Here is a 140,906-nt window from a genome sequence, read left to right as displayed (position 1 = left end):
AACAAAAAAAGCAGATTTAAAAGTTACGTCCACATTAAAAACGTTCAATGCACGTATCAAACACACATATCATACAGCACAACTTCACTTAAATCCAGGATGACCTCAGTCCTCAAGCAGGCCTGTCTGGACTCACACAAATCAACACTGAACAACCACGAAATACAAAAAAGGAATGAAAAAATGCTTATGATTCAAAGTTCTCCAGGATATGTTACTATTCGTCACACTGTTAAAATAATCGCCTAAGTCATTTTTTTGTCAAAATTGTTTGTTTTTTTGCCTAAATCATCTCCTCATGACGCCGGCCACCTATGGTAAAATCGCCTACATCCTCAGTTGATCAGATCATGTGATTTTACCCCTTTAAGATAATGGCCTATGTCAAGTGTGTGACTTAAGTATTTATTATGCCTAAGTGAAAATAAAATGTGACTTTTAAACATTTAAACATTTGTGACTTAAGCAAGATATGGTAACACTTTATTTTGAAAGTGTCTACATAAGAGTGACATGAGCATGTCATAAACATGACATGACAAGTATCAAACATTAATGCTCATGATACTGCTCATGATCAAAAATTGCCTAAGTCATTTATTTATTTTCTTTTTCTTTCTTTTTCTTTTTTTCTTTCTTTCTTTTTTAAGTTACATACTTTACACACAGTGTTATTACTATGCCAATAGCCATCCTTTGTTACATCATTTTTGAGTGAAATGATCAACAAATGTCATATGTTAAACTTTTGGTGAAGTTTTTTGTGTTTCCTGCAAAACTTGAAAGAATGAGTTAGGCTATTATTTTCACAGGGTGACGTATTGTAACATCAGCAATAACACAAGCACAGCCAGTACTAAAATTCTCACAGTCACAGGTGAGTGTCACCACGAGTCTTTGTTATTATTACAATTATTTACCATTAGTACGAGCAGTCAGGACCGATATTATGTTGCGTGGCGCACGATTAGAATGTGACGTTGTGTAACGCTGCGACTGTAAATAAAACGTTATAATCATTCACACAAATTCAACTCACCTTCTAAAAGTTGCCGCTGTGTGTCTGCAGCGTCCTGCGTCACAGCTGCACGTTAGCTAAACGGAGGTCACGTCACACGATGACCTTTCACCTGGTCATCATGTGACGTTAACTAACTGATGGCAGCCCAGGTAATTTTATGTATGGCTACATTATTAATAATTGTTTAATGATTGTTCTTCTTGATAATACTTTTTTTTTAAAATAATATAATTGCAAGGGCTGATATTTCTGGTGTAGCCAGTTTTTTGTTGGTCATGCTTGTGTTTATCGCTGAATAAAAAATAAAATAAAATACAAATTTATTTTATTTTACTGCAAGGGATGATGTTTGTGGTGTAGCCAGTATTTTTTTGGTCATGCTTGAGTTTATCACTACATATAAATGCAGAATCTGTTTTATAAAGACTAGATGACATATTTTACTGATATAAATTAGACTTGGATGCACAGTGCACTACAGGGCAGGTGTCATACACAAAAAAGGACTAAAGGATCAGGAATTCACAATTAAAGGACAGGCGATTGAGTCATTCTTTACATTAGCAAACTTTTCATAATGCACCAGTGTTGTTGACATAGATTAAGTTTCTAGATGAGCTTTGATGAGCTTTGTTTGAGCTTTCCTCTTAAATGACTTGAGTCCAAAACCACCCTCATTACGTCTGTGTCTGTACGCGGCATAAATACACTTGTGCCGTGGGATAAACTACAGTGACACCCTGCCATATATTCTCTGTTTGTCACTTATCGCACTTGTATGTTTTACAGGAGGTGAAGCAGGCAGGAGCAGAAGCCAAAACAGAGCTCTAGGACTCTAAAACACATGTAAATTAATTGATATGTATTAAATAAAAGTCTAAATGGAAACAAGGAGTGTCTGATGTGCATTCTTTCTTTTGTGAAAACAGTATGGCTTTGTGTTAGACTGTAACGCCCTGCAATTTCGTTCTTTCCAACACAAAGGAAACTATGCAAAGTGAACATTTTTACGTGTGCGTGTGCTTATCATGTGTCCTCAGTTATCTGCCTGTGTGTGTTATGTTATGTCTGTTTACACGAGTGTGAGCCGTCTGCGGTATGGTTGGCGGACCACAGGTCACAGGCCACAAGTCGGAGAGATTTGGCGGAGTTTGTTAGGCTGTCCACTAATGTTATTGTCAGGACCACAACACACCGACCTCAGAGAGACTGACAGTGAGCAGGCTGGGAAGATATGGGCAGGGCAGTAAAGTTTCTCATATGATTCACCCCGGACAGAAGATGTGTAAATAAAAAGCACCATAACAACATGGTAAACTAACATGAGAAGCCCAATGATAAATACTAGAGGCAGCCATCACACACAGCTGAAACCAGGGCGTCAAACTAAAAGTTAAAGAGATTTGACTCGAAGACATATCGGGCTCTAAATATGGATAAAAGAGAAAGTATTTGCTATAAAAGCTCTATAAAAGAACAACAGACGGGCTGTAGACATCAAGAGTGAAAATGTTTTGGGCTTGTCCCAGAAATATTCTCTCAAGCAAGAAGGGAATTTCAAGGCCCAGACTGGGATCAGTGTAATTAGTGGTGTCGTACTGCCAAGCGGATACATCCGGCGGAATTGGGAAAGCCTGGCAGGTGGACATTTCTCAGAGACCAGATGGAAATATACAGCGTGTGTCGCGGCCATCTGAGTTTGTTTACGGCTGCGATGAAGGCAGTCCGCTGATGAGACAGTGTTACATAAGGCTCTGATAGGGGTCTCTGTGGGGCAGAGAGGTGACTTTGAATCAACAACAGACAAACTTTAAGAGAATCCCTCTTTATCAAACAGTTAGGCCTAGAATGACTAACAATAATGCTCATATCAGAAACTATATGGCTGAGTTAAAAATCCTAATCAAGCAAACTTGATGTTCACTTGATGTTTACATGATTTGATGTACAATTGTGTTCACATATACTTTCTTTGATTTTAATTATAATAAAGTAAGGGTTGTTGTTATCTCAAATCATGTTAAGTAATGACTGCTCTACAATTACATAGATGTTATTTTAGACATACAAATTTAACATTTATGACTTAAGTTTATGATCATAATCAAGCCATTTATTATATATTTTTCATTTCTGAGCGAGTACTGGAACACTTTCCAGATAGAGACAAACTTTTACCTGTAAGCAGTGATAATAGAAACATCAAAAGTCCTGTAAAATGCTCACATTATTCTGTATTAACACTAATAATATATAGCACAGTTAATGGACACAATGGCCTGATTGCATGTTCCAAGAAGCAAATCTCCATTTACCCAAGGTAAGGAATTGTTGCCAAGTTAAAACGTGGTAAAGTTTATTTTCTGGTTCTCTTTTTTAACTACATTAAAACACAATAAATCCTGGAGCTCTCTCTGTCCTGTTGGTCCTAGCTGAACAAAACTCGGCTCTACGCTTTCAAAACAACCTCATAATTTTTGTTGAATGCAAAAATATTACATTTATAGGTCTAATATACCTCAACACCTCTGCACTGTTCTGTACATGCAGCCATGAGTAACCACAGATGCTGTATGGCATGTCTCCCATGTTACCCGAGTTAAAATGTATTTTTACATACCTTAAACCTCTGAAGTCCAGGAGATTTTGGTTCAAATTTGTCAACTTCCTATGCATTCTGTATCTGTTTAGGATCTTTCAGTCTGTCCTTACATCACATGCATGGCTCCTTTTTGTCGACACAAACTTGGCTATCAGTCAGATTTGTCATTTTATTTTAATTAACAAAGTATAAAGTTGCCAGGAACTGAAAATACAAACAAAAGACACAGGTGTCAAATGTACCATTTTTTAAATATATATATTTATATTATTTATACACACAAAAACAGCAGAAAAAATAAATAAATAAATAATAAAACTGCAAAACAGTCTATTTGCATATAAATTAACAACAGTAATAGTTTTCATTGTAGAAAGGAAATTCACATTTTAAAAATGGTCTAGAAACATAAATGGCACACTGTTCAAACTCCTATGATTGCACTTTTAACTAGCTTTCTCAGCTTGTCTACATATCATATATAAATACAGTTATTACTGTAAATAAAACGTGTATTTTCAACAAATAGATGGACTCCAGAGGGTTAAGACAAAATCACACATTCTAACTTTTACAGTTGTTGTATTAGGGCATCTTTCCTTTAAGTGACACCTTGCTGGGGTTACACATTTACTTACCTACAGCAGAAAAAAGTTCTCTCATCCTGAGCATCCACACGCACACTGAGGTAATGGTTTAAAAAGAAAAGTCTAAGTACACGCCTGTAACTGCTCATTTAAAGGGTTGTTTGTTGCAACGATATGATGCGTGTGTACCATGCAAGTGAAACAGCTGGCAGAGACAAAAGAAGGAAATTTACACCAAAGGAGTTGTGACATAACATTTAAAGCAGTTATATAATGTGTCTTATTGAATCTGTGCTGTGTGATACACCTTACAAGATACATTTGTACTGTTAACTCTCATCCACCCTTTAGATATCTTAGCAGTATGGGGTGACAGTTATTGTTGGTGGGATTTGTTTGTTTAAAAGTATAGACTTGTTGGAGCTCATGTGCTTAAGTCTAAGGTTCAGGGTCACATCCAGAAGTGTCCACTCAAGATCATTTTTTAAATAAAATGTATGTTTCTCATGGAAGATTCCTGTAGATGCTCTTAAAGGAAGGGAGGGAAAGGGAAATATAAAAAGGAATTCATAAATTGTTCAGCTGGGTCTTATCATTTGCAATCTCCAAATTCATTGACTATCAGTCTGGCAACAATTTAGTTTCTGGGGGCAAGGGCCAAGGTCCTTTATATCGATTTTAAAGAACAAAGAAATCGCTTCCTTTAGTCAGTGTGACTGCTAAATATAAGTTGGCTACTGATGCTCACTCAGTGTTGTTGTGATGGCTGTATTTGTATTTAATGTTTGTGATAACTGTTTAATGTTGCAACTTGTCTCTTTTTTGTGCTGCCTTCTTGGCCAGGTCTCTCTTGAAAAAGAGATTTTCAACCAATGAGGCTTTTATCTGCTTAAATATAGGATATATAGAGAGAGAGAGTCCGGGCTTAGACTTCCTCTTCTGTGCACCAGGCATTGTTTACAGTCCAATTAGCAATTTGAAACTCAAGAATGGAGTTAAGAGACAACATATATGACCAAATTATTTATCTGCATATAAATGGAGATACATTTTTTAAAAAGCTATTAAATAAGCTAAATAGTAGCCGATGGCTTCAGAGATCTGTGGAGCTCCTCTTTTCCTCACCCAGGCTGTTTACTCACATTTAACCAAAGCCCACTAAAAATTGATTGATCAATACAACTTGGACAACAAACAGAAAGTAGAATGTTTCCAATACCAAAATCTCATCTTGTTGCCTTCAGATTTAGCATTCATATGCAGATATCTGGTAATATAGATTATAGCATTTTAATGTAACACAAAACCTAAATGAACAGGATTAAAAATGATAACAAATAAAATAGATAAGAAGCCAAAGACATTATAATCAACAGCTAAACTAAAAAGGTTTAAAGTTTAGATTTAAAGACATTTAAAAACAGTTTCAGTCACTCTCAGATCCTCTGGGACGCTGTTCCAACAACTTGGAATATAAAAATGAAAAGCTGACCATAAAAATTGTTTGTTCCCTGCACTTTGGAACAACCAAAAGACTTGTGCCGGTGAAGATGGGCCTCAGGGGAAAAGCTTTATAAACAAGTAAAAGAAATTGAAAATCAATACAGAAACTGAAAACAGAAAACAATTTAGCACCTTTAACCATGTGTTTTTTCTTTCTGGTCCTGGTGTAGTCAAGATAGGGCTTCTTCAATAAATACAGCATCATATTTGACCCGTAAAGGCCATGACATCATCTCATACAGAGAAGATGTTTATGACTGATATGCATTGACTGCCAAAATCATGCACTGTGTAGTATTTTTCATATATGTGTCATATGTCATATAAGTATTCCAGTTCCAGCTGGAGAAACAGGATATGTATAAGCCTTGAACAACAGTGAATAAAAGTGAGCATTACTCATTGTCTATATGAAGTGAGTTCAAAGATGCAACAACAAAAAAGCAAAAGTGCACCAGACTGTATTTCCTGCCTGTTCAGGGACACTGTGGATTGTTTTCTCCTGCTGTGTTTCCCCCACGCACTGAAACGCATCCACAAAAATGGACGCTGGACCAGACATTGAAATTACACGGCACACGGGCCAAGACAAATCCATGCCACCAGGAATAACGCTAGACTATATGAAACACGAAGGACACCAAGGTCACCCTGCAGCAGCACTGAGTCTCTAGCTACATGATAGATGGAGCTGTTTGGGGGCCCTGGGAGATATATATACATGAAGTGATATGTGTGCATAAACTTTCGGTTATCTAGGCAGTATTTAAATCACAATATGGTTGAAGACCGAGATGCAAACTCCAAATACTATTTTTCTTTACACATAAACCACAGCTGCTGCCACACTTTAGCATATCACACAGACAGAAAGCTGCATCCAAACCCGCATGCATTACGCTGTGCATCCAACACATTGGGGCTGCCTATATTTAGTTGTATATCTGCTGAAATACATCAAGTGAGGCTGTGCATTTGGCCACTGGTTGGCATCGGTAAGCCATGGCCGTGCCTGAATCTGGCCCGAAGCTGGACCAGAGATGGATCTGTAAATAGTGACTGACTGTGGTTCTGGTGGCACTCTGCAACACTCTAATTAAGCTCTGTCGCATAACGAGGCTCACTGCTGTTCCGTGTCACTCGATTAGTAGCTTGTGGCCGGCTCAGGCTATAGTTTGGGGTTTGTGGGGGTGGGAGATCACATCTGGGGCAAAGAGTGTAGCAACAACAGCAATGGCAGAATATGGTAAACTTCATGTTAAGAAACGCTGCAGCGAGTCTCCCTGATTAAAATCCAATCACATTTGAAGGTTATTTTATAGAGATCTGTAACACCACTGGTTTGGGCTTTCAGGGGTTTGCAGTAGTATTTTTACTCCAGTGATGAGGGGTGAGAGGGTATTTACAGAACGGTAAACATGACGAGTATAAAAATGATTCGGTTTGACCTCAAAGCATGATTGACAGGGAAACGGGGGCATTTTTGTTGGAGAAAATATGACAAAAGTTTACCCAAAAGCCAGAGAGAGAAACTATTTTAAGCTGTCAATTCAAGTAAATGAATTTCCCATTTACCTGAAGGTCATAGGAGTTATTTATAATTAAAGGTAAATAAAAAAATAGAGACAGTGTGTGTGTGTGTGTGTGTGTGTGTGTGTGTGTGTGTGTGTGTGCACCATGGAAAAGGGGAAACCCCTGAAGTTAATCTGAGTCGTTTCTCATGTTTTTCTTGGCTTTAATGTCAAGTGAAGGCTGTAGGTTTACATACATGCAGTGTACGTGCAGCTGAATGCCAGGAATGTTTGTGGCCGTGTAAGTCTGTGAGCGGGTGAATAAGTTTTTGGACAGCGCCAAGCCTGCGTGGGTGTTTAGGGGAGCTTTCATGACAAGTGGAAGCGGAAGCGTTGACATTTGACTCCTCAGCCAATCGGAGGGTGATCTGTGTTCTGACAGAGGACGTGGACTACAGTATATATTGACCAAGAATTGGGGGAAAGAAACAGAGCAAGCCATCGAAGCAAAGCTAAGAAGAGCAAAGAATCAAGAACTGACTAGAGCAAGAAACTACCAGCAAGCCATCATGAAGACTCTGACTCTCCTCTCCATCTGTGCTCTGCTGTCAGTGTGCTGGTCCATGGGAGGTAAGCACAAACTCCTCTCCACATCCATGTCAGTCTTCATATCCACCCAATGTTACAGTGTGTTTATAGTGTTGCTTTCTGTCATCTCCAGCCATTGAACCAGAGGTTGTCGTGGACACTGCTGTTGACACGGCTGTTGATGCTGCACCTGCCGACCCTGCGGCCGCAGGAGCTGATACATCCTCCTCTTCATCCTCTTCATCTTCTTCATCTTCTTCATCTTCCTCCTCTGAATCTGACTCCAACTCTTCCTCTGATTCTAACTCCGACTCATCCTCCTCCTCTTCTTCCTCTTCCTCCTCTTCTTCCTCCTCCGAGTCCTCTGAATCTAACTCCGACTCATCCTCCTCCTCCTCTTCTTCCTCTTCCTCCTCTTCTTCATCTTCCTCTGAATCCAAATCCGACTCCGATTCCTCTTCTTCATCCTCCGAGTCCAAATCCGATTCCTCTTCTTCATCCTCCGAGTCCAAATCCGATTCCTCTTCCTCATCTTCTGAGTCCAAATCCGACTCTGACTCCTCTTCTTCATCCTCTGAGTCCAAATCTGACTCTGATTCCTCTTCTTCATCCTCCGAGTCCAAAGCCGATTCCTCCTCTTCATCAGAGTCAGCTGAGGGTAAGCAACATTTATCTTTGCATGGTTCCTTAAAGGGGACATTTGTGACATTTGCTTGTGCACATATTTAGCTATCTGGAGTTTGTATCAATGCACAAACTGTAAAATAAGTCAACCAGGTCAGATTTTGGGGGGCTGTTGAGGTCAGAAAACATTCAACAAGTAGTTCAGATTTGACAGATTTCGTCATATGCATGCTCAAAGGTGCACAAATTTTTCTTGCAAGTCAATCAGAGCAGACTGAGTTTTTTTCAAGATGAGGGTTTAAAGAGACGGGCTCTAAAATGGAGCATTTCAGACAGAGGGTGAATACAGGTATATTCAGACAGACTGTACATTTACATTAAAGCATGTAAACATGTCATTGCAGAAACCCAAAATACAAGTTTGAACCTGAAAATGAGCACAATATGTACCTTTTAAATTTTGACTGTGAAAAAAGAAAATTCAAGAACGTTTTTGACATTTGTCCCCACAGCACCTGCAGTGGTTGTGAAGAGAGACCTGGCTTCTGTTCTGCTGAGGAGAAGAAGAGCCCCAGGAGGAGAACTCACCCCTCTGCAGCTGGAAAGGTACTTACCCTATTTGGATAAAACTGACTTCAGAGCAACAAAATGTCACACAGCTACTGTTTGATTTGACATTTGCTGCAATTTAATTGACAGCTAGTTGTACAATTGAATTACAACATCAATTCCTTGCTGCAAAGTTCCTACCTAAGGTCAAATAATCATTTAAGTCTCATGTAAAATCATGACCCAGGACTAAAATATGGAATCTAAACTAAGTCCAGGAGATTTGACAACCTTTCTAATCACTTTTCTCTCCTCTGCCATCCAGCCTGAGAGAGGTGTGCGAGCTGAACGTTGCCTGCGACGAGATGGCCGAGACTGCAGGCATCGTTGCCGCATACGTCGCCTACTACGGAGCCGTCCCCTTCTAAGATAAAGACTCTTTCATCCACATGAGAACTGTTTGTTTTCTTTGTCATTTTGTAATAGAAAGGTGCAACAACTCCCCTAAATGCAGACAAGGAGCAGACAATAAAAAATGGGTTTGACCCATGGTTTGACCCTAGATGGAGATTTTTATTATTATTATTATTTTTTTTTAATCGCACAAATCCTTGCACAAGTGGCCAGCTGTAATGGTCCTGTATGAAAGGCCTCTTCCAGGCTCTTAGAGAGAGGCACATGGAAACACAAGCCTGTGAAGTATATAGTCGTAGCCCACACAAGAGTAAATTATTCTTCACGTCTGTAGTATAATGCAATGAATGGTGCTAAAAGTGCAGATGTATTGTATGTTAATGTATTGATGTTTCTATGTTGTGCTTTAGTCTTACTTTAACTAGAAGTTAGTAGCTGTAGTGAGTTGTGGATGTAGTAAGTTACTGTAGTTTTAGTAGTTGTGTATTAGTAGTGGTAGTGGGAGTGTACAGTGTGTGTAAAATGCACATCAGTTACCTGTAATGACTGTAACCACAAATTGCCTCTGGGTCTGAAAGTAATAAATTATTTTGTTTTGTCCAATCCTTGTTTTGTCCTCAATGACTAAAATGATTTTATGGTAGCTGATGTGACTAATGCGAGACAAGAACAGTGAATACAGGCCAGTTCTACCAATGATCCTTCGCTTGCCCTCACAAATGTTAAAACTAATGAGAATAGTAACAACAATAATAGACCTAGACCTCAGGGAGAGGGCTTGTTCATTAAGGATTGACAGTATGTATTGATGCAGAGTCGACCCAGCTGTTCTAGAGAGAACCGCCAGAGAGCCCCGGATGGTGCTCCAGCCACCATGAACAAGGCGGGGCATGGTCCTGACAGTTCCTATGTACTTTAAGAACATTATAGGGGAGTTTTAGAGAGAGAGATAAATAAATAAACAACTGAGAAATTAAGTGAATGAGAACTGATGAGAACACAGACGCTCTCTACAAAAAGGGGCAGAGCCGCCTCTTTTTCTCAGGAAGCTCAGATCTCTTGACATCTGTAGTAAGATGCTGCAGATGTTTTATCAGTCTGTGGTGGTAGTGTGTTGTTTTATGCTGCAGTCTGTAGCATCTGCTGGGGAGGCAGCATCACACAGAGATGCAAGGCAGTTGGACAGACTGGTCAAAAGAGCTGATTCTGTGGTTGGAGCCATGTTGGACACACTGGAAGAGGTGGTGGAGAGATGCACTGTCAAGATGTTCCAGGCCATCCTGAAATACCCAGATCATCACACAACGCCTTTATGGACCAAAAAACAGCAGTGGACGGCTCCTCTCCACTCTTCGTTGCAGGACGGAGAGATACAAAAGATCCTTCGCTCCTACATCCATCATGCTGTCTTATTCTTCAAGAGCTAACAGACTAACTGAATTTCCCCTCAGGGATAAATAAAGTACTTTTGAATTTGAACTGCAGAATTGGGTGCTATAAATTACACCTTCCATACAAGTAGTTACTGTATGTAATCTATTATCAATATAAAACTACTGTGTTTAATATCACATACATATAAATAAATCTAACTTAAAGGGTCCTTGGTTGAAAAAAGATTGACAACCTCTGCTATAGTGGACTGGTATTTACTTTCACACATAAACATCCCCAATACAAATGGCAGCAGCAGCAGCAGCAGCAGTCTCTACCGCTCCTTCATTCAGCATTCATGCTGTTCTCATATTCGCCACAAGGTGACAGTGATGTTCAGTCGAACAGGTTTGAGCAGTTCAATGCGCTTCAGTTGGTTCAAACAGTTCTAGTGTTTTCAGTTCCACAAGTACAGGTCATGAAGACACTTAAGGGCTCTTAAAGAATCAAACATAAAATATAATCTATAACACTGCCGACAGAAATTCAGTTCAAGAATGATATATATATATCTATATATACTGTGAACTGAACTCGGGTTTGTGCTATATCACAGCTGATGTACAATAATTTTATCCTGGTTTAAGTGCAATAGTAATTTTATTTTATTATATATATTATTTTTCCTGTGCAATATAATTGTTTATGCAACATCTATCATTATTATAATCTTTTATATGGCATGAATGAGTTGTTTGGTCGATCTTTTGTTTTATCACTCCTTTGTACGACTGAGAGGAGTTGCACTTAAGATTTGTTGTACAGATGTTCAATAAAGGCTTGAACATTGAATATTTACTCAATAATATTATTTTACATATTTTCCTAAGTAGTACATGATGTAAAATAAATTATGCTTAGAAGCTTATTCATCCAGGGAAAATAAAAAATCGGGAAACTGCATTTAGTTTAGAGGGAACATTTACATTGATGAGTGGCAGATGGAGAAAATAGTTTTATCATGAAAAACAAACATATTCACCTAGACTTGCTTAAAAGAAGTGATTCTAATTCAAAAGTAATTCTGCATAGTGAAGCTTATTTAACAAAAATAACTGCCATATTTTTTTTAAGTTGATTAAAGTTAGTTAGTTAGCTAGTTAAACTAGATGTCGGGGATATAAAAATATTTAGCATAAAGCACTTGCAGTATGATAACAGACAAGATAACCAGTGTGTAAGGCGTGCACTCTGTTTAACCACTGTGATTGGTGATGTTACACTGCACAGTAGCAACACCACACCCTGTCACGTGCTGCAACGCCTGGATGAATGCACTGCTTTATCATTAACAGAGAGCAGGAAAGACCACGCTGCCTGGAGCGTCTCTGCAAACAGAGAGGGAGTCTAGAGGAACTGATATTAGATCTTGGCTAATATTGAATGTAAAAGCTACAAAGTGTCCAGAACCTGTAATGAAGTAAAAGTAGTAATACCCCAGAGTAGGAATACTTTGTTACAAGTTACAGGTGCTTTATACTATATATCTTCAATGGGGTCCAGAGCTTTTAGCCCCCCGTCTCTGGAACTCTCTCCCACAAACCATCCATGACATTACCTCTCACTCTACCTCTGTTTGTTTTTTTTATGTAGTTATTTGTTTTTATGTAGCTGATTGCGTTCTTGTTTTTATCTAATGTTTTTTGCTGTGTTTGTAAGGTGACCTTGAGTGATGTGAAAGGTGCCCATGAATAAAAAGTATTATTAATATGTATTATTAATATGTATTATTATTATCATTATTATTATTATCATTATTATTATTATTATTATTATATACTTCAGATACATAGATTAATCCATGAATTATTTTTTTAAATATCTGATAAATAATAATGTAATGAAGTTACAAGCATAATTTATACTTCTACTCCACTACATTTTGAGTCAAATATTGTATTTTTTACTCCACTACATTTAGCCGATAGCTTTAGTTACTTTTCAGGTAAAGATTTAACATAAAAACATGATCAATTTAAAGTTATTAGACTTTTTTTTTTTTTAATTAAACTTCATAACAGTAATCAAGTAGTTAAAATGAGCCCTACCTGTACAAAATTAAAACACTGCTTACATAAATGCATCAATACAAATAATCTAATACCATATAGAATATATAAAACAATCTGGTTGCGTCCATTCTGCATATCAAGTACTTTTATTTTGATATTTTAAGTACATTTTGATGCTTATACTATACATTTACATAACTAAGTTTTGAGTGCAGGACTTTTATTTGTAGTGGAGTAATTGTGCAATGTGGTTTTAGTACTTTTACTTAAGTAAGGGATCTGAATACTTCTTCCACCGCTATCTAGTCTACCACTATCTATAAAGAAAAAGAAAACTTATTACAAGAGGCTTCCACTGTCAACAGCATTAAAAAAACAGTAATATAGTGGCATCATAACTTAAATATAACTATTTTTTTATAGATTTGACTTAAACAATATACTGTTCAATAAATAACATATATTGTAAAGTACAAGTACCTCAAAATGTACTTAAACTTAAGTAAATGTACATATTTACTTTGTGAGTCAGCTGACCATGTGGAAAGTGAATCGTTGTTGTTCATGCGCTTTGGCTCAGTTGTGCGCCCTCCATATTGACATATTGATAATCCATCTCATTTTGTTTGCACAAGGTTTACTGACATGTGACAGTATCACAGCCAGTACATCCGTTTCCTGGACATTGGCTGTGATTCACCCAGACACTTAAAAGAAAAAGAAAACAATCATGGGATACAGCAAACTCTGACTCTGAAAGATAACTACTACAGAACTTGTGAAATATTAAATATACTGATGATAATAATAATGCCAACATTTATTATACTATAAGATAAGGAGCATGTTTGTTACTCTGAACTGTATATTAGACTGTTTTTCTTCCTTTTATCATAACGGTTCATTCTCAACATGCTTTACTCAGAAAAAGCCCTGATAACACTGATGGAGAGCAATAAACACTCTTATCATGCTCATTAGTCAGAGATACGTTTGGCTAATGATGTTGAGTGGTTTATGCCTGATAAGTAGAAATAAAAAAACTTTCAATAAGGTAACAATTTTTAATATTTTATTTTTAAATGTTCATATTGGTATTATGGAGACACAATATACAACTCAGCATTAAAAGTTAAATATATTTACTTAGATGCACATTCATCTAGTTTCATTCTACATATTCCTTGAATACAATTATCCGTCTCAATTACAAAATAATTTTTACACCTTAAAACGATGTGATAAGGATCTCAATGTGTCTTTAATACACAGTAAGAACAAGATTTTTCTTTCTCTGTAAATAAAATAAAGATGATAGAAAGGTGGAAACCTGATTTCTTAACAAGTCTGTGTTTTGTGATACCGACTGACTGTATCTACTGTATATTAGTGCACAAAAGCATAACATCCTGTTTTTCACATTTTAAAAATATAATACACTTTCAAACTTTCACTAACCATTTACTATGAATACTTTGTTTAACTTTACATTGCATACACTTAATTTGTATTTAATCATTTCAATTATTATCGTTACAGAATAAAATCCAATAACTATATTATAATATAATATTATAATAATCTTAATTCCTCCAAGTTTATTTAGATATTATTTAGATCAACGGTAAAGAAAATACTATACTACAAATACTATAGGATAAGTCTATATTTTTCTTATTGTCAACATATCCCATTAAAAGATCAAATATGACATTACAAGACAAAACATGACAATGAATTGATCCAACGAACAAGCATCTGCAGTGTAGATACAGCATAGATCTCTGTGACACAGATCTCTTCTGTTGTCCAACAAGACTAGGCGCCCTATCGTACATGCGGTGCAAAAGTGGCGCACAGAATCGCTAGTTTCAGAATGACACGTTGTCATTTTCACGCCCAGCGGCCACGTTGCGAATGTACTTGTGCCCATCTGTGCACCCATGGGTGTGTGGGTCCTAAAATGAGTTGTTGGCACATTGCTATCTTGAGGCAGCAGAAAGTGATTGTGCTAATGACCAAGAACATCCCGGTCTAAAGTTAATGGTGCAGTATATTACTGCTATCTAAAGAGCTCATTAATCAGATAGTAAGATATTACAGTAATGCCAGCAGGTCTGTGAGGCATAGCGGTGCTTTGAGTTAAATGCTAACATTAGAATGCTAACATGTGATACAAGGTGTCCCGGAGGAACTCTTGTGAAATCTTAGTGCTGAACAAATTCGGGTCACGGGGGGCTGGAGCCCAGCTGACATTCGGCAAGAGGCAGGGTACACCCTGGACAGGTCTCCGGACTATAGCAGGGCAGACACATAGTGACAGACAACCAATCACATTTTCATTCACAAGACCTGGAGAGAAGCCGCGCGGACACTGGGAGAACATGTACTCCACAAAGAAGAGCTGCAAGCCAGATTCGAACCCACAAACCGAGGTGAAAGAGCCCTTGTGCTGAACAGAAAACCATGGATTAAGTAGTCAAGAACACCTTTTGCTAAAATTAAAAAATCAGCTGCTTTTAACTGCTAGCATGGCAAAAAAAATATCAGCATGGCAAACAAACATTATGTGAACAACTGTAGTTTTTTAAAATTTGATCCCACAAACACCCTGCCAGAAATACTCACTATTAATCCACTGCTGAAAATAGTCCCTAACAAATGCATTATTTCCTTCTGTTTGGGTATATTTTCTTTAAACTACAGTGCCCTGCTGCTTTAGGAAATCCGTTTGCCCTTTTTAAAATTGAAACTATAAATGTGTGAGCTATTTTTAAAATTTATGCCTTCAGCAGCCAACTGGCTTGAGGCTGAAAGCCACAGGCCGGGTATGGAAAGTCAGAAAGTACTGAGAAACCAACGCACTGTGGGATTTGTTGACAATAGCAAAATAAAACAGAATATACTTATCCTTTAAAGGCCACTTCAGTTAACACCTTTCAGCTGAAAGACAGGCACTTTCATGCATGTGTAATCTTCTTTGTCTGGCTCTTGATGTGCTGAGAGTTTGAATTCACTTTATAACCATTTCTCACCTTACACTGTAGTAAGCAATAACTTAAATATTACAGAAATTTGAGATTTTTTGTGCCATGACCAGTGCACTTCTTGCCTCACACAAATAGTCACACATATTTGTATCTAAAATCTCAAAGACGGGTCATTTTAAGAATCTTGAGCTCTAAATTTATCTCATTTTCCACCTCCTTCTCTGCACTCATGGCAGGGTTATCATACACCTCTGTGTGTGATTTGTTGTTCTTTTCCACGGATTCTTTCTCTTTGGGTTCTTCGTCAGTGGCTATCTGGCAGCATTTGCAGCAGCAACAGCATTTGGCAGTAATCACACCAACCACTTTGTCCCAGGGAGCCAGGGAGTGGGCCCAGAGAGGGAGGAAGTCCCAGGATCGCAGTGCTGCCGGCAGGCACCCAGGCCTCTTTTTCTGCAGCACGTTGATCACAATGATGACGATCAAAATGAAGATTAGAGGTGCACCCACGCCCACCAGTACCTGCCAGCCCGCCAGCGACAGGCTGAAGACGAAGAGCGGTAAGAGGAAGAAGCAGCAGATGATGTAGACAGCAGCAAACCAGCGGTAAGAGGCGGTGATGTTCCCCAGGCCTTTTGCCAGGCGGATGGGGACGCGGGTGAAGGGGATTGGATACCACAGTATGATGCCAGAGATGTTAAACAGGAAGTGCACGAGGGCAATCTGGAAACAACATCAACAAACTTCATTGAGATGTTTCACTTATTATTTCCACAAATATAAATAAAACCTTTTTTGTTTTATTGTATTGGTAAATCATTACTTTATATGTCTGTAATTTCCTAATACATTGTCAAAAAAAAAATCTGTTTAATTTACAATAAAATACCAGCAGCTGTGATTGCCAGAACTTCACCGTAAAAAATGCAATGAGTGGGTTTTCTATTGTAAATTTAAATGTAATTATCAGCAAAACTGTAATTTAGACTGAATAATCCTGTTATTTTTAGGGTAATCTTTGTGACATTATTGTATTTCTCTATTAATTTGACATACATTTAAAAAATATATTTTTACATTTTAAGTTTTGTACTATTCCTTGATTTATGGTAATTAAGTGTCTACTACGGTGATATGCCCTATTTCTGATGCAATTTGACAGTGTTTTACTGTAATTTCTACAAACTTTGTTTACAGTGTAAAGGTTTCAAGGAAAGAAATATGTACTATGTACTGTATGTTGTATTTAGTATGTTAAATAGAAACAGTGTTTAATTGATTGATTGACTTCCAACTATTAATTTAAATAATTTTCAGCGGACAAAAGTTTCCAATGCAAATTACTACTAACTTGGGTTAAATAGAGCTTTTCCTTAAAAGAAATTCCCATTTTCCCTATTGGCCTTTTTCATCCCAAATTACTTTTTTAGGAAGCCTCCTAGAAAAATAATAATTACCCAATTTTCTGGTAAAACTAAGAATTTAAAGATCGTTACTTATATTTTAGATTCCACAGTCATTACTGACATCCCTAATGTAATTCAAAAAGCAACAATTTCAAATTAGTAATTTGGACTTTTGTATGAAAGTTATAAAACTCCAAAATGCCAGTGTGCTTAGAATCATCTATCTATAAAGCAAGAAGTGTGTGTGTGTGTGTGTGTGTGTGTGTGTGTGTGTGTGTGTGTGTGTGTGTGTCTAGGGCATATCTCGCTGACTGTTAGTCAGACTGACCTAAGGTTTTGTATGTGGCTTGCGCATGGCACGAAGGTGTGCATCCTCGATTTTGAAGATTTTTCAAAATATCATTATTTACACCGCCTACACCTGGTCAGTAACACAATTCACTCTGGATTTCCATGCCTGACTCATCTAATCTGTAAGACTATTTAGCCTACCTATCTTTTGGAGTTTTAAAGTGCGCTACAAGGTTCGAGTTTCCAATAATATTCAAATAATTTCCAGTGAATATCAATGTTCAGTGTGTATGTGCTGGATGGTGTGCGTACCTTATGAAAAGTACGTGTTTTATGGAGTTGCAGACATTGTAGTGTGGCATGTAATGTACGAATACATACTTCCTACGGGCCCTGCACGAGTACTTTTAACACAAAGACAGGCTAGGACAAAACAGGCTTCCTCCACCAAATAGTTTTCATATCTTGGACAACTTGACAACAGCTTTTTTGTTTTGTATGTGTGTGATGACTGACCTGTAGAGCATTAGCCAGTGTGTCTCCAGGACTAGCCATAGCTGCCAGGATGGCTGTGGTTGTGGTGCCAATATTTGAACCCAGAGACAGTGGGTATGCTCTTTCTATGCTGATGACACCAATACCTGTTTAAACAAATGGGAAATGGATTAAAATATACATTTTCACACCCTCTCTCTGTCTGCCATCAGTGGTTTAAATGTTTCTCCTTCAAACTAAAGCTGTAGGTTTGTCTAAAGAACAATGAATCACCTTACACACGTATGTACAATGTTACAACGTTACACTTTCATTTTGCAGATGCTTTTATCCAAATCTACTTGTGCATTGTTTAAGTGTCACAGTGAGAGAAGAACAAGATACAGAAACATTAAGGAAAGTAGAACCAGTGTCTATTTTAGGGGATTTCATGTACAAACGATACATAGATTTTTAAAATGAATGAAATGGATGGATGCAAGGCGGGATGAAGGATTGACCTCACCAACAAGTGGAGTAATGGCTGAGGTGAAAACCGAACTGCTCTGTACGATGAAGGTCATCCCAGCTCCGACTACAATAGCAATGTAACCTGTGACCCATCCGAATGGGAAAGGGAAATCTGTACAAGCAAACACACACAGCATCCATGTATTACAAACCAGCACAGTCAATCCCAGTCATTGTATTCTAGATATACAGTGTGCAGGCTGCTCACCAGTGTTAAGGATCTTCTTGATGACTAAAGCCACCTGTCCCTTCAGCATGGAGTTGAGCAGCTTCACGATCAGGATCAGGCAGGAGCAGAGCACCAGCAGAGACAGAGCCAGCAGGATCAGACCCACTGCCAGGTCAGGCAGATTCACATCCACAAAGAGATGCTTACCTGTGGACACAGAAACAAACATGCATGTAAGAACAAATGACACAATATGGATATAGGCAAGCAATGGCTATTAAAGCTGCATAAACACATTCACTTATAGTACCACTTTAAAAAGTTGTTAAGGTTGATGTGTTGCCAGATGCTCCTCACTTTTTGCTTTAAAGAAAACAACAACAGGTGTCTTATGCAGTTGTATCTATTAAATATTGTAAACAAATAAACATAAATGCAATTGCCAACTGTTAAAACTAAAACACTTAACTAAAAATGAGTAAAAGCTGAGAAGTGATGTTATTGTCACTGCACACCTCAGGCATGCCATGGGAAATGAGGCCAAACATGATGAAAATATAATATATTATATTGTTATGTTTACATTATGTAAAGATTACAGTTTTAGCAAAATAAGACTAGAGAAACTGGAATTACTGGTCTTACATTTCTGTATATTGAACGTTTCAGAAATGTTCTTCAGTGTGAAGGTGTAGTTGCCATCAACCCAGCAGAGAGACGGAGACGTGCAGTTTTCCGGACCAGGAACTGTGACGTTCTTTAAGGTCTAAAACACAGTGACAGTTTGACAATAAAGATTTAAATCTTCTTTATGTTGTTGGATTTTTGGTACGTAGTCAACATGCTTTGTTCTTACAGTGTTGGTGAAGGTTTGGCACCATTTCTTGACAAGACTCTTATTCCTGGCTTCTGAGTCACCGGTGGCGATCCCACTAATGACAGACTCATCCAACTAAGTCAGGGAGAAGGAGGGCAAACAAGCAGATATGTAGACAAAGATAATAATGGTATATACCATAATACTCTGATACACTGGTGATTTCTTTCAGAGAGTAAAAATATGTCTAAGCTCAGGTATGAACTTAAGAGCATGACATTTACAAACATAGACATTTCTTTCCTGATAAAATATTTGCAAAGCTAATGTTGTAATATTTTAAATCAGGATCTGATTGCTAGCAGTGCTTCCTCCTTGCATTTAATGATGCATTGCTGCGTTTCTTGATTCATTGCCACCAACAACTGTTGCAGAATAACATGAAACCAGGCAAGATGTGAACCATTATACATACTATTACTACTATTACTAATTATACATTTCTCTGGAGAGCTACTAGTCCCAAAAAATTCCACAGGGTAGCTTTAATGCCCTAATGACGAGAATTTTCTTCAGATTTGGACAATCAAGGTGGTTTGCACAAGTAACATATTAACAAATTGCATTTTACCTGTATAATTGACTCAGTGAGGACATCAGTAATCACATTCAACAGGTCTGGGGCCTCTCCACTCTGAATATTGAAGGAGTCGATGATGAGCTTGGTGACTATGTACAAATAACCAGTGGCGACCTCCAGAGGCAGCAGCACCAGCACAGACAGCCAGTTGAAGAAGTCGTGCACTGTGGCTCCTGCAAAAGCCCTGAGAGGTAGATAAATGCAAAGTAAAATTATCTTCAATCTTTTGAACAGGAGCTTCATATTATTGTTGTACAGGAATAAGCAATAAAGAGGTCACTAAGCAGGTCAGTAAAACTGTATATAGTAGCCTAATAGTAATAACCAAATTTGGTGATTTTATTATTTTTTAGATACACTTCTTACTTAGGTGAAATACAGGATATAGCTTTGTGCATTATATGTTGACATATATATTTAATGTGTTGTAGATTTATCCTAATCCATTGCCACAAAGCTAAAAAAATGAAAAAAGAAAGAAAAAGGCTATTTTCTAACCTCATCAAAAGCTGTCAGTTTGTATATGTTTCTCACAGACTGCAATTAAAGTTTTGATACTTAATGGTTAAACTCACTACCTGTGCTGTTCTGATGCAGTTGACCATTACAGCATCAGGGGCGGACAGTGCATACTGTTGCATGTGAATGTAGCATTGTGCCGACTTTATCTCTGCATGTTGCTGTGGTTCACAGCAGAACACAATGTTCTTCAGAGCATTTTGTGGACTTTCTGAACTGCAGAGGAAGGGAGTCAAAGGCAGCAAATACTAATGATTACCTGCGAAAGACGCTGCGGTCACCAGCCTGCGTCATGGCAACAAGTGTGTTGGTGACAGAGGTACCGATGTTGGTGCCCATGATGATGGGAACAGCCAGCTGGACAGTTAGCACTGAAAGCAACACAGGTCTTCTTCATCATCAGTCGTCCTCCACACTCCCAATATCATCATTATCAACGGTGTGTGTGTGTGTGTGTGTGTGTGTGTGTAGGCCCGTACTCACATCCAGAGGAGACCATGCTGACAACTATGGAGGAGGAAGTGGACGAGCTCTGGACCAGCAGGGTGACGAGGACACCGATGACCAGACCAGCCAGAGGGTTGGACAGTACTGTGTTGTCCTGAAAGATGTCTCCTGCTGCTTTACCTGCAAAAGGTGAACACAGGAGCATGTGTGCATTCATGGGTCAGCAACAATAGTATGCAGTAAAAAAATATCAATGTGTACCACTGTACTTTTGTATATGTGATAGATAAGAGAAAGACATTTAAGACATTTTGACATATTACAGTAGAAAAAGCACAAGTGTGAATAATGATATTACTAATGGCTGAATTCCATTTTAGTTTCTGGGTCCTGCTAATGTGCACGCTGCACTTGACTGAAACGCTGAACATTACACTCATTGCACATATGTTCTCCAATTCGCTCCCACTTTAACATGTTTGCACTTCTAGTTTGTTTTTTTAGTTTGGTCTTGGTTGCTTGTTTGTATTGTATTTTTATTTCATACTATTTATTTATTTCTATCTTTATTCTATTTCAATTTTATTGTTCTGTCTTTATTACCTCAATCTGTTTTTACTTTGTACTTGTGCTGCTGCAAAACCTGAATTTCCCCCATGGGGGATCAATAAAGGAATATCTATCTTATCTTATCTTAGAACAAAGTCATTGTTCAGTTTGTAACTTAAAAAGGAACAAAAAATCAGCAAACTAGTCAAACATCAATTTCTGATTCACTGATTGACACTGATTGGTTGTTATTCTTCGTTGTTCGTGTGCGGTGGATTCTTGCACTAGCACTAAGAGGACCTGATTTTTTTCACATATATATTTCTAATCTACTGTCAAGGTATAGTGACAGTTTCAGCAAAGATGACAAAACGTTATTTTCATGAAAGTTACCTTGTGAATCTTTACTGTTATTAGAAGCTCTTTTTCTACTGTTCTATTTCTATTGTGAAAAGCTTCTGGGTCATCATGACACACAAAGGTTGCTTCAGGTAAGTGTCACTGTGTTTACCTCCAACCAGCTGGAAAGCTGAGCTGAGGATGTCTAGAGAGCAGATGAACATGTAGAGGAAGCCCAGCAGCAGGATGAACTTCCCCACCGACACGACCACTCTCAACACCTTCCCCTTGGTATCCAGAGCTGAGAAGAGAGACAAGACGTGAATGGGATTAAACCCAGTATAAAAGAAGGAAAACCTTATTTGAAGCTCTGTGTCATGTAACTGTGTCAGCGAGCCAGAATGTAAAGTTGTAGGACCCTGGAACTGGTAAAGCTAAATGGAATAATCACACCTTTGGTTTTCCTGCTGTGTCAAATATCTGCAGTGAAAAAGTTATATTGCTCAGTGCACTGAGTGGAGAGTCTAAAGAAACATGTTGGCACAGACTCTGCTGCCTGTCTGGCTACTATCTTTATCACATCCATTATGATTTTCGATCTACATTCCTTTTAAATAATCAGATTAGTGACATCAATTTGATTTATTGTCCATCAAATGAGGCAATGATGTCTTAGGATTTCTGCCAACTAGAGTGCTTTTAAAAAATAAAAAAAAAAGTATTAACTTTCTTTAGAAGTTTTGATGTTATATTGTGTAACACCTTATTGTCAATTTGATGTATTCTGAATCAATCATAAATATAAAATGCATGTTTGTATAAGTATTCACCCCCTTTAATAAGACACAGCTAAAAGTTGTGCAGTCTGATACACATGTACCTGGAAGGTCCATTAAAAAGAGGAACACAGAAAGAAGTCACATTAAATCTATTTTGATTTGACATTGTTAAATGAACATCAGATCAAAGTGATAAAATATGATCTTGCCAAGGGGTTAAATACTTTTTTTGGACTTCATTATTATATTTTGGACTCTTATATTATTCCATACTTGTTATACTGCATATACTGTGAATGTATTAATGATGTACAGCTGTATGTGCATGTTTTTAGCTGTACAACAACACTGAACTTGATAGCTCCTGTGTGCTTATATAACAATGCTATGTGGGACACTTTATCACATCGACAGTATGGCTATATGTAATCCATTAGGCATGTAAATGTATTACTTACTGACCATGCATGTATATCTAATCAGGGTACGCGTGTTCCTTTAAAAACACAAGGATAAGACAACAGTGTACTTGTCCTTGTAATAATGTTACATTACAGGTCATCACCTGACCATGGGACCCCCGTGTCCTTCAGCTCCGGCAGGTCCCAGGGGTCTCCGTCCTCCGGCTCCTCCTCAATCAAAGCCACAGTGGAGTGTGCAGGGCTCGCTTTGATCTCTAACACAGACAAAAAGCCTGAATACATTGACTGTCCTTTTTTGTGCAACTATAAACAGCACATGTAACTTTCATCTAAATGATTATTAGCTTTCTGGTGCATTTTATACAATATGAAAATACCTTTTGTCTTTTTTCCATCTTTGTCATTCAGGTCCTCCTTGCAATTGTTTTGATCAGCCATTGGCTAAAAAAATAAGAAATAAAGATTATAAAAAGGATTTAATGTGAATTGAAGAAAGTGTTTGCCTTTTAAATCTTGTTTGTCACTATTTAAAGGTCTCTTTCAAGACACTCTAGCAAACTCTTGGGATGAGGTGTCAGTGTTGAAAAAAATACTTTATAACGAGATTGCAGTTAGATAAAATATGCCAACCCGAATGTTATGTCAACGAACAGTATTTAATCCCCTGTTCTGTTAGAAAACTCTAACAAAATCACTATTGATTGACAGATTGACTGTCAGGGCATTGGGTTCAGAAATGTGGACTGCGGAGGCTGTTGAAATTGAAAGCAAATAAATCAATAAATAAATGTGCTTTCATATGTACCAAATATAATAAAATAATAATTTTAAAAAAGCAATGTATAAATTAATTAATTGATAAAGAGTGACAAACTTATTTTTGTTTAATTATGAATAAATGCATTTATTAAGCATATTGTTATTTCCTTATTTATTAACTATCATATATAGTTTTCCCTTTTATTATTTTTTTAATTGTTATTTTGTATTTATTTGTTTTTTTGTTTAGAATTTATTTATCAAATAATTTATTTTATTTTTATTTTTTTCTATTTTGGCAGCTTCCTTCCTCCGTACGAAAATATCACACATACAGACACGCACACAGACAGACACGCATGCACACACTCTCCCTCACATGCCAGAGTATTGATCTTGACCGTCACATGGTCTAGCTGCAGTAAAATTCCATTCACGCAACAGTATGACAAAGAAAGAAAGCTACCAGCTATATTGATATGTTTTGTGTTTCACTTGGTCTAAGATATGTTAGTGCAATGAAGTAAAACCAATTCATTTTTTTCTAATTTATTATATTTGTGTAATAGTCAGGTATTTATAAAAGGCTTAATTATAGCAATAATAAAATGTTGTGTTCAATTTACCCTTGAGGCATAATATGGCATTAAATTTAATTAAAACATACAAATGAACAAAATATGAAATAAATTAATTAATAAAAATTCATTTAATTTTTTTTCAGTAGGAATAAACAGACAGATCAATAGAAGCCATGCTTGTTCTCACCTGTGGCAGGCCGAGTGAGTCCATGCTCCCTGTGTGTGCTGAGCTCACCTGGGCTTCAGCTTTAGAAATACCTCCTCCTCACAGGTAGAGTAAAAAGGTTGGAGGAGGGGGCGGGGGGTCCGTGGAGGGCAGAAGAGATCGTGATGTGCAGCGTTCACATCACCAGGAAAACTCCCGTCTCATAGATAAGATGAACACACCTTCTAACCTTGATGAGTCTTACCTGACACTGTTGTAATCTTGCTGCAAGTTGTGTTGCAATCCAACTCACATGGTCCCTGATAAGTCATGAGTTGGTGGTGTCTACCCTCACCTGCACCCACACCTGCCGTTGTTAACCTGCATACCCAAACACTGGTTTTATGTCTAAAATTCTTGTAATCTCATCTTTTGTTCGTTTGTCCGTTTTGCAAATGTGTCCATCCATTTAAAATAGGAAGTCCTGCAGAGGAATTCCTGTAAAGTACTCTTCAGCTCTCAGAGTGATGATAGCTTCAGCTGGTGGACCCATGGGAGAGGAAGAGTGGCAGAGAGGGGGATGGCTCCCCTGGCAAAGGTTTATCCCACTAACAGACAGACCACATGGGGGTGGGGGGGTTGCCGGATGTGCTACAGAGTTTGTGCATGGGGCTATGTTCTATTTTTGGCACACAATGAGACTTTTTTGTAGGAATCTATTGATTCTCCTAATACAGCTACCCACTACTCAATAGTTCAACATATCAGTGACCTATGTTTAGACTATAAAATGTTGGCTGAGGGAACTTAGAGTAGACGAGGTCAGCACGATGCTGAAGCATTGAATTTCCACAGAAGTTGTGACCTGAAAATGTTAGGTGAGGGGATACACTTTCACAACCTCTATATCTCTTTTTTTCCTGAGGTGCTACACCACAACTGCACTTTTACATCTGAATGCACTAGTGCCATTGTGAAAGGGAGGGGCAGAGGCTGTAGCATGCTCAGTCCTAATGCTACAGTGAAGACAGTGATGCCTGGTATCATATAAAACTAAAAAACCTACAAAGGACTACAAATACACTAGATGTATATATATATATATATATATATATATATATATATATATATATATATATACAGTATGAGCAGCTATATGTATATCTGTTTATTATTTTTTATATTATATTATTTTTATTTCATTTATTTTCTCTTTTTTTACCTTCTTTCTCGTCCATTACTTTTTTTCCCCTGTATGCTGTGGAACACCAGTATTATTGTTTTATAATATCCTAAAATGCAAAAGAAAACAACAAAAAAAACAGTGGAATGATTATGCTGAGATATATATTAAGCAGCACAGGTGAGTACTAAGTGAGTACAGATTGTGCTAATAGTAAATGTTATATACTGATTAAATGCTGGAGATATGATAAGAATAGGTGTACACTATAGATCTAGTGCCCTGCTGCTGTGACCTTATGACTAACATGAACCATGACCCTCCTCTGCCACGCACATCAGCACAGATCAGATACAAATTAATTTTGGTCTGGCGCTTCCTGTTATGTATTGTTGCCAGTAAAACTGAGTGGAAGATAACTGGGACATCAAAGGAAAAAAATACTTCTATTTTTAGTTTTATCAATAAATTTCAGGCTATTGATTGTGATCTAATGATCTAGCCTGAACCCCCATCTGTGCCCTAGACTGTCTAGGCTGTAGCTGGATAATGCTTTGTGTTTTAGTGCTATAGAGAACATACTCGTATCATATGAAACTTGAAGAACTAAGGAATCTATTGGTTCTAACCATGTCATAGCATTTTCTTGAAAAAGGAAGAAATATTAGTCAAAAGTTAGGCTAAGTTTTAGTGAGGGGAAAAACTGGCATGACCATTTTCAAAGGGGTCAATTGACCTCGGACCTCAAGATAATTGAAACAAAATGGGTTCTATGGATACCAAACAAAGTTAGTAAACTTTCTTGGCAATGCATAAATTGGGTATAATTGAAAAGCCAGGACTCTAGCCAAATGTATAGCTGCCCCTGATCTCTACTATCTGGACTCTAACCAAGTTTTGAGTATTAGCATCAAACGTTTTTGTTTTTTGCAAGCACATCTTGTATAAAAGTCAATCAAAGTCTTCTTTGTCAAACATTGTGCAAGTGCAACAGCATCACCTAGGCATTTTGCAATGCCATTACAACATTCCATACTGACATTTCTCACATACAAATAACCTAGCTTACTTTACTTTTCTGACTCAGGAAAAAAGACATGAATTGTTGTAGTCAATACTACCTAGAGGCAACTGATGTAAAATAAAGTATACCCTACATTACAGCAGCACAGCAACAGGCTAGGAAGTAAGACATTTTATATGCAATTAAATAAATTAAAGTGAGTCTAAAAAAAACTAAACTATATGCAATATTTACATTAAATAGCATGGTACTACAGTATATGGTACAGGGGAAAATATGTGATTTTTGTAAGTATTTTTTTTTATGAAAAAAGTTAGTCATCGTGTAAATGCCTGTATAGGTTGGCATGCAAGGCAATGCAGCTTTATTTATGAAGCACATTTTATTACAAAGAAACTCAGTGTGCTTTAAAATACATCAAGCACATGTATGCAGTGCCGTAGTTCAGTTTAGTTAGGTGTATTTTTCTTTTTAGTTTACTTTAATTTTCTAGTTTAGTTTAGTTGAAAAGAGATTACTTTTTTACTTCTATTTTTTGTGGCCTGTTTTTCCATCTGTATTCCCTGGTCAAGCCCTTACAAAATACCTCATAATACAACAAAGCAGACTGAAAATAGATGGCAGCAGAAAAAAGAGAGAGTTTAGTGCTAACATAATAAAATATAAAATGTTATCAACAATAGTATTTTTAAACATAAAATATCAAAGTATATAGTCTCATGTGTAATATATGCACAGTTTATGTAGTATGCACAAAATATACAGTAACAATTTTATAATTTTATATCAAACAAGTATATAATCAATTAAATAATATGAAAAATATGGCCTGTAAAATCAAACTGAAACTACCATGATAAAACATATAGGCAAAATATAATATGAATATACACAAATAATTATATATTATCATCATCATCATCATCATCATCATTATATAGCGATATATATTATATACAGCGATGTAATATAGCGTTAGATAGATAACAAATACATATGCTACTGCTCTGTATTGCCCTATTGCCATGTATTATTACAACCAAAAGTAAATTATTAAGTTATTGTGGCTTTATGATTTGTAAGACACCAGAAGACGTAGGTCGCAATGAGTCCTAGACTTTCAAAATAAAAGTTTCGATTGTCCAACTGAAATTTACTATTTTAATTACAGCAATTTATAATTATTTAAAAAAATAAATAATTTACCTCTGGGTATTTTTTCGCCTTTTTATACAACCGCAGCTCACCCACAAAGATCACCTATTTTCCTTTTTCTTTTTTTAACTTCCGGGTTATCAATGCTAGGTGGAGCAATGACATTGTACCAAACAGAATTGAAGTCAAACCGTCGAGTGGCTTACAGTTTATTATTTCACATGCTTTGAAAGTTTAAATCAGCACTGACATTGCCGTCAACATGTCATCCCCCACCACAGGTTTTAACGACGAGCTGCAGCCCGAAGGAGCGCAGGTAAACACACCGATAAACGCGCGTTAACCAACTTGATGCTATCTTGCTAGCATCAAGTTAGCTCGCTAGCGTCAACTTTGAATGAACTGTAGACACTATTGTTGTCTGCTGTTCAAATCTCATTAGCTCGTCTGAAAGTGGGGCTGTAGTGTGGCTTGCCAACAGGTTTAGAGCTTATTAACTAAACCCAATTGTGGTTAACGCTGGTGTTTGTGTGTATGTTACTCTACAGGCGTCAGCTCGCGCTGCGTACGTCCTCACAGATGAGGAAAGGAGGGTGTTCGCAGAGTGCAACAAGGAGAGCTTTTGGTACAGGTGTAAGTGGCTGTCTTTCACACAGAGGTCAGATTAATGATGTCATGTTGTGGAAATGTCTCACCTACAATGTGCATGACCTCTGTGTTGAGTCTGACATCGACATGTTTGCTTCACAGCGTTGCCCCTCTCTTTGATCAGCGTGGGAGTCACTCAAGCCCTACTTGCCAAAGGTAATACTATGCATAATGTAGAGGAATCTGCAAAGTATTTGCTTAGTAAATATAAACACATGGTGAACTTTATGTTTATCTTGTTCATTTTGCAGGTATTGTGACTACATCTCCAAGGTTTGGATCTCTACCCAGATTGGCCTGTAAGTTGATGAATGTTGCTGGGATGATGGTACACTCAGCAGGCTTATACTAATGAGTAGATGTCACAAACACTTCTCACTATAATGCAATAATGCCCAACAACACCACAAACTACAGATTAAAAAAATAATAATAATAATTCAAGACCTCTCAAATAGTTTCAACAAAATAAACAGTCTTTATGGTAGGGTTTATTGCATGACTGCATTAGTTTTGACTAGGTGCATCTAATTAACTGGCTGGTTAATGTATTTATTATTAGACTGATATGAGACAAGGCCTGGATGACTAATCACATTTTATTTTTTATTAAAATTAAGAAAAGTATTGTTGAGCTGCATTACAGCAATGATGCTCTCATTTTGTCTGGTTATTAATCCAGCATGCCCTTAAATGTGTGTGTGTGTGTGTGTATATATATATATATGTTAAGGAGTATTGTATTTGTATAGTATTTGGTTGTGTGTACTATAACTTATTAAAGTCTAATTTGTTTTCATTCATTTTATATTGAATATTTATGTTTAGTAGTTTTCAGTAGTTACACCACAATGCAATATAGCATACCATTGGATTCTGATCCAATTTATTATTTTCTATTATATTATTTAAATGTATATATTTATGTATTGTTAAATTTGTTTATCTATTTTTTACATTGTTTTTGTATTTGTTTGAAGTTAAATTAAATTTACAATTACTAATATTCACTGTTGGACATGTTTAAGTTTAATAAATGCATGATGTTTCCAAAGCAATTAATAATTGTTACATAATTGGGATCTTAATATTTACTAAAATTGTGATAATGATTTTTTTTGCCATAATCAAGCAGCCCTACTAGACATCTTCTTAGGCCGCATTACAGTTAGGTGGTGTATATCTCTGAACTTATTTTACGAGCCTAGAGGTGTAAACAGTTAATGTCTTTACCCGTTCAGCTACAGTATCATACTGACATCAGCAATAATACTTTCACTCAGTGGTTAGATCACCTGCCCCAAGCTGAAATTAAATATTCAAAAGACCAAATAGGCACAGCCAAAATGTTGATTCATCATCATTACTGGAATAATAAAACTGATACATTTAAGTATGTTTGTCTCTCCAGTCGCTGGCTTTTTGGGCTACCTGCTTGGGAAATTTTCATACACGAGGGAGTGCCAGGAGAAGTTGAAGGGGTTGGAGAACTCTCCTCTGGGAGAAATGCTCAGACAGCAATCAGGAACGCCTTTACAAATGTAAGTATCAAACACACACACACATTATGTTGACGTCATGTTTTCATCCAGCAACTACTCCTTGACCATTTTTCATTATTCCCCCACCCAGTCCCAAGAGGCCTCAGTCAGAGATGAGTGACCCAGACACCAAATCATTTGACACAATGTTCCAGCCAGCAGAAGTCCACAGCCAAGCGTCAGTCAAAAGGGATTTTGAATATGGCTATAATCCAGAGCCACCCTTGTCTGTGGGCAAAGAAGATTATTACAGCGCTCCAGGTACTACAGAGAGTTACTATACCTTTTTTCAAATACAATGCAATGATGACCATCCTTTGTGCAAATACGTGTAAAGACACCATTCAGTGCAAACCAACATTTGGACAATAACTTTTGCTAATCCATATGTATTTGTCAAACAGAAATGTGTGATTAAAGCTTAAAGTCTTTCCTACCTCTGCTATGTCAGTGAGTAAAATTTCTGTCAACTTTCCTAGATAACCCTCTATGTCCTTTTCCCTGTCCCCACCACCTCCAGTGGAAGAAGACGAGCCCAGGAAGAAGTCCATCCTCTATGAGGACCTGAGGCTCAAGAACAGAGAGAACTACGAGGTCACGCTCAATCAGAAGGCCGACGCGATGCTCAAGAATCAAGAGCCGATGCACAAAACATTGCCTGAGAGAGAGCCATGGAGACCCAAGAACGAAGGTAAGTTTCTGCTTATGAAAATGGTGTAAAATATATGTTGGGTTTGAAGTGGAGGGATTAAAATTCAAGTACATCTGTTGTCTTTGAATGAATCATTGAAAAAATGATTAAACTCGTCCATCTTTTGTCTCTCTTATGTTACAGTTAAGAAGAACATCTATGGAGATACCTGGGAGGACTGAGTCTTTATATAAAATTAAGATGTAATCTATATGTGGGCTTCACTGACACTGCAGTACATTAGGCAGCCCAGTGGTCATTTTGCGCCAGTTTGACTCAGGTGTCATGAGGTTGTAGAGTTCCTGATAAATCTCTTTGCAAAAGAGTCAATTAAACCAAATCAAATTAGCAGTAAAACTGTCTCTCTCAATGCTTTGAAATCACTGGATGTTACTGTCTACCATAGACTGTCTGAAATATAACATCATGATATGACATCACTTATAGGTTTCTGAAAAGTTGATGTGAGACTCAGTGTAGTACCTAATCCAAAAATGGGGTGGGCGGAAGCAGGTTGAGTGAAAGTCAGGTGCCCTCAGAGGTTGTGTGTTTTAGCAAAGTGGCCACACCCCTAAGTATGCATAACTTTAAGCCCTAATAAATAAACAGTTGTGTCAATGTTTTTTTTTAAATTGGTTTGATTACTTTACCATGACATATATACCAGCATACCAATGTATTGCCTTTTTTTAATTCCATAAAGTTTTAGGAACTTAAATTCTGTTTGCATACTCACAATTTATTGTCCTGAAAATAACATTTATTCTGCTGTCACATGCTTTAAATGTAGGGTTGGATTATGCACATAACCATTTTAAAGATTGATCTAGAGACTTTAGTTTGCACTCATTTGTTTATTGTAGAAAAAAATGGTAAAAAAAAAAAAGTTTTAATGTATATATAAAAGTCTAGAGGGATGTCACTTAAATATACAGTCAGGCAGGCAGCCCACACATATTGGTTCATAACCAAGTAGAGTAGTCCAAGCATTTGACATTTTCAGACAATGCAGTCAACTGCAAACTATGCTGCAGGTGGACAGGTGTTTAACTGAACATTTTTGAGGATATCGCAGAGTAAAGCATATGCATGGTTGGAGTGCTGTAAAGCAATCAGATAAATGACCATGACTAATGACTATGACCATGACCATGGCTATGACCATGGCTATGGCTGTGGCTGTGGTTGTGGCTGCAGCTCTGTCCAAAACTCTGCTCTGAACCATGTCCATGACTTTGTCCAAAGCCATGTGTAGCACCATGTCCATGAGGATTGAGAGGTGTTGGACTGGACAGAGAACTGGTCGAATCCGGCCACCCTTGGTAGGTATTGGCCGCAGTGTTGATGCTGGATAAAGGTGCATAAGCCTGGACCGGGTAGGACCCAGGTGTTGGATTGATTTGTGGAAGAAGGGTCTTCCTCCTCTCCTCTGTGGAAGCAGGGACAAACTTAACACCCCTGATGCTCCTCAACAACCTGAAAGGCATCATCTTCTCCAGAGCACCAGCCCTGGCCTCAGACATGTCCAGGAGAGAGAACAGTCCTTTTCCGTACATCCACCCAACCAGGATGCCAATAATGTTGCAGGGGAGCACACAGTGAGGAATGAGGGCAGTGGTGACTATTAGGAGCACCCAGGGGAGAGCCATGGTTGGGAAACTGACCCCACACAGGAATCCTTTAGTCATTTTGGTGTGCATGGTAGTTAGAGCCACACATGCCAGGACCACAGGAACCAAGCCCTCGGCGGGACTCTGGCTGCTGCTGGCACTTTGCATTAGATCCAGGAAGCTGTAGAAAAAGCCTGTGGTGGTCGACAGCAGGAGGAACAAAAACATGAAGCGGACAGTGCCAACACCTTTCTCCAAACTGCCACTGAGGAACACCAGGGCGGTGATGTTCAGGAGAAGCTGAGCTGACGTTTTGTGGTAAAAAGGGTATGTCAGGAGCCTGTGGAGGTGTCCATCTTGAAACACGGTGGAACCGACACTTAAGACACCCTGAGTGAAGCTGAAGTATGTTTGGATGCCAAACAAAACAATCGATAAAAGTACCACGGTTAGAATCCCACTCGTGGGGACAGGAACCACGTCTTTAATAACTTGGAGGATCATTTTAAAATGGTCAGTTCGTATCATCTTGCAGAATAACGTAAGATATCCACGGCTTAGAGTCTAAAGCAAAACACTTCCTGATCAGGAAGTAACGTTATTGTCATATCCAGACTGATTTAAGACGACATCTTACTTACTGTATACCTGTCGGGCTCTGGGATGGATAACTAAAAGGTTAACCGTCATCCATTAACTTTTTGGCGGCAATATTTTATTCTCTTAATGTATATAGCCGTGATTGAGCGTGATTGAGTCGCAGGTCCCAGAAGCAAGCTAGTTGCAGAAACAAGCTAGTTTGTTGTTCAGAAGACAACTTCTGGTGAAAACCCTTTCAAAATAAAACGTATATTTACAAACTGGCAGAGTTTTTTTTACTGCGTAATAAATTAAAGCATCCAAGTTTATTTGAATATATCATACTCATACCCATATGAGTATCATGATACCCATAGCCTGTGGGATTAAAGTGCAGGGCAAATGTTTCTTCCTGCCAATGTTCATGACATATTTTGAAGGAGAATTAGCTAAACTTCCGGTGTATATACAGTCTATGGCCCTCACCCACATTGGTTCTTACTATCATTTACATTTACCATAGAATAAGTAAGCACATAGTTCTGTACTTTAATATTATGTGAGGTAGGCCTATTTGTATGTCAAAGTGATTTTACTTTATTCCCTACTTTCCTTCCACCACAATTCAGACTGGAAAGTTGAACTTTTTTGTATTGAAATTGAACCTTTCACTCCAGAACAATTATTTAATTTACAGCACGGAAAACACATGATTGCCACACACAAATGATATACCTCACACTTCACAGCTTTTATATTTTGTATTTTTCACCCAATTCTTTGTATTCAATTTGTACTTCGCTGTAAAACTCTTAAGCATTAGCTTAAAATCTGCGTAAGAACTACTAAGAAGTTATTATATTATACTTTTTTGTATTCATTATATAGTATCTTTTTTATTATTTACAATTCATGCACTTTAATTTGTTTCCTTATTTGTTATTTCTTTTTAGATACTAAAACATATTTTCACTGTAAGCCATTATAGTTTTATAATTTCACTGAGCAAGAAAATGGACTTGCTTTTAGTGTTTACACTTATTAATATAAAATATGTTCATATTTATAATAAAATACGATAGGGTGCCATTTACAAAATTAAATAAATAAAAAACGTGAGCACGTCTGTCCCCCTTCCGGTGTCGTACGGTTACTGCGGCGGATGTTGATGTTTTGTCTCGGAGCTGGCTGGACGATGTGAAGTGTGTCGTCTCCGGGACGGCTCGGTCTTATTTGGTGGTTGTCTTCACGGCTCTATTTGTCCTCTTCTCTCGGTAAGGTTCTGCTGTCCGTCGGCGCCGTGTCTGTCCCGGTGTCTCTCCCGGGAAGCGCGAGGCCGAGTCGTGCGATGATGGAGGACTTTGATGAGATCTACGAAGAGGAGGAGGAGGAAGAAGAGGACGAGGACAGGGCCGCGGAGGAGCAGCTCCTCAAGTACGCTCCGGACCCGGTGGTGGTGCGAGGGTCCGGCCACGTCACTGTGTAAGTAACCGGCGACATTTACGGGCATCGAGAGAGGAGTTTACCGTTAACGATCAACCGCCGCGGTCTCCTAGGAGATCTGGCTGTTAGCTAAGTTAGCAACCGCTGGTGACCTAGCCTAGCCAGTTAGCTTCTAAGTTAGCAGCGAGCTAACTCTGGCGAGGAGTGGCTGATTAGACTGAGCTTTCGTTTTAACTCAAGTAGCTACATGACCTAATACATAATTATATACCCTCCGGTATCCGCTTTATGATCCACATACTGTCATAGGCTGTTGTATTTGCTATTTTTGTATCAAGACAGTCTGTCCCCGTCAATTGTTCCACTATACACTGAAAAAAAGTATCATTATATTATATTATTATTTCAATCATCTATATGCATTCTACAAAGAAATACGATTTCAGTGCTTTTACTTTAAAATAGCAGTTTTTCATGTAGTGCATTACTTAGTGATTGTTTATTATGTGTCCTCAGTTTTGTATGTAAATTGAGTCATTCGTTCCAAGTAATATTCAATAAACCAGTTCATTGGCTTAATTAGTTGATATTTCCAAGTAAAATGTAATTGTAATTACTTTAATTGTAATTGTAATTAATCAGTGAATCTGCAATTTACTTGTGTATTTTCATTTTTGAAAGTGGTTCTATTAAATAAATATTACTTAGAAACAGCCTGAGTAAAGATACAAAAACTTTTTGTGTGGAAAAACTTGCCAAGCTTTTTTAAAGTAAATGTCACTCCATTTTTTTCAGTGTATGAGGTTCTTGAACACAGACTCAGACTTGTTTTGTAGGTTTAAAGGGTACATATTTTGCTAAACCTGCTAAACTTCTGCTCTGGAAGTAATTACCGTGCACATAAATTTTGGTTAATTTTGCATACTAGTTTGTAGTCTTAGTAATGATACTGACAGGGAAACTGTGTCCAGCAAGACATTAAAACAAAGTTGTTGTTGTTGCAGCAGTAGGAACTGAAGTTACTGGGTGTTGTATCAAGTACAGTCAGGTAGGGAGGAGCACACAGGGTGCTAGAGTGCAAAGATTATCAGTAGTTTGGGGTTCAAATAGTGTTGAGTTATTACTTTTTTCGCCCTTCATCATTGTTTCTCAAACACAGCTACAACAGGACCCTAAAATATTGGGCATGATGATATATCAGATTGTTTCTTTTTTGATTAGAGCTGCAAAAATTGGCCGGCCAACTAATTTTCTCAATAACCCATACGTAATTTTAAATATGGAGATTTCCTCTTTTTCTCTGTTTTATACCATATTAAACTGAATATCTGGGTTTTGGACTAACAAAACAAGACATTTGTGGACATCACCTTAGATTTCGATTCACTTGGAAATTGACTTTTTTTTGACCAAGTGATTGATCGATTGATCCAGAAATCAATCTGAAGATTACTTGATAATAAGATAATCATTAGTTGCAGCCTTAGCGTTGATGTTTTAATAATGTGTCTTTGGTATGGGGCTCCTTTAGAAACATGATGATGCATTTCAGGAGGTTTATACACATTGCATTTGTAATAATTTACCTCTAATACCTGCTGGGATCAGTAGTTTTACTTTGGATGAGCAAAGTAAAAAGGGAGACTGAAATTTAACGATTTGGTTGATTTAATGAAACTTGGCCAACATTTGTTTATTTAAGCCAGTTATACAAAGTAAGCATATGTCGTCTTATGTTTAATATTCACTGCTGTTTTTCCTCTCTCCTTCAGCTTCGGGCTTAGTAACAAATTTGAGTCAGAATTCCCTTCGGCACTTACAGGAAAGGTGAGTGTATTGTGTTTTTTTATGAATGCATATGAACTAAGGCAAAATAACATTCTCACATTATGGTCACTACAACATGTAACTTATATTCTAGCCACAAGCTGACAAATAGCTATAGCTATTAAAATAACTTCATATTCTGTAGTGCAGAGTGTTTTGTTTTGACCATCAATACGAAATGCGAATTCAATATCTGTGGCACAAATTAAATTGTTGTGAATATACTATGTGAAGCATTCCAACCTGCCATCTAAAACATTAAATGTTACTTTACTAACTATACCACATATGTGCTCTTCCTCAGGTGGCACCAGAGGAATTCAAAGCCAGTATCAACCGTGTAAACAGCTGCCTGAGGAAGACGCTGCCGGTGAATGTGCGGTGGCTCCTGTGTGGCTGTCTGTGCTGCTGTTGCACATTGGGTTTCAGTTTGTGGCCTGTCATCTGCCTCAGCAAGAGGGTAAGAAACTCATCCATTTTGGGTTTGCAAAAAACACACTAAATACAAATTAACCAACAATTCAGAAAAAGGTTAATGTGTTGATTTTTTTAGGTAAAAAGAATGTCATCTAATGTCAATGTTACCTTCCAGACAAGAAGATCTATAGAGAAACTTCTGGAGTGGGAGAACAGCAGACTTTACCACAAGGTGAGCATGAATGGATATAGTATCTGTATAATATTCGTGTACCTTGTTAGGATGTGTTATAAAAATATATTTGATGTTATCTCTTTGCAGTTGTGTTTGCATTGGAGACTAAGCAAAAGGAAGTGTGAAACCAACAACATGATGGAATATGTACGTATATGTTGTGGTGGGATGATGCTATATAAACAAGGCTGGCTTCAGTAGTTTATCTTATCTGACATGCTGCAAAGTGCATTTTGATACTAAGAGGAAATATTTTTAAACTGGGCATATACCATCTCATGGCTGCAATACATTTATTTTCTGTTGCAACAATTGCAAGTTTAACAGTAGAATGACAATGTTCACATTGCCTAGTAATCTACAATGGTATGTGTGCTTGAATGCATTTCATTGTTTTAACGCAGCGGCCTGCTAATTGACATCACATTGCATTGTAGCAAACATTAAGCCAGGGTGATTTTTTGTTGCAGGACAACCCTGTTTTTTCCATACACTGATAATGTTGGTTTGAACATGGCTTCAAAAATTCAACATAGGAATGGGTAATAATTAATGAAATAGATACAGATAACTGTCTATAAACTGTGTCTCAACTGTTCTTTGTGCCATTTTTTTCTATGATAATATTTCCTGTCACTCTTTCCTGTTGAAGCTCCATGTAGACAACCCCCTAAATGAAATAACCGACAGATCAAAGTGCTTCATCACAATGATGAAACGAAAGTGATAGCTACTTTCAGAGTGTCTGGAAATCCTTAAACAATTGAATTTTAATGTAGCGTTTTCAAGGTTTGACAAGTGCTTGGATTTTGAAAAAAGTGCTTGAAAGAACTTTAAATGTAGGTTATATAGGATGTCATGTCTTCTTACTTATGGGTGACACATTTTGAAGTACAATAGTGTGTTGTGTTTTCCTTTACATTGTGACCGTTCTCTAGAATGTTGTCACAAAACCTAATTTTGGTGGTTTATACTCAAAATGACATCTGATTTAATATGATGTACTGAAACAACCTGAATATACTGTAAATAAATATATAATTAATCGCAGCTGTTAAGGGTTGGAAAAACTTTAAAATGTGCCTTGAAAATGCTTAAAGTGCTTGAATTTGACTTGGGTGTAAGGACCCTGCCCCACACGAGAAAACTCAACTAATTGAAAAATCTTTATCGTCTTCTAGTAACAGCTTTTTCTCCTATCCCCTGCAGGTAATCCTAATAGAGTTCTTACCTAAGATCCCCATCTTCAGACCAGACTAGCCTGACCGCGGCTGATCTTAAACCTCCACTGCTGCCCAGCTCCTTCACAGAACCACAATGGCTGTGAAGCTCCCGAAAATTGAACCCCAATATTTTTGTTTACAGGGTAGCATCGATCCTCCCTCTTTTATCCATGACTGTTGTCCCACACATACCTTCTCTTCACTGTTGTTTACAAATCCAGCATCCCAACACTTTGTTTTTGAATTGAATTCACCATTGAACCATGATCGACTGGGCAAGCTGGCACACTGCTGAGCCATGTTAATCGTCTCCAGCCTGCGGGATGTCGGGAAAACCAGCCACGGGCAGCGTTATGGATTTTTTCGGAGCTAGAGCTGGAGACTGGACTCTCGAATTGAGTTCTCTAAGCTTTTACTGGAATTTTATCACTTGTATTTCCCCTAACCTAAGCACATGGCACAGTCAGACCATGATAAAAGAAACACTTTCACATGTTACCTAATGTCTCACCGCCAACTTCACCTGCAAAAAATACACCCCAGTGCTTTTGTAACAGTTGGTTTGGTACTCTAGATCGTTACTAGAGGCCGTGGAGGCAACATTACATGGAACTCCAAAGGAACCTTCATCCAAATCAACTCTGTAGCAGACAAACAGGCGTACAGGAGCATGCTGGGCCAGTGGCCACAACGGCTGAACTCAGTACTGTCACTCGTTTTATTAACTACCAGAGACATCCTCTCCTTTCATATCCGCACACTTCACTGTGCATCACCCCTAACCCAGTGACAATCACACACTCTGACTGTACTCTCTGTAGTATGAATGGGTCTTTATGCTACACATCGTACCTGGAACGACTTGTCTTCAACAATACGTGTGTCCAGGTGATGGGCTGGCTGCCTCGCAACAGCTTCTGAGTCGCAGTGGAACAAGTAAGCTGGAAAGAAAGCCACTAGTGACGAAGAAGAGACACCTTTTTTCTTTTTCAAGTTTTGTTTACTGTTTGGGTGAAAGAGAGGCAGTCAGGGCTTGCAGAACTTTTCACTGTGTTTATTGTCTGTCTGTGTGTGTGTGTGTGTGTGTGTGTGTGTGTCTGTCTGTCTGAGAGAGAAACAAGCAAAAAAAAAAGACAATTCAGACATGAAGATATACTCTTTACTCTGTAAAGCAGGGTTCTTTCTTTGACTTTTTTTTTCCGCCATAACCGATCTTTGTTACTTTTGTTGTAGTAATTTATAAATGCGTGTGTGCACGTATAATCATGCACTCATGAAATGGGCCTCAGTTTTGTTTTTTTTGCAAAGGTATGCCATGGTTGTCTCCTTTTTGTCTTTATGGTCATGTGTCAACACTAAAGCACACAAACGCTTTGTCCTTAACACCTTCACATGGCCTCTATTCCTTATCCGCTGACCTTTGCTTACTTACGAGTATTAAGTTAAGGATGTGGCTTTTCTGAGGAAGTTCCTCTGTTTTAGTGATTATCTGACTCATAGGTAATACCAGGGTTCTGTATTATGAAGCAGGATTACTGAATGTTAGCTTGATAACTGAACTGAGTAGAATCTGACTCTTCCCACAGCAGGAACATTGATTTGAAGCTGCAGAAATCATTTTTAATAACTGTGTAATGTCAAAGGAGTTGCTTGTAATGATGGAGCGCCAGAATAATCACCTGACTGTAGTTCTCCTTAGCTCTACCCGGCTTCTTCATTAGGGCTTCATGATTTGGGGAAAAAATGTAATTGGCATTATTTTTGACAGATATTGCGATATGATCCACAATAATGCAGAAAATTGAAGGACTGCAACTTTTTGCATCATTATTCTCTCAAAAAAAAAAGGGTATTAAAATTATCAGGGTATGATTTTTTTTTTATCTTTACCAAACAGATAAATCCTTTAAAGTCCTTAGAATTTGTTGGCCAGGACATGTCTGCAGCATCACAATACTTGATTCAGAATGGTGTTTTGACATATATTGCCTTTAACAAATATTGCACCTCCTGCAATTCATATATTGCACTTCTTGATTTAGTTATGCAGTCCCTTGTCTCAATTGTTTTTTGTTTTTTTTCTGGCTTGCAGCAGTTTCCAGCATCAGAAAGCTCTGATAAACCCACTGTAAACTACCTGCTAAAGCACCAAACTGCAGACACACTAAGCCACCAGCTGGTGAACGTAGTGGAGCGAATATTGAGCTTACATTCACCAGGTGGCTGAGGACACAACACCAAATCAATGTTGCGTGCTCTGTGTTTACCAGATGTGCATATAGGAAACTCTTTGCTCACAAGTTGTTCCACAGTTCAGTTATCTAGCCATGCAACAATCCTGCTTCCATTATTAACGCCTAAGACTATTTCTAAAACTGTCAACATGCTCCAGATCACATTAATTAATCTCTTGATCTAGAGAATGCCTCTCAGTTTAATTAAACTATTTGCCAGCAAAAAAGGAGATGGTGTAGATTGAGCACATCTTATGATTTATAAAAACATCCAGAGACTGAACAGAGTCACTTTGTTTTGGGTCACACTCAGGGCATTATACTTATAACAACAAAATGTAGTATTGGAAAAGCTCACTTTCCTGTATGTTCCGGGGGGATTAAGGATACTTAACAGATTAAACATACTTGATAAATGTGAAAGTTATTCATTTGGTGTTTGTTTTGAAATTAAGAAATGCCCCAAGAAAAAAGACACTGCTACCCTTCTTGTATAGATGGTAAAGGAAGCACATATTCCACAGACCCAAAAAGCTCAGTGTGCTGGTTTATACGTTAAATGACCCAAATTCACTTGATTACCACTGGGTTGCCTATCGGTTCGTCAGTCACTTTTCTATATTTTTGATTGTGGTCTGTTCTGTGTAAATCAAGGCATAAGGCCATATGCAGATATTTGTTGTGTGTGTGTGTGTGTGTGTGTGTGTGCGCGCACGGTGTATGCAGATGCAATGTTCTTCGTAGATCTCAGACTGTGATTGAATCCTGCACAGGAAATGAGTCTTTTTTTATATAATTGTGTGTGTGTGTGTGTGAGAGAGAGAGAAAGATATATGTACATACGACTCATGAGCAGGTGTGCAGATGTACAGTAATAAACTACCAATAAACAAGGCTATGGGCATCCTCCTCTGTAGCGCTGTGTGATTTTTTCCCTCCTGCTTATTGATATAAGGTTTTCATGCATGAAGATTGTAATTTATTTGAGGTGGCAGGAAATCGTAAACTATTAAGTCAAACATGGTTCTTATGTACACAGTTACGAAATTGCTATTATTATTAGCTTTCTCAGTAAGAGAAGACTTGTTAATGCCCCTCCAGGCATGTGGTTCTGTGTGTGACGCAGCAGATATTTTTCAGTTTTCATTGTAGCTGAATTGATAAGCTGGAGAGCACACATGTACACGCATGATGCAATGCCAGGGCTAAAGTTCAAATGTGAACCAATATGTCAGACAAAATATTTGCACAGCATGTTTGATTTATTATTTGCTCCTCACCTGTCATAAAATCCAACCTCCTCTATTGAAACCTAGAGTATTTTGAAAAATAGCAGGTTCATCACTGCTCATTTATATATTCTCAACACCCCATTTCCTCCAGCAGCTTATGGTTGCCACCATGAGCCATAAGCATATAATTTCATGAGCAATAGCAGATTTTATGAGGGGACAGGGGAGATAGGCTTGTCCTAGACTTCCTGCCCCAATACAGCTACAACCACACATTTGACTTAAAATTTATGTAGTTTAACTTCTTCTAGTGTGAAGTAATTGGTAACAAAGTAGTTTCCACAACACTGTATACAAACACCTGACTTGTACAGTGGTTCCTCGCTGCACTAGGTGTCTCCCGGACCACATTTTGCCATGATGACACACACACAGACTCACACAAAATCATAAGGTGAAAAGAATACCAGCCACTTGCTGTTGCCACTGGTAAATAGTCTACTCACCTGGTCGGTGAGCTGTGTTTTCAATGGTCATCTGAACTGTGGTTGCTGTGTGAAATGTGAAGCTGCAAACTGAAAAACCTTAATATTTCGCAACATATGACTCAATAAAACCTGAATCATTGTTGTTTAGAAAATATTGGATGCAATTCTTGGATCTGAAATGACAGTTTTGTTATCCCGAATAGATAGAGGACATCAGTGTCGCCAGCAGCAGTGATTGTCATGAAGTGGCTTTCACAGGAAGTCTTCGTCATCACCTCATCATTTTGGTTGGTTGTGCTTTCTGCTACGTGTTCAGCAATTTAAAACTGAAGGTGACACCCTATGTTGTGTGGGAAGACCAAGGACCCATAGGAATATTATTTCGTTCCCAAAAATGAAGAAATTGATAGTTGAGGGTAAGACATGGACTATAATGGGTGGAATATAGCTCAGAGGCCCATCCCACATTAAAAGACAGAGTGCTGAGTATTTTATAAGTGTTGTAATCTCATTTAAAGGTGAATACAATTTATCTATCAGTAAATTGGTGTGTTGATGTCAGTGTACAGTATTTTAACTGCTTAATATAAAAAAATATGTTTTTGTGATTAAATGTACCAGGACACTGGTGTCACTGATGTTATTGACTGCAGCTGCAATCATTTGGGTCAAATTTCATGTACATTTTAACATATATATACATGTCAGGTGTCCTGAATTAAGGTTTTATGTGGAGAAGGTCACAAGACCTTTAAAGGCTGGTGATGATGGAATTTGAAAGCAATACAAAAAAGTACATACACAATACGGTAAAATAGATGATGACAGGTACACTAAAACAGCAATAAAGACAGAAGAACAACAGTCATTTTCTTCCCTTATTAATTTTATTTGCAGAATTCTCCTTAGTCAGACATCGTCTTGTGATTTTGATCCTGCTTCACCAAGTGTCTGAATTCGACCCAAACTGTTGATGATACCATCAAGTAGGCGTTGAACGTCAGAGCCCATATCAGTCAAGAACTGGGTCAGATCAGTGACCTCATCCGAGCAAAAACCTTTGAGGTAGACGGTTGTGAATTAATTTAATGATTCCAGTGAACAGATAGGCCCTTTCATAGTACGGTCCCGCAGATGTCCCGCTATATTGCTGTAAAGATCTGTGCCGGGTTTTCACCTTAGGGCGTTCACAGTGATCCCGCGAAGGCGTGATATTTGTGCCCTTGCATAGGGCAGTGTGGGAGGATAACGGGAGGAGACAAAAGTGCAGCAGTGCTGGACAGTAGCACAGTGCTAATAAGCTGCACAGTTATCTCTGTACAGTATGTATGTGCTGCAGCAGTTTGTGTTCAGATAGTGACCTCCGTTTGTTTACAAAAAGCACCAGACACTCTTTGCACAGTTAGCGATGCTGGTTTGTTTATAGTCAGTGGCAGACACTTTGTGTACAGTTAGCAAGCCAGTTTGTTCACAATAAGCGGTGGACGCCGTGCACAGTTAGCGACAACGGCCGCAGTTGTTATGCATGCTGCTGGACACTGATTCGATGACTATTGGACCAAGTGGGAGGTGTTTGTTAGATGTCATGCGCAACATCAAATATTCCTACTTGCTGGGATGGCCGTTTCATCGTGGTCCCGCTTCCAACAGACCTACTAATTTTCCGCCTCCATGACTACCTCCGGAGGCAGAAAATTGGTGGGCTCAGTTGATCCCGGCATCCCACTTCTGGTGTTTTCCTATTGCAGGTGAGATGTTATGGAGCCTTAAATGTCCCGGCATGAAACGGCACTATGAAAGGGGCTAATGTCATGTTTGTACAACTTTATCAGCCATGGCACTGAACAGAAAAAAGGCAGAGGCACAGAATATAACTCACCACACTAGATGTGGTGCTTTGTTTATATATACACACACACACACACAAAAATCGTGCCTGGTGTGAACATAGAGGTTTGGGCATTAAACACATGAAAAAGTGAAATCTGAGCATATTAACAACCTGTTGATAAACAAAATAGATGCAGCTTTAAAGCCTTGCAGCCAGATAACACGCATGACAGTTCATACCTTTTTCTGGGTCCATGATAGCAGGTGCTGGTAAGTTCAGACACTCGACCTGCTTGGTAAACTCTTCCAGCTCAGCAGCAGCCACCTTATCTCTCCTGCCTGAGAGACAGAATAAGTGTGTGCAAAGGAGCTTTACAGTACTACTGGGCTGATGCAGGACAGTAACTTTAGAGATTCAAACGTCAAAAGATGGACTCACTTTAATTTTTAAATAAAGTAATTATTTAAAGATTAAATTACATAAAATACAAAGAGATTATATTTATTTTTATTTACAAAAAAATATAACAAATTTAATAGAAAGTATAAAACACTGCTGTGTTAGACAGCGTTATGAGTGGCACTAACAGTGTCAACAACTGCAGCAGAACCGACAGAGTTAACTGAGGCGACTAGGCTGCACTGCCGCAAAATCTGCAGAGACCCTGCCTGTATTTTCTCTTTTATTCCTATTTTGCAGTGTTCCAATTATTTTGGATGTCAGCAAACAGTATTTGGTTCCCAGATGAAGTGTGTAACAACCAACCAATAACTGTGTGCAAGATGTGCAGCCCATTCCCAAGTCATCAAATACCACTGCTTTGTCACGCCCCGTGACGTCTGATACAGAAGTACAACACATCCATTAGCTCCTGTATGATACGAAGTGGAGGTATTTGATGACCTGCGATGAGAAGGGGCTGATTAATCTTTGCATTTACACAAAAATCAAGAGGTGTAGGTGTGATTATTTGTGCTTATTTGAGTGTAACCAGCATTTAACATCGGGAAAAAAATGTATTCCTTTGATTTGAAACTTTGTTTTTGCTAACGCTGCTCCCTCTCTTCAGTCACTGTCTAGCTCACTCGAGCGAATAAAACAATATATTACATATTACATGTAGGGTCATGTGATTTTTAAATGACAGCACTATTAGAAGCACTTTTGATATATTCTATACTCTATATAAATATGACTTCCAAGGGATAAAATCTGACCAGTCTTTCTGTGATTCTCTCCTCATATGTGGCTTTTGCATTTGTTCAACACTTCTCTGCCTAATCCATTTCAACAAGTGCATCCTGTGAACTCTTTTAAATAGAAGCTATGGCATTTCTTCTACATTGATTTTATCAGTGTGTCTTGAATCTTACTTGTGAGCTGGACACTATTGAATGTCCGTCCTCCAATGGTGAAATTTGTGTAGAAAACATTGCAGTCAGAGCAGCCAGTACTCAGCAGAGCAGCAGATAATGGTAAAGGGTGAGCTGGGAATACACACATAAATGAGCACACATCAACACAAAAGTAAAGACACAAAGTACAACATTGTTGCAGCCAGTATGTGGTCAGTAAAAATGTTTGAACAGCATGTTCCATCAATACTACTCACCCGATGTGAGAGTGTTTTGTTCCAAGGTCGCTTTATACGTAAAACTGAAGCAGCGGCCCAACCTTTCATAAGAAGACATTGTGAAAAGTGAAATTACACATTGCAATGTTTTTAAATTTGGATGGAACACCACTGGACATGCAAGAGTTTATCTCTAAAATAACCACAATTAAATTTAGGGTTGAAATTACGATTTTTGTGACAGAAAGAGATTCATGGTATCACTCTCGTTGGCAGCTGTGACTTTAACCCTCGAGCTCTCCAACAACAGATCTGTCAGGAATTTGGATAACGGGACGTTTGTGGCTTCTGCAATGTGCGTCCATGTGCCCAGAAGCTGAAACAGACGACATCTCTCTCAGTTACTGTACATAAGATGACAAATGGTTGTGTGATATTTCTTTTATAATAAAAACAGAAAACATACAGAAAGTGAGATTTTGAGGGGCCGATGACAAGGAGGGTGAGAGAGTGTCTTACCTGCTCTCTTCCATTGATTTCAAGAGGTTGGATCAGACTCTCACAGCTGCTCACAGGAGCCGACTGTCCGACAGACAGAAGACTGAGCACAGCAACAGCAACATGAATAAACTTCATAGTGGTTCGCAACAGCTACTTTCACAGAGGTCCTTAATCTGTGTCTATTGCACTGTTCACAGGCTGAAACTAACTGTGTCTGCGTCAAGCTCAAACTGGTAGATTTAAAGTTCAGACGCCCACTCCATGTAGTCATGAGTTGTTTACAGTATGTGTTGCAGTCTGGTTAACGGGAGGACAAAGTACAAGACCAGACCATACTTTAAAGGCTGGTGATGATGAAATTTGAAAAAAGTATACACAATACAGTAAAATAGAAACAAATAAATTAATCTGGATGACAGGTACACTAAAACAGCAATAAAAGACAGAAGAACAAAAGTCATTTTCTTCACTTATTCATTTTATTTACAGAATTCTCCTTAGTTAGACACTTCATAATGTAGGCATTGCAAGTCATTATTCACGTTCCTTCAATGATTTAAGTCCATCTTCAGTGTTCAGACTGTCAATTAGACTGAGAACTTCAGATTCCACTTCAGCGAAGGTATTGGTCATATTAGTGACCTCTGTTTCAAACGAGCAAAAACCTTTGAGGTAGACAGTTGTGAATTAATTTAATTGATTCCAGTGAACAGATTATGTCTTGTTTGTATAACTTTATCAACCATGGCACTGAACAGAACAAAGGCAGAGAAACAGAATATAACTCATTACACTGGATGCATGCCCAATGTAACCGAATTGACTGCAGACATAATTTGCACTCATTCACTGTGTATGGGATACCTGGCAACACAAACCAAGCTGACCAGGTAAGGCCAAAATTCAAAGAGAATTTTTATCTGGGTATCTGGGACTTGAATGTTATGTACAAAACAGCAAAAGTGCCCATTTCGGCCACTGTTGATGACGGGAAAAAAGTGTCTTACACAATTAACTGTGCATGGCCCCTGTATGCAATTCATTGAAACTCAGGTCTGTCTTACTTTTTCGGCACAGTCCAGTTTGCCAGGTATCCCAGCATGCTTCGTGCAGCAAGTTAGGCATTTCCCATACACAATGACTCACTGTGAATTCTCGCCAGTCGCCAGGTTGTACACATACAGTGGGCATGCACTGTAACGCAAATATCAAACTAGTGCGAGTAACACACAAAAATGTTCTTTGTGTGAACATTAGAGGTTTAGGAATTAAAAGTGGAATGGAAAAGTGATATCTGAGCATATTAACAACCTGTTGATAAATAAAATAGATGCAGCTTTAAAGCATTGCAGCCAGATTACACATGTGACAGTTCATACCTTTTTCTGGGTCCATGATAGCAGGTGCTGGTAAGTTCAGACACTCGACCTGTTTGGTAAACTCTTCCAGCTCTGCAGCAGCCACCTTATCTCTCCTGCCTGAGAGACAGAACAAGTGTGTGCAAAGGAGCTTTACAGTACTACTGGGCTGATGCAGGACAGTAACTTTAGAGATTCAAACGTCGAAAGATGGACTCAGTTTAATTCATAATAAAGTAATTATATCATGATTAAAATATAAAGAAATATTATATATTCTATAGACATGAATATAATAATTTCATAAAGTAAAGTAACACTCCTGTATTAGACAGCTTTAATAGTGGTGCTAACATTGCTTACAACTGCAACAGAACTGTCTGTATTTTCTCTTTTCCTCTTATTTTGCCATGTTCCAATTATTTTGGGTGTCAGCAAACAGTATTTGGTTCCCAGATGAAGTGTGTAACAACCAAGCAATAACTGTGTGCAAGATGTGCAGCCCATTCCCAAGTCATCAAATACCACTGCTTTGTCACGCCCCGTGACATTTGATACAGAAGCACAACACATCAATTAGCTCAAGTATGACGCTACAACAATGTAGCTTTAGTGTGTTTATTTGTGCTCTAGAATGTAACCAGCATTTAACAATCAGAAATGTTTTTTAATTCCTTCGATGTAAAGCTTTATTTTTGCTAATGCTCCCTCTCTTCATTTACTGTCTAGCTCACTCAAGCACTGGAGGAAGAGCCAACTTTGAATGTTCTGTATACAAATACCAGCCTAGAACAAATTACCATTATATTTACTGTCATATGATTTTTAAATGACAGCAATTTTACACACATCCTCTATCCTCAATAAATATCACTTTCAAGATCTTCCAAATCTTTCTGTGATTCTCTCCGCATTTGTGGTTTTTGCATGTGTTCTTCTGTACCGCTGTCTTCTACATTGATTTTATCAGTGTCTTTTGAATCTTACTTATGAGCTTGGCACTATGGACTGTTCGTCCTCCTATGGTGACATTTGTGTAGAAAACATTGCAGTCAGGGCAGCCAGTACTCAGCAGAGCAGTGGAAAAGGGTAAAGGGTGACCTATGACTATAGACATAAATGAACACACATCGACACAAAAGTAAAGACACAAAGTACAATATTGTTGCAGCCAGTATGTGGTCAGTCAAAATGTTTGAACAGCATGTTCCATCAATACTACTCACCCGATGTGAGAGTGTTTTTTTCCAAGGTCGCTTTATATGTCAAAGTGAAGCAGCGGCCCAACCTTTCATAAGAAGACATTGTGAAAAGTGAAATTATGCACTGCAATGTTTTTAAATTTGGATAGAACACCACTCGACAATGGACATGCAAGAGTTTAGCTCCAAAAAAACACAATTAAATTTAGGGTTGAAATTACATTTTTTTTGCCTGAGAAAAATTCATGGTATCACTCTCGTTGGCAGCAGTGACTTTAACCCTCCAGCTCTCTACAAACATCTCTGTCAGCAATGTGGATGATGGGATGTTTGTGGCTTCTGCGATGTAGGTCCACGTGCCCAGAAGCTGAAACAGACGCCGTCTCTCCCAGTTACATAAGATGACAAATGGTGTGATTTTTCTTTTAAAAAATAAAAACAAGGACAAGGAGGGTGAGAGAGTGTCTTACCTGCTCTGTTCCATTGATTTCACGAGGTTGGATCAGACTCTCACAGCTGCTCACAGGAGCCGACTGTCCGACAGACAGAAGACTGAGCACAGCAACAGCAACGTGAATAAACTTCATAGTGGTTCGCAACAGCTACTTTCACAGAGGTCCTTAATCTGTGTCTATTGCACTGTTCACAGGCTGAAAATTATTGTGCCTGCGTCAAGATCAAACTGTTGGGTTTAAAGTTCAGATGCCCACTCCATAGAGTCATGAGTTGTTTACATATGTGTTGCAGTCTGGTTCAGAGGAGGACAAAGTAAAATAATTGGCTTTTTTTCATGAAACCAAAAACAAACCAACTAGGAGAGTGCTCAGAGAACACCGTCACCTTGTGATTTCAATCCACTTCAAAACAACAAACCTAACCAAAAAAAATATCATCTTTCTGCACCCTGAAGCTCTAACACCCAATTGAAGCGACATTAAGAAAAACACTTAAGATTTTTGTGGTCACAATATTGCAGGTAATTTTTTAAAATGCATACTGGGTAAACTATAGTATAGTGTATCATGTAATGTGACCATGATGGGGCACTCTTAGTTCAGTGTTAATAATGTATGCATGCTCAGGACAGACTGTGGAAGTGAGGAAGGAAACACTCAGTTGTTAAATTGATTTAAAATTAAATGTGATGTTAGTTCAAGCTGAACGAGGAATAATTCAATATTTTATACCTTGTTATACAGTGATTTGTAGTAGGGGAGACAAGGGACAGCTGTTGCAATGTTCTTATTAAATAAAATAAAAAATTTGCACTAGACTTGCCAAACTGCAATTTTATGAACTCCAATGTGTTAACTACTGAAACTATGCACAAAAGTGGTTTTATGAAAGATTAATTCACTATTTTATTACCTATTTACCTTTACACTTTTATGTGATCTTGCGCATTTTTTGTATTCGTTTATGAATTTTGATATGATTGATTTCATAAAATGTTTTATTATGTGACTTTTATGTCAGTTCAATATGAAGCACTTGGTGCCTGCAATGTCTTTGTTGTAAAGGACTTTGTGCTGCATTTAATATATGAAAGGTTCTATACAAATTTTATTCTTAAGTTTATAATTATTATCATTATTATTTATTCATTATCAGTAACTGCCTTTTCTAACTGGGGTCGCTGGTGGGCTGGAGGCATCCCTGCTAACACCCTGGATAGGTCACCAGACAATCACAGGTCTGACACAAAGATACAGACAACCATTAGCTTTCACATCTACGGGGAATTTATAGTCCCCAGTTAACCTAAGCTGCATGTCTTTGGACTGTGGACGAAAGACAGAAAACCCAGAGTGATACGGGGAGAACATGTAGACTCTACACAGAAGAGCCCTCTTGTTGTGAGGCCCTGACTGGACTGCCTGTTTTAATAAAAAAATACATGCAAATATAAATATATAATATATACTAAATTCTTGGAGTTCACAATGTGAGGCCGCTGCCACCACTACTACTACCACTAATAATAATTATAAGAACAAGAACAAGAACGGAGTTCCTTCTTCATAATTTTATACCTGAATTAGTTACATATAGCAACACAAATCAATGCGTTCTCATACAAAATGGCAAAACTATTTATATAAATCAGTTCACAAACATATCAAAAAAAGCATCCAGGAGTTTTGCAACTCGATGCCCTGTCTTAGCCTCTGATAAAGAGTTGAGGGCGCTGATCCCCTCTGAGGGCGGGATGTTGTCTGGGCAGATTTCTGTGCACACACACAATAAACATGAACAAAAACAATGAACAAGTATCAAAAACAAACAGCTTTGTATGCTATGATGGAGATACAATTAAGTGGAGATAAATAGTTAAAATTCTCACCGTAGTCTGTGTTTATCATTATGGGCGACGGCATCTGAAGACACTCTGCCTGTTTCTTGAGTGTCTCCACAGCAGCAGATGAGACACTCTGTCTCCTGCCTGGAAATTAAGATGTCACAGTTATGAACATTTCATTCAAAAAATACTTTTTTTGCGATAGTGTTTTAGGACTGATAAGTGAGTTTCGTACTAAAAAGCAGAAGACTGGTGAAAGTGTCTTTGCCAGAGACAATTTTTTCATGGGCAACCAGACAGTCAGAGCAGTCAGTCGTCAGGTAGACTTCCTTGAGGTAGAAAGGTTGCTCTGTGAAAAACACACAAACAGGAAGTGTCTTAATGCAGGTTTCCACTCTGATAAATTGTGGCTCTTCTTCACTCACCAATTAGCATCGTGCTGTTTTCAAAGGTCACATTGTATATTAAGCTGGAACATTTGCTAAATCTGTGGAGAGAAAGGTAAAGGCTGCATCAAAACACAACATTATGACAGATTCTTTGGGAAGACAGCAGCTTAAAACAATTAATGTATACATTTTTGAAAGCCTTAAAGCTGCTATAATCGACATTTTTATATCATCAGTGGATCAAATGACTCTAGGCAGGCTGTTCTTGTTCACTGTTCTACCTGTGAAAAGTAGTGGTCAATAATTTGTATATTACACATGTAATCAAGGCCAGGAGGAGCAGCTGATTACAGTCCATATTGACAATCTGTGTTGGGTGGTGACCTCTAGTGGCCATATGACTGGAGCAACAAAGGAAGTCAATGTCCTCAGAGAAACCAAAAGTTAATGTTGTTATTTTAAGGTATATAAATTAACTTGAATGCAACTTATTTGTTTTTATTCACCATCAAAACTGTTATCATAGACACAACTCCAAATAAAAGCTACATTTTCTCCATGTCTATGAAATGTGTAAATAGCCAACTGTTTGCTTACAAGTTCACCTTAACAGATTTATAAACTGATAATATGGCAATATCCCATTGGATTACAGCTTGTTTGCACTGCCGCCAAGTGGCCAAAACAATAGTTCATCAGGGTTTAGATTTTTGCACTGACCATATTTTATTCTAAGAGCTTAATAGAACTTTGCAGGGATGTGATTAAGAATAGGCAGATTTGCACAATGCATGTCTCCAGACTAGATATGTTAAAATACCTAATTAAAACTAAACCTCTGCAAACTAAAAATAATGCATGTTTAAATTTGTACTTCATTGTGCACTGCCATTGCTGCCATGTGGGCAAAAGCAAAACTATTTATTGCACAATACTTGTTATAACAAGATAAGTTTCTCCTTGTAACACATTTTTACAATAGCAGCAGTTGGTTAGTAGGGAAAAACATGAACTGGAACCATCAGAATTCATCTTGAGGAATTCACATCGGACAGTTCTTGGTTGGAGATCACTCATTTCCCCTCAAAACCAGAACCATGTAGCCTTCAGCCCTGTGGTGTGAGGACTTACATTCTCTGAGTCTGGATGATATTGAGGATGTTGCTCTGGCTGGTTGCAGTGATGTCCAGCCAGACACTGGTCATCAGATGGCCCAGGGAGCGGCTTCCTGGGAGGTCAGAGCTCCCCCCGATGTACAGCCACTTTCCCAACATCTGGAGCACACAGACAGAGCACAGAATATATATCAACATATGTCAATATTTGCACTGCTTTAGAGATCATAGGAGTAGAGACTCAGATCTCACTTTGGTTATACAAGGACCGATTGGCCTGTAGCAACGACCCTAATATCCCAAACTCTCACAGCTCCCCCCTCTCTAGTCTACAAAATGTGTAGACTGGATGAACAATCTCCCACGACCGCTCCAGCAGCCGAGTGTAAAGAGCTGGTCCACTATTCCACAACCAGGACAGAATGTACAGTGGTGGGATGTAACTAAATACATTTACTCAAGTAGTACAATTTTGAGGTACTTGTACTTTACTTGAGTATTTTTATTTCATGTAACTTTATACTTCTGCTCCACTACATTTTGAGGCAAATATTGTACTTTTTACTCCACTACATTTAGCTACCAGCTTTAGTTACTTTTCAGGCCGAGATTTAACATAAAATATATGATCAATTTGAAGTAATTAGACTTTTTCTTTTAGTTAAGCCTCATTACAGTATATTAGGTAGTTCAAATTAGCCCTACCTTTACAAAATTAAAACACTGCGTTCATAAATGCATCAATACAAATAATCTAATACCATATAGAATATATATAACGATCTGAGTGGGTCCATTCTGCATAACGAGTACTTTTACTTTTGATACTTACAGTACATTTTGATGCTGATGCTCTTGTACTTTTAAGAAGTAAGTTTTGAAAGCAGAACGTTCACTTGTAATGGAGTCATTTTCATACTTTTTCTTAAGTAAGGAATCTGAATACTTTTTTCCACCACTGAAAATGTGCATTGCTCCACCACCACACCATGTTATGGTAGCGATTCTTAGAGAAGAACATTTTAATCCATTCCATAACAGCCTGGGCTGCTACATTTACTCAATAATGTTAGACTTTTCAGGGAATAGCTTCACATTAGGTGTTTCCCTGATATGATCAGCTTGATCTGTAATGGTGTTAATTTAAAAGTATGTTGTTAGGTAAGTTATTGCTCTCACTGTAGAAAGTTTTATTTCTTAATAAGGGTTATGACTTAAAATTAAAGACAGTAGAGGTTGTGTTCCTGTGCTGTAGGAATATGCATCATTGAATTCTATCAAATGAATGTTTTTACTGCTGACATAAAATTGTTTAACCCTGGAGTCTATGAAAACACCGGCACATTACTTCTTCATGACGTGAAGACATAAAAATGAAGCAACATTGAGCCTTGCCATCAGCTTCCCTCTAAAGTTCTGGCTTGAAACTTCATGCCTGATTTTGTTTTTGATTATATTCGGCCAAGTAAACCCGGAGATATTGTCAAATATATTTAGTATAAAAATATAGAACTAGATATTATCCTCATTTTACCTCTTATGTTATATTTGCAACCTGCATTCATATTTGCAACATTTAAAATTATATGTATTGAAATACAATTTAAGATCGGATTTTATGTTTTCCTTTGCTTCTTTTGGGTTCAACATTTTTATCAAGTAAATCAAAGTTAAAAATTAATTATCAGGACATAGGTAACGCTAAAAAAAACAAAAAAAAAAACTGTCACCAATATGGCAAGATTTTTTAAAGGACATAATAGCCCAAGATTTCAGAGGGTTAAAATAAACAAAAAATACTTTAGATGTAAAGTAAAGCAGGTGTGCACTTACGTCTTCGCTGCTGACAGTTATCGGTTTCACCAGACTGTCACAGCCGCTCAGAGGAGCCGAGAGTCCCAGTGAGAGAAGACTCATCAACACGACAGCAACACACGTCTTCATCCTCTAGATGGCTCTTGTGTTGTTTCTTATAAAGCTTTCCTTTCCTTATGTGCCTCCCAGTTTGTTTATTTCTTCTTCAGGTGTAGCTCTTCACTGCCTGCCAGACAACTGGATGCATCCCACCAGCATATTTTCATTTTCCTGTGAGCTGATGTAACCAAAGCAAACAGCCCGGGGGGACGAGAGAGGGGAGACTTTGACCTGTTTGAGGCACTTGGAATCCTGATCCGATCAGTAACAATAGAGGCCGTTATAAACACTAAGTATGTTCATGGATTTCTCTGATAACCTGGGATCTGTAACTGACCCTCACATGCAATCAGTTTATCAGAGTTCTTCCACCTCCATTTTATTAACATATTTTGATGTTTATTCCTTTCTAAACCGTAAAGAGCAGATTTTAATCAAAGCCACTTAATAGACCATGACATCCTTTCACCAGTGGCAGTGATGGAGGATTTATTCAGATTTGTCTGCAGTAAAAATCCAATAGGTGTAGGAATTAACTTATTCTATCTGCCATTTATCAGCTTAATAATGCAGGATAAGACCAGAAAATGTTGGTAAATGTATTTCAGGTTTTTATTTATTGTTTTTGAATCTTGTTTGTGATGTGTCTGTACTGCAGGTATCAAAACAAATTGCCTCCTTGAGAATAATAACGTTTTCTTTGAATTTTGACCTTTCAAACTAGCAATTCCACAAATAAATAAAGTGTTTGAGGAGGGATCAGTCAAGAATGATCTGGTGCTTCTTGTTTTACAGTATTGGCTTATGGTTTTCTTTTGTCAGTATTTTCTTGTTGAGTTTTATGTATTTTACACACATTGCATATTACCTCAGGCTATAAATGGCATGTGGCATTGGTTCATGCAGTGACTTGTCCCTGTACAAATAAACATTAATTCTTCATCATGTTTTACGGATGAAATCACAACAGCTGGAGGTTATAAAAACTGCAAAACTCTAAACCAAACATATCAATACTATGAGCTGTAGCCAAGATTTTTTAAAAATACTGGTGTCACAACTCCAAATGTTCACTTGAACTTTGTCCTCACCTCTTGATAACCTGTGCTCTACCCACGGATCCCCTCAGAGATCAATTGTGACCGTTCAAGATCAGGTTGAACAAAACAGCTGCTTTGATGTGCACAAGCACAGGAGAGATAGTTACTTGTCATATTAAATGTACTGAAAATTAACCATTGCGTTGCATTAAACACATATTTTTGCAGCCGCAGCACATGTACTCATCAAAAGCATGTTGCTTTTGAAGTCAAATTCAAAGAAAAAAAATATATAAATGCGTTACGTAATGGGAATATGTCAATTATGTTCCAGACGCGTTTTAAGAGGGATAAAAAAATAACTCACTTGGAGTATTAATTTGTGTCTCATATGGTTTCTCTTCAAAAAAGGACAATTACTTTGAGAAATTACATTTACTCTTATTCCCCCTAATTGCAGCTATCCATAATAATCATCATCATCATCATCATTCAAGAGAATTCAAGTTGTCTTTTACTGCTCGTCTTCGTTAAGAATAGAAAAACTTACTTCAGCAATTAATGTAAAAAAAGCCCTTCAGTGTCAGACACAGTAATGCATTAATCATTTCATTTGATTTTTTTTTTGGTGGCTAAATTATGTTTTCATACTGCCCTGGTCCACAGCAGTACATTGCTTAACTTCAGTGCCGACTGCCGTCTACTGCAATTAATACACCGACTATGAATAAGAACCTTTTACAACCCCACTTCAATAAATACAAACTGTCCCCGCCTTTAATATGAATCGCTGTTGGTAAACTACTATAGGTGAAGAATTATTTGAGTGTTTATTAAAAAACAAATCACAAAAAGACGTCTTATCAAAAAGTGTTTTTTTTTAATTGAACTTAAACTGACAGCTGTCTCTAGATGTCGTCATACGGGACAAAAACAAACAAACAAATTAGCTAAATCTGCTGATCATCCTGATTATACAGTGAGAGGGAGGAGGGGGATGAAGACAGACTGATGTCCTTTCTCATGTCAGCCAGCGAAGGGAAGACGGGTGAAGTAAAAAGGACGACCGTCCCTCCTTTACCACCTCCTCTGCTCCATCCATCCTCTGCCTGAGGTGACGGTGAGGATGAGCGACAGCAGGATGGAGATTGATGAGAGGGGAGTGACAGGACGCATCGATCACTCCGCGACTTCCTGGTATTGCTGGTCTCATCTTCTCCCTTTTCCTTCTTCTCATCTCGCTGGGAGACACAAAAAAACAGACAGGACCGGAGACGAGCGTACAGACAGAGAGAGGGAGGAAGAACAGGAGGTGGTGATCACTACTCCATGGCCTCCTGGTTCTCTTGGTCTGCGCCGATGTCCTCGCTGGCCTCTTTGCCCTCCTTGCTCCTCTTGCTCTTCTTGTGTTTGTGCCTCCGGTGGCTGTCGCCCTCCTCGCTGTCGTGCCTCCTCCTGCTACTGCTGCTAATGGAAGGAGAAGGACCAAAGTGTTGAAAGGGCAGAAGAGGTGAGGAGAAAGGGGGGAGGTTGAGGAAAGGAATCAGAGGGAAAGAAGCAGGGGGAGGGGGATAAAAGGTTAGGTAGGACAGAGGGATAAATAAACAGGACGATCAATGAGTGACAGAGAGAAAAGGTGAAGTGAAATGGAGATGGACAAAACAGCAAGGAAAAGGACAGAGTGGCAGCATGGTGCCAAAACACAATGAAGGGTGTTAGGTAAAAGACAAAAGGTTGAGAAAACCGAAACATAGAAAACACTTTAAATATAATACTACAGGAAGCTGCAGATCCTGCTGTTATGTACTTAATAGCATGTTTACATACCTGCGGGAGGACTTGTGGCGTCCCTCCTCTTTCTCTCGGTGCCGTCTCTCTCTGTGTCTTTCCTCTTTCTCCCGGCTCGAGCGATCTCGATGCCGCTCTCCATAGCCACGCTCCTGGTACTCGCGGTAACGATACCGCTCCTCGTCGCTTCGGAAGTTGAAAGAATGAGAACTTTAACTTTACTGTATTGTTTTGCATTCACACCAAACAAGCTCATTCTTTGATTATAATATGCCTTTTTATGAGACAAGGAATGAACTACATATTCTTATCAGTCTGTGTCTGTGACTATGACTATGAATTAATAGAATATTCCTTGTTTGCTGAAAACAACACGCTTAGATGCGACTTAGATGCAGATCAGATCTCATTATACGACAAATCAATGCAGAAAACTAAGTAATTTCAAAGGGTTCACATACTTTTCCTTGCCACTGAATGTGCCCATACCAAAAACCACACCAGTATCAGCGCTCGCTTTTCCTTAATTTAACATCCGTGTACCTCATTGTTTAGTTAATGTGGATTTGGGGCACTAATCCCCGAGTCAACAGCCTGCAGGGACTGAGAAAGAAATACTGAATTTTCAACACACAAACTGCATTAAATGTGAATCTGTCCCATCGGATCGGCACCGGATACCCTTCTGGCATACAAGACTGGTGCAGCCACAGAAGAACTCTACCTGTGAATACGTGTCTCTGTCCTTCTCACCTAGTGTAGCTCATAGCTGAAGGGCTGTGCTCCCGCTCTCTCTCCCGCTCATGCGTCCTCTCTCGTGGTCTTTCTCGCTCCTTGTCTCTCTTGTCGTCTCGACGAGAGTAGTACTCCCAGGGTTTAGAGTTAGGTTCCATCATGGGGGGCCAGGGAGGAGGGACACCTCCAGTCATGGGAGGAGGGTATGCACCTGAAAAGGTAAAAAGGAGGGAAGCCAAACACTTAATTATTATTACTTGTGTTCAAATGTTTCCTTGAAATTACACTTTATTCAAGACTGCTTTGTAATATGTCAGATGATGGTGATACTACGAATTAAATATCACATTCGAACGTGTTTATAACAACAAACCAACGATATGAATATATACACACACACACATATACATATATATATATATACATATACATATATATATATATATATATATATATATATAAATGGATTGTGTTGTGTTGCTGGGGTTACAAAACTAGATTTCCTACCTTGAGGGAATGGGTAGGGAGGGACAGAGCGTCCATCATAACCTCCAGGGTGGCCACTGTGGTCAGAGAGTAAAAGGAAACATGTTATTGTGTGTGAATGTGGGAGAGTGTGTCTAAATGCTCTTGTGTTTCTGTCACTGCAGGGACCAAATGTTTTCACAGCAAGAGGAATTTGCAGTCAAAGGTATCGTAAACTTAGTATACTGCTAGGCCATAAATGTCCTTAGTTGTGGCCAAATTGTTACAGCCTAAAATTATGTCTGGCTAACAGCAGCAAGAGTGTGTGTGCGTGCGTTTATTTGTGTGTTACCCGTCCATAGTAGGGATGATAGCAGGAGGAGGCCCGCTTGGTGGAGGAGGAAAACCAGGAGGAGGGACAGTAATGGGCAACCCTAGGAGGGCAAAAGAGAGTGAGGAGAGAGAATAAACACACTGGAAACAATAAAACAGTAAACACAAGGTAAGATAGGCTGGCTGCTGAAAATCAAATGTCAGAGACCAGATGACGGAGAACTTACTTGGTGGGGGGATGAGTGGAGGCGCAGTGTTGACAGTGGGGGGTGGAGGGAGGAAAGGAGGCGGGGGGATGTTCGGAGGAATCGGTCCAGGAGGGAAGAAGGTGGGAATCTTGGCTGGAGTCGGCTCAGCGTCCGATTGTTCGGCAATCACCTGAATAACAACAAGAGACGCTCAACACAGTTTCTTTCAACTTGAACTCTAGTTTAGTCAGAGCGACTGTGTGCGTTGGCTCTGTGTACCTGGATATTGTTGCCTTCTAAATTGTGTCTGCGTCGCCCTTCAACCCTGCTGATGGTGGCCGTCCCTCCACCAATCACATCTATAGTACCACTCGTCTTCCTGGGAAGAGAAAGTATTAGATAAACTAAATAATCAAGGCACTGAGCGTACAACCCACCTACTGCCACACATACAATATCAGAAACAACCAGCAAGGTAAATATTTCATTTACATAAAAGTCATTTCAGGAGAGTCAGGGAGTTACAAACAGCTAGAATATATACTCACAATCTTGATATATAGTTGAGCTTTCTTTTGTTTGTTTTTAAACTGTGACCAGTGTAATATTAAACTCCTCTCAGCTCTCTCTCTTGTAAAATATGTAATTATTCCTACAATGATACTCTATTCGGGTTATAATCAAGGATTATGGTTACATAAAAGTTTGATTTAGTTCAAACAAATTCACTTTTACTTGAGATATATTCAAATTTGATTTTGGGCTCGGTGATTAATGACAGCCATTGACTCAAACTTTTAAATGTTCCACAGCTTTCAAATCCCATACGTTTGGATAGGATGATGGCCAATTTCGTTGTAATGGTACTTGTTACTTGATCAATGACAATAAAGGGAATACTGAACTGAACTGAACTGAAAACTTGGCAAAATATTCCCAAATATGTATTTGTTATAATGATAGTCTATTAGAGAATTCTTCAAATCAATCATACATTTCACATTCAAAATAGAAAAGGTTTATGACACTTGGTACTTTCTCACATTGATCTAACTTTTTCATAGTTTTCATACTTTCCACACATCGCAGTTCACTCTCTTAGTGTGAATATTCCAAACAAACTCTGCACATGATTTTCATAAGAGTGCCCCATCTGTCACGATATAAAAATGAAGTAACAGGAGTTTCGGTCATTGAGCTACAAGCAGAAGTATGAGAGGTGCCCCTTAGCAAAATCAGCTGTCTGAGCATTTCTGAAGTCTTGAATACTTAATTATACTTTCAGTTTGAAACTCTATTAAACCCCAAAATATTCCACTTACTTCATACATTACAGGTGTTATTTAACTTTTTTCATCAAGTTTCTCGCCAGCTTTTCAACATCCAGCATCCACACCAGAACTGACGGTCTTTAGATTCAAGCAAGTAATTCTCATAGTTTGCAACACGCCACCAATAAATTAGCTGTATATTAAGCTAAAATGATGATATACTGGTGTGTCTTTCCAAAAGTCTATCTATGTTAGTGTTCTACATTAGGACACATGCATATCACCCACACCAGAAGAAAGACAGTTTCTTTGGGGCCTTGGAAGTAGCACCGGGAGTTTTTCTGTGGTCATGTTTCATGGTCAAGAAAAAAGCCAGGCCCCCTGATTTCACATTAACACATTTCCCAATCAGGCACATTTAACCTTGTAGAGACAAGGTCGGGCCAACTTACGTATAATAGGACATGTCCTGAACAGGCGGGCAAGGCCACTGAGGGGGAGAGATCCTACTGTTTTGAAACAAAGGAAAGGGGTAAAGGAGATGAGTCACATCGGCCCAAACACACGCACAGCCCATGGGATGAGCTATTCTAACCACGGGAACACTGATGAACCTGGATTTGACCAGGTGCAATTTGTGTTGTGAGAGTAAAGATAGTGTCTCAGCATGTTGCATTTTTAAATCTATACACACAATATATTTTCACAGTGCAGCTTCCCTCCAAATTGGTCAAATAAATCTTCCCTTCTCTTAAGACGGTCAGCTAACTGATGTTATTCTGATGATCTCCTCTCCCAGCCCTCCCTCTCTCATCTTAACACATCAACCAGGTTTCCATCCAAATGTAGCACAAATCCTAAACCAATTTACAGAAATCAGCGAAAGAATATGTGAATTATTGCAGATTTCCCTCCACTACTGTTGTGTGAATATTAGGAGTTGGGCAGATTAAGATTAAAAGCTTGTGGTGCTAATTTAATAGTCTGTGGGTTCAACAAGGTGACGTAATCAGATTGTCAGTCAAATCTCAAACCAATGAGAAACTATATGGGAAACATTATCCGACATTGGGACTAGGGCAGTGAGATACTTCGTTGTCCATTTGATTGGATATGTATTGCAATATTTAAGTCCTGGGATTCAAAATGTATTTCAATTTGATATTACAATTTATTGCAGGTTTTTTTTGTTTACTTTTTTAATGCTTGACACTGTATATTATTCGGCATATTTCGCAGAACAGTGCATGTCAAATCTGTCTTTCTATACTTTTACTTCAGTAGCATCATACGTAAACTGCCTGAAACAGTGAATAAAATGTACAACGTACAAAAAAATGAATAAAAAATAAATATTTTTTTGAAGAATTTATACTAGCTGTGAATTGCCCTGACCCCCAGTCTTTGAGATTTGATCAGGATATCCTTAATATTTATTTCATGTATCAGTATTTGTTACGGCCCCCTCATCGCTCCACACAGATCTGATGTTTTCATGTGCCCCACTTATTTTACTCTCTCCTGTGAAGCGGAAGCCTCAGTGGACATTTATCATGATTTATCATGATATTTCTTTTATCAGTATACCAACTGTTCCATCTCAGCCCAGAGTACAACAGCTTTTGGGATTTTTTTTTTTGTCTGCATTTTCACTTTCTATATTTAATTTAAGGATGCACATAAAACAGGTGGATGGAAACAAACTTAGCTTATTTACTTTTCAGTACACATCAATTCTAGTGGAAACTGCACGTGTGTCATACTGCCAGATATCTTAATAAACATTAATCAGGAGTGTTACCTGGTGACCTGACTGACAGCGGGCTTGTACAGGTTGACGGGAGATGTGAAGTCTGGCTTTGAGGTGTGAACAGGCAAAATGGATATGTCCTTCTCATTGCCGGTCCTTCCCTGCTGAACCTATTAAAGGAGACAAAATATGTACGCTCTATTTTATGTGTTCATGTGTAGTTAGAGTTGATTTTAAAGCAGATACACATTGTTTTTGTCTAATTCATAATGAGGTCTCTTCCCTGCAATGTAGAAATATAGTTGATCAAAATTTCTGAGATGAAACTATAATGTTTCTTTTTGTGAATGTCTCTCTAACCTAAAAAAAAAAAAAAAAAAGTACTTCTTAAAATGTAATGTTTCCAGTTAAACCACCCAAGAAACTGAGAGAGAGGGGCTTATAAAGACAACAGAAGGGTGGTAAAATGGACATGGGCTTGACAGAAATATAAACAAACAAACAAGGACGGAGTAAACACTGGTCACTCACAGTGATCTTGCTTGTCACCGAGCTGACAGTAGAGACCTCCAGGCCCATACGTAGTCTCTTCTGTTTTTCACAGTAAGCCTTCCATGTGTCTTCATTGAAGCCGTAGTTAAAGTAGTCTGACAGATCCGCTCCTGCACACACACACACACACATACACAAATCTTGTGAGTTACTGTACATAGGGCATAAAATTTCACCGTCATTGACTTTGTTTACATGCACACTATTATTCAGAACATGACAATATCCCTGATTTGATACAGGTCATGTCAACAACATATTCTGTTTAGATAAATAAAATTACGCTTTATTCTAAATGTAGCATTTGCCTATTAAGACTTGTTGAATATGCCAATTTTTTTCAGGTGTAGGAGAATTCTTTGGATGTGTATTTTATTAGAAATATGCGTCTCCGTTGGGCTTTTTACAGCAGTTGGCAACACACAGCCTCCTGTCTGTTTACAGCCACTAACTAGCCAAAAGTTTGCAAGGCTGGGGTACACAAGAAAAGTCTTAATTTTTGGTCAGAAGAAGAAACACACTGACTTGTAAACATAATTAAGACTTGGATTTTTTGGACATGCACAAAATTCCAATGCAAAACTTTTCAAGAAGGTGAGTGAAGGAATGAAAGGGAGAAGCTGTGTTTGCACAGTTTAACAAGTCTGCTTGTAAAGGGTATTATGTGTGGAATATTCATTTTTTATTAGCCATGTAAACAGCCAATAAGCTTTGTGGGAATATTGTATTTTAATGAATATCATTTTTACAGGGTTTTTTAGCCACACACACACACACACACACACACCTGGCTTCCTCCAGGGTTTCTCTTCAAAGGACTCCATGTCTGCCTCAAGAACTGGAACCCCGTTAATGTTTCCAGGAGCATCCAGATCCACTCCCTTCATCTTGGAGGCTACGGGGAATAAAACAACACAACATGTTAATTTAAAACTGCTCTTACCTACTACTGTTTGTGTATAAAATACAGGTTTTGCGTTTTGAACACAACAGTGCAGAATAGTACAGGAACCAGTTAAAGAACAGAGTGATACCTTGTCCATAAGGTCTGGAGCCTGTTGTCTTTATGTTGAGATTGACAGGTGGGGCTCCATAAGGTCTGAGAGGAGAAAATAAAATCCCTGTCAGTGACATCAGAACTCATTTTGAATAGTGAAGGTACAGACTTGGAACATAGCTTTATAGGTAAGAACAATTTCTCTTTTCTCTATAATAATACAAATCTAAGTAGCCAATGAGTGTTAAAATAATCAGCTAACACCCCATTTTAACCAAAACTTACGTGTACTGTGGCGCTCCAGTTTTAATGTCTCCAATGGTGACGCGGACATCGTCATCGTCATCATCACTGTCGCTGTCGCTGTCAACATCCTCACCTCCAGCTTCAGCTGACGGCTGACAGACCCGAGGAAAAAAAACAGAGGAAGAAGGAAGGAAACTAACTGTGACAGGAATGGAAACTGGGAGGTAAACAAACAAAAACAGAACAGACAGAAAGCACGGCATAAGTCACAACACATACTGTGTTAATGCATGCCACCTACCTCTGAGGCCACGCCATTTCCTGTAGCGTGAGCATCAGCAGAACCAGGAGCAGCATCTTCTGATGAAGCATCAGCAGGTATACCGCTGTAGATAAAATGAAGCAGTAAACACAAAGCTCTTCTTTTGTTTAATCAAAGAATGCTGGGGGAAAAATTCCTTCATCATTTTTTAATTCAACAAGCAATTTGTTGTATTTAAGCAGTATACTGACAGCAGAAGAAATGCAAATCTGATTACAGTTAATTTATCACATGTAATATCATTATCGCCCTATTCAACAGAGTAATTGCATATTTTTCTTATATTGTGCAGCCCTAAGCTATGATACTGAAATGTATATAAGATGATGAGTCAGTAGTCAGTCCACTGTTGCATTTTCTTTGAAACGTATTGATGCATAGCTATGAATGTACACAATAAATACTTCTGTATGCTTCTTTGTGGTTTCTCTTCATGCACTTGTGAACTGCACCTCCTCCTCTGAATGTAAACAGGTGTCTTGAGAGTTTCTCATCCATAGTGTAAAGATGGGTGAGCATAGATGCTACATACCTGACTGCAGCATTCAGTTTGGCTTCCTCGTCCTCATCTTTGCTCTCAGACTCATCTGAAAGGTGAAATACGCAGAAAAAAATGGGTATTTCATATAACATAACTAGCTCTAGAGGCCATTTGTTAGCTTCTCACCTTTAAGCAAGGCACACGATCCAACAGGATGAACATTTAACACATTTTAGAGTTAAATACTAGCTTAATATGTGACTGAGATATATTTAATCACGTTAATATCAATTTATAAGGCTGCAAGTGCCAGTGTTATGTCCTTACTGGTTTCAACACTAACTGGTTGCTGTACTGGCGTGTGCAGCTGTGTTTTGCCTCAGTTAGCAGATTCATCACATATTTAATAAACATTTAACTGGCAATTTCCAGGTCGCATCTCCTATCTACTGTGGATAATATTGTTGTTACAGTGAACACTACATCACAGCCACCTATACATAAAAAGAAAGCATGAAAATATAATGTTTGCTAGATCGTTTAGAGCTGGATTTGAATTCACTACGACACAATCTAATTTTTCATGAACCATCACCTCTACAGTCATGGAAAAATGATTAGACCACCTTGTTTTCTTCTTCATTTTAATGCCTGGTACATCTAAAGGTAAATTTTTTGGGACAAATATAATAATAACAACAATAGAAATAGCTCATAAAAGTTAAATTGAAGAGCTGATATCTAGACATTTTCCATGTTTGTATTGATCATAACCAAAATCATTATGAATAAACCCATGTTAAATGTCTAGATATCAGCTATTAAATTAAACTCTTATCAGCTATTTTTGTTGTTGTTATTATTATATTTGTCCCAAAAAAATTACCTTTAGATGTACCAGGCATTAAAATGAAGAAGAAAACAAGGTGGTCTAATCATTTTTCCATGACTGTAGAGGTGATGGTTCATGAACAATTAAATTGTGTCGTAGTGAATTCAAATCCAGCTCTAAACGATCTAGCAAACATTATATTTTCATGCTTTCTTTTTATGTATAGGTGGCTGTGATGTAGTGTTCACTGTAACAACAATATTATCCACAGTAGATAGGAGATGCGACCTGGAAATTGCCACATTATTATTATTACATTTGTCCAAATAAATGTACCTTTAGTTGTACCAGGCATTCAAATTAACAAGAAAGCAAGGAGAAAACAAGGTGGTCTAATCATTTTTTCCATGCCTGTATATGTTTATTAAATATGTGACGAGTCTGCTGAATGAGGCAGAAAACAGCTGCACACACCAGTACGGGAACCAATTAGTGTTGAAACCAGTAAGGACATAACACCGGGAAAAGCAAATTGTTAGCTTAGCCTCCAGGCTAACTCTCTAATCCTGTCACACTGTTGTTGTATAGTAGCTCATTGACAGAGCAGCACACACACGTTTTCATGTCTCTTTCGGGTCAAGAGGAGGTGTGTTTGCAGACAGCATGTTTTATCTCTTTATTTATTTATTCAAACATACCTCCATACAGCCATTCCTCCTCCTCATCTCCAGCGCTGGCATCAGTGGTGGTTGTTTTGTCCGCTTCCTCCGCAGACATGTTCAGCTTTCTGCTAACACTCGCTAAACCAACAGCAGCTGCACCAAAACAACGTTCAACAAAAGCTTTTAAATGCAGAAATACACGTACAGTGTATCCATTCAGCGGGGGGACTAGTTTGTGTACAAAAATTATGCTTTCATCAGCTTCATCTTCAACCTCTGCGAGAGTGTGTGCGTGAACCCGGAAGACGTTGTTGGCGCCCCGCTAAGGTGAAGAGTGTCGGTGCAGAAATCACAGCGCCCCCCGGCGACCGAGACACGCAGCGCTTCATCTCTGGAGTCTGGGGCTATTTTGGCCGTTTTTGAATCCTTTTCATTCTGCCTGTATATAACATATTATTTTTTTTATAAATTAAACAATTACAATTATGACCTGATAATTCTTTTTTCACTTTGACTTAATGGATCAACATTTTGAACCCAAAGAAACACAACAAAATGTTGCAAATGTGGACACAAGTTGCACATAAGAGGTAAAATGAGGAGAACATCTAGTTCTATATGTTTATACTAAATATATTTTACCTTATCTCCGGTTTTACTTGGCCTATTATCATCAAACAAAAACTGGCATGGAGTTTTAAGCCAGTATTTTATAGAGAAGTTGATGGCAGGGAAACACACTGCTTCGTTTTTACACCATGACATCATAAAGAAGTCATATGATTTGATATTGTTGGCGTGATTGGTGACTCCAGAGGTTTTATCATACTTATTTACTTTTGTGTTAAACAGGGGGGTCAGATTAGTTTGAAATGTAGCCAGCTACTTAATCCAAATCACATGGCTTTGTGTAATCAGTCATGTCATTCATTTGACTGCAGAAAAAGTAATCTAATCTGAACAGTTTGGGGTTACTTCAATATAAAACATTAAAATATTGCACATTATGCTAAAAGCGTTCTTCTGTGTGGAGTTTGCATGTTTGTAAATGAGTGGTTCCAATGACATGCAGCTTAGGTTTATTTGGTAACTTTAAACTGCCCGTAGGAGTAAATGAGAGCATGAATGGTTGTTTGTCTCTATGTGTCAGCCCTGTGATAGTCTGGTGACCTGTCCAGGGTGTACTCCGCCCCTCTCATCTCTGGGTTTTCTGCCTTTTTTCCACAGTCCAAAGACATGCAGGTTAGGGTAACTCGGGACCAGACATTTCGCGTAGATGTGAATGTTAGTGGTTGTCTGTCTCTTTGTGTCAGACCTGTAATAGTCTGTTGACCTGTCCAGTGTGTCCGCTGGGCTCCAACGGCAACCCGAGTTTGGATAATTGGTTAGGGATAATGCATGAATGAATACATTTAAAAATGTAAAGTTATCCTTGACAATATAAAGGATTACATTGCTGTTTAATAAGTCATATACCTGTTATAAAAGAAATATGCACATCATGATTGATGAAGCATGGACATTCACATTTATGTGCTGTTTGTTAAATATTAATAACAGAATAACAACACATTAAAGGGGAAAAGACAGAAACTGAATAGTGTTTTTATACTGATTTTGTTTCTATTTGAAAAATACCTTTTGCTAATTTCTTGTTAGATTATACAAACAATACAACAATGATCAGGCTTCACAAATACTGCTGTCAGTCAAAGTCAAGTTCTTCCACACCTAACTGGAAAACATTTGCTTAGTATATAGGTCACATAGAGGCATCACTATTAAACCAAGACTCCTAACCAGTTTAAACTCCTCTGTAGCTGTTTTAAATACAACTAAGGGGTCTAGCACAAACTATTAAAAGTGTCCCTTATCAAAAGAAGACTAGAGTATGTGCATGTTTGTGTCCACATATGTTTGGCCACAAAGTGTAAAAGAATACAATAATGTGAATTTTCAAAATATAACAGAAGGAGTTAGAGAAGTGCAGTTGTGAGTGAAAGGTTGCAGGGTTTTTAATCGCTGGACTTTCAAGGAAATGAGCGAGGCACTCCACCCTGCTCCAGTGGCCAGCATTAAGACTGCGGTTGTTGGATTGACTGAGCATCAATAAGGTGTAATAATCTATACACTGTATAACAATAGCTGTGTGCATTTACAGCAGGGCGTTGCTGGAAAAGAGAAAACATCCTCATGATATACAGCTTTTAATAGCATTATTTGTGCACAGCTTCTCTTACTACTTACAAAGTGATTAAGCAGAGTCACTAATAAGATTATACATGACAAATAAAACAAAACTGCATGAAATGAAATAATGCATGGAATGGCAGAAGATATCAAAGAGAGTAGGTCAAATAAGAGTCAGTTAAAAAACTTATACTTTTAGCTGTAAGAAAATATAACATTGCAGCTTTTGAGTTGTAGTTTAGGTGTCACAGCAGCTTATACGTACCTGTGGTCACAGGTGTTGGAGCCAATTCATTTAATTCCATATGATTGATTGTCAATTTAATTTCTTTGAAAAAACAAACAGACTTTCCTCCACCTGTTTTAGCACAAAGCTCACACATTTGACCTCACGATTCACAAGATTTAAATCGATGAGTTTTATTTTGTTCTCACTCACAGAGAGCAGTATAGACTTTGATAGACTTTATTGTCATTCAAGTTATACACCAAATAATACACATGATAATGATTTTGGTTATTATCAAGACAACCATGGAAAATGGCTTGATATCGGCTCTTAAATTATAACTCTTATGAGCTATTTTTGTTGTTATCATTATATTTGTCCAAACAAATTTACCTTTAGTTGTACCAGGCATTAAATGAACAAGAAATTGAAGAAAACAATGGTCTAATAATTTTTTACATGACTGTAAATAAACCACAACTACAAAAAAAGAAGAACTTGAAGCTAAAATGCCTAAAATCACAACTAAATAAATATAACTATGAATACACATACTGTAAAAATATAATGTATTTTGCACAGAAATAGCATAGCAGCTGAAAGTGTAATGTACACTAGTATATTGCACAAAAACATATAACATATATAACATATAAAACAGAAAACAAATAAGAGTTCACAGCAGGGGATCAGTATATGTATGCTGCATCCTTTAATATAAAATCTTGCAGCAGCTGCAGGATCCTCATCAGCAGAACTGATTGCTGTTGCGGTTCTGTTTGCACAAGAAGTTACCCCCGTTAATGCAACGAGCATTGTTGATGCATTTATGGCCTTTGACCAGTTAAGAGCCACTTTAGCATCGTCAGTAAACGACAAGCAGATATGTGGGTTCTCTCACTCTCTCCCACTTCTCCACCACTTTAGCTATTATCACTTCTTTACAGTGGTGATTATACAGAGGCGCTCACACATACTTGATGCATCTAATGCTGAAATGCAAACAAAAAGTAAACAAGCACGCATGAATATAGCATGCACACACACACACACACACACGGGGTGGGGGGGGGGGGGTGGTAGAAGAGAGAGGGAGGAATGCCTTTGGCCTCTCAGTTAAACTAATAATGAAAATTGCATTTATTTCATTCACTCTGCCTCCTCAACCTCTCTCTGTCTTCTGATCACACTCCCTCCCTCTCTTACTCCTCCTCCTTTTCCTAATTTGATACTTTTTCCTTCAATCTCTCAATTTAATCATCCCACTCTCCTGCCCCTTTGCCACTTAATGTCCAAAGTGCCCCTTAATTAAGTTTATTTTATTCTATTGTTATTTATTTATTTTTGTTTTTGTGAAGGCCTGCCAGTGGCACTTATCAAGAACAATATTTATATTAACAAACAAATTATTAATAATTTAACTATAATCAAAATTACCTGGCTGGTGTCAATTATTGTATGTCACATGATGACCTTCAGGTGAAAGGTCATCATGTGATGTGACCTCTGTTGCTGCTAACGTACTGCCGAGATGTAGGACGCTGCAGAAACACAGAGGCAATGTTTAAATGGTGAGTTTGTGTGATTGACTATCATGTTTTATTTGCAGTCTCAGCTTCAAGCAACGTCACATTCAAATCGTGCATAATGCAACATAATATCTCTCCAGACTGCTGGTTCTTCTGATGAATAGTTCAGGCTCACAGTGCCAATCACCTGTATTTAACTCTTTGCTGTGCAGTGGTTGATGTTAATATGAATATACAGTGAGCAGGGACAGAGTCTGCAGAACTGGTGGTAGTTCAGTGTTAATCTGTGTGTGCTGAATAAGTCTGTGCAGGTCTGCTGGTAGCTCTTTGGTGTTCCTGGATTTAAGTTGTGCTGTATTATGACCATAATTTGATACATGCATTGAAACTTTCTGAGGCAGACATAACTGAAAATCAGCTTTTTCTGTTCAGTCTTTTTAATATTCAGTATACTGAGCCATACTCAGTAAGAGGAAAGCCGTGCCTATGACCATCATAATGTTTAATAATGCATGTGTTTTGGTGTTTTATCACGGTGTCAAACTTTATGTTATACTTAATTTGTTTTTGTTTTTTATATATTTAACTAAATAGAATACAGTATTTAATCTGAGATTTTAGGTTAGGTTAGGTTAAGTTTTTAGGTTCGGTATATCATTTTAAATCAGTAATTGAATTACTCCCTTTTTTACCAGTCCGTTTATAACAGAGTTGAGTCTATTGAGCATGTGCAGGGAAGTGAAGTGTTACTTTGCCTCTGTATGTGATGGGTAATAATATTTTGGGTTGTACCATATTTTATATATATATATATATATACACACACACACACACACACACACACACACACACACACACAGCCCCAAAGTATGATAATTATATGACTTTATTTATCCCGCAGTGGGGAAATTTAAGTTGTCACAGCAGCTCAAGCTACAGACGCATAAAAATAGTAGACTGAATAAGAATATACATACATTCTATACACATTATATACATACATTTCTGCTATTTGGCATTTATTATAATAATAATAATAATAATAATATTATCATTATACTTCTTTTTTTTTCCTGAGAGAACTTTGCACTTTACAGATATTGCACATTGGAGAAAATGTATTTCAGCAAGTTAAATAAGTTGTTGCATATGGTAGTATGAACATCAATGAATAAATATATTTAAATATATGCAGAGTTATACACACTATAGTATATAGCATATGACATATATATAATATATAATATATATAATATTTATATATAATATAAAAAATACAGAAAGCCTAATATAGGCCTAATGTGGTCGGATGTAAACAGAGATAGTGCAACAACAACAAAAAGCAGCAAGTAGTTTGCAATTTTTAGTTCAATAAACAAAAATGAAAAAAAAGTAATTTAACTACTTAATATTCACTACCACTAGTAGATTAGAGTATCGTACAGTTCAGCACAACAATATAATGTTGTGTGTGTTGTGCTGAAGAGACAGTTTTATGTGTTGTTTCCTGCAGGCTGTGAGCTGCTCTGACGTAGTTAGCTACCTCTCTTCTTTTTCTGTGACCTCTTCCTGCCTCCTCTCTCTGACTCCACCCCTGTCTTTTACTGCCTTTATTTGCTGTTTGCATTTATTTCCCCTTTCTCATTCCTCTCCCCTCCACCCTCTGTATCATCCCGTCTCTCTCCGTTCGTTGGCTCCCTCCCTCCCTCCCTCCCTCCCTGCATCCATCCCTCTCTCCTTACGGTGGATTAGAGCATCTTACAGCCTAGTCGATGCTAATCAGGTTTATCCAGTCAGAGGGCGATCATTGGGCTATCAGTAATTACACACGCAGATATTAGCTTACTCAGATATGTGCCCTGGCACATTTTCAATCCACATCATCTCTTAGGATCCAGCATATGTTTATCTCAACAGTGTGATGCCATACATGACAGCTTAACGCGGCACTCTTTTGTTTTGCAGCACAAAGATCCATCTGTTGTAAAAATAAATGCTTGTTTGCCTCAAGCTTCAGAATATGAACTTAATACTGCAAATGTGATTACAGAAACTGAAATAGTTCTACTAAAGTGCAATTAAGATTTGAGATTGAGAATGATTGATTTTGCTCAGTTGTTGTGCATGAGAAGTTCACTGCAAAACAACAATTTGCACAGCTAATAGAAAACACAGAATTGCCCTCTGTGATGATGTTTAAATCAAAAGTTCAAAATTTTTTAAAATGATATTTATTTGCTTTCTGCAGAGATTTAGATGAGAAAGCCGATACCACTCTTAAATCTGCACAGTAAATATAAAGCTACAGCCAGCAGCCAGTTAGCTTAGCTTAGCTTAGCACAAAGACTAGAAACAGAGTAAAAACAGCTAGCCTGGCTCTTTTCAAGGTAACACAATCCACCTTCCACCTCCTCTGAAGCTCACCAACAAGCACGCTGTATCTTATTTGTTTAATTGGTACAAAAATGGAGGTGTAAAAACTCACAGTCCGTTTTTTTGACAGTTTCTTGCCAGGTAACCAGTGGAGACGCCAGGACAATTCTTGCCTGGCCAAGAAATAGTCCAGCACAGAACCACCTGAAAACATCAAACTGCCTTTTTGGTTTGTTGGTTTTTGTACCGATTACAAAGATAAACAGATATGACAGTGATCCATTGAACTCTGACAGAAAGCAGAAAACTATATTTCACAAAATGCTTGTATCAACTATTTTAATTAGACAATTATTTTTTTGTATTACAATTTTTCTGAAGTATGATGTTTCAATATGGAAATGAGGCATTATCCTATTAGTCAGGCTATGAATGATATAAGAACAAACCCCTCTTCAACCTTCAGAGTCAGGGTGCCCTGGTAGCTCACCTGGTAGAGCTCACATCCAAGTCTTGACCACAGCGACCTGTGTTTGATTCTGTGGCCCTTTGCTGCATGTCATCCTCTCTCTCTTGAAAATCCTGTTCTATATATTATTTACCCTGTCTCTCCTTGTGCTCAGATCTCCATACGTCCAGTGCCAAGCTCCAAGACCTCAGCCTCTTCGACTGCGACCTGCCTCAGACTCTGGATATTCTGGACACTCTTGCAACCAAAGATCTCCCCAATCGGACAAGCCAGAATCACCTTTTCAGATGTGACTCTGTTAAATAAAACCTGTTTGAATTATATGAAGTACATACCATGTATAAATCACTCACATGCACAGCCCATTTGCACTTTTTTTTTAAATTTTCTGAAATTTTGTATTTTTATTGTATTTATTTTTTCTCTGGAGTATTTCCATTTAAGAGATTGAATCCAAGTAAATGACATCAAATTGTATCTAAGATGTACCTTGTTCCTCTGAGGAATTTTTTTTTTCCAAACACCTCTTATCTCTGCAATAGGTCATAATTGATATGTGACACACCACAATTGAACCATTGATGGACACTTAACAACCACACAGAGTGGGTTTTAAAAAAAACTCTACTGCAGTGAATGTATTAAAGGAGAGAGAAGACAAATGGAAACAGATATCAGGTTTATAACGCCCAGTCAGCAGACAGAGAATAGTGTTGGATTGCATCAGGGGAAAGAAAGGTTATGCTGAGCATTTGGCCGATCATTGACAGGAGAAACGATGAGGTATTCTTCGAGTTGTAATGTGTGTATACAAGTATGTGTGTGCGTTCTCATGTCTGTCTCCTGTGGTTTTGTGGAAACAGCTAAAGAAGGTGTACGTACATGCCTGCCTGAGGGTGTGAAGATCCATTTGTAGGTGATTGAGTTAGGATGTGTGTGTGTGTGTGTGTGTGTGTGTGTGTGTGTGTGTGTGTGTGTGTGTGTGTGTGTGTGTGTGTGTGTGTATGTGTGTGCGTCACTAAAGAGGAGAGAGGAGAAAGAGGAGGGAGAGAGGGGAAGGTGAAAGAGAACAGGAGAGATGGAGAGAGAGAGAGAGGGAAAGAGAGACATAGGGAATGTTTTTCATTACGTAATCTAATCTAAGTGGCTATTTTTCTTGTATAAAACCTCCATTGCCCTCTATGAGACCGCTGTCCTCATCTGTCTAAAAGCACTGAGTGAGTCATGCTGTGGCTGCACACACACACACACACACACACACACACACACACACACTCATATACACACCAAGTCATAGTGAGTCAGCCAAGATCTGCTATAGACGCTCACCTCAGTGATGAATAATGTAATAGGGAAAGGCATATAAACTGCTCAAATGACATGTGAACACAGTGGACAACAGACATATGGATGATCCTGATGGAGGCACAAACAAACACAGTGAGATCTTCAGAAAGCCCACAGGCAGCTGGACGATGGGCAGGTGAACAGGTGGAATGTACTTTGACACCTTGAGGTGCAGGTTTCTTTTGTCCACATGCAGAATATTCACCAGAAGGTTTATTGCTTACGTTAATCCCTCACTGAAGCCAAAGTTCAATATTTTTGGTAAATGGGCTTATTCACTTTTTTGGGTTGAGACTTAGATGAGCAGATTGCTGACAGTTAGCTTAGCTTAGCACAAAGACTGAAAACAGGGGGAAAGTGCTAGCCTGGCTCAGCCCAAAGGGAACGAAATTCACCTAGCACCTTTAATATATTCACTAACAAACATATTGTTATTTAAACAGCATATAAAGCATATCATATCTAATTCTAGGTGTCTCTCAATCAAATATAAACGGACTTTGATGACATTGTGAAGTAGCATGGAATCCTGGGAGATGTTGTTTCCATCTTAAACAACCAACATTGCTGGTTAAAAAATCTATATCATGTGACTCAAGCAAAAACTTACAGACAGGTCAATTTATAAAAGTTTTATTTCATTAATTTAATTCCTAGCAGCTGCAAGTTAATGTAATGTAATTAAAAATTTAATAAATTGACCCGTCTGAAAGTAAATTAGATGAGTCAACTACTCATAAATCTAATATGGTGAACTAAAAAAAAAAGAGCAATAATTGGAGATTTTTAAACGTCTACTTCTACGGCATAACTTCACCTAGAGACTCCATTTAAACTTTAAACAGTAGACACACGTCTTGTATATTGGTGTACTAATCCACATTTCAATAGGTCATTATAGATTTTTTTTATCAATCCCTGTTCAATGACCATGATCATTTTTGGAGAATGCTCAAGTTGGATCAATGATAGGTATTATTACTGTTACCATGCTGTAACATGGAGTATAATTTACAAGAATTTGGTGTTTCTCATGAATTTAGAGCAACTAGAGGCTAAAGCTTTTTCTGGATATAAACATTGTTGGAAACATTTGGTATAATGTAAGTGCACTGTTTCCAGTCTTGGTTCTAAGCTATGCTAACTGTTAAATCCTTATATAACCCTCCACCAGACCATTATTCTGCAAATTCCTCAAAATATGAAACTTTTCCTTTAATGTTCATTCTACTGAGCAAAGAGCAGTGAGATAAGTGTTTGGGTTAAGCTCTCAGGCTGCATATCATTGTGGGCATTTACATCAGACGTACGACCCAATTTTGGATGACAAACAACTAAATGTTTTGTGGTGAAAATGTGAAACATCCCTTTGAGGCATCGCTGTCTGCAAAAGCAACTTTGTCAAGCACATGGTTGGGCTGCAACTGCCCTCATTCGCCCTGGGCTTCTCAGATATAACCAATAGATCATTCTCACTCCCCAAAATAATCATAATCCTATTTTTAAACAACTTCCACAATTTTCTTCACAATTTTTTGGAAAAGTAGTGTTACATCACAATGACCCCAAGGACAGGATCTAACTGGACTGTGGCGCCACTAATCTTTACTAAAAAGCATGCAGTTGGTCCTTTTTGCATAAAATCAGGAAGAAAAACGATCCAAAGTCCCAAAGCGGCATCTCACTCTGAATGGATGTGTGTTAACAGAAGTTAGATTCCCCCACAGTTTTTTTGTGATATCCAAATGAAACCATTACTAGTCACATTTTCCAGAGAATTATACTGCAACAACAAACTAATAAAGTAGACAAATCGATTAAAGTTCTGGTTTGTTTAGCCTCATCATGTGCTGAGAAAGGCATATTTAGCCACAGGGAGACAGTGAGGTTATAGATTAATCATGTGTGTAATAAAAGGGGGGGGGAAGCCCACAAATGGTCACAGTGTCCTCTCACATATTCCTCAAGCAACAGGAAACAAACACAGATCAAAAGATAAAACACACGCATAACCAAACACACACACACGAACATTAAAATATGCAGAGCTGGCCCTGAGGCATAAAATGAATTAAGTGGCTTCACAGCCACCAGGCGGCTCTGAAAATGACATGAATGTGATTTTCTGTGAAGAGTTCTTTTTATGGTTTAAGTATTTAAATTTTATTGAAAGACCAATAGTTCATCATCTGATCTTCGCCTGGGAACCCAGACGAATCTGCAAGCTCATTGTCATTTGCTCTGGCCGATGCTTCTGGTCCCTCTCCCGCTCAGACACACTTCCAATCATAACTGTTTATCTTATTTTGTTCAGTTTTGATATGATGACTGATAACTTGTGGAGCCTTTGTGCTTTGTAAGAAAAATGTAATGGCTTCCACACCACTGTGCTAGGAATGCTATGGCAAGCATGAACGGTTGAGGAAAATATCATGATTTGGGTTAAAATAAGTATGTTTGTTATGTAACTAAGCCTACGTAAGTTAATATACGTTACGTATGTGATGTATGCCAAGTACATTATTTTTGTATTTATGTGTTTTTACGTAAGTAACTAAGTTACAATAACTCAACGTTGACCTTTTGGTCAAACAGCGGTCTTGGTTTGTTTGACCCATTCTTTAACTCGACCTACTGTGGACTTTGTCACTCTTTATACTCCATCACCTGACTTGCTCCTTTGCTCCCGCCAAAAATACTACAGCCACTAGAGGTCAGCTTTTTACACAGTGTGCCATTTATGTTTGTAGACCATTTTTAAAATGTGAATTTTCTTTGTACTAAACTATTGCTATTTTTAATTTACATGCAAATAGACATGTTGGTGTTTTTATGGTTATTTATTTATTTAATATTTACCGCTGTTTTGGTGTGTATAAATAGTGACAAAAATTGGTAAATTTTCATAAAAACCTATATCCTTTGTTTGTATTTTGGGTTCCTGGAGGCTTTATACTTGTAATTAAATTTTTTTTTTAAATCTGACCGATAGCCAAACTTGTGTTTAGGAAAAGGGGCCATGCATGTGATGTAAGGACGGACTGAAAAATGCTAAACAGAGACAGAAATGAATGCTTAGGAAGTTGACAAATTTGAACCAAAATCTCCTGGACTTCAGAGGTTTAAAGAATTGTCACTAGCACTTATTGCTGCAATAATGATTTTTATTGCATTATACCTTGATTGTTCCCCTTTTTTCCTGTAAGTCCCTTTGGATAAACGCGTCTGCTGACTAAATGTAAAATGTAAATGTAGATCAGCCAGGGAAAAACTCCTTATAAAAAAAACCTTTTTAGCAGGGAAAAAAAGATGAAACCTCAGGGAGAGCGACAGAGGAGGGATCCCCCTTCCAGGAGAGACAGACATGCAATAGATGTTGTACAGGACAGATCACCAGAGTAGAATAGAGTAGATGACATGCTTAAATAAAAACAACCTATGGGGTCATTGTTTTGGGAAAAGGACGTGTGTAGGAATTCCTGAATTTGTGATTATTTTTCAGACAAACTTGAATTACTGTAATGGTATAGGTTAAAAAATGATGAGGTCCACCTCGAAAAATTCAAGATAATAACATATAATACATCTGTGATTGGAGCTGTTAAAAATGTGGATTTGGGAGGCGATGACAGCAACATATTTTGGACATAAATTCTGCAATGCTTATAAAAAATTTGACTTATTTAATTTAGATGAATTTGGGGACACTATATAAAATAAGAAAGTGTTTAAAATCTTCACTTTGCATAACAATTATTAAACAGTCTGAATACTTGGTTATGACCGGTACCACAAACTTAATACAATTATTGTTGGGATGTAAAAGCAGGTGCTGTGTAGGCTTTATAAATGTTTGCTCCTGCTAACCACCACGTTATGGGCGTTTAATTGACTTCTAGTGGGATATAAAGTTGATTAAATCTGGGAAAAGCGAGACCACTGGACGAGCATGCTGCTGATTAGAGCTGGGAAACATGAGCCTTTGAATTGGTTTCTGGAGGGAAACTCCTGCCTGCCAAGTGAGAGCTGTCATCATTACAGCGAACCAAGAAGTGTCAGAAGAGGCTCAATAATACTGCTCATATCTGACATAAACATTTATAGTCATCTTATTGATAATACCCCTTTGTATTTGAATGTCAGCCAGCTTTCCCATCAGTTTCTTCACATTATTGTTTTCCCTCGCAATGACTGTGTAAGAAACGTGAAATGTGCCCTGGAAAGAACCATGTGTTTTTTTGTTTCCGGTAATAACCGACTCATCACCTTGGCCGGTCTCCAGCCAATGCGGGACAGAAAGGAGTGGCAGGGATCCAAGTCAGGGAGGAGAGGCGCTGCACTGTGTCTTTAAGCTCCAGTGAAATCTATCTGAGGGAGTCGCAGCCTTCAGGATCATTGTGTTTGTGCGCCCAGTACAGTACAGTGGAGGGACCGGCTCTGTGTTCTTACTCTGGATGGGATCTGGTGTGTGTGTGTATGTGTGGTTTTTTTTAACGCACGGGATGGTTATTAATGCACTTGAAACGCATAGAGTAGAGTAAAAGGCTACTAACCCGCCTAACCATGAGATGCAACTGGGTTGTTTTTGCCTCACATTTTGTTTTGCTGCCACTAACAGGTAAGAAAAACATTCAAATGTTGCTTTAATATTGATTTAGGACTCACAGTATATCTCTGTTATTCATAACGACTTTATTGTGACCTAATTTTATCCCTCACAGCTGTTTAATACATTATTATATTTTAAACACATCACGTTTCAAGGGACTATGCCTTGAGTGAAGAGTTTAAGATCGTAATGTACTTTAAGCGTTTATTTCTCGCATTTGTGTTTCTTTTCTTACGACTAAAGTGTTTTTCTGCTTTTAAACTATTGCCCCGCTTTTTTAGCCTCACTATTTAAGGTTTTTCGCTCTCAATTAGAGTAATTCAGGTGTGAACATCTAGCAAAGCTGCACATAGGCTATCATTGCGCGTGTTTTGCGCAGCTTCTCTTAATTCTGGGAAGCACATAAATCCACATTTTCTTCCTGGAAACACGCACAAGTGGCGTTTAACGGTGCGGTGCGATCAACCTGTGAGCTCCTGTCTACAGATCGCGTAATTTGCATAAATACTGTGTGTCAAGGTACGTAGGAGATGCCTTTGGGCTGCAGGCAACAGGTGTGTGTGTCAGTGTGTGTGTGCGTGTGTGTTTCGACCACTGTTTGAAGACGTTCAATTATTTATCACCCCGAAATAAAAGAGATTAGGTTGTGCGCCTTAGCAACAGAAGGAACAAAGAAGAGCCAGAAACACACATCTTTGAACACAAACACACCCAACAGCACACTGACATTTAACCGCTCTGGATGCTTTGTGTTTAGTCATGTAACAGCCTCAGGTTTTGTTTGAACCCTTTAGCTCACCCAGACACCAACTGCAGATACAAAACATGCACTTACAGCCTGCAGAAACAACAGATATTGATATTATATTTTTTTTGAAAGGGAGCCCGTTTGCATCCACATGCTTCTTCTTCTTCTTCTTCTTCTTCTTCTTCTTCTTCTTCTTCTTCTTCTTCTTTTTCTTCTTCTTCTTGCTTTCTCTGCCCTGAAGGCACAACAGTCACATGAAAATCCTGTTCTTGAAATGGCGCCTATCATGTGGAAAACAGCAACAAATAAATAAAGAAAAATTGAAAGGGGTTGGCTGGTGGGGAGTTGAACTGAGAAGAAAATGTTAGTTTAGTTTACTCATCTGAAGGGAGTGGATTTAGGGGCCCTTAATGCATGATTACTCAGCGGGTAGACAAGTCATAATTATTGATTGTTCAATTGAGCCATGGTGGTTTGATAGCACTCTGTCTTAAGGGGCTCTGAGCCAATCATAACATCCCATTTAACCATCACATCATAAACGTCTTTGGTTCTTAGGAAATTGAGGTGGGAATTTTCTGACGTTTTATAGACTAGACAATAAAGGGAGTAATCACCAAAATAATCTGAATACTAGTCAGAGAAGTAGCCTAATCTTTATTTGCAGTCCTTCTACTCTGCTTTTTGCTCTTTTCATTGATTTCTTTCTTGCAATTCTTCCCAGAGCTAGTAATTCATCAACATCAGTGTTACTGAAAGCAGCAGTTTTTTTTTCTCCTTTCATGCTTGATCTCTACTGAAAAGCATCCAGGGGCTTCATTATAGAAACTTTCTAAGTCTGCAATCCATGTTGTCTCAGTTTAGGATGACATTTACCTTTGGTATTACAGAAACATGTTTCCTAACTGCATTTAGGGAGAAATTCTATCTTAACTCAGAATAGAAATTTAGCTATTACAGAATCATCCCAATTTAGGGATTTCCCAAGTTAGAAATCTCAAGTTACGATGGCATAGAGACTGTAATAAAATTTTAAGTAACTCGCTAAAGGTAGCAGCAACACTGTTGTCTTTATGGACATGACAGTGAAGATGTGGGAGAAACATGCACAACAAAATATAATGATTAAAAGGCAATTCAAACTTTATGATGATGCTTTTTAATTTACAAGACCACATATTAATGGGCATATTTGGGGTGTAAGAAAATATTGATACACTTGTGGAAAGAGATATAATGATTTGAGATGCTGTATCCATTCTCAAAAACACTATTGATCTTAATTAAAAGTTTACATACAGAGATAACAGACAGATGGTACTGAAAGTAATGCTGAAATACTGGATGATAAATGCAATATTGAATCATACATCCAATATCATAATATGCATCGTATCGCCAGATGCTTTGCCAACACACAGCCCCAGCATATATATCGACTACCAAGATGATTACTTTTGAATACGTCCGACTCTGAAGAGGCCTTAAAGAGACATGGGTCTCTGCCAGTGGTTCTTCAGATCAAATGCACTTTATTTTTTTGCGGTTTCGTTTGACTTCCAGGCTGAATTTGCAGATCCTTCTTGTAGGGATGTTTATGGCTTGTCCATCCTAAGTAGCTTACAGTTACAGAGATAAAGATAGTCTAATGTACATTTGAAACACAGATACAGGCATGACAGGATAAGAATTTTTTTTATGATCTTTGAAGTTTATGATAGTTTTCTGTATTTATGCCCCATGCCCACCAGATGTCAACCATATAATATGTGCTGTGTCTCTGTCTCGCTCCAGTTTGGTGCCAGCCAGTCATCTCCCCCAGCGGGCCTCACATAGTCGTTCCCAGGAGAGGGAAGCTGGAGCTGCGTTGCAGTGACAATGGCACGATGTCTGGCACCCCGTCCGGTTTGAGCTGGCAGAGGGAGAGGGCCCGCAGGCTGGAGGGAGAGGTGGAGGAGGGCGGAGTGGCTTACGTCAAGGTGTCATCAGCGCAGCCTTACCACATGGGTCGTTACGTGTGTGTCAACAAAAGCACGCTGGAACACAAATCCATCTATGTTTATGTGAAAGGTGTGTGTTTGGGGTGGGAGAGACAGATGTGATTGCACATGTGTTTACCTCTATTAACATCAATCCATCTTCTCAGACCCCCAGAATGCCTTCCAGCGCACCATGGTGAACGTCATCCTGGTGCGTGCAGGTGAGAACTGCACCATCCCCTGTCTTGTGACCGACCCTGAGGTCACCCTCCTGGCTCTGGAGACCTGTGATGGACAACCTTTGCCCTCTGGTATGAACTACAGCAGCAACCTCCAGCGAGGCGTCATCATCAGCAAAGTGAGAAAAGAATATGAGGGCTGTTTCGTATGCGTGGGACAGCTTGGGGGAGTTAAAGTGACGTCAAGCCAATACACTATGGATGTACGACTCGGTAAGTAAGAGACATGATGGAAACTGTAATTCGTGTCACTAAAAGTGTGTCATACCAGTGTTTAATGGCTCTCCATGTGGCATAGCTTTACTAGAATTGTCATTTGGGTGATAATTAAGCTAAAAGAGGGAGAGTGAATGTGACAGGAAAGAAGTTAGAGAGACGGTCCTGTCATCTTCACAGAAAGTATTTGAGGGCAGATCTATAAAATCATAGTAAAAAGTCATTAGCTTGTAAAAAGGGTAATACAGTTATCCCTCTTGTAGCCTCAGAAGTCAAAGCATTTCCCTTTGCTAAAGCCTCGGGGAAGCATAATGTAAATGTCCAAATACTTGTGTCAAAGTAAACACAAAGTAAAGTTGTCACGACCCACAATCTCACAGCTGCTTGTTTAAACACCAAAGCAACATAGGGCTGGCTAATGTTAGGGAAAGTAGCATAATATAATGGTTACTGGAATAGTTTTTCTGATATTCAAAGTCACATCATTATATGAGCTAAGGAAAGGAAAATGATATGTCTCTTTGGCTTATTGATGTTCGTTGCACATTAGAACTCTAAAGTAGTAGTTGCTGTGTAGCGATGGACTTGTGGTTAACAGATAATGATGATCCATGCATTTGTAAAGAAGTCTGCAGCCATGCTCGCGGCACTGTGAGGCTGTACTCCTCAGATGGTCTCATTCCCAGAGATGTGACGTTGTTATTCCGACCTCAGTGTGTTCATGAACTTTAATTCTTAATGTAGCAGCAGCCTGGATGCTACAAAGAAGATGTGTTGTTTTTTGTTGCCCAGAGCATTTAAACGGCACTTTCATTCTCTTAAACCACTAACATATAGCCTTACATAATTGTAATCAAGGGATTTGATCCTGAAAAAATGATGTGTCAAACATACTTTTGTTTGTTATTTGTCATCCACTCTGCAAGTTGTGTCCCAAAATGTTCATACTTTCCAAGTTTTTGTTCCAACTTGAGGGGGCGTTAAGGTGAACTTTATAATTATAATAATTATAGGGTAATGCTTTGAGCTAAATTCTAATGTTGGAATGCTAGCATGATCTTCACAATGACAATGCTACTTCTTAATGGTAAAAACAGGTATGATATTTATGATATTCATCATCTTAGTTGAATGTGTTTTGAAGCTAATTGTTCACGTGGGAATTTCATTGGTTTTGCAGCTGTTTGGTCATACACAAAATTTAAATTGATCCTCATAGGGAGTCATAGATTCATGCTCTAATGACAGTGCTAAATGGCATGTCTATCCATGAAATAGTTGTTGAGATATTTCTTAACCAAATGGGGGACCCCAATAGACCAGCCGAGTTGCCTGCATAGCTTCCAGACTAAAGAGTCCTGGCAGAGATCAGTGGTAGGCAGGACAGCTATCCATATTGCAGATGTGTTTTGGCAAAGGAGGTTTAGCTCATAGTTTTTTTTATGAGCTATATTAATAGGAGATGTACCATAAAAGCACTTTAAGTATACGTCAGTGGAAACTGATCATGTTTCTATTGGTCCCTGCACTGCATCAGCATTTTCTGTCTGGTCTGCAGTGGAAAGAAATCCAAACAGAGACGAGCTGGGAGGAGCTGGGGCGTAGTGTCCTTTTGACTGATGGGGAGAGGGAGAGAGAAGGGAGACGTGAGGGAGGGAGGTGCAGAGGGATTAGAGTCCCACACTGAACAAAGCTTTGTAACGGTGCATGAAGGCTGTGTTTGTGGTAAATAGAATTACAGCAGTCTTCGTCAAACACGGCCGCTGGCGTGACGTCAGCTGGCACTTAATGCCGGAAATTAATCATCCGGTTTATATGCGCAAAAGTGTCTACATTATGCAAATACTGTACTTGTGTGCATTGTCATTAGTGTGTTTTTCCACTAATACATTCCCTGCCACTGAGCAAACAGGAGACACACACCCTTAAGGGTTTTTTAGGATAGAATACAATGATGAGTGTAAATGAGCTAATCAGTTTATCAGTCAGGATAATGTTGCTTTTACATTTCTTGATCCAGTGCCAGATGTGCCTCCAGCGATCACGCTGTCCCAGAAAGACACCGTTATTCTGAAGAAAGGAGAGCAGTTTGAGATCACCTGTAGCTCCGCCAACGTCAACCCGGACGTCAGTGTCAAGTGGGATTTCCCTTTAACAGCGGTGAGATTAATGACGTGCTTTGCCTCAGTCTCTATGTCCGTGTGAATAACTGTCAGGGTGTGAAACCTTTCTGTGTTCCATCTTTCTAAACATTTACCCTTACATGCCAAGCCTAGAAACAGAAAGAGGACACTGATGTCATATCCTTTACATTTATGGTGATTTATGGGTTTTAAGACACAAAAATAAGTTTACATTTTCCACAGCAAACAATACAATACCTGATAGAGCTGCAACTAACCATTAATCTGCACATTATTTTCTCAACTAATACGGCAGAAAATAGTGAAAAACATCCAATCCAGTTTCACAAAGAAAGAGGTGAAATGTCTTATTTTAGTAGTATAAAACCCAAAGATATTCAGTTCAATATGATATAGAAAACAGAAAAAATCAGGAACTCCCCATATTTGAGAGTCTGAAAACAGCGGTTTCTGCATTTTTTCTTTAATAATTACTTTAAATATTAAGCAGTTATTTTCCCCAACTATTTATTGCAGCTTCAATAACTTCATCATTGATGTTTTTAATGTTCTGTTAGCTGTTATTAGCTGAAACACAACTGTGAGGAAAGTATCACTTGAAAAACTGACCTGTCTGAAACATGACACCTTGATGCCCAGCAGCACCCTGAAGAATCCTCCACCTCACACATCCTGCCCGGTTCCCGCGGTTACCAACGTAGCACCTCACTCTTAATCACAGCTGTCAACCAATCAGACTCGGGCACTTACCGCTGCCACGCCCACAATGAGAGAGGGGCCAGTGCCACGTCGCTGCAGCTGGATGTCCGAGGTGAGTGATGAAGATTGTTTATTGGTTTTACTGCTTTACTGTTCGGGTCACTACAGACGCTCAGTACAGACACCACCTGGATCCACCCAACATTGTCTCTAAAACACCACCACCACCCCTCCTTCACAGTATTCACAGGAATGTTCACTGTTAGACAGAAGAGAAAAACACCCAGCTAACACTGTTCACACCTAAAACTACATTTCTTTTAGGACCTCATATTTGCATAGTATGCAAATTATTATGAAGGCGCCTCAGGGAAACCAAAATCTCTATTCAAAATGGGTCTGAAATCAGTCTAGACATGATTTAGGCAAGATACACTTGTGAGACCATAGAAATGTAAAGCAAAGGAGAAAAAAAGATTCCCATACTTGTACAAATGTTTGTTCTAGGTAGGTTCAGTTTGTTCTGTTCATACAAATACAAAGTTTTGTCTCAACAGCCAGGAGTGAGCACTGAGTCCACAAGAAGCTGGACTCACCAGTTTTGAGCAGTTATCTGCTGTGTGTTATCATATGACAGGATCTTGGCACTTTCCTGCCTTATTTACATAAACACTCTTCACTAAAATACTCAAGACTTTGCTATGAACTGGAGAGGAATCTGGAAGGCGAAAAAATGCCCTCAAGCGAGACCCTTTACACCAAACTAGAGCTTCCCAGTGGAAGGCAGATCAGACTGTAGCTGAACTGGACAGCTTCCAAGAGTGAATGTGTGTAATTGTGTTAGTGTGAACAGAGCACACCAGTGAAAGAGAGCCTGGCTCTCAATGAACATCCCTGAATAAATAACGGTAAAATAATTTATCTTGGGTACACTTTTGTAGGCTTTGCAGGTTTTTTAAATTTCTGAAGTGCTAAATTTCACTAACTCATCAGCTATTTTGTTGCTCTCATAAATACTGACAGGTGGTGGTTCAGGCACATTTTCATCTGCAGTTTGGAAAAAAATTAGAGAAATACAAATCAAAGGTAGACAGAGCAGGATGGAGAAACACAAGAAGGTATCTGCAAGTAACATTAAGAATATAGTCTACAGATTAATCGACAGGATAAGTTGTTTGCCAGTGATTCTCAAAACAATATGACGATCAGAGATGTTGTAAAACGGGCCTAGTTTTAACGCCTTGATACTCCAGGTTGACAGACGGCCGTCAGCGAATATTGGGCCATTGGTCAGCATCTGTTTCCCTAGTGTTTGAGGTGTGTCTCACACCGTTGCCTCTTGTCATCCCCTGTTGACCCTCAGCAGCAGCTTTTCGGCCAGTTGAGCATATTGAATCTGTGATTGAGCCCGTCGGCTGGTCTTTGAACACGTGGACTTTTTCACTCTTTATATTACATCATTTCACTTCCTCCTTTGCTTCTGTCATAAAAAACGATATCCGCTAGATGTCGCTGCCAAACAATAAATGTAAATACGAGTTGTAAAAAAGCTGCTTGCACAGACGACCTATATTATCTGCAACATTTACACATACAGTAGATGGACTGTAGCGTTAAGTATACCAGCAGACTTTTCCTCTAACTGTGTATGTTTCTGATATCCTCCAGATCAGGGGTTCATCACCATGTTAGGCAGCCCAGGTCCGATCCAGTCTGATGTTAAAGAGGGGGAGAGCCTGAGCCTCAGAGTAGAACTGGATGCCTACCCTGCCCCCCGCTCCCTGTCCTGGTCTTTCAACGGCAAACAGCTCCTCAACACCACAGAGCACGTTATCACCATCCAGCGCCGCAAATACAGGTACAGTAAGTTTACAGAATGTGTTCCACTGCAAGTAAACATGCATGTACACACACTGATTTAAAAACATATGTTTGTTTTATCAGACTCATCAGCGAGCTCAGACTAGTGAGGGTCCTCGGCTCGGAGGGCGGGATCTATATGTTCTCAGCCAGCCATGAGGACGCGTCTGTCGATCACTCATTCCACGTGTACGTCAACAGTAAGTGGCTCTCACAGTTGTTACATTACAGCAGCCAGTCATCTATAGTTCAATATTATTTACAGAATGATCTTTCCAGCTTGATGATGTCATTACAGGAAGTGGGAATAGAACTTGAGGTGTTTTTTTATGAGAGATTTAAAAAAAAGATTTATAAACTTAAGAAGTGCATTTTAGGGTAATACATTTGCCGTTTGTCCCGAATTTCCTCATTTAGTTTTCTGAAGCCTCATGGAGAACTTGATCATTTCTGTAAAACAATTTAAAAATCATAAATGATATTATACCAGTCCTCTATAGCTGAGGTGACTGGCTTTCTTTGTAACTCTTTTTCTAGCAGTCAGTAATTCTGCACACATGTTATGCCAAAAAGTTTTACTTCTGGACAGGCACAAAACATGTGGCAGTGATTGGTTTCCAAGAAGCCACAATCCCTCCAGCAGCTGGAAGAGCCTGAGTAGTGAGATTTCTGAGCAGGTGTGTTAAAATATTCACTCTACTCAGACTCTTCCAGCTACTTTTTTCTCTTTCTTTGAAATTGTGATATTGAAATGGAGTCCAGACTTCCTCTGGAATGCAACTCTTAGTTGTTTTCTATGTTAGATTTGTGTGTCTCCCTTGAGTCAACCGTTCCACCTTTTTCTCTACAAGGTAAGCCGGTTATCATCGCCCAGGAAGGCCCTGTTGATGGACAGGTGCAGTGTGTTGCTTCTGGTTTCCCAGTCCCTAAAATAAGCTGGTACTTCTGTGAGCTTCCCCACACGAGGTATGGCTAAAATATATTGAACTACTTTTTAAGAGTGTTTGTTTCACTTTATTCACTTTATTTATTTATCAGATTGCTCATATCATATAAAGACCGATACAGAGCTGATGTCTTTATTGACAAATGTGATGTTAAAGATGATCTGGAGATAGTAGAAGAGGAAACAGAAGAGAAGAGAAAAACAATGATCAAATAACTGTTCATGTTGTTCAGTTTTCATGCCAGTAGTGTAATCTAAGCACTTAGATATATATATATATATATATATATATATATATATATATATATATATATATATATACATATATATATATATATATATATATATATATATATTAATGCATTCAAATGTACCTATGGATAAATAATTAAAAACTTTAGACTCTTTAGTTTTGATCCTGCTCACATTAAAAGCTGTAACTGAACAGCAGTGTAACTTCAGACCATTTTTTCCACAATAATCTCCAACACCTTCTGTTGTTTTGTCTGGCATCTCCTCTGAGAGCAGGAGAGGCTCATGGGAGCTGAAAAAAGTTGGTTTATGTCATCTCACAGTCTCATTAGCATTCAGACGAAGCCAGCTGGATTGTCTGTTGTTCTGTACCACAATACAAGCGTGTTAAGACAATGCCCTCATTAGGATTTTGACTTATATCTGACATTTTATAGGCAAAACTAAAACCAAAATAAATAAAGCATTAGCTGAGAGTGGCTGTGAATGCAATAATTATATCCTGGTCTGATGCAGAACTAAGAGAATAAAAAGTGCCCTTAGACAACTTTATAACCCCTCCACAGGTGCTCACACCTGCCTAATGCCACCCAATGGGAGACTCCGGATGTTGCCATTGTAACAGAGAGTACCTTCGGTCGGAGCGAGGTGGTGAGCCGACTGAATGTGAGCAAGGAGCATGCGCATTATCACACCCTGGAGTGTGTGGCGAGCACGGAGGGGGAGGAGGCCTACACACTGTTCTCCATCAGTGGTATGACACACACACACACACACACACATACACACACACAAATGTATATACCATACCCGTTGGCCCCGTGTCTGCAGAGGCCAGGTGTGTGGTTACTGGATGCAGATTGAATAAGATTAGTGTATGCTGACTATGCAGGCTCGGATTATATGGTGTAGACACGCTAATCCTTGTCACACAAACAAACACAACTGCTGCAGCTGTCTGTCTTAAAGGGATACTTTGGTTTTTGTAATTATGTTTCTATGAGGTACTTATCTATAGTCAGAGTATTAGCTATAGAAGATGGGGGTTGGGTTTTGGTGTTGTCCAGCGATAGGTCCCTATTGGGTAGAGATTTCTAACACTTTATATCATATACAAGGATCTTCAAACAAATTTGGGAAACTTTGCAGGCCTTTTTTTCAGTTAGTTAAGAAGCTAAGTTTTGTTGATATTCCGGGCTGATTAATATATATATATATATATATATATATATAGATGGGGGCTGACCCGTGTGGAGAAGCAGCACAGAAGCTACGATATGTACAGTTAAGGTCAACACTATATTTAGAATATTTTCCCCCTTTTTACCTTGCCATCAGAGAGCCCTGTTTAGGTAGACACAAGAGGAAGTGAAGCTGTTTTATGCTCTGATCAAAGCCACCAGACTCCATTGACAAAAGCAGTAATTGTACCTCACAGAACATGGGAGTTACTGGTCTATCTCTCCATCGGTCAGTTGGTTAGTTTGTGTTATTGTGTGACTTTGGTGAATCTAAGCTAACCCAAATTCACACTATAACACAAACCAACTAACCATTTGAGGCAGCGGTAGTAGTAAGTGAGTAGTAAAACTTTTGTCAATGGAGTCTGGTGGCTTTGATGAGAACAGAGATAAGGCTTCAGTTCCTCCCACGTAAATCTAAACAGGGCCGTGGAATAGCAAGGTAAAGCTGTGAAAATATTTAAAATCCAGCATACACTTAAGGGGATTTTTTTAGGTGTGTAAAAAATGTTTTGCTCAACAACAGTACATTGTTAGGCTTTTGTGTTGGTACTCCTGCCTGCTTCTCCAAACTGGGGGGCGTGCTGACATCTACTGTAGGCAATACACTTACTATGGACTAGTAGCTCATACAAGCTCATTTCAAAATATTTGAACTCTTTAAAACAGAGAAAGACAATTCAATTCCCTGTGTTATATATGTTTGCTCTGGTCTGTGTTTCCTCAGAACGCATCGTCCCCCACAAACTCTTCACTCCTCTGCTAACCGGCATGGTGGCCACGGGCATCTTTCTCAGCCTCATTCTAGTGGTGCTGCTCTATAAATACATGCAGGTAAGATTACGACATAAATCATACATTACAATACCATTACTGAGATGAATAAATAGTATTTAATCTGATTGGGAGTAGGGTCATAATTCTTTCATAAACCACGTAAATCCATTGCCATGAACCCCTTTCAAACCCAGTTTCAAATGTTCTCAGACTTCAATGTGAAATCAAGTTCATCTTCCACCATTTATATGCCGTTTGCATATCAGGAAAAATAATTGGCTGCAGTAGTTTCTGGCAAAAGGCCCACTCTCATTTACTAATGACTCATGCCTCCATTTTGACTATTGAATGTTAAAGTTAAAAGCCTCTTTCTAAGATCAGACTAGTTTTTTGTTTGTTATTTGGTAACGATATTCAGTAGATAAGAGTGGAAGTGTGTCCTTTTAATCAATATGAATGTGTCCTAATGAATATGACATGAATTAATGTCCCATTCAGAGTGCAGACATGCTGTAGTTAAAGGTTTTTTTGACACTCTGATCAATCCATTAATGTGCCCCCCACGGCACGCTGCTCTTTTCGCACTCAGATGAGTCAGACTCCTTGAGAACTAGTTCATGAATTCACAGAGGGATCATGAGTCTCGACACCGGCTGACAACTAAAGTGCATCAAGTAGTGTAAGATTGAATAGAGTCACTTTCTCTGTGTAAATGCCCTCTTTCCTCTCCAAACTTTAACAGAAACCAAAGTTCCAAATCCAGTGGAAGGTCATTGAGAGTATCCATGGCAACAACTACATATACATTGACCCGACCCAGCTGCCATATGACTCCAAATGGGAGTTTCCTCGACAGAAACTACGTTTTGGTACGACAGCATCCATGCTTAAGTATTTTTAACCATCCTGTTATGTTGCGGGTCAATTTGACGCATTTCAAAGTTTAAAAAACTTAAAAAATTAGTTTAAAGTATTTTTTCATAAAAAAGTCATGTAAAACAATTGTGTTTTATATGTAGGTCTTAATAAAGTACATAAAAAAAAGTTTAAACATGCATTTTTTATGAAAAGTGAATTATCCTCATTGAACCATCTGTGAGAGGTAGATAACACCACTGCACTAAATATTGATTGAAATAGTTAGTAATGGAGTTATTAATGAAATATAAACAATGTTTATTGGGATTATTTAGTTTCTGACACTTTTGGATAATTAAACATGCCCCGGGTCAAACTATTAATATCAAATTATTGTTGTTCCTAAGAAACAAACATAACAGGAGGGTTAAATGTCTTAACTCATGTCTGATGGGGATTTTACATTCATTATAAAATGCTGAAGGTCTCTGTGTGTGCGTGTGTGTGTGTTCCCACAGGTAAAACTCTGGGCTCTGGGGCTTTTGGGAAGGTAGTGAGAGCCACAGCATATGGACTCTGCTCTGCAGATACTGTCACAACCGTCGCTGTTAAGATGCTCAAACGTAAGTCTGTGTTTTTATCCCTTTCTCTGTAGCGGCTGAATCCAAAACTACTCCTTCTTCTCCCATTCCTTATTCTCTATAAATCTACTTAACTTAGCAGTAAAACATGACAAAAGAACTTAAATGTCCATCACTTGTCTCAATATTGGTACTAGAATCCTGTTATTAAAAAAAACAACATTTAACTTTTTACTTATAGATAGTCCTCCTGTATAAACTGTAGAAGTCATCATCGATCAAAGATGTTGCACTAAAACACCAGATTCTTTGTTGTAAAAATAGAATATGATGATATTTATCAAAAGTATTATTAGTTAAGTGCATTATAATCCAGCACTTTATGTGTCTTTTTTGTTTACTAGCATTATTATGAGAATTAGAGCCAGACAGATATATCGGTTGACAGATTGTTGGCTGATATCGGCCTATCAAAGGCTTATCGGTGTATATGCTGTCCAATATGTGCCGTTATAAAAGCTTTTTTCACACAACTATATAATGCAAAAAATGTTGCTTGCCGTAATTTAGAAATTGTGTTAGCTATTCATTTTTTATTCTTATAGTCAGCAATTGACAGTAATGATGTTTATTTAGCTATTCATTTTATTTCTATTTATTCTCTACTTTCTCAGTTATCATTCTTAGAATTGGCTGGCAATGTAATACATTGTTTATATAATGTATAATAATATATAACAATATTAAATATTATTTAATAAAGTTTTATGTTTGAGAAAGAAGCTCTCTTAAATCGGCATCTGTCTCAAAATCCCATATCAGTCGGGTTCTAATGAAAATCATTCTTACCAACTGACTTATAATTAGTTATTTGCTAGATAGCATGTAATCATATAAATGAAGAAAGTGACTTAAATTGTATATTAGATTTATTTCAGTCTCATTACTTGGGCACTAGAATAAAGTATTGCACTTTATAGTAAATAGGGAGTAATTTCAGACACAGCCTGCATATTGTAGCAACATATGAGACGCTGAAAGAGTTTATAAATGTCCTGATGATGTCATCCCAGCCAACGCTCACTCTACGGAGAAGGAGGCGCTGATGTCAGAGCTGAAGGTGCTCAGTTACCTTGGAAATCACGTGAACATTGTCAACCTGCTGGGAGCCTGCACTGTCGGAGGTGAGACAGCAGCTTCACTATGGACACCACACTTAGTTCACTCAAAGGAAATTAAAGGGTTTTGGGGCTAAATTTGGTCTGAAACCCTCCTGCATTTGCATCTTTATTATTATTTTATTGATTGAAGTTGTTTTACGGTAATAGGTATTGCTTGGAGAGGTTTATGTGCTGAGTTGCAGCGCAGCCAATAACGACCTCTTATGAAAAATCAGATACTGGGCAGTCAGTATCACCCGGCTCCGATATGAAAACGTGATGCAGTTTGACTCGTCATAAATTTACTGTGCAGTTGATCAATATTATCTACCTGTCTAGACGTCAATATTGATTATAAGGCAGCATTCAGATGGGATACAACACATGAATGCATGATCATGTGAACACTTGGGCATGAAAAATCCTCATTTTAAGATATTGACACAAATTCGTCCAATATGTTTTAACACAAAATACTGATATCGGCTTTTTAACGCACATATTGTTGAAACCTGTCCGAAACACACGTCCTGCCTCAGAACAGAACACTACATCATCTTCTTTTGGCTCGTTATTTTTTTGGCTTTAGGGTTTCTGTTTCTTGTTTCATTGTTGCATGCTGTCATATGGTTTCACAATCAGTCACTGAGGTTTCTTTTCATCTCTGCATCCTGCCAGGCCCAATTCTGGTGATCACAGAGTACTGTTGCTATGGCGACCTCCTCAACTTCCTGCGCAGAAAAAGAGAGTCCTTCCTAAACTCCCAAGTTGCTGATGGTTACTATCGCAACGTCTCGAACCAAACGGAGCCTACAATAAGGTGTGTGTGCGTGCATGTATTAAAATTGTGATTGCAAAATGGTGCTTATGTGTGTTTCTTTACATGTGTGTTTGTGCTGCAGGGAGGTGACTGGTACAGGATATATGCCCATGCGTCCCTCTGAGAAAGAAAGGGCTTCCCAGTCAGGTAGAAACTCTCTCACTCTACATGTTTTTATTGTACATTTCTACAAAACACTGACTAAATTTAAATGTTCTTATTTTGAAAGTTGTTTTTTTTATTTCCACTAAGCTGTTTACATAGCCAGTGAAACTCAACATTAAACTGATATATCCCTTTACATGCAGCCGAGTAGACTCAAACTGAACAGCTACAGCTGCTTGTGACATTTTGCATGCTTGCATTGAAATAATATTTTCCACTGGTGGCAGAGTTGTTTGCCCATGAAAAAACAGCTTCCCTCTTTTATTTATTTAACCACCTTCTTATAAAGGTCAGCCTCTGGATATTTGTGCATCCAAAAACCTGTTGATATCCAAAAAATTAGGTTTGTTTCTCCTTCCAGCCAAAAATATGGGTCTACATCTCTACAAGGGATGTCAATTCTTAATCATAAATAATTCCAAATGAGCTTTCAATTTCTGCAATATTTTCATTTGATCATATGGCCTTATTATGGTACATTCCAAAAAATGGCTATCATATAACACTTGATAACATTTAACCTTTCTTTTTAAAGAAGAATTAAAAAAATGTGAATGACTCAGGACATAAAACCAATGATCTGTTAATTTCTATGAATCACGTCTTCACGGCACAGCCTTCAGTGCTGAGAGAAAAAGCTTAAAAAGAAAATGGGATCAAATTGTTATTCAAAAGTGTAACCAAATTGTGGCTCTGAAGAATTCTGACACCCCTAAACCAGCCTTGTAAATGGTTGATCAATTTGTTTGTGTCCAACAGTAGCAACTCACAGAGCAAGAGGCCGTGTGTCACAAACTGCAGTAAAAGCCCCAACTGAGATGCATATTCTGAATGTGCTGTATAAATGTCAAAAGAATGCTCCTAAAACCTGAATAACTTTGGCATATCCCACACAGAATATGCTATTTACATGACCTGTGTCACATTTTGAATATTGGATTGCATGTAGATGTATTCACTAAGTGCCTGACCTACTGTAGAAGTCTGACAATGTCATCTTTATCCAGTCGATATAGAGGAGCTGTCACTGGACGCCGAGGACCTCCTCAGTTTTTCCTACCAAGTGGCCAAAGGAATGGAGTACATTACTTCCAAGAACGTAAGGCTTTTACAGACTGTGTGCTTATTTATAGAGTCGTTACAGAAGAGGTTTAAAAGTACTGCTGCTAGTTTATTAATCATGTTATGGCTTAGGGCCAACATGCTGTGCATTGCTGTCAGCTAACAGAAATGCACAATCAGAACGAAACATGGTGAAGCTGCATTTACATTAGATCATGTTCTGCATCAACAAGGAACAAGCTTCTTCATGCTCTTCAATAAGCTCCAACTTACACATTTAAAAATGTGAAATTTAACCTTCTGCACTTTTGTTGCTTTGATTGAATTAGGTAACATTTTTGCATTGTTGTACAGGCATGCTACTAAAACTATTATTCTTTTGTATAATTTTCATTCCATTGGTTTAATTGCCAAATATATAGTCTTAGTGCATTTATGTGTTGTGTAAAGCCGTGTCAATTTTTGCCTTTTTGCCCCGCCTCATTTGTACATTCATCATACATCATTCATTCACTGCAGAAACCGGTTACAATGTCAATATTCATTTCTGTGTGTGTGTGTGTGTGTGTGTGTGTGTGTAGTGTGTCCACAGGGATCTTGCAGCCAGAAATATTCTGCTGACGCACGGCAGGGTGGCGAAGATCTGTGACTTTGGGTTAGCACGAGATATCACCACTGACGCCAGCTATGTGCTCCGGGGCAATGTGAGTCGTTTTTTTTTTCTTGCTAACCCTCCTTTCTTTCTTTTTTCCTCTCCAATTGCTTGTTTGGCATCATATCACATCTGTCATGAACTGTTTTTGTCCAGTTTTAAGTCACATTTTTAAGATACCCTTTTTATCTTGGCTGTTCCAATAAAGTTGGAATGCTGTGTAAAATGTAAATAAAAATAAAATGCATCAAACTCTAAATTCTATAATTGTAAATATATTTACAAAAAACAAAAGTTTATCAGTTTAGACATAAACTATAACTATATATCTTAATACAGTTTTCAATGTATTATTTAAAGTATTACAGAATCATCACATTCTGTATTTACATTTTAGACAATGTCACAACTTTTTTGAAATTGGGGTTGTATAGTTCTTAACTAAATTAAGGATTTTAAATCATTAGATGTCTGGATTTTAATTTATCAGGGAAACAAGCTGAGCAGCAGCAGCAGCTCGGCCTGCAGCCACTTTGTGATGTTGTTTTCAGCAAAAGTGACGGGATTTACAATGTGAAACTGTTTTATTCAGCTCTTTTTTTACTGATTTTAATTACTTTGTAGAGGAGGTGGCCTCTGCAGTAAAAAAAACCCTGAATGATGAACACTGAGGGAATCCTAACCAAGAGACTGACTGCAACACTCTTCCCATGATCTCTCACTACTTTACAATGTCACAAAACTATATATTTTGTTATCATTTTGATTGAGAGACCCCTTGAAGCCGAGACTTACATATTGTGCGTTTAACAATGTATATTAAAAGAATTGTGCCAGTTTATAGAAAATATATTGTATGTTATTAAGGATGAAAACGAGGCCACATGCTCCATACCGCTCTGGTAATCATGCCTCTCCCTCCTGCAGGCGCGTCTGCCAGTCAAGTGGATGTCCCCCGAGAGCATTTTCGACTGTGTCTACACCTTTGAGAGTGACGTGTGGTCCTACGGCATCCTGCTCTGGGAAATCTTCTCCCTTGGTAACATTTCCAGTTAGAGCTGTGCTGTTGCCATTGTTTCATAATGTCTGAGCCATAATTATTGTCTGTATTAGAGGCTCTGATGATGATGCTCCCAGGCAGCAGCATCACTTAGAGGCCTGAATCGCACAAAATCATATTGAGTTTGATGCAAAGTGTAGCTCCAGAAACCTATATCATTATATGAATATATGACTATTTTCCCTCCAAAAATCTGTAAAAATGATTTTCTAAGTGGATGCATTCTGTGTGTGTGTGTGTGTGTGTGTGTGTGTTGCAGGTAACAGCCCGTATCCGGGGATGCAGGTGGGCTCAGTATTTTATAGGATGATTCAAGATGGCCATAGGATGAGCCGGCCCGAGTATGCTCCCATCGAAATGTAAGTGTGTGTCTGTGAGAGTGAGTGTTATTCATTAAAGGACCAGTGTGCATAATTTAGGGGGCTCTTTTGACATAAACTTTCAGTAGTGTGTAATAACCTGAAACTAAGAATTGTGTTTTCAGTAGCGTAGAATGAGCCCTTCATATCTACATGTGGACTGAGTTCTCTTTCACAGAGTCCCCCATGCTGCACTGCTGTGTTTGTATAGTAGTCCAGAAAGTGCAAAGCAAACACTAGCTGTAGAGAGAGAGAAGCTTCTGGTCTTTACATTCAAGTGAAGGCCACAGTAGGTACTACATGCTTGGAAAAAGGGGTTTTCATTTGGTTGCAATCTGCACTGTCACCGCTAGATGTCACTAAATCTTAGGGTTGCAATTAATGATGACTACTCCACAAGTATTTATTTTTAATTAATTGTTTCATCATTTTACCTATTTAATGTCACAAAATGTTGAAAAGGGTTAATGAGATGTCATCAAATTTCTTGTTTTGTTCAACCAGGAGTCCTAAATCTAAAACTATTCAGTTTACGTTGACATAAAAATCAGACAAAAGCAGAAAATCTTCACAGTGAAGACACTAAAACCAGACATCTGAAGTTTTTTTGCTCAAAATATTACTTTAATATTTAGTCAAATTAGCTGCCAAATAATATTCTGGCGATCAACTGAATTGATAATTCAGTTTTTATTATTACATGCCTCTTTAATTATGATGATGATGATAAACACACTATAATCTATTGTGTATGCCTATATGATCTCTGTTGTATATTGTTGGATTATTTTTGTTTTTCATCACATTCCTCCATGTTGAAACTAAAACTCAGCCTCACCTCTGCAGGTATGATATGATGCTATCTTGTTGGAACCATGACCCCTTGAAAAGGCCTTCCTTCAGGAAACTGGTGGAGAGAACAGAGCTTCTTCTGTCAGAAAATACCAGGAATGTGAGTAGCAGCAACAGATTCATATGTGCAATTTAGATACCCAGCCAGAACCGGAAAAAGTAGCATCACGAAAGCCTCCATAAACAGATGCGTGTTGTTCCTCAGGTGTACCTGAGGCTGAGCAACGCTCCAGGTCATCCAGATCAGCAGAGGGCGCCATCGCGAAGGCTGAGCTCAGTCTGCAGCACGACAGCCCCCACCCAGCCTTTACTGCAAAACACAGCGGACGTCTTCCTGGACTATGTCTGACTCGTACACACACACACACATACACACACACACACACACACACACATCTACATACTAACACTGCTATGAAACACACAACCCCCCCTACCTCCCTGACCATTCTCTCCTTTTCTCGCACAAACTACAAGAGCCAAATGCACTACTAACAACACATTCACTCGAACCAACTCTAAAACGCTGGCCTTCCTGCATTACACGCACACACACACACACACACACACACACACACACACACACTGTATATAAACGACCCTGCACTGGGCGCTCAGTCCTGGCCTCTATCTAATCCCCATTGGCGTATTGATCTCTGTGGTAGGTATTTCAGGTGCATGTCTATATAAAGCAGACTCCAGCACTAACCGCCCATCAGATACAACATCCTCCATCAGTAGTGGGAGGAGTTTTGGCTCACATTCAGCCTTTGATTGCATCTTAAGATGTTTTGGGGAAATTAGAGACCTTTGACTGAGGAATAGATAAGCACAGTTGGTGCTTTGATGAGTGGATTGTTTTTTTTTCTGTGTCAGATTTGTCTCCTGTTTTATAGGAATATTTTGTCATTTTGGGAAATATACATAAATACTGCTTTCTTGCAGAGAGTTAGAAGAGAAGATGGACACTGCTTTAGTTAAGCTTGGAGGTAAAGCTTGCCTGGTATAGCCAGACCTTTCTCAATAACACAGTGTTAGTGATGGAGAATGGTCTGGCTGCACACTTTATCATTCTGCTATAGGGGGGGAAAGGGGGCTTTCAAAGTCTGAGACTGTGGGCCTCCCGTTAGACAAAGCCTAGAGAAAGGCACCCCTCTGAGCTAACCCTTAGTTATCCTGCTGAGGTTTGCTCAATTCCTGGATGCCTATGGGATCAAGATTACGTTTTTTAAGCCCATAGATACTCAACTATTGAGCCAAGAGAGCCTACTATTGCTGCTACTACACCAAAAAATACTGAATGAATGGTCATTCTTCTCCTTAACGCTCTGCAAGAAAGCAAATAACTGTATTTCCCAACTATTTAAAATGTTACTTTTCTGCAAGAGTCACTAGATTAATAAATACTGAGTTGTTGTCAAAAAGCTTACTTTAAAATTGGTTAAACAGGGCTTGGAAAAAAGATATCTTCTGTTAAGAGACCTGAAGTTTCTTTTACATTATAATAAATGAGCCATAGCAAGGCGGCATGTAAGCGATAACTCGTAATAAAACATGAAGCCGAAAGTTACAGAAACACTGATTCCCACCTGTGCGTAGTAGCTTTGAATACTGTGACTTATAAAATACTCACTGGTGTATTGCTGTATGTATTTTATGGTTAGCTTTAGTTTAGTCTGTGGCCAGGCGTTTAGGACTGATTGTGTGCTCTTTTGACTTGTCAAACATGTATGCAATGTAAATACAATAGAGATGTGCCTTTAGATTTTTTTTAAAATACTGAATGCATTTGATTGTGACATAGTTACTGTTGAGAGCCAGAAGAGAGTTTCTGTATGCTGGTTTTGAGAATCATGCAGTTTTGATACAGCTGGTTGACTTGTAATAATAAAGAAAGTACCTGTGATGGTAGAACCGACTGTAAAGTGTTGGATTAATTGTCCATCATTTCCTAATACTGTGAAACAATAAAGCAGGTTGTTGAGGTCAACCTCCAACCTCCTGGTGGCTCTACAGTCATTAAGGGGGCATTCACACCTGAGCTGTTTGGTCCGATTGAAACCAACTCTGTTGTGTTTTTGCTGGTGTGAATGCTCAAACAAACTCTGCTGCGGACTAAAGAACCGAACTCTGGTACGCTGAAAAAACTGGGGTCTTGTTTCGCTTCCAAGTGCATCGGAGTTCAGTTTGCTGCAGGTGAGAAAGCAGCCGGTTTGGACCAAAGGAAGGAAGTGAACTACAACACAGTGCATTCTGGGTTGAATTTGGGGGGAAATTTGAGAATCAACACCAGGCAAGATTGAAAAATGTCTCTTTGACAGACATTGGTTAATGAAGTAAAGACTAGTGAAGGGACAACAAAGCTTTGTGAACTATCTAGCCCACTAGATGGCGCTCTTTGTTCAACAAAGTGCTGAAAACACTCAATTACCATTGCTAAAGCTTTTTTTTAAGCCAAGACTACCATCTAGTGGGGTCAAAAAATGCTTCATGAAGCTTCAATGTCCCTTCACTAGTAAAGACCCTTATTGAAATATGGTTGAATGATGACAGATCACAGTTGCTTGTGGTTGAACACCAAAACAACAAAGTCTTTAAATTATTTGTGAGAATGCCGCATAAAAGTGAAAAAAAAAAAACCTCAGCCAACAATACATTAAAGTCTGCGGCTTGCTTCTAAAAGGTGTCAGCTTTTTCCCTCAAATATTCTGTCCAATAGATGAAGGACAGCGACAACACCGTGACAGTTGTTTACAATTCTTGGTGCGCTTGATAAAGTACAGTGTGAAAGTAAAGCAAACCAAATGAAAAATGCAACAATGTTACAACTTCACCACTGAATCGCACCGAATCCACCAAACTTTATATGTGAAAGCGACTTAACATTCACCCTCTGGGGACCATGAACAGCTGCGCCAAATGTCCCATTGCCGTCCTGGAGCTACTCAGCCAGCGTGGCAAATAACAGACCGACACAAAACAAAACTGCTGCAGACGTGTTTCACGTATAATATTTGCAACTGTTTTTATTTTCAAATTGACCAATAGGGGAGGGGGGGTTATAATAATAGCAAACATTTTGCTTCAAAATATTGATTATTATTACATTTGACTTTGGGGTAGATAAAAGGAGCACAGTTCAAGAGCAGAAGAAGGGATATACATACATACAGTACAGGTAAGCATAGCACCGGTTTACACTGAATACTGGTGTTCTTCGCTTTGTGTATGTGTACAGTATTATACTAGAACTAGGACTCTTTAGAACCAGATTGTGTAGTGGAAAGGTGATTGGTGGATCTGTGTGGAGGGGGCGGGGTCTCGCTGTCTTGTCGTGTCCCATTTCAAATATCCTACACCTCAATTCCAGCACCTTTTTAAACTCTTTTTCCAACCAGAAAATTATTGTTTGCGGAAACAGAAAGTTTAAAACATTCACAAGGTTCTTTTACAATGCAAAGCCTGTAAATAAGACTGGTTCTGATTTATTTTTTTAATGTGGATCCTTGTAGTGAGATTTTCTTTCACACCGTTCGTTTTCCTTCATCACAAAGCCTGTAAGAGGTTTTCCATAATCAACAGTTACAACATCCATTTGTCTCTTTAAAACACCTTTACATTCTTTGGGCTGGGTATCAGTGACACAAACTATAAACATTTCAACATTACCCTTAAGAGTGATGCTGTCAACACAAACTATTCTATAGAGGATCTACATTTGTTATGTGAGGTGGAAGACCTGGTTCAAACAGTAAGACCTTTTCTGTAAATATTCCTTATTTAAGGACAAAGTCAAGATGCCTTGTCCCTGCTTAAACGCACAAACTCTTTCATAGCATTACCGTTTGACACCAGTCTGATGTGTAGTTGTTGTGATAAGTGTTTTTGAGCAGTCGGTCATTGTAAAACAATGACACTGCATATCTTCTTTATAGCCTGACAGGTGACCAATGCTCTGCATTGCCTAACATCCATTCTTTTCCAGTCACGCATTTGTTTCCATATGAAAATATAACGGGTTACAGTGACAGATAACATGCATACAAATTCTCTTTCTCACACACAAACATGTATTCAAGTTGAGCTGTCCCACACACAGGCTTGCAGAATACTGAGCCCAACTGGAGAGGAAGTTTCTTGAATATTACAATTATTTCTTTATACTGCAACGCAAGAACTGATTGGCTATCGCCAGGGGAAACCAATAACTGACCCCCGAGTGATACAAGAAGTAGGAACAAGAAGAGGAGACGCTATATTCACACAAACGCACGCACACACAGCCTTAACTACACTCTGAGACAAAACAACACATTCTAAATGCTCCTTTGCCAACCATTATGCTTCCTCCAGTCCAAGGCTTTTCTGTTTGATATGGCTTACAACTGTACGAGAGGGGCTGAACCTGTTTCCACCAGTTTTGGATGGATGGATTTGGGTCTAGCCCTGGTTTTAACTGCTGTTTGAGAACTGTTTGAGGGACGAGTGAACTGAACTGCATGAGAGTTTCTGAGGCCTAGGAAGAGACAGGAGGATGAAACACTGAGGATACAGAAGACCATGAGTCAAAATGAAAGTTTGTTGGTACAACAGTCATTCTATTTCAATCTGGTAAATAAAGATTGTCACAATATCAAAATCTTTAACTTTGATACAACACTAATATAAAACTACTTGATACCTATTTTGATACCACAACAAAAAAATCCTAGGCCCAAAAATATAAAATTCAGAACCTGCCCACAGTGCTTGTGCAGGTTGAATTTCTTTCCTGTTGTTTAACTGTGCAGCCTTCGGTTAAAAATCTAATTGTAGATCTGTTTCTTTTTTTACATCTCAAGAACTTTCAATAGTATTGAATGCATAATGAATTTTGTTGCTGCACTCTCTTGTAATAGGAATAATGGTGACTGTCATTGCATCCCGAATGCCTGTTTTTTTTTTTTTTTTTAGTTAGTTAGTTTCCTGACTGACAGAAACCTTTACTTGTTGCTTAAGTAAAGCTAGCGGACAAGAGTAAATCTCAGATTGGCTTTCAGACATTGGCGAAAGCTTTGAGAAATAAAAAGGCTACAGACAAACAATGAGTTGGCCTTCATGCTGTCTGGAGTAATATTAGCTGGCTTGCTATGTCTTGTATTGTTGCACTGGCTCTTTTTTAAGCATAAATACAAGGTACAGCTGTAGTAGAAGCAGTGTAGAAAAGAATCTCTGTAGGGCCACTAAACTAAAAAAGAACTAATTCTACATGACGCTGCTTTAAACATGTGGTATCAAAAAAATATCAAAGTATTAATACTTTTGACAACCTTAAATCTGGGTGGACAGCAGGAAATGTGTTTTCTACATTTCTACTCCATCCGATCCTAATAACAGCATATTTCTTTTACTGCCTTTGGGGGCTTGTCCTTAAATACTATTTTGATAAGGAAATAACAAGGAAGACTCTTAATCGGGGTCAAGTTTGATTCAGTCGCCATCAAACACTCCACACTGACACTTTTTCCTCTGGTCTTTGCAGCCTCACTGTCTAATCCTTCCTGGTCTGGTTCCAGACTGAGGCAGAAGCAAAAAACTTTCCACTTTCCTGAGAATACAAGTACCATCCAGCAACTTCAAACCCTTACTAAGTCAATTATTGTAAGACACAAGGGCAACAAGCACACATACATACAACCACACACACACACACACACACACACACACACACACACACACACACAGACCAACCACAGACACGCTCATGCCCACTCATGCACACAAAGATTGTATTCCCAAAAACACACACTAGCTCACAGAATCACACCACGGATTACAAACAACTAGGTCTCGACAGTGATTTACTGTACACAACCACATCAAGTGCTAAAGTTTCAGGAGGTTGAGGATATACTGTTTGTTACTTATAGGGCTCTCTGACTGTTAAAAAATAATCCCTACTATATACACACGCATTAACTTTATTAGGGGTAGTATCTTGTTGGAAAATATATATATGCCTTTGAATAGTCTGCTTGAAATAAAAAAACCAAACAAGCACAATTGACTATGTTATTGGCACTTGGAATCACTAAACCCGTTATACGTACAGTGATCATTCTGCAAAGAATTCAGTTAAACTGTGATCTAGTTTCTTGCCAAACATAATTTGTACTTACAAAGTTAAAAAGAGCCATTTTTGTCTCAGAGACAGTGTTTAAAAACACAACTTCCACAAGAAAACCCAAGCCCAACCAAAGTGACACAACTTTAAAGCCTTGATCTGGACTGTTTGTTTTTTTTTAGAGAGAGAAGAGGGAGGGGGGAGAAGACTGAGAGAGCACGTTGTTGCTCCATCTTTGACCAGAAAACACTTGAACAAAGTAAAAATTCATTTTTCAAAAGCGACTAATAAAAGCTTACACAGTTATTCTTTCCATGCAATCATATAAAATACTACATTTCTGTTTCTGTTAGGCTATATTGGATATTTACAAGTTGTTGTTTTTTTATCATACAGTAAATCTGTACAAGGTCAGTCCACTTTGTCACACCTTCAAAAAAGGTGTTTTTGTCTGATTTCCACAGAGACTGGAGCTCCCTCACAGATCCGGATTTTAATCCATTAATTCTCCATGGTGAATATCCTTGGTGAGTTCCTGGAGGACTCGCTTGTTTTCCTATGATTAATTTCTTTCTTCTTCTTGGAGGGAGGGAGAGCAACGATTTTGGGGAAAAAGGAAGTTTGTGACAGCCGCACAACCAAAACAAATGTATGCAGCAATCCCTTAAGAGTTTCACTTCCCCAGGTTTTTCAAACTGAGCGCTCCAGATTTTACTGCGGTTGGCTGCTGACACTGTCAGTCCTGTGCGATGACGAAGATTTCTGCTGTTTCTGGGGCTGTGGTTTCAGCTGCTGCTGGTGCCTCTGGTGGTGAGATTGTTGTTGTCGTTGCTGCTGCTGCTGCTGTTGTTGTTGTTGTTGTTGTTGTTGCTGCGGTTGCTGTTGGTGTGTTGCCTGCGTGAAGGTGCCCTGTTGTTGGAGTGGGAAAGCTGCCTGCAGAATCAGCTGGGTAGACTGATTACCGTGGAGAAGACGTGGGCCCTGAGGGAAAACAGTGAAAGAACATTAGAAAGTGATTCCTCTTTTCTCCTCAAAATCAATACATAAAATCATTAGGGATACACTGATCCATCTGCGGAGCAGCAGTATCGGCCGATATTCGCCTTGCCTTCAGCCTATCTGCAAATAAGATGACATTCACCAATGGCAGAGGCTGATGTTTATCTGCTGTGGATGAAAAATTTTGTGCTGGCTAAAAGTTTTGTTGGTTATTTGCAGTACAACAGAGGACAACAGTAGCTGACAGATCCAGAGACGAAGCCACTGTCTGGACACAACTCTGGCATGAGGGCAACGAATGTCATGTGAATGTGGATTGTTTACAAATAAAAGGGATTAAAAATGTCGGTCATGAAGGGGTATTACACTTTTTCAACAGGAAGATCAGCGACAAGAACATTGTATTCTGTATGAAAAACATACGTGAGATATAGCCCTATTTAAGGTTATTATTGTTTTTACATTTACGTTTTTGAACAGTTGTTACCAAAACAAAACATAAATAACTTGATATGTCTACTGAAATCAACTGTATTTGCTGCCCTCCACTAATACCTGTAGGAATTGTTGTTGTTGCTGCTGCCCCTGCTGGCCACCCTGAGCCACTACAGTCGTCTGGTTCTGGCCGTCGGGCTGACCTTGTTGCGGTTGGGCTGGTTGCAGAGTTAGGGTCTGGGTTTGGCCTCCCTGCTGAACAAACACAGAAGTTAACGAAGAACAACAAAGGGATGTAGACATATCAGTGAATCATATAAGAAATACATTTTTGTTTGGAATATTTGCAGCTCTGACATCCACTGAAGAAACGAATGAAAAGGAATGGAGTATATATTGAAAAACTTATTTAACTAACCTAATATTAAATTTTAATATTGGTGAGGAACTAATATTCCTCACCAGTGCCATAATTTTATTTTATTCAACACTTTCACACTATAACCACTCTCTGTCAGCACTGAGCAGCTGGGTGGTTATGTGTCTCACACATGGTTGCTTGGATGGAGAGTGGCGCTTTTTTCTGGTCTTCGATACATTTTCTCTATTTGCTCGATGAATCATGCGGCTTTGTCCATACCTGTTGCCCACCAAAGGGGTTGTACGCGGTGACCACCTGTCCCATGAACATGGAGGTGGGCACCATGACTGCTCCACATGCCATTGGAGCCGTCACAAGCTTGGTCACCAGCTGCTGCCCTGCTGGGAACCTGGAGAGTGAAATGGAGGAAACAGGAAGAAAAATAAATGAGAGTAGCCATGAATTACTCTAGATCTCTACAATTCAAATCTTCATACCGCTCAGTTTCAGATGGGAATTCAAGCTATTAAGTAGCAGTAATTTATATTGTTTCAAGGTTTATTTGTCATTTTTACAAATATTTAAAATGAAATACAAATGCTTAGATACATATACTAGAGAGACTTTGGTTTAGTATCAGGGCTTGTTGTTGTCTTCCTACCGGATCTGACGATCCTGCGTGAAGGTGGCCACTGCGGTGCCTTGCTGTGTGTTGGTCTGCGGCAGGCTGGTACTGATCTGCAGCACGTTGGGCTGCCCTGGCTGTGAAATCATCATGGTGTTGTATAGTGGAGCAGATACTGAGCCCTGGGTCTGCTGCTGAGTCTGTTGAGGTTGCTGGGGCTGGCGCTGGGGCTGGAGAGTGGTGAGGTGGGGAAGAAAGGAGAGAGAGACATGATATAAATTCATTTTAAAACAGAGTTAACTGATAAGGGTTTTTTTTTTTTTGTTCATTTTGCTTCTTTATTTTCCAGATTTCCATTACGTTTCTTCATTTAGGGTATGTATGCCTAAAATAAATTAAATGGATCATAAAGCCATAAATATAGAAAATAAATTGAAATTGAGTTACAGGATGCCTGCTTTACATTATTATATATAAAAAAATATAAGGATATAAAGGAACCCCAGCATTGAAACTGTTTAAATGTTTTAATTATTATTACGTGTTCAAATGTACTTTGCTTTGGATGAAAGTGCATGCTTAATGACATTGCAGAATTGTATATTTGACATTATGTTTGTTTATATGTAGACTAAAAAAAGCATGGCTAGCATGTTTTTTTATCAACATCAACATAATAAACAAAGTTAAATGGAATGTATTGCCTTTGTTGCACTGGCTGAATTTACTTAAATACACTTTATTATTGCATAACAAGATTACATAGATCAACATTACTCAATAGTAGAGAATGTAGGGTGACCATGACCAAGGTAAATATGATGGTTTGTGTGTTACTCCACAGTCCTCCACTGTCACAGAGTTTCCTTTGAAGCATCACATGCTTTTCACATGACTGAACATTAACATCAGGCCCTGTGGCTCTTCCTATCTACTGAATGACATGTAAACATTACACCATCACAGAACAGTGCTGTGTTTGGGTCGTGAAATTCACCACATAAATGAAAAAGTGTCAAAAGTTTACACAATCTTCATGTTCTCACAAGACCCTAATTATTGAGTACATTTGTTTCCTTTAAAAGTTACAGTTGACACCAGTTTATTGGAGATTAAATTGCCTGATATGTTTATGTCGTACCTGTGTGAGGACGTTGGTCTGCTGCTGCTGCTGCTGCTGTAGGTTCTGCTGGGGCTGTGGCGCCTGCTGCTGGATGGTGAGCTGCTGAGTTCCTGAATGGACGGGGTTAATTGTTGTTTGCTGGACCTGATTGGTCAAAGAAGTTGTTTGTTGGACCGACCCCACCTGCGGGAGCTGGACGTTCATTGCTCCACCCTGCTGCTGCAGCAACATCTGTCGGGATGGAAACACTGAATGTGAGGCCGCGGTGGTCTGTGTGTGTTGAGATTTACATATACTGCTTATTTTGCACATGTATTAGCATCATCTAAACATGTGGTTATTTTCATAACAGAATAGATTTAATGAGAGTAAATTATCTTTGCAGGGTACACATTTGAGTAGTGAAATTGCTGTTTCCTCTGAATAGAACAAAAATAATACATAATGCATGATTCTTGTTGGGATCTAGGTCAGCACTGTCAGGTAGAACACAGTGGGAAAAGATAAAGCACAACGCACCTACAGATCCTTTTAAAAAAATAGGCATCTTTCCAAATTTGGAAAACATCATGGGGAGAAACGTGATTGCTGCTGAAATTACTTTTCAAAGTAAACTGAAAAGGGTTTCTTTGTTTGAGTGTTATTCATTTCCTTTTGCTGAAAAAGGTTACAGCACAGCAAAAAAATGTTGTTAAAACAAACTATCAAATTTTACTGAATATACAATGAGCAATTTTTATTACCTAAATGTAATGCACATTTTTATGAAAATGCTATTGCAATTTTAAATGTTAAAATACAGACAGCCATCGTGTGTATATCGTACCTGTATGCCCTGACCCTGGACTCTCTGCAGCTGGTCTTGGATGTGTCTCAGCTCGTCCTGCTGCCGCTGGATGTTGGCTTGGATCAGTCTTGTCCTCTGTTCCAGCTGCTCCTTTAGATGCTGCATGGCATTCACCTGCGCTGAGAACTCCATCACCGGCTGCGAGCGAAGAGAAAAAGAACAGGTCACTGCCTATGTGTATGTGCAGTTAGCAGCAAATTATGCTCTAATGTTAATTATGAATGTATCACAAAGTCAACAGTGTGGGGGTGCAATAAAGGATTATTTCATTATCGATAAGTCTAACGATTATTTTCTCTATTCACTGATTTAACATTTTGGTCTATCTTCAATTGTCTTTTTTATGTCTTATCTGCGAAGGCAGAACAATGGCAGAGAGAAAAGGAAAAATTAAATGTTCAAACTGCAAATACAGGTCCTGACCGACGAGGTGCAGCGGCATTCAAAGTGAGAGAGAGAAACTGTAATTGGGATTTAAAATCTGTCAGACTAAGTCTGTCAATGCTGTTGGAGGTACACATGCATTTGAATAGTGCAAATTCTGAAGCAAATGTGTGCGTATACTCAATATAAATACATGCAAAGAGCAGAGGAGAACTGACACAGTGTGCTTGGCAGCACAGTTAGGGGTGCATTTCATCCTTTACAGATGCTTTGAGAATTGCAAGATTTCTGGAGGTTTAGCTTTGCAATCCTTCTTCTATTTGCCTGTTAATCTATCTATCAATCAATGAATCTACTGTCAATCAATTGAGTAATGGATTGATACATTATTTATTCTCTACTCCAAAGCATGTTAGAATGTGTTGCAATGACAAATGGTGTAGTGCCACCATTCTCACCTGTACGTTTGTCTGTAGCTGCTGTGGCTGTTGTTGTTGTTGTTGTTGTTGCTGCTGTTGCTGTTGTTGTTGCTGTTGTTGTTGCTGTTGTTGTTGTTGTTGCTGTTGTTGTTGCTGTTGTTGTTGTTGCTGTTGTTGCTGTTGTTGTTGTTGCTGTTGCTGCTGCTGTTGCTGCTGCTGCGTGATCATACCTGGAGTTACACTCTGGTTTGTTGTCTGAGAGCTCATAGACTGCAAATATATAGAAAATTAAGACAATTACAAAAACTGAGGTTGTGAATTTGTTATATTGAAATTTTTTAACCGTTATAACAGCATTGAGTGAATAAAATTCAATCTCACTTTTTGTTACTCAGGTCACAAAAATCAGTATCTGTCAAAACAAGAATTCCTAGCCTGCTTGGTGTTTTGGTCGATCGAGTCTTACCTGGCTGCTGATGGATGAGCGACGTTGTGATGTCATCTCCATGGTTGAGGCCAGGGACTGTCGAGGAGGTGTGGCCGTGTCCATGTGTAGCTTGGAGGCTGTTGCTGCAGAGACAAAATCATTAATCATTAATGAGGAAGAGTCATACAGTCCCTGCTGACCATATCGTATCACCTTACAGCAGGGCGCCCCACCCCACTGATGTGTCACTGTGTCATATGAAGTCATGCTATAAGTGATCAACATTATATATGTACATGCAACTCTTTGTGTGTGTGTGTGTGTGTGTGTGTGTGTGTGTATGTATGCGTGTGTGTGTGTGTGTGTGTGTGTGTGTGTGTGTGTGTGTGTGTGTGTGTGTCCTTACAAGTGCAAGTGTTGTCAGAGACATGTGATGAGGACTTGCGAGAACTCCGTGAGGAGGTTGAGGGAGTTCGGCTGCGGTCAAATCGCTCCAGAGCTTCCTTGAGGCTGGATGTATTCAGCTGCGACTCTGAGCCAGAGTCCTGACTCTAAAAACAGATGAACAGAGGAAAAAAATACATTTGACAGCCAATCCTTTCAAAAAAAAAAAAAACTCTGAAAAGACTGCATACAGGCGAAAAAGAGAGGGCTTGCAAGTAAGTGAGGGATCATACATGTCTTTTAGCCTAATATCCTACCAATGTTTACTAATTAACATCTATTAGAGGGACAGTCAAAGAGGCTAATACATTAACAAATATAACTGAATTAATGTGAGATCAAAAACTATTATCCTTGTGTTTTATCTGTTTGTGAATTCCATCCAAAGTTTGATATATGATACATCTGTTGTTCTTATCTTGATGTTATCACTGAACTAACTGGGGTTAAGATAATATTAGAGAACAACAGTCAATTTGTCAGAGATTTGTAAACAGTGTAGCCTGAGAAATATAAATGGGAAGTAGCTACTCACTGACAGAAGTTAATAGATAACAAATTTAACAAAAAAGGCTTTGGGCTACCTGAAGCATGAGACAGTTTATATTAGAAACATGTTTTGTGAGCTTTTCCACATATTTATTAATAATAGTATGCCTCTTAATAAGGCTTAATATATTATATTGTATGTTTAATACATTGTCATGAAATCATTTCAGTCAATCATATCATAAAAGTTCATTTACAGTACTGTTAGTGTAATGTTGTTACTCAGGCTTAGACAAAGTTTCAACCAGAATAACCTCCATACTTGATATTTAGTGATACATTTTTTTTGGGCTCGTGCATTGATGAAAACAGGTGTGTAGACGATTTATAGATCTCATTTCTCACCTTGTTCGCAGTAACTTCTGGATTGGACTCCTCAATTCCCAGCTCTCTGCGCTGCTCTGCCCTCACCTCTGCATAGCTGCATTTCAGACAAAAAAAGGGCATTTTAGAGACAAAACCAGTGAAGAACCAAGAAGGTGGTGTGCATGAGAGAGGTGAAGAACATTTAAAAATGCTTTCTCACTAGTCAATACATCACAGAAGTGCATATGAGGAGCTGTTTATGATCAAAGACTCTTGTATAATGATCAGAACAAAAAAGAATCTCTGATAATTGTAACATCAGTAAAAACGGTACAGGGAAGCTACAGTACCTGACTACTGTGTGTGTACAGACAATAAACTCAGGCCGAGAGTTCCACTGGTGATAGGTGATGTAGTAGTGTGTCTGAAGCCAGATCCACTGTTGACCTTTAGTCAGGAAACGATAGTAACAAGACTTCCCTTTACCGTACTGCATCACTGAACAGGAGAGAGACAAGAGCAGAGTTGTTGGAAACAAACAGAGAAAGGCTTTTACCAAAACTCTTAACTGACAGTGTGCAAGTATGAGCCCTCACAGTGTTCATGACACTTGGCTAGTGTCTCCAGGTCGTCCACATGGTAATAGTCGTACCCTGATGTTCCCAGAACCTCGAAAGGCAGGTAGCCTATGATTGGTGGAGCTCTGAAGAAGAGAAATGGGATCCTTATCAATGAAACTGACACAAAAAACAGAGGGTCAAAGGTTAAAGTGACCTTGGTGGTTTTAAAGAAATTAGTATTATGTTAATGCAAATGCAAATGGAGAAAACTAGTTCATACATGTTGTTCAGCCAGGTTGGAAAATTAAAGTGTCCACACTGGAGAGTGTAATGAAAAGCTGGCCGTCACAGAGTGAATTAACATAGACATGAATAACCAAATTATAATCACATTTGGGAAATGATATTTACATAATCACAGATAAAATCGGGCTATACATATTCCCTGTACACATTAATTACTAGTAACCCGGTTACTGATTACTGCATTCTATTCACTCAGGCGTTTTGATGTTTACAAAAACAAAACCTGCAATTGGAGACTACGTAAGGACAGGGGAGCTGTAGATGAAGATATGTAGCCTCTGTCATTACCATCACCGAAAGACAAAACTCTGTTTAAATTAAACCCTGTTGTTTGTATTTCTGTTTATGTTGGTGGCTGAAGCTGTGCAGATAGTCAATGGTGCTCAGTAACCTGGTTACAGTGTTTTCTGAAAACACGGTTATGGTGGTTTACATGCTCAAACACATACACAGGATACTCCGAAAACCTGAACATTGAGAGGTTATTCATGTGGTTAAACACACTCAAGGAGGGGGGGGCATCTTGCGACATTGTTTAAATGTGGTGATAACAGTGCACATTTTCTTTAATCACTTGTAGTGGTACTGCACTTGTCGTTCACATGAAAAGTGACAAAATAGTTGTGTGAAGGATGAAAGAAGTTGAAACTAGCCCTTCTGACTGAGTACACTTGTAGCTTATGTAGCAATGCACAATTAAATGTGTGTGTTTATGTGTTTACCTGTGATCTAAGAAGAGGAACTTCCATTCTAGACTGTGCCGCGAGGTGAATTCTTCATTGGGCTCCTCCACTGTACACATCTCCTGTGAATATGAAAATAACAGAAGAGAGAAGATGTATTAGATATAATATTAATTAATCACTTGGTGACATGTTATTTTTATGCGCGTGTGTGTGTGTCTGAGTCTACCTTGATGAATTGAGGTTTGGCCAGCCGAACAGTGGCTACAAAGCACACCTGGTCATCGAACGCAGGTTGTAGTGACCGCTGTAAAACCCCCGCGAGACCATTCCTCGTCACATTGGGAACTGTATAACACAAAGCAAAGTAAACAACCTTTTCAGTGGCAATCAAGGGTTGAATATCCACTGAAAAAGAGCTTTAGATAGAGTTTTATGTGACTTTGTACGGCTGCTTTTTCTTGTGAACATAAACTTGTTCTGCAAAATTGAAAGAAATAAATGTTTTAACTTTTAGCTGATGTTTGCCTTACTTTAATGCCATTTAGCTGTTTTAAAATTTCTTACATGCAATATTTTTTAAATGACAATAAAAAAATACATATCAAAGTGACATACCATTGTTGAGTGACTTGAAGTTGCCGATGAACTTTACATATTCATAGACAGGCGGTTCTTTGGGGTCAATGGCCCCTCGCAGCATATGGCAGCTGAACTCCAAGTGGTTCTTAGCTGGAGACAGAACAGTACAAGGTCAATGTTAAGTTAAAGAAATCGTTCTTAACATCCAGTAAACACATTATTCATGTGTTTAAACTGTTTTATGGGGCTGGAAGGATAACAAAATAACCCAGGATTTTCAGATTTTTGTGTGTGGCTGCACTAAGATTAACCTGTGGCTCTTTGTTCACTTATTCCTGTCTGAGAAGATGGCTCAGGGCTATGGCTCAGAGGTATGGAACTTAACATTATCTGTATTTTTTTAGGTTAGAAATATATTAAATTAGTTGTATTACATCCAGTGGGGAGGACACAGGTTTTTAGTTCCTCTTATTTTGTTTCTGACCTGTTTTCTTTGGTATTAAGGCCCAAACACACATTTACTTTTCTTAAAAATTAGGTAACAGCCACAAGCTCAGCATTGTGACGCAAAGAAGTAAATATGAAACGTAATGATGTTTGACTAGCAACCACACAACAGGGTTCCCTCATCTTTTAAGAGTCAAATTCAAGCACTTTTTAGTGCTGAATAATTTTAAGGTGCTATTTTAACCGTACTGTTGTAGTAAATGATATATTTCTATAAATGACATACAGTGTATACAATATACTCATTATTCATACTCTGTTATTGTGTATAAACAACCGAAATTATGTTTTGTGACAGTATTCTGAAGAAAGGTGACAAATAACTTGGCAAACAAAGACCTGGCATCCCATAAAACCTAAATTTCACAGTTTAATGCACTTTACTCAAAGCTTAAAAATACCACATTAAAGTGTTTAAGAAATTCCATCTACCGAAGGAATCCTGACACAATACAGTTCAGTATTATTGGATAATCATGAAATAAGCAGCAATCATGGTGTAATATGACTTGGGGTGTTACTGACTCTTCAGGTAATCGGAGCTAAGGTTCTCGTGGTCGGTGGGGTGCGTGGACAGGCTCTTGTACACATCAGAGTGTTCCCCAATTGGCAGGAAGTTTAACAGGTTCTGGTCCACCAGGTCCGTCTGAGGAACACACAGAAAAACACGCACACACGTCATCCTAACATGTTAAATCTGAACCAAACAGAAAATTCCAGTTAAAGCTTGTTTTACAAAACAGTGAATGATTAACACAAACCAGGCCAAAGAAAGAAGCAGTGTTACTCACCGGTAAGTGTTCTAGTAGTGAGGTGACACTCTCAGAGACGTAGAGGATGTTCCCGTCAGTCATTATTGCTATAAAGAACCCATCCAGAGCCTGATAATGCAAGACAAGATAAAGAGAACAACTCTAAATGTCAGTCTGCAGTGGAAGTAAAGGTTGTCATCAATATGTCTTTTGTTATCAGTAAAATAAACAACGAGTAAAATCTGTTGAAATAATACAACAGTTTTTTTACTCTTTGAAATAGAATTCTAATCCAGTTTAATTTGTTGAGGTGAATCACAATTGATCTTGACCCTGGTCATGACATGCCTAACACAAGAGTGAAATAACACTAGACATCACACCTAATAAACAGTATTACAGTACAAAATGTGATATTTCTGACCTCCAGCATGAGCTGGGTGAACTCTTCATTGCTAAGAAATGGAGGCTTCCAGTCCTGCCTGATCTCACTCGACTCCGACTGGGCTGCGATCTCTGGAGGAGGAAACACAAAGCAAATGGAATTTTTTAGGAGAGGAAAAAGTCAAGTAAGGAAAACACGATGAGGCAATGGGACACAGCATGTGGGACAAACAAAAAAAGAAAGAGTGCAATAATGCAGAACAACATGGTCAAAAAATGTATTGATAGTACAAGGCTCAGACTGAAAACAAGGCAGTTAAACAGAACAACAGATAACACAGTGCACCAGTGAAGTGGCAGCACGGTTATTTATCATGCACGGCAATGATAAGAGCAAGGTCTAAAAACAACAGGAACAGCACCGTAATTAAACATTTCAGCAAAAGAGAACCACAGTATACAAATAGTGATCAACTCAGATTGTGAGGGGAAACCAGAGAAGAAGTATGGCTTAATTATGATCGTTAGAGCTGTAACGTAGCCAGATGCAGAATAAACCGTGTGTAGATTGGTGCACGTATTGCAAAACCAGAGTTCACAACTACAAGTTCAGCAAAGAAACTTTCAGCTGTATACTGTTAGCAACTTGTGCTGAGGTGAGCACAATAAGCCGATTGGCGTGCAACTTACAACAGAAATGGAGAGAGAGTTGTGTGTAAGACAAGGCAAGTAGGCCTGTCACGATAACACATTTTTAGGCCGAGATATATTCTGAGAAACTATCACAATAAAGAACAATATATATATAATTATATAATAATATAACAATAGAATATTAAACATTGGAATTGAAATGTGGAAAAGAAATATTAAAATATCCTAGATAAATAAAACATTAATAAATAAACTACAACCTAAACAAATAAAATAGACGTTCAGGCTCTGTTTACAAAACATTGCAATGAGATAAAAATGATGTATTATATATTATTTTATTATTAAAATAACATAAACAGCTGGAATGGCTGCTTGGGAAATATAGGGTTTTTTTCTGCAATTCGTGCTGCCTGTCAAACATGTGTAGCATTACTTTAAACACAACACAAAAAAAGCACAAAAAGTCCCGCATGAAAACGAAAAAAAACTATTGTGTCCATTTTTATATATCGAACGATAAGTCGATATAGTAAATATTGTGACAGGCCTAAAGGCAAGTGTTTTGAATTTGCTCCATCATTGTAGGGGAGCGCAAGCAGGAACAGCGAAGTTGTGGTAGATAAAGTATCCCAGCATAATTGAGTTAGATGGAGCATTATTTGTTTACTAGTTTTAAGGAAGCACACTAAATTTACTGTAATAGAACTTTTATTCTTTTATGTCACATGTTCATCATGCTGTACAACTGCATTGTATCTTAAATACCCTCATATAAGTGACTAACAATGGCAACCATATTTTAACTCTTAAGCCACCAAACCTGCTGGTTTCACAAGTTAGTGTTACCTGCCCATCCAACATGCTAAGCCACATTTGACAGCATCACCGAGAGGCACCAATCACTAGGATGATGAATGTTTGGGTGCTCTGAAGCTTTACATAAAGCCAAGGTGAAACTAATTAAAACACTACTCCTAATGCACCAATTGCATTGTATAAAAGAGATGTTTTTCAATTTTATAGCCTAGTATGTCCTGTTGCCTATTTGAAAAGTCTTCAGTGAAATACAGATGTTAAAATATTCTTTATTTTTATAATGTAAATAGTTTACCAAAGTTGCCAGTGGGCAAAATGCTACCTCAGGCCCCAGTATGAATCCTAATTATGACTTTCGTGTAATGTTACACCCCTATTAATCATAAAACAGTAAGTCAACTCAACACTGTCGAAAGGTAAAACTAATTAAAGAGTAATGTGTACTTTACAGCACCCATGCCTCATAAAAGGTGCAATAACCTCCAGAAATGAGAGAAAACAAACACGGAAAACACAAACTAAATATAGAACAAAATGTGTCCACACAGAGGTGTTCTGACCTTTGTGTTTGCACAGGAAGTCAATGCTTTTCTGCAGGATGGTGGACTTGTCCATCTTCCTGGTGTTGCCAGGCAACATCGTGCCAAGTTCCTTGATGAGGACATTGAACTGGTCTCTCCTTTTCTTCTCAGATTTGTTACGGGACACGCTGCAATCACACAGTAATAAATTAGATTAGAAATGTCATGTAGTGATAGTTTCGTTTTTAAAATGCTTGAAAGATAGTCTTGTTTTTTGCGCAGATTCACAAGTTTAACATACAGAAAAAAAAACAACGACCTTGAACATAAGCAGGTGTGACCTTTATGTCATGTGACCCTACAATGTTATAAGTTAAGACAGTATGGCGGCTGTTTACAACATACCATGAAGTCAGTTTTGACACAGTATATTCTCTACAGGAGCTAAACATGTACTGAATGGATTTTAAATATTGTTTAATTTATCATTTAGTCTGTTTAAGACAAAATCTTGTAAATACCATGTAATGTTTTATGAAAATGATTGGTGTATTATTGTATAATAAATATAAGCTGCATCACTATAATGTTCATCTTTATGTCTAGCTTACCGTTTTGCTTTGTCCTTTTCATCTTCTTCCATCAACCCATCAAAGATGCTACAATCATCCCTGCAGGAGAGAGAAAAACATTTGCACTTTTTCTCCCATCTCACTTTTTGTTTTCGTGTGTGCACGCTTGTTGGCAACTTGAAAGCAAATATGTATTGGTAATAATAGCAAATGACGGATGTTGGCTAATGAGAGGATTCCTACATGCCAGAAGCAGGTTTATTTTTGGGTCACACAAAAAAAGAGAGAGAGAGAGAGAGAGAGAGAGAGAGAGAGAGAGAGAACCCAAAGGAATGTGTTGTGCTTGCCAAGAAGATTACGAGAGCATTTGTGAAACAGGGCGGGTTCTTGCCTACATTTCAATTAATATGGGTCAATACAAATACTTAAATTTGTACAGATGAGTAAAATCTGGAGTGGTTACTTAATATCTTTCAAATGTAATTAATTTCATTCCAAAAAGTAAAGAGAGTTTTAAGAGTTTTATTAGGGCATGCTATCTCATAATAAAAACAATATTTGATAATTATTATCATTATGTTCACCAAGAAGAAGGAAAAACTACTCATCCAGTTTTCATGAAACTAGCCAAGGAAAAATCCATAAAATTTCAGAATGGACCCAGATCACTAAATGGACCCACAAATGATTTTTAGATATAGGGCATGGCCTTGGCTAAGGTCTGCAATCTCAGAGTGCCCTTCCAGTTATCATTATCATTAAAAAATTAGGTGAGTGTGTGTGTGTGTGTAGCATACCCTATGCTTGATGTCATGGTGGCTGCTGATCAGGGCTGTGGCTGCAGTGATTTGCTCTTTAGGCGTGAGGTAGGCATTTGGAAGACCACCTGAATGGACAAGAAAAAAACAAAAAATGTATTAGCTTAAGTTTCAGCTATGATTTACATATATTCCAAATCAGTAAAACAGAAACTTGAGTGAATGTTTTGGCACACAGTGTACTGCAGTAATATCCTATCTATTAAATTATTAATCTCTTTTGATTTAAGAAAAGAGTCTTAGCATCAAAGATGAAAACCCTCGCATGCAATAAAAAAAAGATGTCAGAAAAAGAGCATATTTGTGTGTAATTAGACTGCTGAATTAAGATTGGTCATGAATCTTTTAATACTGTGTGTGTGTGTGTGTGTGTGTGTGTCTGTGTTTCTCACCCCAATGCAGCTTATGCCCGTGGTCAGTTAATGTCTTTTCTTAGGGGTTGTAGGAAGGGTTTGGGGTCAAAGCTGACTCTGGGGTCAAAACTGCCGTTGAGGTCATTGGGGTCACGAGAGGGCAACAGACCACGGGAAAGACATGGTGATTAACCAAATCTGCAGGAGAAATCACAGCATAAAACTAGGGTCATGAAGGGTCATTATGTCAATTTGAGGACAGCTTTAAGTATTTTTTTGTTTTTACTGCAATAGGGCTAGTGAGGAAAATGAACTCCTTGTGACAGCAGCTAACACATTTTTATGCACTATGACGACCTATACAGAAAGAAAACATATTGGGTGTGACCTACATAAATGCATATATATATATATATATATATATATATATATATATATATATATATAATTGGATCCTGCTTCAAAAAGTGAAAAAATGTATAGTATCTTGATTCCAATTAATACTATGTGACTTTCCAAACAACCTACTTAAAACAACCAATAAATAACTAATGAGACAGATTCTATGAAGTAAGACCATTGGAACGTCTCGAAATTCCAGTTATTGCAGCACAAAGTCTTTAAAGTGCAAATAACCTACATCACTGCAGCGAGGAAAACCTGGAATAAATCAATTGTAATGCTTACATTATAAGTACTTCAGTAACTGTTTTGGAGCCCAGTGACCCAGTTATTAAAAAGTGGTGATTAAGTATTTTTAAACTTACTTTCTGGAATGTCTCTTTGCAGGCAAAACCAGCTGTTTTAGGTCCTATTCTTCCAGGCACTGAGGAATCTTCATGAGTGAGCCACACCTCACCTGCAACACAAAAAACCCACTCTCATTCACAAACATACCAGGGGGCCTTTGTTCACTCTTTAACATGCATGCAAATTGTAGGCCAGCAAGGAGAGTAAATATGTTAGTTGCTTCATGTAAAAAACAGGAAATTAGGGCTGCAACCACCTAACAAAGTGTATCCGACCAACAGCCCAAAACTAATGTCAAAATAATCATAGAGATTAGCACTGCAACTGATAATCATTTTATCAGTTAATCTGTCAATTTCTCCTTTTTTGGACTAACCAATCAATCTTTGATATATTGACTGCCACAAAACAGTAAAAAAAATACCTTTCACAATTTCTTCAAGATATTCAGTTTACATTGATGGACAGAATCGTTATTAAGTTAAAAAATAAGTTAAAACCCTCACAATTGTGAAGCCAATAAAATGTCAGAAAACAGTTAAAAATTTAAACCAGCAATTTCCCACAGCCAAAGGCGGCACTTTCAAAGCAATTGTTACATCCACCAATAGTCTAAAACTATGGTCTAAAACAAACAAATATTCATATTACTATCACATGAGATAAAGGAAAGCAGCAAATCCTCACAACTGAGAAAGCGTAACGAGCCGAATGCTGGGATTTGTGCTTGAAAATGTATGTCAATTTATTAGGAATGCATAGGCCTATGTATTATAAAATAAATAATAAAATTATAGCCGATAAATGATCGGTCAATAGTACAAAGCCAAACTGCTTCCATTTACTTAACAAGTGCAGCGTCTATACACTCGGATACAGTAGGTGGTAATATACATCTTTAAAGTTTGTTTGAGATCAACCAATAAACGTATACTATGTATTGTATACAATGTCTGGTTTGACAGATCGTGTCAAAGCTTTTATTTTGAATATTTTTTAGGCAAAATGCTTCATGAAAACCAAAGTGTGTTTGTGAAGTTTATTTTTAAGTACTTTATAAAATAAATGAACATTCGAAAAGTGTTTTCTGTTTTTGTTGTGTTACCACAATGATGTCAGTCAGATAAATCATGCATAAATCATGAGGTGATCATAAATCATCCATGTTTGTTCACTACATATTAGCCTTTTCTTACCACCAGGGTTTCATAAATTACAGGTTGTGAAATAATGGCAATAAAACAACAACTTATTATCATGCATGCCTACATATACCGACTAAATTGTTAATCTGTTGTCTGGCTGAACAGACGTACAGCGAAGTCCCCAAACTTGCCAAGCAGACCCAACACCAATCAGACAACATACCACCACTTGGATCGTATCAAGTCCCAGTGATCTAAGAGGACTTTGTGTAAAATATGTAAATAGAACAGGGAGAATGTACACAGTAAAACCTATCGATGACATCATCACCCTGCTAGTTTATCTATTGCAGTCATTTTAAGTGGGATGTCTTGTTAAATCATCTTAATAAAGAGCCCATGTGTCTGTACTGTGGGAAGCAAGGCCGGATTAACCATATGGGCAACTGGGCAATTGCCCAGGGGCCCACGACCTCTACAGGGCCCAGGGCAGTGTGGGCACAAGCAAAATATCTGGTATAAATATACTCGCTTATATCTTAAAAGGTCCATCGGAGCCGTTGCTCAAAAATTCTGTTTAAAATGCACCGAGGACCAAAATACTACTTGATTCTAGATTCTTGATTTTTTTGTGTCTTGTCTTCCTCTGTGATGCCTCTATCAAGTCAATACATTTATGCTGGGAATAGGTGTTTCTTAAAAAAATATTGGATGCTTTGAAAGTGGTTGCTTACTTATTTTTTTGTGTCCTTGAGTGCCAAGAAAGGCGCCTTCCAAATAAAATGTATTATTATTATTATTAGCCTATTATCTATGTAGTGGGTCGATTTTGCCAGATTATACTGATGCTGACATGTTTTGTTTGGACATTGTGGTGCATTTGTAGTTCTATGAGCGTCTGCACATCTGTACATGAAAATGCACTTGATGACAGTTAGTTATTGATGTATTGAGTGTATTAACTGTATATTACTGTAATTTATTCTGTATTTTTGCCAGACTATGGTGATTCTGGGGTCGTGATGATGGGGCCCTTGAACATTGTTGCCCAGGGTACAGCAAAGTGTTAATCTGGCCCTGGTGGGAAGCACTGGCCTGACCTACAGTCCTATATTCCTGGTGGCCAGTATGTGAAGCCTTATTTGCCTGAGCTTCTTCAATGGATGATTCAGCCCACTGTACACCGTTGTCAATGAATAAATACTGATTATAGCAAAAGGGTCCGTGTTATACAGTCGACCAAAACAGGCATTAACTATCAGATATACACGGTAACGTTTTCATTGTACCTTTTGGTGCCACAGGTGTTCGTTATACAACCGAAAGAGAGCAACCCATATAGCGAGCTAGCAGGCTAACTAAGCTTGCTACCGAAAACTGCCCCTTTTAACTCCGATTTCACGCTCTTACTGACCCTGTTTCCTCCCGCTACACTCACAAACACTGAATGACACAGTAACGACAGGTAAAGCGTAACGTTTATGCAACAAAACAGGAGGAATATCAGCCTCTATCGCTGCAAAGCTGGCGCCGAGCCTCAAGCTGTCACGCAACAACTGACATTGAAGACAAAATAATCTCTAAAATGTTACCGTCGGTCCCCAAACACCGCGAGACATCTGAGCCTAAACATCCGCGCGGGGGAAGATCCTCGTCAAAGCCGACAAAAACACCACCGTGGGCCGCGGAGAAACGTCTAAAAGCGGCGATGGTGGAAACATTTTCGCGGCAGATGTATGTACACACACGCATACACACACACGGTTCCCCCGGGCACACACGTACACACACACTGACAGGGATGCGCGCACACGCTCGCCCACTCGTACACATAGACACTGGCTGCTGTGAATGTGGGTCACTGGGCCTTGCTCTCCCTCAAGCGTGCGGAAACAGTCCCGAAGCCTCCTCTGCAGTCCGACCGCTTCCGCACGCTAAAAAACACCGTTTACCGACCACAACGGCCGTGCTATTAAACAATCGGACCACCGCTGGCCTTGGGTATGCATTAAAAGAAACCCTTACCTTCCCGAATAATCGATAGCTGCCTCCGTGTTTTGCTTACTTGCATCGAGTCGGTGGGGGCCAAGAGGACTCCGGGTTGGGGAGAAAAACAGGAGGCCTACTTCATATTACGACGTACAGTCATGCGCAATGGAGACAGTAGGGCGCACTATTTTGCAAGTACAGTAGCAGCAAAACTGAAGGGATCGCTGAGTGATCTTCAAAGGGGAAATGAATCCGCGTGTTTTTGTGGCTTTTCCGGACAGATTAGTCCCCCGTCAGTGACATCTACGTTTTTTTAAAAATATGATAGACAATAAAAATACAAGGTGGCGATTCTGCTTCTTGCCTTGCATATTAATGCACTGCATTAAAGCGAGATTGACGGATAGAAGATATTTTTTGACAATAAATGTTAAATGCCATCGTGTTTAAATACTTCCACAATCATATCACTATGCATTGCAAATACCGGCATATGATTTTCAGGAAAACACAGTTTGGGTATGAGTGAATGGTCTGTGAATGTGACAATGGACGGTCGCCAGGAGGGTGCTGCAGCGCAGGGTAGGGATGGCCCAGCCTGATGGCGAGGGGTTTCCCCTTTTATCGACATCCAATCAGAAGCTCTACAGACCGTGACGTTGTACCTATACTGCGTAGAGGTTCCCCTAAATTAATATCATGGCTCTTTTTGACCTTGGAAACCTTTTTTTATGAGTCATAATAAAGGATTAGACGTTTATTTCACAATGTTTCCAAACGTCTATATAATTTTTATTGACATACTTTTATTAACATAACATACAACATAACAACATAAAATGAACACAGTTTACAACAATGTCATTGATTAATATAACATTCATAAACAAGGTAACATTAGATAAAAGCTTTTCACATCCCCTCAATCATTTTGTTTACATTCCTGCCTAGATTTTTCATTTTAAACAGTTATATTTTACATATTTTTAGAATATATATTTTTAAAGTTTTAACAGTTTTATTGTATTTTTTTCTATTCTATATCTTTGATTCTTGTCTATGCACCACTAAACCAAGGCAAAATCCTTGTATGTGAAAACCTCACGTCATAAACTGAATTCTAATTGTTCTCACATTGTATTCAGTATGAACAGTTTTTAACTCCTTTGCAACCTCATTGCTTCACCCCGCCCTGAGTACCCAGAGAAGTGGATTGACACGGCAGGGAGGTAGGCCTACCTGTAGGGATAATAATAATAATAAAAATAATAAATATGTGCATTATTGTCAGGAGTTTGGGAATATAATAGAAAAAGTGATTTTATAGTTATATAATGAGGCACAACACCAAAGCTAGAAAGAGGTTGTTAATAATTATTTTAGCTTCAGGGTGAAGAAAGGGGGTATTTGTCGTTTATTGTAGTATTTTGCTCATATTTAATGTATCAACTGTGATATATTGTTCTGGGACTTTCACAACCAAATTTGCTCCAAGACAAAGCTAAATGTTTCTGCCATATTGAAACGGAATAGTGATCAGTGAATATTGACAATTTTTTAAAAGCCTGGCTTACTGTGTGACTCATTATGTGTCATATCCTGAAAAACGACTGCTGGAATTTGATCTTGAGTTTTGCTTGTCTTAACCATGAGTCATTGCTAGCCTACCTACCCTGTTTTAACGTAGAAATACTGGGACACAGGTCATGTAATTGATACATTTCCTGAGCTGACTGCATGAAACGTGACTGTCTTCACGTCTGTCCTTCTACAGTCATCATATGATACAATCAAAGATAAGTTTCCAATAACAATAACAATGGTATCATAGGGCTGTTATAACAACAGATTTTGACAACTTGGTTATTGTCGCCAAAATAATCAACAACAATTATATTTTTTGGAAAATGTTAAATAATAATAATCAGTCAAATTCATCTTTAACTTTGTTTTTTTTGTGGATTTTGTCTTTTTTTTTTTCAGAAAAAACAAAAAAACAATAGCACTTAACAGATAGTGAAAAAGCAACCAGATTAACTAATGAATGCACATCACCTCATATCTGCCATCAATACAGTACAATACAACACAATTTATACAAAATTATTATATGTGTATTTTTAACATGATTCAAATATTTCAATTTTTGAATATCATGTTATCTCCAATACCAGTATACTGGGACGCTCTTATCATAATTCAAACCAGCAGTTTATGGGACTGTTATGGGATACATTAGTTATACAATGTATCACACAATCAGTGTAATATGACAAAGACCCCAAAACCTAAAATGCTAAAATTACAGCTGTTCAAATGCAAAAGTGAACTGACAAAAATTTGAAAAAGGAAGACAGTTTAAATTAATATCAGTTTTTTTTAGTCTGTACAGATAACCTAAAACTCCAAATACGATATTATCACAAGAAATTCAAACTGTAAAATCCAGAATCTATATGTTTAATAAAATCAGCGCTCCTGTTCTCGCACTTCTTTTAATTCCAGCCTGAGGCTTGTGCATTAAGCAGAAGTGTTTTCATGAGCTCTATTCTGGCTTGCTTAGTGTAAAACAGTGCCAGCCTCATTAATTCTTTCCTCCTGCATGGGCTCATTATACCTCTGCACCTTCGTAGAATTTATTTTTCTCCTTTTTTTTCCTCCCAATCTTCTTCCTGTCTGTGAACTCAGCCTGCCCTCACGCTTTTCCTCTTTTTCTCTGTCATCATTTTCAGTTGTCTTTGGATTAGTCCTTATCTGCTTCTTTAGGATTCACCCCCCTTGCCCTATCTATTATTTTCTCACCTCTCTTTCGCTCAGCAGCTCTTCATGCATAAACTGTGTTATTCATTCCTTAGTTCATCTCAACAACCATGGTCTTGTTTTCACATTCACCTTCTCTGCAGATCTGCTGTTTTCTTCCTTGGCTTTTTTTCCTCACTGTTGTTATATTGTCTTATTCCACTGCATCCTTCATGTCTTTCCTGTTTCTTGATATTTTTTTTATATTCTTGATCGCCTTGTCTTCTTCACTCTCTCTTTAAGCAGCTTCTTCTTACTTTCTTTCTTTCTTAACTCCGTCCATCCTGCCAGTGTTACACAGATCTCCTCATCCTTGCTTTCAGGTCCTCTGACTTTACTCCTGAAACCTTAAACACCTCCTCTTAATCCTCTTTAATCATATGTCGCTCTCTTTCCAAACTCCTCCCATATAGGCATACATAACAGTATTATAATTACTATACGTTTATATACTTGCCACGTATAGTGTGAGCTATAGCTGCTCACCTGCATTTCTCAACAAAGCCAGAGTTAATGGGAATGCTTCACAGCATTAATATTGTCTTAGAAATACAAACAGACACATTGATGTTTAGCATTTATATTGTTGCAAATGCATAATCATGGTGGGCTTTATTCTTATGTATTCCACCACATATAACATAAAAAGAATACTCTCTTGTGCCTTGCTTGGGGTTTATCCAATTATTGCACAAATAAGAATCCTTTCAATACACATGAACTGAGGTTGTAGTTTATGATAAGTAAGTACAATAAACCTCATGTGTTATTCATGAGATTCAACACTTGTATATTTCCTTTCCTCCCTACTTCCTGCCCCATCCGCTCATCTTTCCATCTCAGAGGCAAAAAGCCTTTCAAGTGAACACCCACAAAAACCATCAACAACAACAACAATAAAGCACTTAGCTGAGGAACGACTCGTCTTTGTTTACACAAAATGTGACAAATCCAATGGAGCCACACTCTTTCCTGCAAACAAATCAAATCAGAGCTTTGGTCTGCTTCATTCTGGGGTTGGGTTGTTTTGGAAAAGTCCTCCAACGCAGTTTTGACCCGCCTCTCACAAACTTCAACTTAAAAAAAGTAAAAAGTGTAATATTATGTTCTGCTTATGAGTGCATCTAGTATATTCACTCATGGAGCCATGGTCCCTAAAGAAGTACAGCATCCTTTATGTGCTTGTAAAATTCCTCCATTTAAGTGCTTCACCCGACTTGTACCTGTTCCCAGAGATTGAATTATTACAGGGTAATGGAAACCATGCAGAGTGCTTTGGGACATCCTTTTCCCACACAACAACCGTTTAATCACAGATGAACATTGGGCACTCTGCCACATTAGAGATCAACGTCCAAATATGAGCGAGTGGAGACAGAAAGGCCACGAAACAAAAGAAAGAGACAGTCTCCTGTATGTGTAGGGAGGAAACATGTAACCACATACAACCAGGGTAAAGTATGTGTTTTCTTCTTTGGGTTAGACACAGTTCACTGAGGTAAATACAAATCCAAGAGTGAAATCCATATTTGCAGGAAACCTGAGATGGGATCAGCATCGTAATGGATCTTAATTGAAGCAATAAAAGGGCAAGATGATGAAGAGATTGGCCTTTAATTGCTCCCTTTCTACTAATTCCCTCCAGACAAGGCAGTACTTTAATGAAAGATTAACATAACCTCATAGTGGAGCATGTGCGGTAGAGTAAGAGCTCATTTCACACACAACCACACACTTTTCACGCGGTCTGACCAGAGGAAGCATCACCACCTCCAACCCCACCACCGCAAGGTTTCAGTGTTCAGTGTGATCTCTTGTTTAGATTTCCTCATCTCTTGTCTTCTCTGTCTGCTATACTGCTTTTTTTCTTTTCCCCATCATCTGATTCCTCTCTCCAGTGATGTCGTCTCTTCTGAGGGAGGAGATGCAGAGAGTTTTATTCCGACCTGCAAAACAGAGACTGGTGGAGTTTATTGAGATTGAAGAGCCGGCACACGGAAGACATTTCCTCTGTGTCTCAGGTAAACCGCTTTCTTGTTGATCATTTTAAAGCAGTTTTTAGGGATTAGATATGATCATTGAAATCTCCCGTTACAGGTATTACAGAATATTATCTTGGTTGGAGAGAATCAGAAAGGAAATGTGCTGACTGTGTCCCCGTATGAAATTTCTATGAGGTCTAAAAGATGTCAAGGTTTACTTTTGATGCAGGTGAAATGTCTGGTGCTGCCTATTTATTTGAAAAAAAAAAACCTGATTATAATTATTGTTATTTTATTATTTTTCCATTTTTTTGCAGTTTTAAAAAACAAACTGGTGCAGTTGTGTATAGTGACATGTCAGATAGCTAAGACGTCCCTAAAGTCTGGATCCAAGAGGTCGCACACCAAACGCTCCTGCATACAGGACTGCTACAGGAGGACCGAGGTCTGGTCCCTGCAGGACCTGACTCTCGTTGACGGACGGGACCCTGATGTGGTAAATTAAACAAATTTAATACAATTTTATTACAATAGCTTTTTTTTCTTGCATTATTTCCAGTTTTCTAGAGAATAGATAGAATGGCACATTAAAATATAATCCCCTGTAAAACTAAAATCATAGTGGCACTTTTTCCCTTTATAATGATAAAAGCTTTGAAACAATGTAATTTATCTCAAACTAAAATTTCATATTGTAATTCATGTAATCATTTTCCATGGTATTGTGTTATAGGACCGAAAAAAGAAATATCACTGTCACTCTTTGGGATCCTAAATAACAACCAGATAAGCAAAGGACACAAGGGGGCAAATTATATAGCTCCAGATAGCCACAGTTAAAATGTGAAACAGTTGAAGTAACAACATTATTATTACGTCATAATTTTTCACGTTTTTCCTAGATTTAAAATAATGAATTGTCTTTAACCTTACATAATATGTGGTGGCTCTGATTTTAAAAAGGTTTACACTATTTCTTTACATTTATTTTTTAATAATAAGTAATGCTGTCTCATTCTGTGTCTGTGTGGCTCCAGGATGACCCCTGTTTCCTGCTGCACTTTGACAACGTGCGTACAGTGATGGCCGTCAGCTGCTCAGCCAAATATACCTTTGTGCGTGCTCTGGTTGTACTCAGCGACCAGTACTGTCAGAGGTCACTGAACCTGCGGAACTTTGACTGGTCCTACATCAAGCCAACTTCCTTTTACTCGAACAGAGGAGACTGTGTTGTCCTCACACAGATATGTTTCTATGCATTCAATTTGGTATGTCTGTCCATGTGTCCCGTGCCTCTGGATGCATGACGGAAAGACAAAATCATTGTGTGTGTGTGTGTTTGTCATTTAAAGTGTGTGTGTATGATAAATAAACTGTAGCAGGTTCACTGTATATAATTTGTGTTGAGGAGGAGGTGTGAAGTGAGTGTAGGCTTGTGGCTTCTGTTACACTAATACTGTAGAGCTAATTCACCATGAAATGTCTTTTGCTTTAATACTCTGCTGAATGTATCATCACAGCAATGTAGCTGTAGCTGTATAATCTCGGCTCTCTTTTGCAGAGATGTAGACTTCGGTCAATATGATTTGGATTTGGGTTGAATCAGGTCACTGTTTTGATGACTTGTAACTTGACAGAAAATAAATGACTTGACTTGGACTGGGAAGTTAAAGGATCCTGACTTGACTTGAGACACAATGCCTTTCATGTTTTCAGTTGTGATATTAAATATATTAAATCTTCAGCATTGCTATTTTTGACATTACAAGAGTCCGTGTAAAGTTACCTGTTACAACAACATCCAGCTTTTCTGTCATTTGAAGACTCATTCAGATCAGTAAGAGTCTATAAGGGCTGATGTTAGCTAATGTTAGCCCACAGTCTGTTGTCTCACAGCTGTGTAGTTAGCTAGCATTCATCTGATAACGATTTATATCACTAATTAGCCTTGACCTGAGACTTGACCTGCCTTAACTAAGAACTCAGCTTGACTTGACTTGGCATAACCTTGGGCACTTACCCAAAACAAAATGACTTGGGACTTAATTTAGACTTGGACCAAATGACCTTAGTCACTTGTCTGCTCTTTTGTGATCTTTTAATTACTTATCCCTAAAAGTATAATATTCTGTGTGTGATTGTAAAACTGTGAATTTCAAATGGAGGACAAATAAATGGACTACACAAGCATTGCCGTTCTCTGTCTTAAGCCCTCTTTCAAGCACAAGCAAATGTGGTATGAATTTAGCCATTCACATTGTACAATATTCTTCATTATTCCTAAAGGGAGTTTGTCTGTGGTGCCCTTTATACAGTCTATGGTGGTGCCCCATGACAATCTTGCCCAAATGGCATTACCTTATGGCAGGGACAGAACAGCTTTATGGAAGGCACAGACCACACCGACAGCTAATGACTTGATTAATTATGTTTTGCAGCCAATTAATAAGGCATGGGAAATAATTATAGGCTAAGACACAACAATAATAATTATAAATAAATATAATAATAAAAATAATAAATAAATAAAAACATTTTATTTAGAAATGAATTAATTTTTTTAGCAAGTGGTCCCTCCCCCACTTTTAAAATCACTGCCTTGCCAATTATGTTTTTAGTTTTATTATCTAGCATAGTAGAATAATAATATTAAAAGAAAATAAAAATACATTTCACAAAAAAATATTATTATTATTAATAATAATAATAATAATAATAATAATAACAATAATAATAATAATAATAATAATAATAATAATAATAATAATAATAATTTTAAAAAAACACGGCAAGCAACAAGCTATTATCATTAGAATATTTACACAAAATACAATGCCGTACTCCATGATATATTATAAGGACTATAAACATTTGTTTTCCTGTATTTTTGTTGTCCACATTTGACACCGGGCATGTTATTTTTCTTACACCTGTGGTTCAGCTTTCTACCTATAGGTGGCGCAAAATAATTTGCTACCGCCGACAAGGAGCATTTGGTAGCCTTAAATTTGCCTGACGGAAATAAACATAAATATATTATAGATAAATAAAAAGTGATCCTTGTATACTATCTTTATATTTCAAGTCATTATCGTTTTTTATCGATACATGTAGTAAATATGTGCACACATCGTGTTACGATGATTTTATTGCACTCGTCTCGTCCTCAGGCGCAGAGAGGACAGACTAGCGGCTCCATGCCTGCCGCCAAAATTCAAGTTAGGAGAGAGAAGAGCTAGATTTCCTATTGTCGGTTGTAAATACAGGACTGTTTCCTAGTATTCCGTTAGGTATTCAGACACCGCAAATCTTGCCTCCGGAATCAGCGGAGAGAGGACAGCCGAAAGATGCACATTAAATCTATTATTCTTGAAGGATTCAAATCCTACGCGCACAGGACGGAGATAAGCGGGTTTGACCCGCTGTTCAACGCCATCACAGGACTCAACGGCAGCGGCAAGTCCAATATTTTGGACTCGATATGTTTCCTTTTGGGCATTACCAACCTCAGCCACGTAAGTGTTTTATTAGCTTCAAAGTCATAAAGCTGTATGGTGTAAGTAACCTAGTTGTTGAACTTAAATTAACCATGTGATAGAGTTTGGTATTGTTGTAGTTTTCTATCGCTAAAAACAGTAAGCCAGCTAAAGCATCCAGCGGTGGAAGATGTAGTCAGATCCTAAATACTAATGTTTTAGTGTAAAAATACTCCGTTTGAAGTAAAAGTTCTGCATTCAAAATCTCACTTAGCTAAAAATGCACAGTATTAGCATAAAAAATATACTAAACTTAGTAAAAGTAAAGAATTGCCCATTTATAATATTTTTATATATATAATATTACTGGATATTAATTACTGATGCATTAATGTGTACATCACCTTAATCTTGCAGCTGGTAAATTAACGGTGACGCTTATTTGTAGTATATATGTAAGCTTATTTGTAGTGTGTGTGTGTGTGTGTGTGTGTGTGTATATATATATATATATATATATATATATATATATATATATATATATATATACACACACTACAATGTATATATATATATATGTGTATATATATATATATATTGCTGAGTAGTTTAATCTATGATGATGATCATAATTCAATAGTTTATTTGTATTATCTGAGTTTGCAAAATAACTACAGCTGTCAGATACATGTTATGGAGTAAAATGTAAAATATTTGCCTGCAAACTTTAATGGAGTTTAAGTATAAAGCAGCAAACGATACAAAATCCTCAAGTTAAATACGAGTACCAAAAGAACAGTGCTAGAGTAAATTTACATAGTTACTTTCCAACACCGGGGGCATCTTAACACTTAAAATAAGGTATGTCTTTTGTTTTTTTCCACTTGAAAGGTGCGAGCCTCCAACCTCCAGGACTTGGTTTACAAAAATGGACAGGGTGGTATCACCAAGGCCACTGTGTCTATCACTTTTGACAACTCCAACAAAAGCCAAAGTCCTCTGGGTTTTGAAACCAACGATGAGATCACCGTCACCAGACAGGTTGGCAAAGAAATAGACAAAGAAGGCTCTGTAATTAGTGTACAAGGTTGTCGTGTACAATGCTAATGCTAAAACGGTAACATTTTTGTTTAGGTGGTAATTGGTGGCAGGAACAAGTACCTCATCAATGGAGTCAATGCCAACAACAACAGGGTGCAGGATTTGTTCTGTTCTGTTGGCCTCAATGTCAACAATCCACATTTTCTCATCATGCAGGTCAGTCTTGTGTTTGCATCAGTGTGTGTGGTTGTGTTTGTAGCCCTGTATTGTATTTTATGTCATGTGATCTTTCTGATATTCTAGGGGAGGATCACCAAAGTTCTGAACATGAAGCCACCAGAGGTAAAGCACACATTATCTTACCATGAGTAATATTTTATATGATTATCCTGCCTTTTCAAGTCTTCCAATGACCACCTCTTTTCTGTCAGCTCCTTGCCATGATTGAGGAGGCAGCAGGAACCAGGATGTATGAGAGTAAAAAGATCAGCGCTCAGAAAACCATTGAGAAGAAGGAGGCCAAGCTGAATGAGATTCAGACGGTATGTTAGACTTCCTAATTCCTTTTTGACAAATTTATCAATTCAGGTTATTCTCAACTCTCAAATGCCACAAATACATTCCAACTAATTTTGTAATATTAAAATGTTTATCTTTGTTTACTCTTTAAGATTTTGGATGAGGAAATTACTCCAACCATGCTTAAACTCCAAGAGGTAGGTTTACTGCAAAACGTTTGAAATGTTATTGCAACAATGACACATTATCTGTCATTAGTTCCCTTTTAAAAAATATTTTTCTCTCTATAGGAACGATCATCATACTTGGAGTACCAGAAGCTGATGCGTGAGATCCAGCACCTGTCCCGGCTGTATGTGGCCTGGCTCTTTGTGTGTGCAGAGGAAACCAAGGTGAAGTCAGCTGAGAATCTGAAGGTGATGCAGGATAACATCACCAAGATGCAAGAAAGCATGGCTGAGAATGAGAGCAAAGTCCAGGAGCTGTCCGCCCAGATTCAGGAGCTGCAGAAGAAAAAAGACCAGGTACACTGGACTTTAAATTATTTAATTTAAGAAAAATAACACTGTGTTGTGTTTCTTTGTCTTCAAAATGATTATCTGCTCCTCTGTAGGAGGTGAATGGAGTATTAAAATCCCTGGAAGAGACTCTAGCTGACGTGCAACGTGTGGATGCTAAAGCTCAAAGTGCACTTGACCTGAAAAAACAGAATATCAAAGATGAAACCAAGAAGAGGAAGGAGCTTGTCAAGAGTATGGAGGAGGTAATGGGACAATATATTTTGCTAACATATCTTGTTCATTGTCTTGTCAAAGCAAAACTTTTGCAAATTCACATATACTAATTGCTATCTACACAAGTGAATCTGGATATTTGACTAACGGTTATTTTCCTTATTCATTAGGACAAGAAAATGCTTGTGGTAAAAGAAAAGGAGGTCTCTAAGTTGACAGAGCAGCTTCAGGCTCTGCAGGAGGAGGGACAGAAGGACAGTGCAGCCCTCGAGGCAGCTGAGCAGCATTTCAGGGCTGTGTCAGCAGGTCTTTCTACCAATGAGGACGGAGAGGAGGCCACGCTGGCTGGGCAGATGATGACGTGCAAGAATGACATGAGCAAGGCGGATACTGAGGCAAAGCAGGTGAGGAAAGGACTTCAACATATCTGCTGGGGTTGTTGTAGTGCAAATTAGGCAGCTTCAAAGCCCCAGGGCCAGATGAGACGGGCAGAGGGCCACCCAACTTGCCAAAAACACAAAGACTCAAAAATGATGGAGGCAAAAAGTAGGAGGAGATTCATTCAGAGAGAGCAAAGGTAAAGAGATCAAAACTCAATGAGTTCCCGGGGGACTCAATATACAGTGCTAAAACATCGTCTTTTATGCCATACAACCTTCCTTTTCTCGTTCTCTCATTGGTGGGTCTTCTAGGCCCACCTTTACCAAAAAGAACCTCCTTCCATCTTGGTAAATAATGGTGTATCATGTGCGCCAGTTAGGTGATGACTTTGTGTCCTACCCCACTGTTTTTACCGGTGGTGGACTTTCCAGCGGCCTGTATGGGGCTGTTGGTGTCAGGCTCCAATTTCTATTGGTGTCAGCATTTTTACCTTCCATGTCACCTTATTTGGGCACTAAGACTTCTTGTGCTTTGTTACCAATATTTCTGGATGAGAGTTCAGTTCCTTTTTTAAAAAATAATCACACTTTTAATTATTATAACCTTCAAAAACATCCTTTTTCAAGTCTTTCAACCATATCAAGATTTTACCGTACTTAACTCTGACATTACTTCTGTCTTAAGTCTGGTCATCAAAGTGATTGCTCACTGTATCTCAGGTTACAGCTCTCATTGTGACCCAAACACATTTAGCTCAACACAAGTCAAGACTGATGGTTTCTGCTTTTTGTCTTTTTAACATGCACTCTATTAGATTAAATGCAAACATTCTTTTATAATATTTTCTCACAATATTGTGATGTTTCAGGTTGCCACTAGGAAGTTTTCAGTACAAACACTAATGTTCAGTTGCATGGATATACTGCACATCAAAGGGCTACTTTCTTTCTTGTTCATTTTAAAGATTGTCATTTGTCTTGTCTCTGCCCTCCTTTCTGTCCAGGCCCAGATGACTCTGAAGCACGCTCAGGCTGAACTGAAGACCAAACAGGCAGAGGTGAAAAAGATGGACAGCGGCTACAAGAAGGACCAGGACAGTCTGCAGGCTGTCAGGAGCAACAGGGAGAAACTACAGACAGAGCTGGCTAAACTCGACTACGAAGGTACTGTGTGTGTGTTTGTGTGTGTGAATACTCCTGGCTGCTACTGTTCCTTATGCTAGGAATTTTGTATTAACGTTTGGAATGTGTGTGTCTAGATGGAAAGGAGGAGAATCTGCTGGACAAAAGGAGGCAGCTGTCCAGAGAGGTCGCAAAGCTTAAAGAGACATATGAGAGACTCGTCTCTCGCTTCCCCAACTTGCGTTTCGAGTACAAGTAAGGATTTAGCGAATTCATGCTCATCTCTTTAACTGTACAGCATGTTTTGAATTTAGATGTTCCTACTTTTGTGTGTATGCCCCTGATAACAAAGGAATCCCTATCCCTATTGTTGCTTTGTAAAATCAAAATAATAAGTAATGTGACAACTACAAAAGGAGAACGAGTCACTGCATATTTTATTATTTCTTTCATTACATTATATATATTATTTTCACTAAAGAAATACTAGATTATTTCTGTGCTGTACACATAACAGATATTTGTATTGGTGTATTGTGTTACTACAGGTCTTGGTATTGTACATGCTGGCTCACACTGTCTGTCACACATGACTTACTTAAATAGCACTGACTGAACCGTCATTAAGATAGGAGAAACCCCCGTGTGGGTGTAAGGACTTTACTGAGCTTGAGTGACGTGTTCTTTGGCAGCCATTATCTTATAGCATATACACCAATACACCTTTTGGCCAATAATATCGGTCAACTGATATATCAGTCGGGCTCTAAAGGGTTATTCAGATAAACACTCAGATCTCACAAAATGTATTTGCAAACCACAAGTATGTGTGTATGATGGAGCAAACACCTGTTCATTAGGTTGTAATAAGATGAAAATTCCCCGTAGACCACAAAATTCACTGTGTTGCCGTGAGAAGAGTTTCAGCATTCAACATCTGTTAAATACTTCATGTGTTTCCTGCTGTCTTACAGGGACCCAGAGCGAGGATGGGACCGCAGCAAAGTGAAGGGGCTGCTCGCCAACCTGATCACAGTGAGTGACGTCTCCTACGCCACAGCACTGGAGGTTGTTGCAGGAGGACGACTCTACAACATTGTAGTTGACACAGAGGTAGGTGTGTTAGTTGACAGTATGCATGTTTTTTTTTTTTTTTTTTTTGAAGTGCAATCGTGTTTAGGTGTTCAATTTGGAGACCAGTTGGTGATGTCATTTTTGTCTCTGCCAGGTGACCGGCAAAAAGCTGTTGGAGAAAGGAGAGCTGGAGCGGAGATACACCATCATTCCCCTGAACAAGATCTCTGCCAAGACGCTCAATGACAGAGCTGTGAACGCCGCCAAGAACCTGGTGAGGGTTAAATACTTAAATACTAATTTGTGATTCTTTTTTTTTTTTTTAAGATATTTTTTTGGCCATTTTTCAAGGCTTTATTGATAGTGAGACAGATAGAAAGGGGGTGACAGAGGGGAGGACATGCGGCAAAGGGAGCTCAGGCCGGATTCGAACCCGGCTCCGCCGCAGCGAGGACTGTAGCCTCTGCACATGGGGCGCCTGTGTAACCCACTACGCTACGGACCACCCCTGAATTTGTGATTCTGCCTGATTTTGAGACATGACACAGTCTCTGATGAGTTGTCCCTGTCCGTCGTCCCTTGTCTTTCAGGTTGGTAAGAATAACGTCCACACTGCTCTGTCCCTGGTGGGCTATGAATCTGATGTGCGCAAGGCCTTGGAGTACGTCTTTGGCTCCACACTGGTGTGTGACAACCTGGACAACGCCAAAAAAGTGGCTTTTGATAAGCAGGTGATGACCAAGACTGTCACTCTTGGAGGGGACATCGTCGACCCACAGGGAACTCTAAGCGGAGGTGAGAACGAGATATTTTCAGTTACAATTATTGCTTATCTTTGATTATGGCGACAAGATCAAACAGTTATTGAGCTGCATTCATCTGTGTTTTCTTAAGCATCTGAACATTATACCTGAAATCACAGATTTGTCTTTCATGACTTGTGTGAATTTTTTTTTTCATATTGCATAAATATTTTCAAAACTCCTGCTAGTCAGTCAATGCAATGACCTTTCTTTTTCCCTGCTTTTTCTCTCCAAGGTGCACGCTCCCAGTCAGCATCAGTTCTGACCAGCCTGCAGGAACTGAAGGAGGTTCGGGACAGCTTAAATGAGATGGAGGCCCAGCTTCAGGATACTGAACGACAACTGGCCAGCCTTAAGGGAACCGCAGAGAAGTATGCAAACACACAAAATACCCATATGAACAATGTTTGAGGTCTTTTTAAAATGGTGTCAGTATTTTTAAAAAGTTTGTCCACAGAGCCCTGACAAGTTAATTTTTACACTGCAACAACTATTTTCGTTAAAAATATTAATGACTGATATATTTTTATAAGTTTAAAAAATAATAATAATACCAGCATTGGCCTTAGAATCTGTGCCATTCAGGGTACAATTCGGATGCACGTTGGCAGTAGGATATTTTTAAATCATGTTATTTGAGTTACACAATGATATCATAACATTAAAAAAATGGCAAAATAAATCCCACCACTGACATCAGCAAAAACTAATTTTTCTGTCTCCAGGTACCGTCAGCTGAAGCAGCAGTATGAGCTGAAGGTGGAGGAGGAACAGATTCTGCAGACCAAGCTGCAGCAGAGCTCCTTCCACCAGCAGCAAGAGGAACTGGAGAAGCTGCGCAAGGCCATTGGTCAGAAAGCTTAGAATAATCTAATAAATAATATAATAATAACTGAATTTAACAAAGCAGTTTGCGTGTACTGTATTCAGAGAGATTTGGGATTCCAACAGGGTGCAGTTCTGACAGAAACTTAAGTTAACTGTGAGGTGTGTGTTTGCTTCACCAGAGGAGAGCGAGGAGACTCTGCGTGTCACCAAGGATGTGCAGAAACGTGCGGAAGAAAAGTACAAGGTGCTGGAAAACAAGATGAAGAATGCCGAGGCAGAGAGAGAGAAGGAGTTGAAAGCCGCCCAGCAGAAACTCAACGCCGCCAAGGCCAAAGCTGATACCTTCAATAAGAAGCTGAAGCAGAAGCAGCAGGTACGTCGACCAGACATACTCAGTCAGTCGACCTCTCTGTGCATAATCTGCTGTTGAATCCATCAAATGTGCGTCTTGTTTGTGTGTACAGGAGTCTGACGCTGTGGCCTTGGAGCTGGAGGAGCTGCGGAGGGAGCAGGCTGGTTACGAGCAGCAGATTCAGGCTGTAGATGAAGCCACGGCGGCCATCCAGGAGCAGATAGACAGCATGGCCTGCACTGTAGCACAGAACAAGGTAATTTAATTATTTTTAAGGTGTATGTAGAACTATCATGGTCGCACTTAAAGTTTGTACTTTTGAGAACCATTTGAAAATGTCCCCATGTATTGAGTATACATGTTAACTGTTCTTATTTTGCTTCCCTCTTTCACCAAACCTCATTTTTTCTCTTGGTGTGTAGGAGGCAGTGCGTAAAGCCCAGGAGGAGATGGCCAAACAGAAGGAAGTGATCGTGGCTCAGGATAAAGAGCTCAAGGTGAATTAAATGAAATTAATAAAAGCTTAGAGTAGTTCCTTGGAGCATCGTACATCGTTATGACTCTTCTTGTGACAGTTTGACTTTCCCTTTTTAAAAGTGTCTTTTTCACTTTCTAATTGTTGTGTGCTAACAAATTTTATTGCTTTAAATTAAAAAATTTGTGACTGTTTTCATCCAAATGAATGTTCCAGGGTAAGACCACAGAGGCCAATAAAATAAGGGAGCAGAACAACGAAGCCCAGCTGAAGATCAAAGAACTGGAACACAACATTAGTAAGCACCGCAAAGACAGCCAGGACGCTGCTGACAAGGTACACACTGACACTGACCCTCGGTCCTCTACAGCAGTATAATCCCATGATCTGCGAGATCTCTGGAAGTTTCATTTTATCCAGTATGATCAGGGTCCTCTTAACATTTCTCTGTCTCTCTCCCCCCTTCTTCATACATTCTTCCTCCAGGTGTCTCGCATGCTGGAGGAACATGACTGGATCCAGGCGGAGCGTAGGTACTTCGGCCAGCCCAACGGCTCATTTGACTTTAAGGCCAACAACCCCCGTGAGGCCGGCCAGCGGCTGAAGAAGCTGGAGGAGACCACCACCAAGCTGGCGAGAAACATCAACAACAGGGCCATGAACATGCTGAACGAGGCGGAGGAGAGGGTGAGCATGCGTAGAGAGTCTGGGAGATTGTTGTGTCAACAAATGCAAAATATATATATATATGTATATACACACTCAGCTGCAGCTTTTGAATGACTTATACCTCTCCTCATAATTCCTCCTGCAGTACAATGACCTGATGAAGAAGAAGAGGATTGTGGAGAACGACAAAGCCAAAATCTTGCAGACCATTGTGGAGCTGGACCAGAAGAAGAATGAGGCTCTCAACGTGGCGTGGCAGAAGGTGTTCACCCTTTATTTTTTCCCTTACATTTGTCGCTCTCTTTCATCTAACGCTGGGCTATGTACCTTGAATATGGGTGTTGCCAGTTTATTAGTTACACCAAGTTAAAACTAATGCAGTCTAACACATTATTTCAGACTGCAGGCAAGTCTGATGTGTAATGACGTAGATGTCAGTAACTATGTAGCAAAAATACGTGTTTAATGTGGGCTGGGTTTTTTTTCTGTTTTTCTTTGTTTTAATATTGTCCTTCCTCTGCAGGTAAACAAGGACTTTGGCTCCATTTTCTCCACTCTGCTGCCAGGGGCCACTGCTAAGCTGGCTCCTCCCCAGGGCGGTGGTGTCTTGGAAGGCCTTGAATTCAAGGTAGCCTTGGGCGACACCTGGAAGGAGAACCTTACTGAGCTCAGCGGTGGGCAAAGGTCAGCAAAAGCCCATTTTATGGTCATCGAGTCTATTTGACTCATAAGTATGAATATAGAGGTTTTCGTGGAGGTTAATAAAGTCAGTCACTTTTATTGAGAACCCTTTTTGTCTTTGTTTTCAGGTCACTGGTGGCCCTGTCACTCATCCTGGCCATGCTGCTGTTCAAACCTGCTCCCATCTACATCTTAGACGAGGTGGACGCTGCCCTCGATCTCTCGCACACACAGAACATTGGACAGATGCTGCGCACACATTTTAGACACTCCCAGGTATGTTAAAACAAATGCACCCGTTCTAATACCCTCACTGAGCATTAAGTTGTTGTGCAGAAGACTTTCACTAACATTCACCAAACTTACTCATGTTTAGCGCATCAAAGAGCGAAACATGTACTTAAGGTACCTCTTTAAATTCTCACCCTGCAGTTTGTGGTGGTGTCCCTAAAGGACGGCATGTTCACCAACGCCAACGTCCTGTTCAAGACAAAGTTTGTGGAAGGCATGTCCACAGTCACACGGACTACGCTCAGCCAGAGTGAAGCCAACCATCCCCAGAAAGGCCAAGACGAGGCTCGTAAAAACAAGAGGAACAAACAGCTCACCAGCTAATCCTTGCACTGAAAACAGCCGCATTCATAGTTTGCTCTGATGAAACTATATCACTTAACATATTGTGGTATCTGTTAATAACTGCTGGCAATCAATTGTGTATACCACTTGCTCCGATAGTCGTTTCTCTAAATAAAGTAATTTTGAATTGATTGATTTGATCTTTCCTATTCTTAAGAGTTGTTTATATGACCATTTAATGACATGTGACCTCTTTGGGTGGAGTTTCTTAACATCATTGTGTACTTCAAACCTTTTCAACTGTAAATTTGTCTTTTCTAAACTGTCTTTGGTTATCCTGTCTCTTTTCTGGTCAATGTGGTGCTCTACTGCCACACTACACTTTTATATGCAGCTTATGTGTCCACATATTTTAGTAAATAAAGCTTGGCATTTTTAAATATTTCTTCATTTGTTTTTCTTGTTTGTTCCTTTTGTCATGTCTTGAAACTGCTTTGCAAATTGGGTGAAAGTAAAAGCCATTGTGTACAATTTGAAGACACACAGTGTTGGTGCCCCCTAGTGTTGGTATCAAAGATAGCAATGTATAGTGAGCCTGCAGCGTTTAACACTGCTCAGAGATATTAGCTATATTTATAAGTGGTAAAATCGTCAGAACAGCCATCCATTACAATATACCTGTATTGTTGGGTTGCTAAAATTTGCAATTTTACTGTTCCAGTTCATTAAGTGATTGTAAAAGATTTTCCATAAACTTGTTCATTGGCAAACAAATTAAGTTAATATTCACTATTTAAGTTCTTTTTAAATACAAAAGTTGGGAGTTGCTGTGTAAAACAAATAAATGCATCAAATTCAGATTTAAGTGTATATTTGCAATTTTTTTAAAACTTTGAACAAAACATACTGTTTTTGTACAGTTTAATAGAATTTACATATCAAAGGATACGCTAAGCATGGCATTGTTTCTTTACACTTCAGACAATGTCTCAACTTTTTGGAATATGGGTTGTACAATTTCAAGGTACATTTACTTTGAGTATTTCCATTTTATGCAACATGATTCTTCTCCACTTCATCTCAAGGGGAAACAATATACTTCTTATTTCACAAAATGTATCTGAAAGCTTTAGTATACAGATTTAATTCCCTTTCTGTCCAGTTAAAACATTTCTTCAGATGTGTTAAGTGTCTATTAATTCTGAATACATTTTGCTGCACAGTAAGTACTTTACGTGTGCAAGCAGGACTTTTACTTGTAGTGGAGTATTTTCACAGTCTGGTACTCGTCGTGTGTCCTGTGTTATAAATTTGAACTAGGACTGCAAGCAGTACTGAACGGGCCCTCGCAGTACACGCATGCCGGGGCATGTTGCCGTCGGGGTGTGTGCGTTACAGGGGCCAGTCTATACCACCCCTATGAATTTCATTGCCTTAAGTGTTATAGTGTGGCCACGGTACCAAATATGAAATTAGAATGCTACC

General features: G+C 38.5%; 12 protein-coding genes across 21 annotated transcripts in view; 7 read left to right on the top strand and 5 right to left on the bottom strand.

Annotated features, from left to right (window-relative positions):
* The window catches only part of LOC131971474 (endoplasmic reticulum resident protein 27), a 9,532-nt gene extending 7,680 nt beyond the window's left edge, over positions 1-1,852 (top strand). The window contains exon 7 of the mRNA XM_059332965.1: positions 1,811-1,852. Within this exon, the coding sequence (XP_059188948.1) occupies positions 1,811-1,852 (42 nt within the window). The remainder of the gene's footprint in view (positions 1-1,810) is intronic.
* A 5,941-nt stretch (positions 1,853-7,793) lies between these two features.
* bglapl (bone gamma-carboxyglutamate (gla) protein, like) lies at positions 7,794-9,413 on the top strand. The gene is made up of 4 exons (XM_059335536.1): positions 7,794-7,854; positions 7,946-8,470; positions 8,958-9,042; positions 9,311-9,413. The coding sequence occupies exons 1-4, from the start codon at positions 7,794-7,796 to the stop codon at positions 9,411-9,413; spliced, it is 774 nt and encodes a 257-aa protein (XP_059191519.1).
* Positions 9,414-15,994: 6,581 nt separating this feature from the next.
* Positions 15,995-24,769, bottom strand: slc34a2a (solute carrier family 34 member 2a). Its single transcript, XM_059328820.1, has 13 exons — positions 24,746-24,769; positions 23,596-23,659; positions 23,362-23,472; positions 22,190-22,318; positions 21,166-21,309; positions 20,942-21,053; positions 20,155-20,347; positions 19,563-19,658; positions 19,352-19,472; positions 18,746-18,913; positions 18,533-18,649; positions 18,049-18,173; positions 15,995-16,558 (listed from the first exon to the last, which is right to left on the bottom strand). Exons 1-13 carry the CDS (start codon positions 24,767-24,769, stop codon positions 15,995-15,997), a joined length of 1,968 nt encoding a protein of 655 aa, XP_059184803.1.
* Positions 24,770-28,188: 3,419 nt separating this feature from the next.
* LOC131975877 (OCIA domain-containing protein 1-like) lies at positions 28,189-31,302 on the top strand. 2 transcript variants are annotated; one of them, XM_059338692.1, is made up of 8 exons: positions 28,189-28,381; positions 28,614-28,698; positions 28,816-28,869; positions 28,965-29,012; positions 30,125-30,254; positions 30,346-30,515; positions 30,775-30,945; positions 31,090-31,302. In XM_059338692.1, exons 1-8 carry the CDS (start codon positions 28,328-28,330, stop codon positions 31,125-31,127), a joined length of 750 nt encoding a protein of 249 aa, XP_059194675.1. In that variant the 5' UTR covers positions 28,189-28,327; the 3' UTR covers positions 31,128-31,302. The 2 variants fall into 2 exon arrangements, with proteins under 2 accessions (XP_059194675.1, XP_059194684.1); XM_059338701.1 differs by having other exon boundaries at positions 28,222-28,381; positions 28,614-28,723.
* A 428-nt stretch (positions 31,303-31,730) lies between these two features.
* On the bottom strand, positions 31,731-34,192 carry rhbdd2 (rhomboid domain containing 2). The gene has a single exon (XM_059338680.1). The coding sequence runs from the start codon at positions 33,081-33,083 to the stop codon at positions 32,076-32,078; it is 1,008 nt and encodes a 335-aa protein (XP_059194663.1). The 5' UTR covers positions 33,084-34,192; the 3' UTR covers positions 31,731-32,075.
* Positions 34,193-34,301: 109 nt separating this feature from the next.
* chic2 (cysteine-rich hydrophobic domain 2) lies at positions 34,302-39,662 on the top strand. Its single transcript, XM_059338711.1, has 6 exons — positions 34,302-34,616; positions 36,350-36,404; positions 36,709-36,864; positions 36,997-37,053; positions 37,144-37,203; positions 38,266-39,662. The coding sequence occupies exons 1-6, from the start codon at positions 34,483-34,485 to the stop codon at positions 38,314-38,316; spliced, it is 513 nt and encodes a 170-aa protein (XP_059194694.1). The 5' UTR covers positions 34,302-34,482; the 3' UTR covers positions 38,317-39,662.
* A 3,442-nt stretch (positions 39,663-43,104) lies between these two features.
* LOC131977794 (uncharacterized) lies at positions 43,105-54,591 on the bottom strand. Of its 4 annotated transcripts, XM_059341260.1 has the most exons (11): positions 54,335-54,591; positions 52,518-52,660; positions 51,423-51,484; positions 51,233-51,346; positions 51,043-51,141; positions 49,169-50,926; positions 48,920-49,065; positions 48,723-48,784; positions 48,484-48,603; positions 47,518-47,616; positions 46,188-46,803 (listed from the first exon to the last, which is right to left on the bottom strand). In XM_059341260.1, exons 1-6 carry the CDS (start codon positions 54,443-54,445, stop codon positions 50,802-50,804), a joined length of 654 nt encoding a protein of 217 aa, XP_059197243.1. In that variant the 5' UTR covers positions 54,446-54,591; the 3' UTR covers positions 46,188-46,803; positions 47,518-47,616; positions 48,484-48,603; positions 48,723-48,784; positions 48,920-49,065; positions 49,169-50,801. The 4 variants fall into 4 exon arrangements, with proteins under 4 accessions (XP_059197230.1, XP_059197222.1, XP_059197243.1 ...); XM_059341247.1 differs by lacking the exons at positions 46,188-46,803; positions 47,518-47,616; positions 48,484-48,603; ... (5 more) ...; positions 52,518-52,660; positions 54,335-54,591 and adding exons at positions 43,105-43,291; positions 44,304-44,402; positions 45,438-45,551; positions 45,677-45,738; positions 45,868-46,013 and having other exon boundaries at positions 49,169-49,368; XM_059341239.1 differs by lacking the exons at positions 47,518-47,616; positions 48,484-48,603; positions 48,723-48,784; ... (5 more) ...; positions 52,518-52,660; positions 54,335-54,591 and adding exons at positions 43,105-43,291; positions 44,304-44,402; positions 45,438-45,551; positions 45,677-45,738; positions 45,868-46,013 and having other exon boundaries at positions 46,157-46,381.
* Positions 54,592-56,315: 1,724 nt separating this feature from the next.
* On the bottom strand, positions 56,316-66,403 carry fip1l1b (FIP1 like 1b (S. cerevisiae)). 2 transcript variants are annotated; one of them, XM_059330433.1, is made up of 16 exons: positions 66,114-66,403; positions 64,635-64,689; positions 64,082-64,166; positions 63,820-63,932; positions 63,572-63,636; positions 63,325-63,432; positions 62,517-62,647; positions 62,037-62,155; positions 60,688-60,744; positions 59,244-59,343; positions 59,004-59,154; positions 58,796-58,877; positions 58,486-58,541; positions 57,997-58,189; positions 57,283-57,429; positions 56,316-56,922 (listed from the first exon to the last, which is right to left on the bottom strand). In XM_059330433.1, exons 1-16 carry the CDS (start codon positions 66,190-66,192, stop codon positions 56,778-56,780), a joined length of 1,686 nt encoding a protein of 561 aa, XP_059186416.1. In that variant the 5' UTR covers positions 66,193-66,403; the 3' UTR covers positions 56,316-56,777. The 2 variants fall into 2 exon arrangements, with proteins under 2 accessions (XP_059186416.1, XP_059187204.1); XM_059331221.1 differs by having other exon boundaries at positions 56,316-56,919.
* Positions 66,404-78,547: 12,144 nt separating this feature from the next.
* On the top strand, positions 78,548-98,523 carry kitb (KIT proto-oncogene, receptor tyrosine kinase b). The gene is made up of 21 exons (XM_059342368.1): positions 78,548-78,832; positions 81,366-81,641; positions 81,718-82,002; positions 84,026-84,165; positions 84,792-84,960; positions 86,517-86,706; positions 86,793-86,908; positions 87,560-87,674; positions 88,473-88,660; positions 89,875-89,981; positions 90,667-90,793; positions 91,301-91,405; positions 92,437-92,547; positions 93,202-93,343; positions 93,426-93,490; positions 94,516-94,607; positions 95,152-95,274; positions 96,150-96,261; positions 96,542-96,641; positions 97,488-97,593; positions 97,699-98,523. The coding sequence occupies exons 1-21, from the start codon at positions 78,778-78,780 to the stop codon at positions 97,840-97,842; spliced, it is 2,868 nt and encodes a 955-aa protein (XP_059198351.1). The 5' UTR covers positions 78,548-78,777; the 3' UTR covers positions 97,843-98,523.
* Positions 98,524-101,831: 3,308 nt separating this feature from the next.
* On the bottom strand, positions 101,832-122,067 carry clockb (clock circadian regulator b). 3 transcript variants are annotated; one of them, XM_059338621.1, is made up of 24 exons: positions 121,947-122,067; positions 118,794-118,885; positions 118,066-118,224; positions 117,653-117,741; positions 116,895-116,954; positions 116,323-116,471; positions 114,330-114,421; positions 113,945-114,034; positions 113,679-113,799; positions 112,683-112,796; positions 112,294-112,412; positions 112,104-112,186; positions 111,112-111,218; positions 110,866-111,013; positions 110,555-110,630; positions 109,623-109,767; positions 109,256-109,359; positions 108,829-109,059; positions 107,966-108,124; positions 107,158-107,370; positions 106,053-106,246; positions 105,671-105,800; positions 105,151-105,285; positions 101,832-104,577 (listed from the first exon to the last, which is right to left on the bottom strand). In XM_059338621.1, the coding sequence occupies exons 4-24, from the start codon at positions 117,667-117,669 to the stop codon at positions 104,308-104,310; spliced, it is 2,757 nt and encodes a 918-aa protein (XP_059194604.1). In that variant the 5' UTR covers positions 117,670-117,741; positions 118,066-118,224; positions 118,794-118,885; positions 121,947-122,067; the 3' UTR covers positions 101,832-104,307. The 3 variants fall into 3 exon arrangements, with proteins under 3 accessions (XP_059194604.1, XP_059194619.1, XP_059194612.1); XM_059338636.1 differs by having other exon boundaries at positions 105,151-105,282; XM_059338629.1 differs by lacking the exon at positions 121,947-122,067 and adding an exon at positions 121,514-121,699.
* On the top strand, positions 121,533-128,760 carry exoc1l (exocyst complex component 1 like). Of its 3 annotated transcripts, none has more exons than XM_059338658.1 (4): positions 121,533-121,655; positions 126,608-126,730; positions 127,009-127,187; positions 127,729-128,760. In XM_059338658.1, the coding sequence occupies exons 2-4, from the start codon at positions 126,610-126,612 to the stop codon at positions 127,996-127,998; spliced, it is 570 nt and encodes a 189-aa protein (XP_059194641.1). In that variant the 5' UTR covers positions 121,533-121,655; positions 126,608-126,609; the 3' UTR covers positions 127,999-128,760. The 3 variants fall into 3 exon arrangements, with proteins under 3 accessions (XP_059194641.1, XP_059194650.1, XP_059194633.1); XM_059338667.1 differs by lacking the exon at positions 121,533-121,655 and adding an exon at positions 121,820-121,922; XM_059338650.1 differs by lacking the exon at positions 121,533-121,655 and adding an exon at positions 125,765-125,960.
* Positions 128,761-129,864: 1,104 nt separating this feature from the next.
* On the top strand, positions 129,865-139,861 carry smc2 (structural maintenance of chromosomes 2). The gene is made up of 25 exons (XM_059344243.1): positions 129,865-130,206; positions 131,059-131,208; positions 131,302-131,424; positions 131,512-131,550; positions 131,640-131,750; positions 131,880-131,924; positions 132,018-132,251; positions 132,341-132,490; positions 132,632-132,865; positions 133,846-134,005; positions 134,101-134,218; positions 134,938-135,076; positions 135,192-135,311; positions 135,628-135,832; positions 136,076-136,211; positions 136,566-136,690; positions 136,848-137,041; positions 137,133-137,276; positions 137,443-137,517; positions 137,712-137,831; positions 137,982-138,182; positions 138,310-138,426; positions 138,688-138,848; positions 138,974-139,121; positions 139,278-139,861. Exons 1-25 carry the CDS (start codon positions 130,039-130,041, stop codon positions 139,458-139,460), a joined length of 3,600 nt encoding a protein of 1,199 aa, XP_059200226.1. The 5' UTR covers positions 129,865-130,038; the 3' UTR covers positions 139,461-139,861.
* The last annotated feature ends 1,045 nt before the right edge of the window (positions 139,862-140,906 follow it).

This window comes from Centropristis striata, chromosome 1 (genome assembly GCF_030273125.1).
Source record: "Centropristis striata isolate RG_2023a ecotype Rhode Island chromosome 1, C.striata_1.0, whole genome shotgun sequence".
Classification (NCBI taxonomy): Eukaryota; Metazoa; Chordata; class Actinopteri; order Perciformes; family Serranidae; genus Centropristis; species Centropristis striata.
This window is presented reverse-complemented; position numbering and strand designations above follow the sequence as displayed.

What these genes read in the sequence shown, in the direction of transcription:
- bglapl (XM_059335536.1), top strand. Translation starts at nt 7,794, where the DNA reads ATGAAGACTCTGACTCTCCTCTCCATCTGTGCTCTGCTGTCAGTGTGC. An exon ending in AGTGTGCTGGTCCATGGGAG is followed by an intron (nt 7,855 to 7,945) that starts GTAAGCACAAAC and finishes TGTCATCTCCAG; the next exon opens with CCATTGAACCAGAGGTTGTC. An exon ending in TTCATCAGAGTCAGCTGAGG is followed by an intron (nt 8,471 to 8,957) that starts GTAAGCAACATT and finishes CAGCACCTGCAG; the next exon opens with TGGTTGTGAAGAGAGACCTG.
- slc34a2a (XM_059328820.1), bottom strand. Translation starts at nt 24,769, where the DNA reads ATGGACTCACTCGGCCTGCCACAG. An exon ending in AGATGGAAAAAAGACAAAAG is followed by an intron (nt 23,473 to 23,595) that starts GTATTTTCATAT and finishes TGTCTGTGTTAG; the next exon opens with AGATCAAAGCGAGCCCTGCA. An exon ending in CAGCATGGTCTCCTCTGGAT is followed by an intron (nt 21,054 to 21,165) that starts GTGAGTACGGGC and finishes TGTTGCTTTCAG; the next exon opens with TGCTAACTGTCCAGCTGGCT.
- LOC131975877 (XM_059338692.1), top strand. Translation starts at nt 28,328, where the DNA reads ATGTCATCCCCCACCACAGGTTTTAACGACGAGCTGCAGCCCGAAGGA. An exon ending in TCAGGAACGCCTTTACAAAT is followed by an intron (nt 30,255 to 30,345) that starts GTAAGTATCAAA and finishes TCCCCCACCCAG; the next exon opens with TCCCAAGAGGCCTCAGTCAG. An exon ending in AGATTATTACAGCGCTCCAG is followed by an intron (nt 30,516 to 30,774) that starts GTACTACAGAGA and finishes CACCACCTCCAG; the next exon opens with TGGAAGAAGACGAGCCCAGG.
- rhbdd2 (XM_059338680.1), bottom strand. Translation starts at nt 33,083, where the DNA reads ATGATACGAACTGACCATTTTAAAATGATCCTCCAAGTTATTAAAGAC.
- chic2 (XM_059338711.1), top strand. Translation starts at nt 34,483, where the DNA reads ATGATGGAGGACTTTGATGAGATCTACGAAGAGGAGGAGGAGGAAGAA. An exon ending in GGGTCCGGCCACGTCACTGT is followed by an intron (nt 34,617 to 36,349) that starts GTAAGTAACCGG and finishes TCTCTCCTTCAG; the next exon opens with CTTCGGGCTTAGTAACAAAT. An exon ending in TCATCTGCCTCAGCAAGAGG is followed by an intron (nt 36,865 to 36,996) that starts GTAAGAAACTCA and finishes GTTACCTTCCAG; the next exon opens with ACAAGAAGATCTATAGAGAA.
- LOC131977794 (XM_059341247.1), bottom strand. Translation starts at nt 49,285, where the DNA reads ATGAAGTTTATTCACGTTGCTGTTGCTGTGCTCAGTCTTCTGTCTGTC. An exon ending in ACAAAACACTCTCACATCGG is followed by an intron (nt 45,552 to 45,676) that starts GTGAGTAGTATT and finishes GTGTATTCCCAG; the next exon opens with CTCACCCTTTACCATTATCT. An exon ending in CAATAGTGTCCAGCTCACAA is followed by an intron (nt 44,403 to 45,437) that starts GTAAGATTCAAG and finishes TCTGTCTCTCAG; the next exon opens with GCAGGAGAGATAAGGTGGCT.
- fip1l1b (XM_059330433.1), bottom strand. Translation starts at nt 66,192, where the DNA reads ATGTCTGCGGAGGAAGCGGACAAAACAACCACCACTGATGCCAGCGCT. An exon ending in CGGTGACAAGCAAGATCACT is followed by an intron (nt 62,156 to 62,516) that starts GTGAGTGACCAG and finishes CTCCTTTAATAG; the next exon opens with GTTCAGCAGGGAAGGACCGG. An exon ending in TCAGCTATGAGCTACACTAG is followed by an intron (nt 57,430 to 57,996) that starts GTGAGAAGGACA and finishes CAACTTCCGAAG; the next exon opens with CGACGAGGAGCGGTATCGTT.
- kitb (XM_059342368.1), top strand. Translation starts at nt 78,778, where the DNA reads ATGAGATGCAACTGGGTTGTTTTTGCCTCACATTTTGTTTTGCTGCCA. An exon ending in ATCCAGCGCCGCAAATACAG is followed by an intron (nt 86,707 to 86,792) that starts GTACAGTAAGTT and finishes TTGTTTTATCAG; the next exon opens with ACTCATCAGCGAGCTCAGAC. An exon ending in CACACTGTTCTCCATCAGTG is followed by an intron (nt 88,661 to 89,874) that starts GTATGACACACA and finishes GTGTTTCCTCAG; the next exon opens with AACGCATCGTCCCCCACAAA.
- clockb (XM_059338621.1), bottom strand. An exon ending in TAGCTCCGATTACCTGAAGA is followed by an intron (nt 112,797 to 113,678) that starts GTCAGTAACACC and finishes TTCTGTCTCCAG; the next exon opens with CTAAGAACCACTTGGAGTTC. An exon ending in AGACCAACGTCCTCACACAG is followed by an intron (nt 106,247 to 107,157) that starts GTACGACATAAA and finishes ACCACTCTCCAG; the next exon opens with CCCCAGCGCCAGCCCCAGCA.
- exoc1l (XM_059338650.1), top strand. Translation starts at nt 125,849, where the DNA reads ATGGAGCCATGGTCCCTAAAGAAGTACAGCATCCTTTATGTGCTTGTA. An exon ending in ACATTTCCTCTGTGTCTCAG is followed by an intron (nt 126,731 to 127,008) that starts GTAAACCGCTTT and finishes ATTTTTTTGCAG; the next exon opens with TTTTAAAAAACAAACTGGTG. An exon ending in ACGGACGGGACCCTGATGTG is followed by an intron (nt 127,188 to 127,728) that starts GTAAATTAAACA and finishes GTGTGGCTCCAG; the next exon opens with GATGACCCCTGTTTCCTGCT.
- smc2 (XM_059344243.1), top strand. Translation starts at nt 130,039, where the DNA reads ATGCACATTAAATCTATTATTCTTGAAGGATTCAAATCCTACGCGCAC. An exon ending in GCACTGTAGCACAGAACAAG is followed by an intron (nt 137,277 to 137,442) that starts GTAATTTAATTA and finishes CTTGGTGTGTAG; the next exon opens with GAGGCAGTGCGTAAAGCCCA. An exon ending in CACATTTTAGACACTCCCAG is followed by an intron (nt 139,122 to 139,277) that starts GTATGTTAAAAC and finishes CTCACCCTGCAG; the next exon opens with TTTGTGGTGGTGTCCCTAAA.